Source organism: Cupressus sempervirens, chromosome 1 (genome assembly GCF_028749045.1).
Source record: "Cupressus sempervirens isolate cs-2001-9-10 chromosome 1, ASM2874904v1, whole genome shotgun sequence".
Classification (NCBI taxonomy): domain Eukaryota; kingdom Viridiplantae; phylum Streptophyta; class Pinopsida; order Cupressales; family Cupressaceae; genus Cupressus; species Cupressus sempervirens.
Genome location: NC_143118.1, coordinates 91,304,318 through 91,448,496, shown reverse-complemented (window position 1 = coordinate 91,448,496; position 144,179 = coordinate 91,304,318). Strand labels below are relative to the sequence as shown.

The window sequence follows — 144,179 nt, the reverse complement described above, 5'->3', positions numbered from 1 at the left end:
TTGAAATCTGAAACATAGGTTCTTGGGTATGGACACTAGATACTCCCAAAGTGGTGGGTCATAAAACATTTATGGGTGTGAGATATTCAAATACAAACATAGCCTACTATCAATGTTTGACACAGGTGAATGCAGATTTTGACACTAGCTCAAAACAAGACTTTGCCAAATGAATTGGAATGTCGATTTATCACCATGGAACACTTAGACAGGCTAAATGGAAGGTGTTAGAAACATTAAACACCTCAAGGGCCTCAAAGGTATAGCCAGGTACAATCACATCAAAAGCATTTATAGGGCTCAATTTCTTCAATGGTGCTCAAAATTTGGGCTACAATTTTGAGTGCCAACAAATAGGAAGAGCACCAGTGGAGGAGCATTCTTTCTTGGAAAGAGGTTAGTATCTTGGACAAGCAAGAAGTAGGATTGCATCTCTCAGTCTATAGCAGAGGTAGAATATGTTGTTGCAGCAATTAATTTCTCCAACATAATGTGGTTCAAGCAACTATTATCAAGAATGAAGGAAGAAATCAAGGATCTAGTGGTTATCTATTATGATAACACAAGTGCAATCAATATATCTAAGAATTCAATATTGTACACCAAGACAAAACATATTGCAATCATCATTTTCTAAGAGAATTAGTTCAATATAAAGAGGTTAGATTGGAATATGTTAATGCAAAGGAGCAGGTTGCTGACATATTTACCAAACCATTACCTAAGGATGCATTTTTGTATCTAAGAGTAAATTTAGGTGTCATTCCCCTATTTGATGCTCACTAGAATATAGATTAGTGATACATCAACTGAGCTTCATTGAAGAACTATCAAATTGACACAAGAAGTCAGAGCTCATTGCATATGACTCAATGCAATAGGTACATTGTAAAATCACTATGTCAAGTCTTTGACAGTTGATGTCAAAGAGAGAGAGAGAATCATGTCATTGAGAGAGATTGGTGTAATCAGAGAAGAATCAGAGGTAGTAATCTACTTAATCTAATGGAGTTTGAAGATGAGATAACAGAGGGAGAATGACAGAGTTCTCATGGATGGATAAAGAATCAGAATGAAACTAAGAATCTTATAAAATCTTATAAATCATTTGATTGCTCTAATTTTTCTTTTTAATGACATGTTTTATTTCCATCAATGCCAAAGAGGGAGATTGTCAATAACAATTATTCAATTTTATATTGTTATTGATGTTACAAAAATGTTATACTCTTACCTAGCACTATCAATTGGAACTGTGTATTCACTAATCAAAAGTTTAGAAGAAGAGAAGTTCAAGGATTCTTATGTAAACCAAGTCAAGTTAGTTACCAAAGGAGTTTAGTGTGAATTGAGTTAGGTTAGTTACCAAGGAACTCAATGGTAATTGAGTGAACCAGTTTTTTAGTTTAAGTCGACCTTTAGCAAATTAGTTTTATTCATTTGTTGGTTTATGCAAGCTGACTCAGTGGATGATATTTTTTTTTTGTAAGGGTATCCAAGCCATCTTGATATTGGATTTTATATATATGAATGGTCAAGTTGTGGACTAAATATGGAGTGAGTAAGAAATGAAGAAGATAAGATGTGAATAGAGAAGGATATCTGATTTAGAGCAGAGTATCCAAGGAGTTGAATAGAATATTTTGATCAAGGAGGATCTAGAGGATAAGTTGGAATAGTGATCTAAATCTGCAATCTAGTTGCTTCAAAATCAATAATCATTGTTACTCTCTAATAATTATAGCGGTGAAGAAATCTCTTAGTAGAGTTGACTTAACAGTCATTTTGTAAATCCTCTAACCAAGTGGCATTTCTAGATTGAAATCTCTTAAGACCTCTAACAAAACCACTCCTAATAGGGTGGGCTCACTTCAAAACAGTGAAAAGTTGTAACTAGTTGCATTGGTGGTTTTCCCAAATTGGGTTTTCATGTTAAATATTGGTGTCAGATGTGTTGATATTATTTTCATATTGGTTTATCTTTCTAAAACTAAGTTACTAAAGGTTAATACACATTAATATATCATATTTCTTTGTTAACCAATTTATAGTGAATATCTAGTTCTAACCAAGATTTGAGTTTCAAGGAAGTTTGTATTGACATCTAAGGGATTTGAGATTGTTTTAGTCATAACTAATTCACCCCTCCCCTCTCAGTTACTCCTCTTGTATTTACAACATTTCACACACACTAAATAAGATAATTGTGGAAGTATTGTTGGAGTAATTAGGGAAGGGACATCATATGTACCTTATAGGTCCCTAGCCCAAGAGGTTGATCCCAACATTACTTGATCATGTTTGTCCTTGTTGGAGTACTCAGGGAAAAGATGTTATGTGTTGCAGGAAAATCTTAGGCCTGGAAGGTGGATCCCAACACCATAGGAAGGTATGATGGCACTCACCTATATGTGATTTAATCCCTCACTCTACTTTTTCCTATGGTTGTCCATTTTCTTTGTGATTTCATTTTCACATTTTTCTTTTGTGGGGCCGTTATGTTACCTTTCTACTTTGATTTTGGGGTATAAGCCTTAGACTACCTTAGAACCCATGTGGATCATGGTCTCATTTCCCATCTTGGGGGAGTGGATAATTTATGGCTCCACATGGTTGGACGGTAAAATAGTTTTGAGGCACTAATCAAGTTTTCATGGATGGCTTTATATGCATCCTTGTTGAGAAGATGTTGAAGATTGATTATTGAAGTCTATTTGTGGCATTTTGTTGAAATAAATGTATGTAATATTGGAATGTAAAATCTTGAAGAAAGAATAAGTAATTTGTATAGGTATCATGAAATAAAAAAACTATGTAAAAGAGTAAAGGGTATTTGTAAGGGAAATGAAGGGATAAGTGAACATATTGTATTAATTCAAAGGGTGAATGAATTTGTTTCATGACATGTATTCCTTGTATCTAGATAAGTGTATGATGCATAGGAGAACCATGTACTCTGTAATATTATTAAATGAACAATCTAAGTGATTAGTGAATAGAATACAAATTAGTTTACATGTATGGGTGATTATTTAAATATATTTCATGTATTCTTATTGCAAGTTAAGTATATGCATTTGATTATATGGATTAGGACATTAGTTCCTAATTTGGAAATGGATATTAGGATGGATAATGTATCAAATCATAAGTAGACATAAAACTAATAGTGGATTAACTTAAGTAGTAAGGATGAATGTTAGCAAGGAAATTAAGTAAGCAATGAGTAAATAATACTTGTTGAGTTGATTGGACAATAAAAGCTAACTCTTAAGCTTGGAAACTAAGTAATGGTGTATAAAGGTGATATTGGGAAACCTGATAAGATGTTACATCTATGATTCAGTGACTTAACAAGAAAAAGATGTTTTTAAAAAAATTATCCATCAAACTTGGTAACATTTAGACCTATCCTTCTGGGTTTCCTAGCAGGGCATTACATGTATGATGAGATTACAGATGAAATAGGGAAGGCTTTAGTAAAGGTTATTGTTGGACCAAGTATGAGAACATGACACAAATTTGAATCTTCACACATATCAGTTGGTATCTCCATTAGAGAGTAGTAAGTTAAATCTACAAAGGAAACTAATGATGCAAATTAATTTTATAGTACTATTAGGTAGCCAGAATTATTTGTATCATGCATTCTAGTATAGTTGAAACTAGTCCTAAGGATGATGAGTAGAATAAAAAAAAATTCATGGACAATGAGGTTAGTAATGTAGAAATTCAAGATATAATGACAGAATTAACCATTGAGGCTGAGAAAATTGATAAGGATGGACAAGACATGGAGAAGGAGAAAGAAAAAGATTATGTTATTATAGAGGCATAGGTTAGATCTATGATCGATGAAGGTAAACCTTCATTTATCATATAAAATGATAATAAATAGGATAACATTTAGTCAGTTACACCTCCTGATCATGTCACAATAACACAAGGAAACATCACAACCACATTAGAGGTTGTAGAAGAGGTAATTAAACCTACAATAGTCACTCCCACTTCATCATCACAATAATTATTGGAAATTCACTTGAGTCATGACATCTCATGAATGGTAAAGGGAGATCTAGATGAAGAAGCTTTAATGAAAATATCTTTAATGACATTTTTTAAAGAAAAGGAAAGATCAGAGAAGAAATTTTAGAATCATGCAAGAATATTGGATTAAGATTTGGACATACTGTGTTCACTACACTTTTCTTTCTAAATTTGCCAAGGCCAATGCATAATGTGACTTTAAAAGAGAACAATTTTACAAGTGTGGACTAACATTGTTAATGATGTTAATGTTATTGATGAATGCATAAAGGAAATAATGGATTGTGTTAATGAAATAAAATAGGTTTACTTTTCTTGTGAAGTGTGTAGAAGATATTAGTCAACTGCTCAAGGACAAGGAATAAAATCTTGGAAAGTTAGAAAATGAGTTTGCTAAGTCAAAACAAAATTCATAGAGATGTATAAAATTCTTATTAAAGTTTTTGATGTTATCAATGTACTATAGAAGGAAAGGTACAATTTTTTTAGCAGGTTTTCATTATTGTGAATTTTATTATCACCCAAGTTAGAATTGATGTAGAAGTAGTTGGAATTTTTGGAGTTTTCCAAGAAGACTTATGAGTTTTTTAGACCAAATGACTTGTATGGAGTAGAAAATGCAACTTATGTAATTTGTGGTGTGATTCAAGTAAAAGAGAGTATGAAGAAAACATGGGATGTTGAACCTGCTACTTTGAGGAGGAATTTTGCAAATATTCTAAGATTTGTACAAAGAATCATTTGGAGCAATAAGTTTTTGACTTATGCATGTAGTTTATGGTAAAATCACCTTTACGATTGATGTCAGAGGGGAGGGTTTTATTAGTGAAAAATGTATATAGTAGAAAGGGGGAGTATATGAATGAAGGAAAATACACCATGATTAGGTAACAACATTAAATTTTTTATAAGAATAGTTTTGATGTTTTGGCAATTTTGACAATTAGACAATTTTTCACTAGGAATGCATGAATGTTGTTTTTTATGGAAACACTATTAGATAGTAAGGTCACTTGGATTAACTCTATGTTTTGGTTTTTGTTTAAGATGAAAATTCCCTAAGTACAATTCAAGATATATGTCAACAGAGGTATTGTTTTGATCAATAAGCCTCACTAGATAAGTATAATTGGCTGGACAATTTTGGATTATGATACAATTAATTCTATATGAGCTATATCTATGTTCCCTGGAGTTAATATATCATTTGGAAAATGTTTTGGTTTAATAAAGTGAAGATAAATCTTTTGCGCAAAATTTAGGCTAAGAGGTGAAGATCAAGCACTTTGGCCTAAGGACTTGAATTGGCTTGTCAATTCAATTACTTGGAAATTTAGGGAAGATATCCTAGATTTTAACTCTCAATTAGAAAGTTTTGGTTATTATTTTTGGACAAGTGTTTATACGTTTCAAATTTAAGGTCGATTGGACATAACAATTGGAAGGGTAAATAATAAGGACATTTCAGTGATATGAAGTATTGTGTATATGCACATATTATGCAAAATTTATGTATGATTTTGTGATTCTATTTTGATGGCTAAATGTGACTAGTTATTGTACAATCAGAATCACATGTGAGATATATAAAGGATTAATTAGATATAGTAGATATCAACACAATCATTTTGGTATTATATATATTACTTGGTGTATATATCTATACCATTGTATAAGTAGTGAGCTCCATCATAATACAAATTCTAATAAGGTTGAGACCTCTAACAATTTTCTAGTCCTCTAACAAAGACTTGTATACTAAATGTATGTAAAAAATCCTAATAGGGTCGATTCTCCTAATAGAGATATTTTAAATTAGTGCATTATTTTGGATACCATTCCTACCAAGGTTTTCCCTTGGCCAGGTTTTCGTCAAAAAAAAATCATGGTGTTATGAGTTTCTTATATTTTTGTGGTTTACTTTTTAGTATATTAATTTGTGCTTTCTTGTGCTAAGTTTGGAAACAGCTGGTGTAAAAGTGTTACAATAGTGAATTACCCCCTCCCCCTCTCAAAATTGTCTATTTCTAACACCTTTATAAGCCTTAATACAAAACATGGGAGTTATATTTCCTAATGTACCTACACAGTCCTCAAACTTCTCTTTATCAAATAATTTTTGGATATATCTTGTGCCCATTTTTGGCATTCGAACCCATTATAACCCTTGAATGTCATTGTTTGTGTTGTGATTAAATCCTTTGGAGGATTTTATTTCTTGTAAGCTTTAGGCCTTATCTTCTTCTTGTCACTATTGGAATTAGAATCTATTTTCCCTATAAATTTTATTCTATAATCCATAACTATTGCCTTCTTGTCTTTTTGTACAAGAAAGAAAAAATTTATTAGGTTTGTCCCTTGTAAATGTGTTTATTGTATGACTTGTGTAGCTTCTTCATTCTTTATTGTGTTCCTTTTCTCATAATTTTTCTAATGTCTTAGCCTAACATTATCACCATGTCTACTCCATACTTTGTTTCTGATATGGCCAACTAGTTATCATACAGGTCCTTTCCAAGTATGATCATTTCCTTAGTCACAATCCAAACTATAATATATATGTCTAATATATATATAAACACAATCTATGGTACTCTCACACCTTTTCCCTACTATTTTTCCTTTTTTTTCACTTTGTTGATGACAAATGGTATAAATGATTCAATCTGCAATCATTTTCTTTATCTTTGGTGGATTCTATATCATCAACTATGGGATTTCTTGATGTTTTCAAGGCTTTAATGGTGTATTTGTATGGTGAGATGGTCATTCAAATAGTGTTTATGTAGCATCATACAATTATGTTATGTTTTTCCTCTCCCAATGTCCTTTTCCTAAGCTATCGTATGTAGATGCTATCTAGAGTGTCTAGCGATATTCATAACAATCTCACTATGTGGAGAGTTTTTCTTGATGGGTGGAACTACAATAAACTATACAGCATATCCCTCTCCCTCTGTTGAAGCCTTTTCACCATACATTGATGGATTCCAAAGTTTCAACAATTGACAAAACTCTCATCATATAGTGAAGACTTTCCTTAATTTCTATTTCTTTTAGGCAAATAGGATGGTATACATATATAAAAAATTGTCTCTTTGGAAAATTCTTATATCATACATTGATGGGCCTTAATTATTTTCTCAACAATGCATTCTCTCTATACAAAAAGGGGGTTTTGGTTGGTCATATGATCTACCACCTATTTTCTCCATGCCTAAAAACATCCATAATTAACTGTATTGTCCACCATCATACATAGGATATTTACCTATAGCTTGGGCATATTGTGACAAGTTATCTTTATTATCTCTCTTTTTTTCCACTTTGGACAAGTGGAAACTTTTCTTACCTTGTTTGGAAATCAAGGACACTCTAGTTTTCCTATCGACTTCTTCTATTCTCCTTCATGCTTGAATTTTCAACCAAAGCTATAAAATTCAAATCTTTTCCTACTAAACCTCAACTGAGTCCTAATGATCTTAAACTCCTTGATGACCTGAAGAAATTTTAGAACTTATTTTTCTATTACGAAGGACTAAACGTGACAACAAGGGTTGTTGATCCTTATTTCAATTGTTTCACCAAGAACATGATATTTGCAAGCATAATTCAAAGAGGTGATAAATGAAAGAATTTCATCATCACATGAGTCATCTTCTTCAAGATCACATTCATCCTCTTCTTCTAGGTCTATAAACACTAGCTCTTCAAAACATCATTTATTTTCTTCCTTTAAACCTAAGCATAACGTCACACCTTTGGGAGACTCATATTATGTGATGCTTAATACCTTAGCTACAAATAATATCATCACTTTAGAATATAAATATAGACCTTATGAACCAGAGGTAAATACTAAGTGGTGGAATGATGATCACTATTGTGGCTACCACAGAAACAAAGGTCATAATATTGAATATTACGTTAAGTTGAAATATAAAATCTAAGATCTCATTGATGATGGGTTAGTTGTTGTTGGAACCCTTAAAGACTCATGAAATGAGGATAATTCTCTTAAGAAAGATCAAATTATTGAACCTATGTCTAGTGATGCTCCCCTTATAGCCTCTAGTTCTTCCAACACTTATACATCTCCCAAAACATCAAAACTTTCCAACATGAATCCCTCAAAAATAGAACTCAATACTTTTCGTATTGACTATGTGTACCCACAAGGGATACATCTAAAATAAACTCAAGCTAATCTGCATTTGGCTGCAAACATTTTCAATGCTACTAAGGTTAAATATCATAAACCTTCATGATCTACTATTCCTATCATACCTACTCTAAAAAATCCTCCATTACCTCTTCAAGAGCCTATCATCCAAAACCAAGGATACTACCTTATCCTTTGAAGTGGCTCAATGTTAAGAGGATTATAAAAAAGATGAAGAAACAAGTATCAAGAAAGATGAAGACCAAGATCCAGCCATACCCTTTCAAGATTTCATCCCCCATCTCAAGAACAAAATATCCCTTCATGTCTTATATATGTCCACCTCCCAAGAAAAATAAAGATACCGCTTCCATTAAGCTTACTAAAAATCATGAGAAATTTTTTCTTTTCATGCTCTCCAAAGATCCTTGTAAAGATCAAAGTATCCTCTCATTTCCTTGTTCTACTTCTCCATGTTCATCTCATACATCCCCCATTCTTTCTAATTACTTCCATGAGAATCAATACCTTCAAGCATCAAGTTCCCCTATCCAAGATATTTCTCCTATGAAAGATATCAATGAGCCTACTAGTAGTATTGGCCATGTTTTTCACTCTAAATATGTTGATATCCCTATTCATTATCCCTTTTCATCTTCCAAATCCATACTTGGTCCTTATCCATCAGAGATAAAATCTTCAAACCTTCCATCCATATTGGGACCTTATGTTCCTCCATCTCATATACCTTTTACTCCTATATTATCGTCTCCCATACCTTTTACTCCTAGCTTGTCATCCCCTTCTCCCATCATACCTCAAGATCAACAAATACATTCATCCTTGACACATTTCCATCCACGCATCCATATAAAATTTTCATATCATCCTCTTTCATCCACAAATCCAAAGTCTTTTGGAAGAAATTTGGATGTACAACATAAGAATAAACACAAGAATCTACTATAAATGAAGATGACTATTTCCTATCTAATAAATATGTGAATACAAAGACAAAAAAATATTCAAGAGACAACAAAGGTCCACTAATCAAAGAGAAAAATCAAATAAAATATGGGTTCCTAATTCCATCATTGAAGAAATATATTCTAAAGCATCCAAAGGAAAAGAAAAATCAAAAGCTATATGGATTCCCAAGTCTCTCTTAAAAGACTTTAATATTGAAAACAAATCAAATTTGACATTCAAGCTTCCAAATAATTTCAGTCCATCTTCTTCCAAACATCTTCCTCAAAATCTTCCAAAGCCTTACGCTCCCAAAAGTCCTCTACCATTTCATATATCAAAACCTCAAGCCATTTCATCCATTATTTCTCCATCATTCCATTACCCTTTAAGGTGTTTGTTAATGTTGATATTGCCCACTTTATCACCTACTCTTATGAAATATTTTCAAGCCTACACTTACCTACTATTCATCCTCCTTCTAGCCTTCCAAATCATTAAATTGTATCCTCCTTATACCTTCACTATCATCTCATTTTCCTTACTCTGTCAACAACTTTGAGCATACATCCCAATGGTCTTGGATTATGATGACATGTCCTTTCAATTGGATAATTATCTAAAGAGAAAATATTTTAATTCTTTCTAAAACCCCAAAAAAAATATAAAATTAAAAAAAAATCAAAGAAAAAAGAAAAAATTTCCTTTGTAAAAACTTGGTAAATAAGCACCTTGGTAGTAAAATTAAAGAGAAATAAATTCATCCTATGGTGAAAACCACTTCTTGTGGTGCCTTGGATAAGTAACATGATGAAAACCTAGCAAAACAAGTGTCATGTGTAATCCTCCACTATCCATCAATTTTATCTTTCCTCTTTGATCTTGAAAATGTTGAGATATCCATGAGCACTAGCTATCTTATCTTTTTCTCATCCTATCATGACCTATCTTATCCCATATCATTCACTTCTTTCCTCCATAATGAGCTTTACCCTTACCATTCTATCCCATCCATTCAATTTCTTGGTCTTGATCAAAAGAAGTAAAACATGGTTCTTAGAAGCCTCTTGACATTTTCACTCTTTTGGGCTATATTTTTTCATGATATCAAGTTATTATCCTATATGTTATCTAGCTTATCGGCTTCCATTTCTTATCCAAAACATGCTTTGTATGGTTATTTTTCCTCTTTCCCTAGCTTGGGAACTCTTGAAGAGATGTTCCTTGGGATCACACTCATACTCATCATGCATCCTGTCCTATCCATATTATCCTCCAATTTACCAATCCACCATATCCTACACCTTGCTAGACATTGAGACAAACTGATGTGATCTTTCTTGAGAACTAGTAATCTCTAAATCATTCTAAAAAATCCAAAAAAAATCATAAATGGTCCTTAAAAAATTATCATCTTAGCAAAAATATAGCAATAGGTGCTTTGACGTATCAACAAAAAAATCAACATATCTCAAAAAATATAATTTTTTAATAAAATGTCCTATAACAAAAACTATTCCAAGTGATGAAAACCTAGAAATAGGTGCTACTTGAAGCCTATACACCTCTATCTATTAACTCATAACTCAACCATCTCACTCCATTACACCTACTTGTCTCTTGGTCTAAAATTGTTATTTGTCTAGGTCTAGGGGGCATGAAATATCTCATCTCTGGGTCTCTAGGATACATTAGTATTTAGAAGTTTTACCATGCAAACATTGTTTCTCAACACTTCACTGTGACACGTATTATATTTTGAGTGTGCACCTTGTTGATAGTCTTGGATTATAGTATTTCTCACTTGTAGACATGATTCCTAAAGAGTGATTACTTACTCTTTGTTTTTCTCTTTCACATCCACTTAAACTAAACTAAGATATGCTTGAACTTGTTTTCTTTGTATGTTGCTTGTGCTAATTTTTTATGAGTGTTACCTCCTTAGTCTCTCCAGGATGTCATTGAACTAGAGGACTGGGGGCATGTGGCATGTTTTCTTTTGTCTTCTACTTGTGGATGTAGATTTGATGATCCTAAGTGTTTCTTTCTTTAATCCCTTGGACACTTAGCATATTTGGGGCATCATTTGTGTCTGTTACATCACATTTTCTCACACAAGACCACACTCATGGTTATCTTATCCTTTATGCCTTGGTCCATGTGTAATCTTGCAATATTAAACTCAGTGATTCATCTTGACCTTTATGTATTTGATGCCTATGATAGGTTCCCACATTTTGGCTCAATGATAAAACAATGACCTATCTAATTGACCCTTGCAATTGCACTTTGTATTTCATGTTAGCTTACATTTGTAGGGTTTTACTTTAGTTTTCCTTTTGAGTTAGGAGAGAGTCTCCATCACTTTTGGATGCATCGTCAACTATGCTCAATCACTCATATTTTCTTCTATCTCTCAATCATATATTTATCAGCTTTCTCAGTCTTTCTTCAACATATTCTCTTTCCTCTATCATCAAAAGGGGTTAATCTTATCATCACATCTATCTACCCTTTGGACCCCTTATATAGCCTTTTTGACCTAATTTTTCAAAGTCTCATATTTTTGCAAAAATTGCACCCTAACATAATTTTGATGTCTAGGATTCATTTTTGGGATCAAAATAAAAATCTGGATGTATCTTGATTGTCAAAATCATGATTTAAATTTCATCTTTTTTATGCACAGTTGATTGGCCCTTCTTAAGGCTAATCTTTCAATTCTTTTGAGGTAATCATCATTTCTACTCTCTTCTAACTTCATTCTATTTCATCTTTCTTCTTGTTTTGACCTAATTGTCATGATTCATCTTTCTAGTCCAACTTAGTCAAACTAGGGCATATCTTCATTACTAGGTGGTCAAAACCAGTTCTTGATCCTTAATCACTTATCTATCATTATGGGCCTTATATTTTTTTAATTTTATCAAATCTATTTCATTTCTCCATCTCCTCTACTTCATTTTGATTTCTATCCAAAGGGGGCAAGAATACTATATCTACAACTTTGCACATTGATTATGAATGCATCTATCTACTTTGGACTTGTTGGTTCTCATCTTATCATTATGGGTCCTAATTTATCTTAACTTGGTCTATCTACTTTCTCTTGATCCCCTTTGATGTTTTAGTTCTCATCTTATCGCTATGGGTTCTGATTAATCTTGACTTGACTATCTATCTTGGACTTATTGGTTCTCATCTTATCATTATGGGTTCTAATTCATCCTATCTATATCTTTGTGCTTCATTTGATTAGGTTCATAGATAGATTTCTATCTTCTATCTTGACATCATCATTCTTTGACATAATGTGTTCCTAGATTGATCACACATTAGTTAAAGAGGGGAAAATGTAATCACCCAAATATGGTCTAGTAAACTATGAGGCCTCTTTCTGCATTTGTTATTAGAAATAAGGTGTCTCAACCTTGGATAATTCCTTTTCTTATTTATTTTTTGTAAATGTATTTTTTGAAAATAATGTAATTAAGTTTGGGTTTACATGTCTAGTTTGCATTTTGATGTGTCACTCCACTTGCATGTGTCGATATCTTGAATAGTGTGTAAGAAGATCATGATTGAAACTATTATGATGGATTCCTATGACACGTAAGAGCTATCTTTGGAATATATGATGATGGGTGAAGACATAAAGACATGTGGCAATTGATCATTGAGTTTTGTACACTCAAGTCTCCATCTAGCATGGGGGGTTTGAGGCATGACCTCAAAAAAAAAATTGGGTTCCTACTTTTTTAGAGAATGGTAAAACCCTAATATGGTTCTTCTTTGAAAATTGCCCTAAAATGGAAAGTGCATGATATAAGAAAATTTAGGGTTGTAGATAGGAGTGAGTGAAAGTGTATTGTTGGTAGTGTTTTGTTGTGACTAGATTTGTCTTTTGTGTCCTAAAAGAACTTGCATTGCAAGTGTGTTGTAACCTTTGTGTTGAAGATAATACATTGTGCAGGTTTTTGAGGGGTGGAGTTGTTTTTCCAAAAGGTTTTTCCCAATGGCATATCTTTGTGTTTGTGTTTTCTTTCTCTATTTATTTTCTATGTTCATGGTTGACTGCAATATTGTTGTTTACATGGTATCAAATCTGAAATTGTAAGGATTTAAATAGAATTTATGCAATACTTTCCTTAAGGGATTAGTGTAGGAATTTGTTTCCACACCTAAGATTCCTTACATTTGTAAACTCCTAAATGCTAGACTAAATCTCTTTTATCCATCATCTTTGATCAAATCTTGACTTAATTCAAAATACTTTATATTTTACCACCTTATCCTAAGTTCTTATTCAATAAAAAGAGTCATGTCCCATTTTAATTAAATAAAGTCCCCAAAGTCCCTCTTATCTAAAGTGTACAAATGAAAATGATTATTCCTATTTTAAAAATAAAATGAAAAGCATTTTTGTCTACACATGTGAGGGCAAAATTTTCAGGGTGAGTGGAATCTCCTTTCTCCTCTACACATCTTTTACCTCTTAAACACTACTATTGATTTTTCATCTTGGAGATTCTTGTGCACAAAGTAAACTTGAGATTGATTCTCCACTGTTAGATTTTGCCTCTTATTCCCTATCATCCATTTCTTTTTAAAAGGAATCTCTCTCATTTATCATGTTTGCACTCCAATGTTATGATGTCATTTTGTTCACTTGCACTCTTGAGCACATTTGCACTCACTTTTCTTTACTTGCACTTTATCTTTCTCTCATTCTTATTTTATATTTCCTTTATGCATTAGCTTAGCTCACATAGTCTAAATAGGGGTTTTGTAACCCTTTCATGCTTGTTAACTTAATCTTGCACTTGCATCTCTTAGCTTAGATCTTGCATTTTACTTATCTTCAGCTTGCATTTGCAATGCATACTTGTGATTGTGTACTCTTGCCTCTACTCCTTTGAATCTTTCATTCTATGGTGCACCTTGCAAGGGTTTCTTAACTAGGTTCATTTGAGAGCCACCATACTATCTTGAATCCTTGCACATCATAGATAGGAAGTTATAGGAAACCTCTTAGGATGCCCTTTATCATGGTTTTTCTCAAGTATAATGGTCTATAGAAGTGTGATAGATTTTTTACACACATGGATATGCTAAGACTGATACCTCGACTAGTCATGTCTTCAATTCTACAAATAAGGTGTCTTTCTCCATCCCCCAAACATAGGGTTCCCCTTTGCACATCCACTTGTCTAGAGGGTATGAGACATGGGAAAATTTCTTTATAAATTTCCTATAGTAGCCAATGTGGCCCAAAATTGACTTCAACATGGTGACATCCATGGGAGCCTCCATCTCAATGATTACCTTGACCTTGTCGAGGTTAATCTTTAATCCAATCTTACAAATAATATGGACCAAGATCTTCTTCTATGGAACCATAAAACTACACTTTTTCAGGTTGAGTTCCAACCTTGCTCTTCAACACCTCTCTATACACTCCCAAAGTATTGGCAAGTGCACATCCTGCTAGTTGAAGATAGACCAATTGTCAAGAAAGGCTTAAAAAATTCACATTGACATCTTGTCAAAGATGTGAAGAATTATTCTTTGGAACATTATAAGTACATAATAGATCAAAGGGAATCTAGTTATATGCATACACTTTGTCCTCCACAATGAAATTTGTTTTAAACTTGTCCTCCTTCATGATAGTTATCTAGTTGTACCCATAAAATCTATCAATGAATGAGTACATCTCATATTCAACAACCTCCTTGAGAATTGTATCTGTAAATGATATGGGGAAGGGATACTTTATGGTGATGACATTGAGGTATCTAAAGTTGATTCAAATTCTAATTTGGTTGGCACATTTCTTCTATGATATCACAATCAAGGATACCCATTTACTTGTTTGCACCTTAAAGATAATTCTTGCCTCAAGCATACACTAGATTTCCTCATCCACCTCCAATGTGTAGTTTTTGTTTTTTCTATACAAACTTTTTTGCATTGGTACAACTCCAAGTACCAAAGGGATTTAGTGTATTCACAACTCCAATGGTATACCTTTGGGGTCCTTTTAAGTCCATGTGAATACATCCTTGTGTTTTAGAAATATTTTAAATGATATGAACTTTAGCACAAGATCCCAATCATCCACTACCAATATATTGCTTATATTTTCCTCATCCTTGAGGTTGGTGATCTGTAAGGATAATTAGTCATACTTATTTTATTTTTCTACATCAAATTTTTGGTTTGGACTTTCATTTACATGGGCCTCCCCTTCCTTATGTTCTATGTACTCCGATGGGAACATATCTCTCTAACACTTGTTCTGTTTCATCCACCCCCAATATGTAACATTGAAAGAGCTCATAGTCTTCCATATGCTAATGAGAGAGTCCATTCATTGAGCTTGTGTCATCCTCTAAACATTCTCCCCAACTCTAGAAAACCTTTGTCATTAGGCTCTATTTGATTCCTTCTTTCATCCACTCTACCATGCTCTCCTTTGGACTCTAACTCTGAAGAAGATACAATCTCTTCACTCACCATTTGGGTACAAAGGTCAATAAAAAATGTGTTTCCCTCACTTTCCATGGAGAGAGTGTTTTTCTTCTAACTGTGATTGACATTCACCATGTCCTTTCTTTTTTAGTGGAATCACAATAAACTCTGATATGAATGATTGAATTATTATGGTAACTTTTTAGGCCACTAATATCCCAAGGGATTTAATTCCACATTATTTGGCACCCAATAAATTGAAGTTCATGGGCCATCGAGTATATTTTTAGAGTTTCTTCCATGTCTCCTCTGGAAGGACATTTATCTCAGGCTCGTCGTCCATAATGGTATCCATCAAAATAGTTTAGAGGATATCTATCTCTATAACCATAGGATTTCAACTATTATTTAATGCCAATAACATAGGATCCATTGTCAACTTATCACAAATATTCAATTTTTGTACAGTGTTGGCTTCTACAATGGTGCTAGTTTTTAGGGAGAAGGTACTCAATAGTGATGTCCTCAAATGAGGCATGGTATGAAGGTGGTCTTGTATTTTGACCAGTTCCTCCATTTGTAACATCTATCATAATATATTAGTCTCTTTTTCCATCCACCCTAAAGTTCTTGCCTTGTCATGTGTATCCTTTTGTACCATTATTTCTTTCTCGATCTCCTCTCTAGCCCCCCATTCCCTCTTCTTCTTAGTATGGGAATTGGGGTATGTGGCTTGTTTAATTTTTATTCCTCCACATTGAGAAGGTTAACAATAATTTTTGGACAGTTAGTTTCCTTTTGATCTCCAGGGCCACACCATCAACCCAAATTGTATGGTGTGTCACTCTTTTGGTAGTCTTAGGCGAAGTGACCCCATTGGTTGTACATCCAAAATTGGATCATCAAATGTTCAATCATATTATATCTATCTCTTATTACTATTGTCACCATTTCCTCTCTCTTCGTGTTGGTTATTTTGGAATCTTCTAGATGATGCATTATTTTATATGTTGTGTTGTGTTTGTTGCCTTAGAGGTAGATGATTGTTCTTGTGTAAAGATCACTTGTTGGCTCATCATCTTCATGTTGTATGGGAATTCCTTGGTAAAGTGACCCATAATCTGGTAGATATCATGAAATTCTTTTCTAGGGCACAAACCCTTTGTGTTCTCATTCTCCTTACACTCTGTGCACCATAGTTATCCCTCACTTTGTCATACATTCCCCTTCATTGCTTTAAATTTTGTAATCATTTGTTCCACATCCTTGTGGAGAGCCTATACCTTCTTATTCAACTTGTTGACACTATTGCTCTCTTTAGATAAGTCATCAATCTTTGATAAGGACTTATTCCTCTTCTTCTTTAAATTTTTTCCTTTGCTTTCAAGGTTCATGGCTCTATCATAGGCATCTACATACGAAGTGGGTGACACTATCTTAATTTTCTTCATGAGCAAAGGCTTTAATTCCTCCACAAGCCATCTAATTTTCAATTCATCAATTGAATGGCTCTCTATATTCTCGACTAGCTCTTTAAGCCTCTGATTGTATTCTCTTACTATTTCCTTCTTTCCTTGATTTATATTGTAGATTTCAGGAACTATTTTGTTGTCATTGCGAAGTAATAAAAACCTAGCCTAAAATTCCTTCCTCAAGTTATCCCATGTGTTTATTTTTTCTTTATCCATATCATAGTACCAATCAATAGTAACTCCTTATAGGGTCAATTGAAACTATTGGACCCATCCATCTTTATCTATGACTCTATTTTCCATCCAAATTGTTTCATAGGTCCAACAGTGTCTTATGAGATCTTCCTTCCTAGTTCCTAATGCTAGTAAACTTTAGTAGTTTATACTTTTGTGATGACATGTTTCTATCTTTGTTTCCTCTAATTGGTTGTACTCTTGAGATATTTGGGTTGGATCCTAATGGATTATTTTGACTATTGTGTGGTGTCTCCCCAACAATCCTCATTGCCCTAGTGTCCTCAATTTCCCTGAACTCTTCTTACCCCTTCTTTCAGGATTCCCTTGCCAAAAAGCATGGTGTAAGGGTTAAACTCCCTAATCAGCTCCTTATCTCCTCTATCGATTCAGTGTCACCTACATGACATTGTCTACTATACTCCTCATTGTATTCTTCCCTACTATATGGTTCTCCTTGGTCTTCTTCACCTTTGGTGGTACTAGATTGTTTTCCTTCCATCAATACTTCTAGTAGTCTTTTGAAAAGTATCTTTAATCATTTCCTTCATTTTTCCTATTATCATAGTGATAAATTCCTCTAGATAGCCTCTCTCTTGTCTATACATTCTTGTCTGCTTCTATCTTTATTTAATAGGTTTGACATGTATTCTTCTAATGTATGGAATTAAGATAACACATAGCTTAAATAAAAATAATTTTATTCATTTATTATTTATATATAATATATATCACTATATGAACATAATCATAAGATGTTGTTCTCCTTTATTCATATTCCCCTCTCAAGGTTTACTTCATGTCTCCCTTGTGACATGTTTCATCTCTCTCTTCTTCTTCCCTTCAATGTTCCTCCCTTCAGATATTGGAGAACTTCTTGTTGATTCTCCTAATCAATTTCCTCTTGTCAGTTCTGAAGTGTAAGGAACATTTGTGCCAACACCCAAGGGATATGGTACATCGAAGGATCTACCATCAAACTTACCCTAAGGGCACTCCACATGACACTCTCTAGTGTTTCTTCCTGTGTGGTTTCTCTTCATACATGTATCTCAATGGGCGCCTAAAGTAGTTAGATGAATTTGATCAACTCCTATTCACCTTTGAATAATTCTAGATTCTCATCATCATACTCATAATGGCTACTCTCACCATATTCTATCAGCTTCCCCATCACTTTCCATTCACTATCCACTTTTTTGCTTCCTAAGATTGTAGAGGTAATAACGTGGATGTTTACCGCCTACAGTAAAGATAGTTTAATGCATGCTAATAAATAAGAGTTTCCAAAAATATACATAAATGCAAGGCAACATCAAAGAACTACCATGTATTCTATTAATATAAATCAAGGTTTACATCAAGTGATAAGCACAACAATAATGATATCAATGATACTGATAATGTCAATGATGCCTTTATCCATCCGAGGGAGTGCAAATATAACCTCCAAGGGGATGTAATGTAAATTGTCATGACCATAACTACCTACCCCTCAACCATGATAATGACCAATGACATGATTAACATTAACAACATTTTAAAAACCACATAGAATTATACTCAACAACATCTTCCACTATACCTCTATCTCTTGATTAGGATGTTTAGGCTCACACCATTTCACCAAAACCACCACATTACAATATCTATCTAATGTCAACTATAATATATCATCTTTGATCACCATGGCCATTCTATTTATTCTTCTTGGATGAGTGAGTTTCATAGAATGATATTATCTTTTTTTCGGTTCCCTTCTCTCTAGTAGTGGGTTTTTTCAGTTCTCTTATCTATTAGGGGCATTCATATGTGTATTTCTCTTTCTAGCCTATGAATGCATATTTTTTCTCAAATTTCCTCATCTCCCATCTTTATTTTAAGCTATACTATGTCTTTGAACCTCCTTCTGAGAGGGATTCTATTAAATTTTGAGATAGACCACAAAGTGTTTGAGCTAAGTGGAATTACCTAAAATTTATTGTTTAGGGAATCTTTGTTGCCAATAAATGCAAGAGGGAATCTTTCAATTTGAGAATTCCCTTTCCTTCTTGTATTTTCCCCCACCACCAGTTGTCACCCTTGATTGAAGAAGGAGGTTGAAGGGATGCTTTGTTATTTTTAATATAATATTATTATAATCAATTTGTACAAAATCTACCATAAAGTCATAGGTTACGAGAAAGCAATATATTATAGGAATAGATATACTTTCAAACTCATACATAAGTTTTTTTCCTAACCAAAATATTAAATAATATATGTCAAAATATGTTAATCCTAAATTTAATTTTGACCCCAAACCTAACAATAACCACAGTTCAATTCTAACCATAATATGAACTTAATCTTAGTGAAACTTTGATCCTAACTTAACCTTCATCTTAACTATAATTATATTATAAGTCTAATCTTAATAAAGAAGACATCAGCCACCAAGATCAAATCTATTTACTTAGGTTGTTCATTAGCTAATTAATTGTACAATGAAAGATATAAGGGTCTGTAGACACCTAAATCTAATCACACAATAAATAATCATATTTAGTGATCTTCTAAGGCAGTTTTAATTAAATGTTAAATATTAAATTAAAATATGTTATTCTCTAGTCAATTAATTTAATTAATTGACTATAACCCAATTAATAATTAAACTGTCAAAGCAATAGTATGATTTATTAATTAAATCTCGATTCCTTTATTTAATTAAATAAATTGCACAAGCTATTTATTTAGTTCCAAATTCCCCCTCCTATTTAATTAATTCAATTAAACAAAATCCCTCAACCTCAAACTAACCCTCAACCCAATAGTTAGCTAACCCAACTCATGCACCAATAATTCCCCTTTTTAATTAAATAATTCAATTTAATTAATTAATTCCTCCTCCTTCCTTTTTTCTAACAAATCCATTCACCGGCCACATCACCCCATTCTCTAAACCACATCACCCTCTTGCCTCATACACATCACTTCCTTATCTATGTCTAATTACCTCTCCCATATCACTTGCACAACTTAAGACTTCCTTACTCAAGCTCAAGTCCACTCTCCTTCCACATCTCTCTCTCTTACCTTAGAACACTAAAGTCTATTTCACACCTCCTTCTGTTAACTATCCATCTATGAATCCTATCTCCTCACACTTATTCTCATTACAACTCTCATTACGAGGCTGTGGACTCAAGAAAGCACAATCCATGTGCTCGTTTATCCTTACATCCTAGCCCTCCATCATGATTTTGTTACTTTGCATCCTGGTTGCTCGTTTCCCTTTCCCTTGGCCTATAAATTAAACCCTCCATCCTTCACAATTGATTCACTCTTTCATTAAACTTACTATATTGTTTTGAGAGCCCAAAAACTATCAAAGCACCATTGCTATACTCGAATCCCCATTGATCATCCATCATTGCATCTATTGTGTACACATTCTATCTTTGGACCAAATCCACCCAATGAAGGAGTTATTTGATTTTGAGGTTTGCACTTTGATTTTCTCATTGCAACTCTTATATGGTCTTATCATATTAGTTGGATGTTTAGCTTCAATTTTATATATTTTGCACACTAATTTCGTAGCATACATGGTCTACTTACAAGGAGGATCTTAATTGTTGATTAAGCTTATTATGACATACTATAATTATATATTTCATATTTTTCATAATTCATATTTTTGGAAGTATAAATTGGACACCAAGATACTGAGAGGGGGGGTGAATCAGGATCTTAAATGCTTGTATTTTTCATACATTCTCCAATTGTCTTCAGAGATTATTTTAGTGGTGAATCTTCAATATTTGGTGATCTTATCTCATTGGTCAATTGTCATTTGGAGAATAGCGCGTGTAACATAGGTCAACCATGTCACCAAATATTTACTAGATCTGGGTCCAATGCCTGTGTTAGTCGCCCATTAGTTTTCACATGATTGGTCAAAAATCTTGGTCTAATCGCCACTATAATATATATTTTGGATACAATTATTTTAAAAAAATTGTCATCCTTTGCATGTTGTTTTCTTATTGGACAATGTTCTTTCACCATTACTACAACCAATTAATTTTCCCTTGGGTTGGGTGTTGCCTACCATTTTCTCAATGTATGTCGACCACCAACCCCATTTAGCCAACTATTTTCTATTATGGGCTTATATAGGAAGGTACATTTTTCCTACATTTGACATTCTCACTTGTTAGTCCTGCATAACTCACCAACCTAGATTGGTAGTATGTATACATTCATAAGATACTATTATTCTACACAATTCTTTCTTTTTTGGTCTAGAGACTGGCATTTCTTATTGTTGCCAAAGTTTCAAAGTGCTGAGTGCATTGCACATTGACTCGTGGACCATAGTTTCCATAAAAGGTAAGTGACTTCTAATTTAATTTTTATGTGGTACTGGTACTGGTTATTTTGTTTGGTAGTACCATAGAATATAGTAACATAGTACCCTTTTTATGTGAATGAATCATATATTGTTACTAAATGTAGTATAAGTAGTCTATTGTAACATTTGTTGACTCGCCACTCTTTGAGTCTTTTGTTCAAAAAGTTTTTTTTTTTTTGCAACCTTTATTGGTTTGCAATGTCAAATAAGAGGGGGTAACATGAGTTCTAGTAGGATCCCTAAAAGCCAACAGAAGCCACCATTACCAAAACATAGAACCATATCTGCATATTTTGGTGGTCGAAATGTTGGCAACCTACAAGATTCACAACTTAGATCTCTAGTGCATATTGAAAAAGGAGATTCATCACAAGTTAGAGAGCATTTTGAAGAAGTTCAAGTTGGTGAACTTGATATCTCAGTTGAGGACAAACTTAAACATGATTTGTAGGCACTTTCCCTAAGTAGGGAGTCAAAAAATGATATTATAGAATTGGAGTTGGGTGAGAAAACCAAAAGTGATTCCATAAATGATGTCCATGCACAAAAGGGGAAAAGAAAATTGGAATAATAAAAAAGATCGATCTTGTTGGGATACGTCCAAAAGGAATTTTCAATTAGAATGGGTGGAAAAGTACTGGTTCATTGAACTAGTGCCCAATCCAATTAATGGTGAGCCTCCTATAGGATGCAAATGTAAGATTTGCATAAAGATAACAAAGAAGGAGAAGAGGTTGAAGCTTAAACTTGATACCATAGAAAAGCATGTCAATAAAGTTTACAAAAAGGAATCTATAGATGGAGTTGAAAAATCCATGCTAACTTGGAAAATGAAGGACAATTGTTTGCATATCAAGAATGTCAGATTATACAAGTTACACAAATAATTACAGGAGAAGCATTTTGAAGTAAAAGGTTCCATTGAAGATTTCATTGGGAAAATAATGGAAGTGGAAAATATGGGAAAAATTGTTTAGTTAAGTGTGGTCTTTTATATTTTGAGTAGAAGGTGTCCTACGATGGACTACCCTTCAATTATTGGTTTATTGTGCTTTTTTAAAGTTTGAAACTATCTGAACAATCACTAGTCAATAAACAGTGGGTGGGAATAGGCTAGTTGTCTTGCACGAGTTGAAAAAGAAGATATGAAGGAAAAAATAAAATAGTCAAATGTCATTGCATTGTCTTTAAATGAACTTATAGAAATTGATAATACTTCCTAGGTGTGCATGCATGTTTATACTATAAACAATCTTTGTCGTCAACCCTTTCTACTATATGTTGCTAAATTGAATTTTAGTACAACAACCAACAATTTATATGATTTATTAAAGAGTACTCTAATTGATTGTGGAGGTATGGATAGCATGGATATTGTCAAAAATTTGGTGTGTGTTGGAGTAGATGGAGCTTCAGTTATGCAAGGTCATGAAGGCAATCTTTGTAAAAAGATCTAGAATGATTTGGCATCCTATGCTATTCCCACTCACTACATGGCCCATCGAATGAATCTAGCTTTTGGAATTGTCAATGATTTTGGTTGTGTTCCTAAAGTGGAATCTTTAATCAAAGAGATTTACCAATAATTTTGTCGAAGTCCAAAACAAGTCTAGGAATTTTAACACTTTGCTCAAGTACTTACTGATGGGAGGAATCTTCTTAAAGACAATAATACCAGATGAATCTCTTTGGATGGACCAGCACATCGAGTATTCTCTAAATATTCGTCATTTCTTCGACTAATCCACTTTGTGCAAGATAGATTCCTTCAGCTATATTTAGTTCTAACTAATATCAAGATACTCTTAACTTGAGTAGCTATTCTCCCCATGCTACAGGATATGAGGAATATTATGAAAAATGTTCAACAAAGAGCTATGTACAATGTAGAATATAATAAGTTGCTTAAAATGACATGTAGTAGCCTGGATACTTTGTATCAATTACAACCATTAGATGAATCAGAGTTTGTAAAGTGGATAGAAATCACATATTTGAACAATCCTAAGAAATTTTTACATATTGGTGCAAATGATGAGGTATGTGCTAGGGTACATGGAGTTGGCATACCAATGCAGTACTATGCATGCATCAACTCCAAGTCCAACCCCAATGAATCAGGAAGTGAAGTAGAATCAAAACCAGAGAAGGTACTTTCACGTGTTAAAAGTGAAGACTTCAAGAAGATTGTTGACTCTGTGCTTGACTTAGTCAAGAGAGTTTGCGACAATCTTTCATCACAAATTAGATACAAATTCCCTCCAAAGGAACTGCTCAAAGTAATGTCTTTTGTTTTCCTCAATATTGGTCTCTAAACTGTTTGAGTGATTATCGAAGAAGGATGACAACTTTGATTAAGCATTTTTGCAAACCTAAAGTAATCAATGGAGTAACTATAAATGGAATTTTAGATGAATCTCGACTAAGAGATCAATCATATTCTTTTGCAAACATAATGAGGGAACAATATGATCTTATGGAGAATCCAAATGAAGAGGGAGTGGTAACAAAGCTTTGGAAAAACCTTGGTCAAAGCAATCAATTGAGAGATTCAATACCAAAATATTTCAAGCTTATCAAAAATTTTAACAATGATATTGGGTTCAATCGAGGATGAGAGAGTTTTTAGTACTTTGGGCTTGCTGAAGTCAAAGGTTAGAAACAAATTAGACAAAAAATTGGATAATTGTTTGAGGCTCTATAATTCTAGGTATGAGGTAGATAGTTTCCCTTATGATAGGGATCTTAACATTTGGAGAAACAAATGTTAAAGATGAGGGATGACCAACATTTCAAATCCAAGTAGAAATGGAAGTGGTGGTGGTGGTGCCAGTGACAGTGGTTCATATCTTGATATTGGAAACAATGAAGATGAAGTTGACTTTGGCATGCACACTAACAATGAATTTGAAGAAAACACAATGAATAATAAAATGTTATATGAAATAAATGACGAGGATTTTGATGATAGTGATGTTGATTCGGTCCAGTTGGAATGGTAACTATAGCAGCTTCTCAACTTCAAGTTCTAACTTCTATGTGAGTCAAGCAGTAGGCTAGTAGCTCTAGTCTTACCAATTTCAATTCAAATTTATTTATGTGCTTTGATCTTACCAATGTCTAAGACTCTATCTACTAATTAATTATTTTTGTAGAAGTTAATTTATACCCTTCATTCACTGTCAATTGTATTTTTTAAACGTGTTGAGAATTTCATTGATTCTAGTTTTTTTACATGTTGAACTTGAGATTTTCATTCATTCTAGTTTTTAGAAATTTTTAGATTTTCATTTATTCTAGTTTCTTTAAGAAATTGTAACATAATGCATTTTATAGAATAAGTTTTCTTTAAAAAAAAATTGTATTACAATTTATAAATCAACATGTAACATAACACATTTAACAATTACAAACAAATGTATAAATATAGAGCGTAGAGAAGTAGAATATTAAAACCTTTTGCAAATGACCCCGAAATCCATTTTACAGATAAAAGGGAGCAACAATAGTTGTAGGTCAGTTTGTAATTGTATATATAATCAGATTAGTACTACATTATGTGTGTACAATCACATTGCTACAATGCCAACTGTATAATTTTTTCAAGTAGTAGGGAATTTTTTTCCATCTACTCTATGTAGTACTAGTATGCCTGGTTGTCCAACTATCTTGATATGGTGGCTCTTGATTCCTATAATAATCAACATTAAAAAAAGTTGAAATCAAATCCAGATTTTGAAATTAAAGAGCAACAAGTAGAAAAATGATTATAGTACTATCACTTACTAAGTTGTTACTTCTTAGTGTTATGACTAACACTAACAGATTGAGTAGATGACCCAACTCCAATTATGTTCTTTAGGGTACTCCATTCGACATCATTTGGAAGCTCTATTTTTTTGAGGTTGTACATTAATAGTTGTAACCTCATCAACAATGAATACTTCGAAGAGATATTTTTATATGAATCAAGGAATTTACTTATAACTGCATTCATTATTGACAGTGGTTTGATGCAACTTGGAATTCTTTCTAGAGTGGTTTCCTTAGGCAAGTTGCCTAAATCAAATTTCATGGTGTTGTGCAACTATTTCATGGATGGGTGCACCAAGATGGTGTACAATTTAGTGGACACTACAAAAACTAAAAAACTAAAAACATGAATAACTCGATTGGGTTGTATGAAAATTTAAAAAGTAGCTAGGCTTAGTTACCAAGCCTATCAAAAATACATAAAAAAACAAAACTCAATCAAGTTTTATAAAAAACATCTATTCAAAACTCGATCAAGTTTTGAAGAAATAAAAATAGGCTCCACTCCTAAAGCCATAACTTTCACATTCGGACTATGATTGACTCTGTTCAAAATGCATTAGAAAGATATGAAAGAGATCTACAACATAATGCAACTAAAATAATAGTAGGAAATCAAGATTTTATTTTCCATCCATTATAATCAATCATGGTCTAAAATAAGTAGTGATTATTTTCCAAACATGGAGCGAATATGTAGGTAAGAGTATTATCATAGTTTTTATCTTTCTATCATCTCTCTCAGTACCTCTATCTCTTTCTCACACATAAACTCACTCACTAACTCCTAATCTCTCTCTTACTAACTCTTAACCTTGCTCATTCTCACACCAACTCCTAACCTCTCTCTCTCTCTCTCTCTCTCTCTCTCTCTCTCTCTCTCTCTCTCTCTCTCTCTCTCTCTCTCTCTCTCTCTCTCTCTCTCTCAGACACACACACACACATATCCCCTTGTCTCTCTTACTCTCTCTATCCTATCCTCCCCTCTCTATCCATGCTATCTCATTCTCTCCATCTCTCACTCTCACTCTCTCTTATCCTTTCCCCTCTCTCTCTTCCTATCCCCTACTCTCTCTCTCTGACCCCTAATCCCTAACCCCCCCTCTCTCTCCCTGAACTCTAATCCTTGAAATAGGAACTTCATGTAGAGAGAGAGAGAGAGAGAGAGAGAAAGAGTAGGGGATAGGATATTATAAGAGAGAGAGAGAGAGAGAGAGATAAAGAGAGAGAGGATAAGAGAGAGTGAGAGAGAGATGGAGAGTGAAATAAAGATGAAGTGATGGAGAGAGAGAGCTATTAGAGGATTGGGGGAGAGAGAGAGAGAGAGAGAGAGAGAGAGAGAGAGAGAGAGAGAGAGAGAGAGAGAGAGATTAGTGGATAGGATGGAGAGAGTGAGAAATATGGAGAGAATGTGATAACATGGAGAGAGAGAGAGAGAGAGAGAGAGTAGGGGATAGGAAGAGGGAGAGGGGATATGATAAGAGAGAGTGAGAGAGAAATGGAGAAAGTGAGATAGACATGAAGTGATGGAGAGAGAGAGAGAGATGGAGATGGAGAGAGTGAGAGAGAGATGATGGAGAGAGAGGGACATAGGAAAGAGAGAAAGAGAGAGAGAGAGAGAGATTGGGGGATAGGATGGAGAGAGTGAGAAAATAGTATGGAGAGAGAGAGAGTTTAGGGTTTATTGAGAGAGAGAGAGGGGGCTTAGGGATTACTCAAAGAGAGATGATGCTTAAGGGTAATAAGTTAGACAAATAGAGGTTAGGAGTTACTTAAAGAATGTGAGAGGTTAGGAGTTAGTAAGAGAGATATCTTAGGATTTATTTAGTTAGTTTATGAGTTTGTGTATGTGTGTTTGAGAGAGAGAATTAACAATATGTTAGCATTCATGTTTACCTATTGATTACACATTTGGAAAAAAATGACTACCTATTTTAGATTATAATTAATTCAAATTGATGGCAAATAAAATTTTGATCATATAGGATTGATTTATCTAAATCATGTTATAGATTGCTTTAATATATTTCTAATTCATTTTGAACGGAGTCAATTAGACTCTGTATGTGAAAGTCATGACCTTCAGAGTAAAGCCTACTTTTAGTCTTCAAAACCTAATCGAGTTTTGAAGAAGTAAATTTTACTTCTTCAAAACCCAATTGGGTTTTGAATAACCCAATTGGATTTTGAATGCACTTTCAATTTTCATAACCTGATCGGGTTATTTTAATCCTAGAAACCTGATTGGGTTATGGCTTGGTGATAGCATAGGGAAATGATCCAAAGGCTTGGGAGACTATTTTCCCTTCAAAAAAAAATTCTTTACACATTTTTTCATCTTCTACGATGAATTCTCATCTTTGCCTTCATCAAGTTTGCTAATGGTGAAGTGGGTATCTCTAAAATTACTACCATAATATTACACATCTTCTTAGCTTTCTAACCATATAAAGTTTTCTATTTTTGGACAATATTAACAATGCACACTTTAATTACTTTTACCAATGCCTTGACATTACTCACAGACATATGTCTACCATTTTTTTAATAAGTTTTGATATACTTAACCACATTCAAAATAAATTATATATTATTGTTCTACACTTGATTCTATACACTTTTTTTTTAAAAGTTTCCATTTTTGATGATTTTGATGCAATTTATGCTCAACACACGAATAGGTACCAAAATTTTAGGATGTAGTTAGTTCAATAATTCATAAAAACCAAAATAATCATCAAAAAATTACAAAAAAAATACAAAAATTCTAGATATAACTCTTAGGTATCATCCTACCAAAGGTTATGCAAAATACTAAATATAAATATATCTTTTGTCCTACACATGAAAACAACTATGTTATGTTTTCTAAAAAAATTAGGAACTATTTTTCTTGTGCGTAGGGTTTGACCCACCTAATCGTATTCATTTTGTATAAACAATAGTAGTTTAGAGAGTATATTCAAAGAACTACAATTTATATATTTTATAAATATTGTCATTTTGAGTGGATGAACCTCAAATATATCCTCCAAGATTAGATTTACCTAATTTCATAAAAAAGGTGTCCACTTATATCCCCTTTTTGTACACCTTCTTAGTGCACTCACCCTCATGTAATCTTCTTTTCCAATGAGTTTGTCGTTTGAGTCAGTTGGGTTTGGTAATCCAACATTTAGCAAGTTTTGTATGTTGTGATTCATCTTCATCAAGTCTCTAGAAGTAGATTTCAAAGCTTCCTCTATTTCCATTAATTTTTCACAATTTTGACAGACAACTAAGGTCATTAGAGAGGCATCTAGAAGTTGTTTATTCCTTGGTTTTCCAAATCCCTGTCACTAGATCTTTGTACTTTATTCAAAATTTATTTTGCAATATTTTCTAAGGAAGTGGTGAAGATACTTTTTTATCCTCAACACCTTTTTACATTTTCAAAGACATCTCTAATATTATTATTTAAATCAAGCCATTCAAATAAGCTAGTATTGTTCTGCATTAGTTTCTCCCAATTTTCTTATTTGATAAGCTTAATCATGTTTATTATAGTATCCTTGACATGATGGTCTTTAGAAGATGTAGTTATATTTTGTGCAATTGCATTCTCCATCTTTTTCTTCATTTTAGACATCTTTATTTCACTCTTTTTCTGTATTTCCTTTACTTGCCCTTGCCAATTAGTTTCTCTCTTCCTCTCATCCTCTAATTCCTTATTCAAATCTTGGATTGTCTTTGCAGTAGTTACCTCTTTTTTATTCTCATCCTCGAGTTCCCTTTTCAAATTATGGATTGTCTTTGCATTGGATTCCTCTTTTTTCTTCACATTGTCCAATTCCTTGTTCAAATCATGGAGTGTGTTTGTAGTATGAGTAGACTCCTTTTTCTTTGTGTTCTCCAATTCCTTCTTCAAATCAAGGATTTTCTTTGCAGTTGAATCCTCTTTTTTCTGCGCACTCTCCAATTCCTTCTTCATATGATGGATTGTTTTACTATTTGTAGTTGCACTAGACTCTATGATCTTCACATTCTCCAATTCCTTCTTCAAATCAAGGATTGTCTTTGCAGTTGACTCCTCTTTTTTCTCCATTTTCTCCAATTGCTTCTTCAAATTGTGGATTGTGTTTGCACTAGACTCCTCTTTTTTCTTCTTATTCCCCAATTCCTTCTACAAATTATGAATTACCCTTGCATTAGACTCCTTATTTTTCTTTTCATTCTCCAATGCCATCTTTAAATTATAGATTGTATTTTCAATAGAGTACTTTTTCCTTTCATTCTCCAATTCAATCTTTAAATTATTATTTTTCTTGACAGTAGAGTCCATGTCAGTTTTTAATTTATTGTTTACCTATGCACTACTCTCTACAAGCTTGAACAACTATGCAGTAGAGGCTTTTTCATTTTGAAATCTCTTTTTGCACTCATCCAATTCTTTAGTCATATTTTTTAGTTGTTCATTCATCTTTTCCTACTAGACAATTACCTCTGGAGAAGAAGAATTCTTTATCCTAGTTTGCAATTCTTTGAACCTATTGTTTGTTGCTTTCTCCTTGGCCTTCACATTATCAAGGTCTGCCTATAACTTTTATATTTTCTTTGCAAGCCTTTTGTTTTCCTTCTCTACTTTCAAAAGTGTAGAATAGACCATTTTGTTGCTCTCTTTTGATATATTATTTTTTTCAATATTTGTTTACTTTTGAGAAATCCATATGAAGACTAGTAACTTGTATAGTGTTACAATTTATTACATTTTCTAGTGGATTATTATCTCTAGCTAGGAACATAACAACTATGAAGTTCATCATTTTAGTGTTTGGATCATATGTTGGAAATATATTGTTACTAGATCCTTGATGTTCAACAACTGCATCATTTTTCAGAATCTTCATATTTTACCTCTTTATTTTGCTTATCTGATCAAACTTTGATGCAAAGTCATTTTTACTAAAATATGAGTTTGTTGACACAATTGAGTGTTTGAAAGGTGAATTATCAGTTGTATTGTTGTATGCTCCTCCAACTCCAGTTACACTTACTCCACCTACAATTGTATTTTGAGGATTGCCAACATACTGAAGATAACCCGTTCCAAATCTTGGTGTTTTAGGACTATTTTTAGGGTTTAGTACAAAAGCTAGTGGTGCATACATTGGTGAATTAACTGTTGACATTACTTGCGTTGTAATTATCATAACTTTTTTGCACAAGGTTCACCTTGTTGGAAATAATTGATTAATTGTGTATTATCTTTGATGTTACACAAAATGTCATATCATTGTCAGTCAGTGTATGCCAAGCTCACTTCGACATTGAAGTTAGTTTCCAGTGCCAGCCGAGCATTCCAGAGTTTGTGTAGTTTAGAAGACAGTGTCTACCGAGTTCACTCGGGTGATAATGTAAAGTGTACAAAAGTTGAGTGTTAACCGATCTCACTCAGTTAATGAAGGAAATGTTGGATGGAACCAATGTTACTTGAGCTCACTCGATTACCAAAGGAACTTTGTGAATATAAAATGTTAACTGAGTTCACTTGGTTAACACATGAAAATCTCTTTGAGTTAGTATCTACTGAGCAGGGTCGGCTAACGAAGGATTTTCTTGTTTTGGCATATTGATTTCAATTGAATTGTTTGTTGGTTCTAGCTGACTAAGAAGATAAATATTAATTATTCTAAGTTGTATTCAAGCTGACTTGACAATATGTAAGATATAAATATAAGGTCAAGTTGAGGATTGAATGTGGTGGAACATAATAGAAAATTTGATGATGCTTAGAGGAAGTGGATTAGAAGGATAAGAAAAATATCCTTGTTGAGATGCAAAGATACATTTGATTAGTAAGGATCAAGTATACAAGCTAGAATTGAGATCTGTAATCAGCAATTCAGTTGCATCAGAAATTAGGTCATCTCATTATTACTCTCTAACCATTGTAGCAGTGATCTAAATCTCTTAATAGAATTGGCTTAACAACTATTTTGTAAATCCTCTAACAAGGTGGCATTTCTATTGAATTGTCTAAAACCTCTAACAAGGCCAGTCCTAATGGGGTGATTAAATCCTCTAACAGGGTCACACCTAACAGTGTATTTTGTAACATGTAATAGGGTTGGCTCCTAATAGAGCTCACTTCAGAAGAGTGATTTACAATTGGTCATTTTTCCCAAATTGGTTTCCACATTAAAATATTAGTGTCAATTGTATTCATGTTGTTTCTTTTATATATTTGCAACTAAGTTAAAGCAAGATCAATCATAGATAATGTCTTAAGATTTTCATGATAAGCTTTTGCCGAGTTACAAAAAAATTTCTTGTGTGTTTACCAAGTTATAACAGAGATCAATTTTGATTTGTATTGACATCTAAGGGATCTAGGATTTATTTTTGTGGTAATTGATTCACCCCTCCCCTCTTAGTTACTCCTCTTATATATCCAACACACCCATGTTAGTGCCAATGTCAGTGCCAATGCCAATGCTAGTGGGATCAACTACAACTGGATTTGAAGATTTAACAAGTTTTGTTTTGGGATGACCTTCAAAATCATGTTTTATGCCCTTTCTAGATGAATCATCTTCAATCTCATCAGAGAATCCAATGACTAGTTTACTTCCACTTTTGGGTGGGTTTGGTACTACAATTGGATTCCAAATCCTTTCACCGCTTGCACCAATGAGCCCTATAGCCGCATAACCCATTTTTTGTATCATAGCTGTCCCTTTACTATAAATTTTTTTAATAGAATCACTCATTTGAAGATTAACAATATGCTTGGTTGACTCGAGATCCTAAGTACCTTGAATGTCTTCATCAAACTCGAGGTCCTTCTGTCATTGACTATCACTATCACTACAAGTACCAAATTGATATATTGTAGATGGATGCTCTTTATTCCAATAATTGATAAAAAATCGTCTTCCTCAATTTCCTCAAAACTTGTTGAGGTCTTTGGTTCACTCAAATTTTGCCTCATTTTACAAAAATTAGTCATCTTAGTTTGACAACATAATTCAAATTTGAATGCCTCTTTAATTTCTTTAAGCATAGAACTCTTAGAAGGTTGAGATGTTTTCTTGTAGAAATTTAAGTATGTCAAAGGCTTTGATTTGTGTGGCTATAATATGTGCAATGTTGTAATCTAGGATTAAAATTCTTGCATTGAAATATTATACTCCGTTGCATGTTTCTCCATCTCTTTCTTAACCTCATCTCACGAATCCATTTTTTTAACTTTTCTATCAATGACATCTCCTAATGTTGATATTTTCTTGTAGAGTTCCCATTGGAAATAAGTCTTATTTTTATTATTTTCAGTGGATTACAATTCTAGTGACCGAAAAAATCAAAGCTAAAAACATTTACCAATTCATTTGCCACTTTGAAAGCCTTTCTCTCAAATGTGAGCCCTCCAATTGTGAAAGGCAAGGAAGGAAATATCATTTTCTTTTGTTATCCAATGAAAAGTTCATCTGTGCTCTCCATCTATCATACATATTCTAGTGCAAAAATGCTTTCTGTAACATGCATTGGAAGTTTGCATGGTTCAACCACTGAACCATAAAACCTTAACACAGTGTAGTCTTCCATGAAGAACCAATCAATCAATTGAATTTGACTTCCTAGTTGAATGCAATATTTACAAGACACGGGCAATCTAGGCATTGAAGTACCTATGATTTTGTGGTAAATTGGTGTCAAAAAGAAGTTTACAAAATGGTTGTAGTTATTATTGTTAGCAGTCATCCTCATCTTATGTGTCCACTCATATACTAGACTCAGAGTCTCTGATTTCTTCAAGGTTTTTTCGTCAAACTTATAGACCTCAATACCAAGCTTGTTGTTCTCTGTCTCAAATATTGAGCAATGTTTTTCTAAAAGAATGTAGCAAAAGTAACTTGTGAACCTAAATGTCTTCATCTTATTTGTAGTTATACTTTGTTTAATCATTAGTAATTGTTCTTGCATAGATTCAACAATGTGTTGAACATAATTATATCTTACTTCTAACTTCTCAACTGACTGACCTCAATAATGGATATTATAAATCATTTCAAGAACACTTGCCCCCACTTCATTGTTACTATCCAATCCCAGATAAAATGATAACAAATAAATAGTATTCTGAACCCGTGACACCAAAATATCATACTGATAAGGAAGCTTGTGGTCTATGTTCAGTGTAATAGTAACACTAGTATGATTAGTAGATAACTCTAAGTTTATTAAACCCTTAATGTAAGAATCTTGAAAAACTCTATCCAATTTTTCATAAGCATGTGCTAGTTTATCCAAGTCAATGTGCTCGTTAAAGTTTTTTGGGTTAAACCCTAGCCCTAGGTCTAATAGAGGGAAAAATTCACTCTCGGTTATGGATAAAATTTCCTCCTGAGTGTTTTGGTTTACAATTGCCTTTCTATTTTCATCATAATTATGAGCATATAACATTATAATTTTAGGGCAAGTGAATACTTCGGGTACAACAAGGTTTGCTAATCGACTAACAAAAGCAGCTAGTTTATTTGTATGTGTGTCAATACTTTTGTTAGATTTGAAATAATTTCTCCCCTTTTGTGGATCTTTCCACTTATTAAAAAATGAATGTATAATTACCATGATTCCCAAATCTCCATGGATAATAAGATAAAAAATATCACAACATTCATCGGTGAAACCTAGGGTTTGTAGTACTTGCCTGAGTTCTATAATGTATTTCTTTTCCTTTATGCTTGCACTCGTATTGGAGGTTGTTGACTTTGTTTTTCCCATGCCTAATACTAGTTATTACACAAAATTCTTCTTCAAGCCCTATTTTAAAAAATTGTAAAGTGTAAACCTAAGATAGTAAGAATCAAGATTTCTATTTCTGCAATTGCATTGCAATTTTTTTATAAAAAATTTAAATACCTAGAATCGAGATTTGAGATTCGATAATATTGGACCCTAGTGCTAGTAGATACTTAGATAATTGGTGCTACCCTCTAATACTCAAGTTTCAGACTTTCAATCTTTAGAACAAAAAATGGAATTCAGTCACAATCTTTGAAAAGTTGAAATTTGAAAACCCTATAGTATCAAACTCTCAAGAACTCTGGATTTCATAGATTAAAAACATAAAAGTAAAAGTTTAATAGTTAAAACTTAAAATATAAGTAATTAATGGTTTAAAGTACTTTATTATGTACAATGTACATGTAACTGTCGTCAATAATGTACATAATTATAATAATAAAAAGTAATAATTAATTACATTAATATACATTTGAATTTTAAAATTTGTATATTTTAAATAAATTAAATAATAAAAATTGAACTTAATAATTGATATAATTTTTGGGTCAATTTGTGGAATGTTATCGTTGTTGTCAAGAGTCATTGACACTTGTCACAAACACATGTCCTTGACACGTATCACAATTATGGATTTTTTTGACAAAAGCAATAGCATTCCCAAAATCTACCCAAAATTCATCTTGGGTCATTGATTTGTCTTTTACTTAACATTTGGAATTAACTAATAAACCAGACTAAACATAATTATTAATAATTGAATCCTGACACATAATCAAGCATTGCAATCACTGGACACGTATCACAATTTCGGATGAATCTAGGCACATGGGAAAACATTCCCCAAATCAATTTGAAATTCATCTCTGACCGTTGATCTTTCTTTTAATCAACGATTTGGGACTCAAACATAACTATAAGAAAGAATATTGGACCACATGTGTCCTAATTTCGGGTAGTGGAATGTTATAGTTGTTGTCAAGAGTCATCCAGAATCATGAAACTTATCACAGACATGTGTCATGATTCTAGATGTTTCTTGACAACAACAATAACATTCTCAAAATTTACTCAAAATTTAGCTCGGGTCATTGATCTATCTTTTACTTAACAGTTAGGATTAGCTGATAAATAAGACTAAACATAATTATTAATAACTAAGTCCTAACACTTAATCGAGTATTGCAATGATCAGACATGTGTCACAATTTCAGATGAATCTAGGCACATGAGAAAATATTCTCTAAATCAATTCAGAATTTATTTTGGACTGTCGATCTTTCTTTTAATCAACGATCGAGACTCAGACTCATATATAAGAAAGAATCTTGGACTACACGTGTCCTGATTTTGGGTAGAAATAGAATTTAACTTAGGTATTTTAAAATTTGGCCTGAAATAGAGTTGCAGTCATTGATCTATCGTTCATTAAATGGTCCTGATCAATTTGTGAATCATTAAACCTTTCGCATAACTAATATTGATAATTTAAATTATAACTTATCTTTTTGTTTTACAATGTAAATTAAAACTTAATTCACAAAGTGTAGTAACTAGTTGCACACATTTTAAGTTTTACCTAAATGATTTAGTTAAAACATACATATTATTTGAATTTCTTGACAATTTCCAAAATCCCTAATTTGGATTAGAATAAAATTAAACATGTAAAATTAATGAAACATCAAATTTTTGAAAATATAAAATTATAATTTGTAATTGTAAATTGTAATCAATCATCTTCATCGATCAATAATTGCTTGATAATGAGAACTTGATTTAATAATCATAACATTTTTACTTAATTAAAATTAATTTAGATTATAATCAATATTTGCTAAATTGCTTCAACTTGATAATGATAAGTAATAACTTAATTTAAATTTAAATAACCATGACATTTTTCATTTAATTAAAAATATGATAAAAAAATTAAAAAAATATTATGATGATCATGATATTTAAATAAATTTAGATTTGAAAATAGGAAGTAATGAATAAAAAATTAATATTCAATATTCTATATGAACATTTATATATAATTTATAATTTGAAAATTCTATTTTCAAATCAAATTTCAATATTATTTATAAAATCTAAATTGCACGATCAGGATTCGGGAATCATGATTCATGATTCATGAATCATGATGTTACATGTATCATAAGTTTAACTTTAACAAAGTATTTATTTATTTATTTGATATTTTAAAATAAATTAAAAATAGTTAAAGCTATTATAACTATTAACTTGCATGGCCCTGGCCCTTGCATTCATAAATTATCGAATTTTATAGGTTTTAAAATTTAATGGACATACATATAAATATTACAAATTTTTATTGGATGATTTTCAATTGAATAATTTTTTACTATAAATCATTAATCAAATATGAAACCATAAAGGGATTGTTGAAACCCTTTTTTTGTTTCTAACTTTGTAACAATTAATTTTTTATAACAAATTTGTAGACTAACATTTGAATAGTGCATTGAGAAGCCAAAAATAGAGTCGTAGTGTAACACCCCACCAAGGGATCCAAGAGAATTAACCTAAAGTTTTACTAATTTTACCAAACATTCTTTTTAAACAAGAAAGAATAACATACACATCAAACATGGAAAGCTAAGGAGGATATGCTTCTAGATAGGAGAAGTGATAAGACCGTTGAGACTCCTTGCCCCCCCCTTCCCTCCCTTCACCCCAAGGGAAGAAAATAGAGATCTTGGTGGAAGACAGTGATGAGGAGGTACTTAAAGAAAGGAGGAGTATGTGGAGACACTTCAATGCTAAAATTATGAAGATGGGGATTGTCAAAGAGACAATGAATCCTCAAATCCTCGAAGAAAAGGAGGGAAATGTTCATTTGGAGGATCTCATCAACCCGACTTTGGTTGCTATCTTGGACAATGCAAGGGAGCTAGGGCTCAACCTACTCAATGATGCCAAAAATAGTATGATAGACAACTTTTGCTCAATTAAATGGTTGTTCCATGAGATTGAAGAGCTTAAGGAGAAAAAGGGCCAGATGGAAGGCCAAAGGAAGAGTAGCGACCAGGGTATTTTGGATGACCATGAGGACCGTCTTTCTAAGGTCGAGAAAAGGATGGAGATTTTAAACCAAAATCTTGCCAACCAAATGATCGCCACTCTGAACACTCTCAATGAGAACATCATCAGCCTCGGCAAGTCGTTGAAAATTGCAAGCATTAGTGGGGAAAAGGACAAAAGGTCAATGATGACTCCAACCTAACGAAGGAGGAAATGGATGTGACTAAGGGCTCGGTGGAACATTCTAATGATCTAAACTAGGAGCTTGTGACTATGGAGATCCAGAGAGCCTATGAAGTGGCTAAAACCATGTAGGAATTTGATAGTCAGACTATGCAGCAAGGGTTTTATTTCTTATCCTGTCCTTTTTTCTATTGGGTCTATTGGCTTTTCCTTTCTGGTTGTTGGTCTATCTTTTGTTATGGCCTTATGTAGGCAGTTTTGCTAGGTCCATGCTTTTTTTAATATTATGTTGCTTGATTTTATGTAAAAACTTTTGGGTTTCAGGATCCCTATAAAACCTATTTTTCTTAATAAAAGCATACACATCAAACATAAAGTAGCAGAATCAATAACATACAATCATCTATAAGCATACATAACAGGTTACATTCCTTAAGGATCCCAAGACATTGAATCACATTTAAATATAATTAATACTAGTCTAATAAATACCACATCCATATGAAAGAATAATTGAAAGTCCAAAGTCCATTTAAATAATATACATTTGTTTCGAATGCCACTTGGCAACAAAATTCGAAATGCTAAATCATCCATTGTACATGTCATAGGGTATGAAAGGCTAAAAGAATATACATTTATAAAAATAGAATTACATCATTCTCCTCGGGTTCATGATACAAAGTACAATACCATAAATGAAACCATCCATCATAAAAGATATAACCATCCATCATAATGATACGAAGATAGAATGAAAGGAAATGCAGACAAGGGAACTCCAACCATGGTATCAACGGACGGATCTCAATGGTAAGAGTAAAAAGCACTACCACCCAACCACATGGTAATCCAAAAAGACCCACTCCCACCGCGCTAAGGAGATAGCCTCAAGTCCCAGACATGATATCAATCCAAATATCAAAAGTACTCTCTAAGTCTAGGAAATCCTAAAAGTAATCTAACTCAAAGGTTCCAAGATAAATTGACATCTAAACCCAAAGGCACACAAAGACACATAGGAAACCTACTATGTAAGTGGGCAAGTGTCATCTCATGAATCAACCTAGAGTTACCCTAGCAATCTCTCAAGACCCCAACCCCCTAGTGACCCTATGCGGCACTAGTATCCTCTCGTACTGACGAGGCATACTAACAATGCAAGGTCGCAACTAAGCATTCTCTCTACTCCCATCCTAGTCTATACTAGCACTCAAGGCATGGGTAAGAACATGCAAAGACTCTTATTAGGTTTATTTTACTCTCACTTAGTGTAGTGTTTTCATTTATTAAACAACTTACAATGGGTTACCCTAGCAACCACTTAGGGCCCCAACCTCCATTGCAAGCTACTTCCCGAAATTACATATAGATAACCTACCCTAAGCTCATGAAATCACAAATCAAAGAATCTTAGTAAAATCACCTCAGTCTTATTCAAGTGACTGGAAAGCATCCAAAAGTTAAATCACAATACCCATCAGTTCTCTACGAGCAAGTGGAAAGTATCCAAAAAATACTGATTGAAGACTCAAAATGGTTAAGTCAAATATACCATAGCATTCATCTCGTTATCCCACGATGACAATGAAAATAATAACCAACAATAGAATCACACTCATCATAGTGCATACCAACACATTACCATTGTTGAGTTAAAAAGATCAAGATCAGTTTAGCATACTACTACAATCATAGAACTCCCAAGCCTCTGGTAGACAACCTAGAACCGGTCAACACTCTAGTCAACCCAAACCCAAAACATAAACAACATACAGATAACAAAGTCTAGCTTTTCATAGTTTGGTTTGATTTTGAAAACATATCGTTGAGTTAAATGTAAGGTTTCAGTTTTTTTTGTTTCAACGAACGTTTCAAGTACAAAATACTCTTAGTTTACCCTACAAGTCAACCCATTCATTTATTTGAATAAAATATAGAATTAGCCTTTTTATTAGATTAATTAACTTAATTATAAATATATAAAATAATTATATTTTAAATATTTATTAAAAATTAAAAATAGTTAATAAATTTTATTTATTAAAAAATAATTAAAAATTAATAACAATTAATCATTAAAACTTTATTAATAATCATTATTAAATAATAATAAAATTAATTTAAAAACAAACTTATTAATACAGTTTTTTAATCAAATAATAATAAATTTATAAACTTTAATTTAAAAAACAACGATTTTCTTTTTTTTAAAGTCATCGGCTTTAGCCTTATGGTTGTCATGTGGCCTCCTACTGATGCAGGGCCTGTGCCAACACTATTGTCACAGTACCTATGCCAACAATTGGCTGCAACCGAAATTAAAAGAGGTGGGGTGTGGGGTTTCCCCCACCCCATCCATATACTATAATATATATATATATATATATATATATATATATATATATATATATATTTCTTCTTTTTTTTTTTTTTTTTTTTTTTTTTCTTTTAATATTATTAATCTGTTGATTTTTTTGTCTACATAAGATTTAACATACATACTAGAATTTCACAATACTGAAATATCCATCATAAGAATTATTCAGATAACCATTCGACAGTCACGATGAAGACAGGAAAATAAGAGGCGTAATAAACTGTGTGAATAATCACAAGAATCTACCTTGACTCTGATGCTAATTGCTACGCCCAAGAAAATCATGAGAGAAATTTCTCCTCCCAAAACCTTCTCTCTTCCAAAATTCTTTCCTCTTCCAAAATTTGTGGTCCTTCGAAAATGAACCCTCAATTGGTGATAAGAAGTTCTCTCCTAAAATCGGGGCACTAATTGTGCATTCACCCGAGAGGACTCCTTGCTCACCAGACTTTAACTCTTATTATCTTTTCTTTATATTTTCCATGCAGATTTATTGAATTATAAAATAACTTTATTTAATTTTCACTTGACTTCTCTTTTGAATTAATTTATTAAATTTTAATCTCATGCACGCATTATGCAATTTTGAAACTTTTAATAAATTAATATATTTTTCACTTCTTAATTTATTTTTGAACGTTAAATGATAAAATATTTATTAACTTAAATAATAATAATATTTAGAATTTATTTTAAAATGAACTCTAAATATATTATTATTAAATTAAATAAATATTATCACAAACTAAAATTATTCTTATAGCTTTTCTTTAAATTTAATTCTTTTCATTTAATTAATTCTCCAATTAATTAAATATAATTAAATATTAAAATACCATAATAATTTTTCATTAAATTAAATCATTTAATTTGACTTAATTAATAGAAAAATTACCAAAGACTTATAAAACAAAATACAAAAACCCATCATAGAAAAAGACATACAAGATCAAACTAAAGGGTTATAATCATGAATCAACATCATTTGACACATTCAAAAGGTAAATAACTCAGATACTTGTCCTAATTTTCTAGGACAAATGGGTTAAAGGTTTAGGATTTGGACTTAAGAATTTATCTCTGCTTTTTTACCTTTGAGATAATGTGATAGGGTACGCTCATTCTAGCAATTCAGGGAAGTCGATACCCGATACCTACAATCTACATAAAATCCACACATGTACAAACACAATATTCTAAGCTAAACAGGCAATAGCAAGAAGTGGTGCATCATGTAGATCTCAACTAGCAAGTGGCTACGACTCCCTTCCTTAACCACATCAGCAACGCCATACATAAAGAAAACATACACGCACACCATACACATGCAGTATGGGGTAAGTATCCATAAGAAAACACATGATAATCCATCTAACTAATCATCAACAATAACTAAAATCACTGAATAATCATTATGCATACATGAAGTATAGAGTACCAAGTAATCTCATCATATAATCAACTGAATGTGAAACAATATCTGATAATCTCAAAACAATACTACTAATAATCAAGCATAAAACTAGCCTAAAAGAGTTTGGCAATAATAATAGAAATGTAAACTAGGGGCAGGCACTGCATCCACACCCCCTAGACTCAGGCTTACTCCTGGAAGCCTATAAACAAGTAGGGATATAAAATCACATAAGCCAGATGCATCCTCCCATATAGCTGATGAATCATCAGTAGGGTCCCATTGGACCCTTACATGCTCTATGGTTCAATCCCTGAGGGTCAACTCTCACTGCTCCAGAATACAAACTGGCTCCAAAGCTAGCTGTTTATCCTCTACCTGCAACGTATTCCAATCAAGAACATGTACCACATTAGGAATTTATTGCTTGAGTATTGAAACATGGAAAACATCATGGATGTGAGCTAGGCTAGGCAGTAAAGCAAGATGATAGGCAACTAGACCAATCCTCTCAAGAATCTTGAATGGTCCCACAAAGCGAGGTGCTAGTTTTTAACCCTTTCCATAATGGATCAGACTCTTCTATGGATGCACCCTCAAGAAGACCTCTCCCACAACCAACTGCTTATCCATCCTATGAGCATCGACATACTTTTTTTGCCTATCCTATAATGTAGTCAAGTGCTCTCGAATGTGTACTACTTGTTGCTCCATATCTCAAAGCATCTTAGGACCCAACAGGATGCGATCCTCAAGATTGTCCCTGTGTTGCATAAAAATGTAACTAAAGGAAAACACATTAAGCAACTAATGTACATTCCTACATTATCATGCAAAACCTTAAAATATGAAAGATAAACATGTAACACAAAGACAACATGAAATTACAATGACTCAAACTACTAATGCAAACCTCATGAAATCATCAAGTGTAGATGACTTCATTATTGTGGGATGTGGTTGCTCACAAATCCAATAGGATAACAATGAGGTAGATAGTAGATTCATGAAAAATGAGGAGATGATGTCCCACTTCCATGAAGGAATGAGATTTGGCTATAAAAGCCCTACTAGATGTTGGTGCTCTGGTTTGACTCTCTGACACTCAAGACACCTAGCCACAAAATCAGCAATGTCATGCTTCATCCCTATCCAATAGAATAAACGTCACAAATCTGCATGCATCTTCTTGACACTTGGATGTGCTAAGTAAAGTGCACAATGGGCCTTTGATAGGATCAATGTGCGAAGCTTATCCAATAGTGGCACATAGATCCTTCCTAAATGTCTCAAAAGGCCATCTGACTATAGAACATGGTTTAAAAACTTACCCTCCAATGTCTGCCCGAATCTATCTCTCTGCTCACCTCTTGATACCATGTATCAGTAGGGAGTGCCTGAAGTGTCTAGCTCCTCAAATCCACCCTAAGAGTCATAGATAATGTCTCATGTCTTCTGTGACTCAAAGCGTCAACTACCACATTCTCCCTCCCCTGAATATACTTCACCTCAAAGTCATACTTGCATAGAAACTCCATCCATCGCCTCTGCCTAGCATTCAAATTAGGTTGCATGAATATGTACTAGAGACTGCATTGATCACTATGAAGTCCAAATTTGTGCCCCAGCAAAAATGTATCCATCTCACCAAGGCATGAACTAACGCTACTAACTCAAGATTCATGTGTAGGATAATTCAACTCATGATCCTTGAGTTTGCGTGATTCATAGGCAATCACTCATCCACCCTGCATCAATACCGCTCCAATCTCCCCAAGGGAAGCATCTATACACACCATGAAATCACCCATTGGATCAGGTACTGCTAAGATCGGTGCACTAGTTAAAAGCTCCTTGAGCTTCCGAAATGCTTCCTCACATTTCTCTGTCCATAAAAACTTCTTTCCTTTCCTGTGAAGGGATGTGATAGGATTTTCTATTCTAGAGAAGTTTTGGATGAATCTATTATAATAACTAGCGAGACCCATGAAACTACAAATTTATGACATAGTACTAAGTGTAGGCCAATATACTATTGCCTGAATCTTCACAGGGTCTATAGAGATACCTTCACCTAATATGATGTGTCCTAAGTACTGTATCTCTAATTGAAAGAAATCACACTTCGCCGCATTGGCATAAAGTTGATTATCTCTCAAGTAGTACAAAACCAAATGCAGATGTTCCTCATGCTCCTTCTGGGATCTTGAGTATATTAGTATATCATCAAGGAACATGAGTACAAATCTGTCAAGATAGGAACAGAACACTCCATTCATCAGACACATGAAAAATGATGGAGCATTCGTCAACCCAAAAGGAACTACTTGAACTTATAGTGCCCATAGTGAGTTTGGAAGGTGGTCTTATGAATATCAACATCCTTAATGCGGAGCTGATGGTATCCTGACTTAAGATCGATCTTGGAGAATATTGTAGCTCCCTTAATCTGATTAAATAAATTGTCAATCCTTGGTAAAGGATACCTGTTCTTTATTGTCACCTTGTTCAATAGTCTATAATCAATACAAAGGTGCAAAGAACCATCCTTATTCTTCACAAAGAGCACTGGAGCTCCCCATGGTGATACACTCGGTTTGATACTACCCTTGGCCAAAAGGTCCTCTAGCTATAGGCACAACTCACTCAATTCCTGAGTGGTCATATGATAAGGAGCTCTAGAAATAGGCTCTACTCCTAGGGTAAGGTCAATGTTGAAATCAATATCTCTTTTTGGGGGCATGCCTAGAATCTCACTTGGAAAGACATATGCATATTCTTGTAGAATAGGGTAGTCTAAAGTCTTTCCCATAGGGTCTTCTTCTTCCAGCTCGTTTAACATAACAAAAAATACTTGACATCCCTTACGAAAGCTCTGCTTCAACTGCATAGTGGATATCATCCATAGAGATATAGGCCTCAGTATCCCCACAACATCCACATCCTTCCCTTGGTCATCCAAAAATACAATGGTCTTTTTCCTATAGTCTATACTAGCTCTATGAGAGCCAAGCCAATCCATACCTAAGATCAAATCGTAGGAGCCAAGAGGAATAACCCATAGGTCAACTGACGTCACAAACTCTCCTATACTTAGCTCACACTTCTGAACTACAAAATTTGTGAAAACCTTAGTGCCTAAGGCTAGTTCCACTTGCCAACCTGCATCTTGCTTAACCACTTCTAGCTTACACTTAGCAACTAATGATGGTGAAATAAAAGAATCTGTGGCACCTAAATTAAAAAATATAGAGAAAGGTGTACCTTAGATAGCTCCTGTAGTCTCAACCATGGTCCCCTGATGGTCCGCTTGACGGTGATCTACTATCGCAAATACCCTGTGAGCTCTACCTGCATCTCCAACTATGGGCTCATGTTGCTGCTGGCCTAGGACCTGAATACTGAGATGGATAGTGGGCTGAAATGTGTCCATTCTACCCACAAGAATAACATCTTGTACCTCTGCCAGATCCCCTTCCTATAGGAGGTGCACTCAATTGTTGGTGGCTACCCCTACTAGCAAAAGACTAGTTGCTCTGTGCAAGCTAAGTGTACTAGTTTTGCCTATTGCATTGTGCATTGTGATTGTTCTTAGAGCTAAAACCACCGCCATCACTCTATGCTTGAGGGTATGATCCCTTCTGCTGCTATGACTACTAAGGTTGCTATTGGTTCTAATTTCCCTTAAAAAAGGAGGCTTCTTGTTACCACCTGAGTTGTGGTTGCCCTTAGGTCTTGATGATGTAGGCTCTCCTACAAAACTCCCATGTCCTAGGTTGACACTCTGCTCTACAAGGATGGCTTGATGTACCACATCTTTGAGGGTTTTAGGCTCAAACACCTTAACACCCCCAAATAGACAGTTGTTCAAGCCTTTGATGAAATGTTGTGCCAATTGTGTTGGGTTATCACTAATTCTTGAAAAGGGCATGAGCTCATAGAACTTGCGCTCATACTCTACTATAGTCATAGTGAACTGTCTCAGGTTGTGGAACTCATCTGCTGTATGCTACTTCCATTCCTTTGGTAGGAATAACTCACAAAATTTTTCCAAGAATATCTCCCATGTGACACTGTTCATGTCTATGCCTGGCTTCTTCTTTTCAATAGTCCACCAAGTGGCTCCAAATTTTTCTAGGTTGGTAATAGCAAACCTTTCTTTGACATTATTGTTAAAGTCTTAAATAGCAAAAACCTTGTCAAGAGTAATAAGCCACTACTCGGCTACATAACCTGAACCAAGCTCGTTAAAGGTCTTGATCTTGGACCTCTAAAGGTCCTTCATCTGAGTAGCTACTATGGATCTATGTCGATCCCTCCAAGGGCTCCTATACCTAGGCCTATGCTCATGTCCTCCATGTTGTGCTCTATCATGATCCTAAATAGGAGGTAGGCAATAAATGATGGTTTTCATCATTTGCCTAAGGTCAACCTCCTCGGAGTTAGTCTGTTGCTCTCTATGGTTCTCCTCCTAATGCTCATTGACATACTCTTCCCTATTCTCTTCCTGAATAGGGCCTTCGTGGACAAACTCATGTACACTGATGGCTCTGCCTTATCCACGACCTCTACCATGACCAAGGCTATGACCTCTAATAGAAGATCTCATCCCAGATACCATCCTATAATAATATCCAAGATAGAAGATGCTATAATAATTATAAATCCTACTACTGTAAAGCATAGATAGAAAACACATGTTTTGAAGATAGAATAAGTTTCAATTTTTAGTTTTGCCTATTTTAGGTCTATGTATAATTTCAGTTTTGAAGTATAAGTGTTCAAGTTTTGAAATATACAACTAAAGTTTAAATTATGTTTTCAATTCAACTAGTTCAAGTTTCAGTTTGATATAGATGTACATAATAGTTTAAATTTTCATTTTAGTTCAACTAGTTAACAACTAGTGGCATTCCAATATACCCATAGCTCCCAATATAGAAACTCAAGCTCTGATACCAGATGTAACGCCCCACCAAGGGATCCAAAAGAATTAACCTAAAGTTTTACTAAGTTTGTCAAACTTTTTTTTTTAACAAGAAAGAATAACATACACATCAACATAAAGAAGCGGAAGCAATAACACACAATCATCTATAAGCATACATAACATGTTACATTCCTTAAGAATCCCAAGACGTTGAATCACATTTAAATATAATTAATACTAGTCTAATAAATACCACATCCATATGAAAGAATAATTGAAAGTCCAAAGTCCATTTAAATAATATACATTTGTTCTGAATGCCACTTGGCAACAAAATTTGAAATGCTCAATCATCCACTATACATGTCACAGGGTATGAAAGGCTAAAAGAATATACATTTATAAAAATAGAATTACATCATTCTCCTCGGATCCATGATACAAAGTACAATATCATAAATGAAACCATCCATCATAAAAGATATAACCTTCCATCATAAAAGATATAAACATCCATCACAACATATAACCATCCATCATAATGATACGAAGATAGAATGAAAGGAAATGCAGACAAGAAAACTCTAGCCACAGTATCAATAGATGGATCTCAATGGTAAGAGTAAAAAGCACTACCACCTAACCGCATAGTAATCCAAAAAGGCCCACTCCCACCGCACTAAGGAGATAGTCTCAAGTCCTAAACACGATATCAATCCAAATATCAAAAGTACTCTCTAAGTCCAGGAAATCCTAAAAGTAATCTAACTCAAAGGTTCCAAGATAAATCAACATCTAAACCTAGAGGCACACAAAGACATGTAGGAAACCTACTATGTAAGCGGACAGGTGTCATTGCACAAATCAACGCTAGAGTTACTCTGGTAGTCTCTCAGGACCCCGACCCCCTAGTGACCCTATGCGACTCTAGTATCCTCTCATACCAACGAGGCATACTAATGGTGCAAGGTTGCAACCAAGTGTTCTCTCTACTCCCATCCTAGTCTGTACTAGCACTCAAGACATGGGCAAGAACATACAAAGACTCTTATTAGGTTCATTTTACTCTAATTTAGTGTAGTGTTTTCACTTATTAAACAACTTACAATGGGTTACCTTAGCAACCACTTAGGGCCTCAACCTCCATTGCAAGCCACTTCTCGACATTACATATAGATAACCTACCCTAAGCTCATGAAATCACAAATCAAAGAATCTTAGTAAAATCACTTCAGCCCTATACAAGTGACTAGAAAGCATCCAAAAGATAAATCACAATACCCATCAGTTCTCTACGAGCAACTGGAAAGTATCCAAAAAATATTGATCGAAGACTCAAAATGGTTAAGTCAAATATATCATAGCATTCATCTCCCTATCCCACAATGACAATGAAAACAATAACCAACAATAGATTCACACTCATCATAGAGCATACCAACACATTACCATGGTTGAGTTAAAAAGATCAAGATCAGTTCAGCATACTATCACAATCATAGAACTCTCAAGTCTGTGGTAGACGTCTTAGAACTGGTCAACACTCTAGTCAACCCAAACCCAAAACATAAAGAACATACAAATAACAAAGTGTAGGTTTTCATAGTTTGGTTTGATTTTGAAAACATATCATTGAGTTAAATGTAAGGTTTCAATTTTTTTTTGTTTTAATGAATGTTTCGAATACAAAAGATTCTTAGTTTACCCTACAAGTTAACCCATTCATTTATTTGAATAAAATATAGAATTACCCTTTTTATTAGATTAATTAATTTAATTATAAATATATAAAATAATTATATTTTAAATATTTATTAAAAATTAAAAATAGCTAATAAAAATTATTTTTTTGAATAATAATTAATCATTAAAACTTTATTAATAATTATTATCAAATAATAATAAAATTAATTGAAAAAAAAACTTATTAATAATTTTTTTCATCAAATAATAATAAAAAAATAAAAAAATAAATTTTTAGATTATAAACTTTGATTAAAAAACAACATTTTTTTTTTTTAAAAGTCGTCGGCTTAAGTCTTATGACTGTTATACAACCTGATGCTGACACAGGGCCTACGGTAGCACTACTGCCGTAGTACCTGCACCAGCAGTTAGCTGCTAACGAAATTAAAAGAGGGAGGTGTGGGGTTTCCCCCAACCCATTCATATATATATATATATATATATATATATATATATATATATATATATATATATATATATATATATATATATATATATATATATATATATATATATATATATATATATATATATATATATATATATATATATATATATATATATAATTTTTCTTTTAATATAAAATTTGTTTTTATATTTTTATTTTATAAAAAAATTTATATAATTTAAAAAAAAAAAAAAAAAAAAAACCCTCCTTAAACAAATATATATATATAAAGTTCTAGCCTTAATTTGATAGAGGAAATACGATCAACCGGTCAAATTCTCAATTGATTTTTTTTGAATTTAAAACAAAACCCTTCCTCGATCAAATTCCACTTTTAGATCTACTAAAGAAGGATAATATTAGCCTTTTGATTTTCCCGTATACAAAAGATTTAACATACATACTAGAATTTCACAATACTGAAATATCCATCACAAAGATTATTCAAATAAACATTCGACAGTCACGATGAAGAGAAGAAAATAAGAGGCGTAATAAACTGTGCAAATAATCACAAGAATCTACCTGGACTCTGATGCTAATCGCTATGCCCAAGAAAATTATGAGAGAAAATTTTCCTCCCAAAACCTTCTCTCTTCCAAAATCCTTTCCTCTTCCAAAATTTGCAGTCCTCGAAAATGAACCTTCAATTGGTGATAATCTCTCATAAAATCGAGGCACTAATTGTGCATTCACCCGAGAGGACTCCTTGCTCACCAAACTTTAACTCTTATTATCTTTTCTTTATCTTTTCCATGCACGTTTATTGAATTATAAAATAACTTTATTTAATTTTCACTTGACTTCTCTTTTCAATTAATTTATTAAATTTTAATCTCATGCACACATTATGCAATTTTGAAACTTTTAACAAATTAATATCTTTTTCACTTCTTAATTTATTTTCAAATGTTAAATTATTATTAACTTAAATAATAATAGTATTTATCATTTATTTAAAAATGAACTCTAAATATATTATTATTAAATTAAATAAATATTATCACATTCTAAAATTATTCTTATAACTTTTTTTTAAATTTAATTCTTTTTATTTAATTAATTCTCTAATTAATTAAATATTAAAATAATAAAATAATTTTTCATTAAATTAAATCATTAATTTAATTATTTAATTTGACTTAATTAATAGAAAAATTACCAAAGACTTATAAAACAAAATACAAAAAACCATCATAAAAAAACACATACAAGATTAAACTGATGGGTTATAATCATGAATCAATGTCATTCGAGCATTCAGAAGGTAAACAACTCAGATACTTGTCCTAATTTTCTAGGACAAATGGGTTAAAGGTTTAGGATTTGGACTTAAGAATTTAACTCCCCTCTCTTACCATTGTGATAATGCGATAAGGTATGCTCATCTTGGCAATTCAGGGAAGTCAATACTCAGTACCTACAATTTGCATAAAATCCATGCATGTATAAACACAATATTCTAAGCTAAATAGACAATGGCAGGAAGTGGTGCATCGTGTAGATCTCGATTAGCAGGTGACTACAACTCCCTTCCTTAACCATATCAACAATGCCATACATAAAGAAAACATACACACACACACCATACACATGCAATATGGGGTAAGTATCTATAAGAAAACACATTATAATCCATCTAACTAATCATCAACAATAACTAAAATTACTGAATAATCATCATGCATACATGAAGTATAGAGTACCAAGTAATCTCATCATATAATCAACTGAATGTGAAACAATATCTGATAATCTCAAAACAACACTACTAATACTCAAGCATAAAATTGGCCTAAAAGAGTTAGGCAATGATAACATAAATGTAAACTAGGGGCAGACACTACACGTAGACTATTAGGAACAACAATTTTATAAGCCAAAAACTATTGTTTTCATTTATTATATTTGAGATTGTACAATGTATAGTTTCATAACCTTGTATTCTAAATAGCTGATTAAATCAACCTGATTTTACTAATTCATAATTTACATTCAAGGGCAAGGCCCAATCCAAAGAAAACAAATATCTTTAAAACATTTTTTTGCCCAAAGGGCAAGGGAACAGGGAGCATCAACAGGCTAAGGTCTTGAAGCCTTCAATCAAAAAGTTCTTCAAGCCCCTCCACGAGGAATCTCTTGGAGATGATAATGTCACGAACTTGTGTAGCCATGTGAAGTCAGTGTCAATGACATCATCCAATAACAACCACTTCTGCAAAAAGTCCCTCCCAAGCCGCACCCACTTTCGATGGCAAGTCAATTGGTGTTCATTCATGCCGAGTAGGAAGGGATGCTTCTATACAATACTTCCTATGCCTTGCTACCAACACTTGTCTGCTATATCTGCAAAAGGGATTCCAATGCCTAGCCCCAGTACCTACTCGACCAATACAAGAATTTTGATGTCGTCTTCTAAAAAAATTTCCTTCAAAATGTTATGCAAAAACATCAAAATGTCTACTTGATTGCCTCCAAGGTTGAGAAGAGATGCAAGGAAGCGGGAGGTAATATATGTGGACACATGGTACCTCCTCAAGTATCATGTCCAAAAAGGGCTTTTGTAGATCCATTGTGGTGCATTTCAACCGAATTGGTGTATCCATGACAATTATACCCTAAGATTCTAAGAAACTCTGCAAACTAAGAAACTTTGCAAACCAAATTGAGATTCGAGAATTTGAGAAATGATAATGAAAGAGGAATTGAAGAGACTCTTTAATGATAGTTGCATTAAATTATTCAACGTTCATGATATTTCATATCTTTTTTTTTTGTATTCTTATTAATTTGCATGTGTGGAAAATGTACTCACATTAATGTCGAATAGTCGGAGTGCTTTCCAAGGTGGTTGTAAATGGAATGCAATAATTGTAACTGTCAGTACCACATTTATGATTTCAATCTTGATGTGATGTTCACTACATTCCAATTAATGGTTTCCATGCAAAACTTTCCTTGTGTCTCCATTCCGAAGAATTTCATGTGGCTCTAGGTCTTTTCAAGCAAGTAGCCCCAAAATGCATCTTCTGCCATTGATCTCTAATTAATCAATGATCAATAAAACTAACATATTAACGATACAAAAGTGATGGTAGCCAAGTTGGTAATGGTGACATTGATGTAACAACATTATTAATAATTGTTAGAAATGGAAAAAGAAATATGTAAATAAGCAATACTAGGAAAGAATCTAAGCAAGTTAATGCATGAAAAGATATTACCATAAGATAGGAGAGAGAAAGCTTCAAGATCCAACACCATGAGACAAGATATTTGAAAAGGGGAAAGCAAAGAAAACCCCTTGTGACATTATGAATGAGGCATGAAAAACCTAAGAAGAGAGAGAGAGAGAGAGAGAGAGAGAGAGAGAGAGAGCAATCGCTCATACAATAATTGAGAAAAGGAAGAAACCTCATAAGAAATGAGAGAGGAGGGTCATCTCTTAAATAGAGATGAGAGAGAGGAGTTAGAATGTAACTCCTATGTCTATGAATTCCACCATTCATAAGTGTGTGAGGCCAAGTGTGAGATTCCTCTTAAGGAGGAATAATCTAAATTACAAATTACAATAAATATTTGTCCTCACATATTCCAGTAGAGGACAAAATAAGATGTAGTGGAAAAAGGACAAAAAAGAAATATATTAGGATACCTTGGCTTATATCCTAATATATTATAACAATAAAGAAAGGAGGTCTAACCTTGGTTTATAAACACACCAAGGAAAGATTACACCTTCTAACACACCCCTTTAATCTTTACTTGGGCTAATTATATCAAGGGGTATTAAACCCATAATTTACAACAATCTGCAACTTAATCTTCAATATGAAGTAATTTGATTGTCTTCAAGCCATATGGTACATTTGCAGATCCAAGAGAAGTACATGAGCCCTTTGAATGTGATCAAGTGGAAGCATAGACACATCTTCATATGTGAAAAATCGTGAAGGTTCCTTGATGGATCACCTAAAAAAAAAGTAGAGAACAAAAAACAAGACAACTATCCACAAGTAGAATTGCATTGAATGGAGAAGTTAGTAAAAAAAAAAAATTAATAATAATTTAATCAAGGAGGAACTAAGAGTGATGAGGATAAATGAATGTGTTCACCAACATGCAATGGAGTTAACATGATATCTAAAATAAGTCATAAGCTCAAAATGATCATAATAGATGTAATAAATCTCTCATGAAAGGAACATACTAATGCACAAATGACCATAGACAAGGGGAACTAATGTAACCTGCATCAACATTGCATCAATCACATGGATATAGACAGTCCACTAATGAGTCATCCCACTACAAGTGAATGGGTCGCGACTCCATCACCTACATGACCCACGATCTAGGCAATAAAGTATGCAGAACATTATCACATTGTATATTTATCAAAGAAATATAAGAGAAACAATAATAAATAAGTAGAACATGTGCCTCAAGCACCAAATAATTCAAGTTACATTTTTTCCAAGAATTATTGCCGATGTGGACCAAAGGAAGGGTTTATGAGGAGTAACAACATATTGCCTTCAAATAAGAAATCCATCATGAATAAGCAACATCATTGCCATGAGCAAAAAGATCAACATGGGTCAAAACAACTTTCTCAAATAGAGTCTCCAATATTGGAGTGCTCCAAGATATGGTAGCCTCGTCACCTATACACTAAAAAATGAGCAAGGTGTAGGAAGTCATACCATGAATAAATCAAAACTAGGAGCATACACCAAGGAGACAAAGAGATTGAAATGGGAAATCCCCATAAAATATCATCCTCGCACTGAGGAACAAAGTGGAGCAAATGGAGGGAAACTCCATTGAGTAAGTGCACACCAAATATAGGATGGAGGGATACTCCATAGGCCAGATAAGGCAACTACGAGTCAGTTAAAACTGTCAGGTCCACCATAGTTAACCTTGAAAAAATTGGCTCCCGATGCAACTTACACAAGATCAAATAAAAATCATATAAACCAATGGTATAAAACCATAAACTACTACCATGAGCATAAAGAGATGCTATAAAAGCATAAAACTGCAACCATGTGCAGATAGATCAATAGAACATAGTAAAATTAAATCAAATCATTAAATAATGAAGGCAATAGTGTAAGATAACTCATAAACCTAAATAATTTGAGATAAATAAGAAGTATTTGGAAGAGCAATAAGCATAAATTATTAGATATCAGTTAAAATCTCCATGCAAGGTGAACACAAGTGAGAAGATAGAAAGGATGGGCCCACCAACAAAGACAAGAATCTAGAAAAAAAATGAAGAGAGAGTTTAGAGAGATATAAAGAAAGGAAGGATCTAGCAATCAATTAGCAATAGTGAAGAAAAAAACTTAAATACTAATGCATAATTAATTATAAATATAAAATATTCGATAAAAAAATTTATTAAAAAGATTGATTTGAAACAAAAAAACAAAAACTTTGATTAAATTTTTTTTTTTTTAAATAATAAGCCTTAAGAGTTAATTTTTTTTTAACAATCCTTAATAGTTTTAAAAAACCAAAACTCAAAAGAACTAAATACACTTTTTTGAAAAGATACATTAATTCACTAAAAAAAATGCAGAACTAAATTAAAAAGATTGTACATGGCGGGAAGGGCGAGCACTTTGACAGGGGATAGCATCTTCATCAACGAGAGGGCGAGGGAAGGGAAGCAGTTGAGGAGGATATCGAGTTACGAGATGCAGAACGATGCCCCGTTTTTGTTCCTGATGGTGGAGGAGACGCTCATGTTCAGTACCAGGCTGAGGTTGGAGGGGTCCATGGCAAAAAGGAGGGGTAGAGTAGAGGCACTTTTGAAGGACCTCGGCTTGGGGGAGATCAGGGGTTCGAGGATAGGGAACGAGCGAGTGAGGGGGAGTCTCCGGCGGGGAGAGGTGCCGGGTTTCGATCAGCATCGAACTCGTTCACGACCCGCCCATTCTGATCCTTGACGAGCTGACCTCTGGTCTTGACAGCTGCTCTGCCCTGCACATCACAAAGATCTTGAAATCCATGGCGGAGCTTTGCGGGAGGACCGTCATTCTCAACATCCACCAGCCAGGGTTTTGAATCCTCGAGCTTTTTGACTCCATTTTTCTCCTCTCTCATGGCTCCACCATTCACCATGGATCTCTGCAAGCACTCCAATCCAACATTCCCTCCAATTCTCAAAACTACTTCAACCAAAGCTTCAACTTCGGCCTCAATAGTTTTGCCACTTGGATTCCAAGAGAATAGAGCAATGATACAAAACACAGTGCATGCAAGGCATGCAGAAATAAAAGTAATGATTAAGAAATTAAAAAATGCACAAAGAGAATGAACCATCATTCATATTACGACATGCAGAGATAAGGAGTTAGAAATAATAATTGCAAAGAGAATATTCTAAACATGCAAGAGACAAAATTAGAAACTTAAAGAGTGCAGTTTCAAAAAAAATTGATTAGATAAGAACCGATATTAAAAATTTTAATTATAATATTAGAAAAGAATTTATATATATATATATATATATATATATATATAAATTAAATATATTTATTTATTTTTGATCGGTAAGAGGCCGAAGCCAAGATTCATTATTATTATGTGGTGTGATTAATTATTATTATTTATTAAGCTTGTGTAGAGTCGATCCCAAGACCTCTCGAATAAGAGGCTTACAATTTACCGTTGTGTTGTAGGCTCTTGCCTAAAGGAATTAATATTATTATAAAAATGAAAAGGATAATATTTGAGATTTTGATTTTTATGAAATGATAAAAGATAATAATAATAATAATAATTTAGCACAAATTTTGATAAAAGAGATTTAGAATAAACTTAACTAACAAAGTAAGGGGAGGTACTAAATTGTTTTCTACTAAATTAAATTAGTTAAAAGAAATGAAATATATTAGAATAAACTCTCTCAACAATATACTAGATTGTACTAGAATATACTATTAAATTAGGAGTGTGATATCTTTAAATTTATATTATTTTCTTTATCAACAATATATCAAAACTTACAAAAATTATAGCAAACAGGAGTTAATCAGGTTTGGCAGTAAACCGATCGAACCCAAAAAAAATTCAATTTCTTCCAACTTAAGAAGATTAAAAAAGAAATTAGTGAAATCTCTCTTCAGAGTCTCCTTCAAATCGTACCTTTATGCAAACACTCAAAAACAAAGATTAAACTACCCTGATACCATGTTAGAAATGGAAAAATAAATATGTAAATAAGCAATACCAGGAAAGAATCTAAGCGAGTTAATGCATGAAAATATATTACCATAAGATAGGAGAGAGAAAGCTTCAAGATCCAACACCATGAAACAAGATATTTGAAAAGGGAAAAGTAAAGAAAACCCCTTGTGACATTATGAATGAGGCATGAAAAGCCTGAGAAGAGAGAGAGAGAGAGAGAGTGAGAGAGTGAGAGAGAGAGAGAGAGCAATCACTCATATAATAATTGAGAAGAGGAAGAAACCTCATTAGGAATGAGAGAGGAGGGTCATCTCTTAAATAGAGATGAGAGAGAGGAGTTAGAATGTAACTCCTATGTCTATGAATGCCACCATTCATAAGTGTGTGAGGCCAAGTGTGAGATTCCTCTTAAGGAGGAATAATCTAAATTACAAATTACAATAAATATTTGTCCTCACATATTCCAGTAGAGGACAAAATAAGATGTAGTGGAAAAAGGACAAAAAAGAAATATATTAGGATACCTTGGCTTATATCCTAATATATTATAACAATAAAGAAAGGAGGTCTAACCTTGGTTTATAAACACACCAAGGAAAGATTACACCTTCTAACAATAATAGACCTAAGATAATATACTAGCGACTAGGCAGTAGTCAACACAGTTGGCAACTAATACCTGTAATCACCTAAAAATGGTCATCTAGACTATTAGCCCCCTTTTCAACATTTTGGCTAAATTAATTTAATCATTTATCTAGACCAAATTGCTAATAATCAATTTATTTGATTATAACCTATAGTTTGACTATGCTATCCTAAGTTCATTATTTGATTAAAAGAACATGTCCCCTTTTAATTAAATAAAAGACCTCATTCTTCTAACCCACTTAAAGTGCACACATAAAGTTCTTTTTCTATTTTACAATTAAAAGAAAAGGCTTGTGAGACTTTTGTCTTATGTGACAAGTCAAATTATATTCTATTGGTTGACTTGTGTGTGCACATGGATCACTCCTCTTTTTGAATTCCACCGTTGATCATCCACCATCTTCATCTTGATCTCTACCGTCCGTACGACTTTAAAAGGGAGAGAGCTTTCCCCCTCAATCCATCCTCATTTTGAATATTGTTATGCTGCAGGTTTTCTAATAGGTTTCTTTGGAGCTTTGTGGAGAACTTCTCTTTCTTGTCTACATTCTCTCATTCATGGCATTCTAGCTTAGCTTAGCTTTCATTTTTACATGTAGCTTAATCTCACATAGCTTAATAATGGTATTGTAACACTCTCATACATGTTTTAGCATAGCTCCACTTTGCATCTCATTCTAGCTTTATTTTCATTTGCATTGCATTCTTGAGGAACTCCTTAAGACATTTGCATTCTTGCATCTTGTCTTTGGAACCTCCCATTGCATGGTTTACTAGCAAGAAGAGTATCTCTAAGGCTCATTTGAGAGCCTTCTTATTCTTGAAATATACTCTCTTGCACTCCGTGGATAGGGAGCTCTAAGCCGGCATCCAAGCATTCCAAACTCATGGAATCGTTTGGATAGAAGGGTTTAGAGTGTGACACAATTCGAGTGTACAATACCTTAAAGCCTTAAAAGTTCATTAGCCAATACACTTGCAAATTTGCTTTTAGATTAAGCAAATTTTCAGCTTACCACTAAAGATTAGCCAAGACCATTATTATTTGTTTTCCTACAAAACAAGTAATTCACCTTTGACATTATGATCTCATTTTTGGCAAGGAAAAAAATAGCCATCATTTATTTATCTGTCAGCAAGAATTTTTTTAATTTGCTACATTTAAAATGATTTTTGTTAGGGCAAGGAAAAAATTGCCAACATATAATATTTTATTTTCCTACATGGAACAAAAAAATTGCCCTCGACAGTAAATTTTTCTTGCCCATAAAATGTTGGATTTGCCAACATTTTATGTTTTTTTTTTTTTTTTTTTTTTTGGGGGGGGGCGGGGGGGGGGGGGGTGGGTTTCTTAAAGTTACCCTTGATTGTCTTATGCATGTAAAACTTTAAAAAAAAAACTTGTTGTAACATGTAGATCTAATCTATCACATGCATGAAAATTAAACATATAACACAATATTTGGTTACCTAGAAACCCTCCAAGCTGAAGGTAAAACTGGGGTGGGGATGATACTCACAAATTTTCACTATTGTAGTAATAAAGTTAACCTGTTAGGGTTATAATGTTCAACTATAAAATATGATCTACCCTGTGAAGTATTTGCCTTGTTAAAAGCTTTTGAGACGGTTAGGTCTCACCTTGTTAGAGGATTTCACACTTACAACAAAGTAAGGACTTGTTAGGAGATTTACATAGATTTGTTAAGACCACTCTGTTAGGAGATTTACCTTGATTCAATTAACTAGAACTAATTTAGTACCTGACCCTCGGTTTGCTTTGTAAGCTAATTTTGGGTCTCCTCTTATCAAACTAATCCTCTCTCTCATATGATAAAGCTTTGCTACCCCTTCACTTCTCTGACTAGGTCGCTTGCTCTGTTAAGAAATAACATACCATTTCTGCTTGATTCTTCTTTGATCTTGATCCTTCACTTCACCATACACAGATTACTCTTCTCTTCACATCGTCTGTCACACACTCATTCACTCCATCTAGGTTAGGATCTTCTCTATTTAAAGAGTTTTATAAAGAGTTTTCTAGATGCTTCCTTATTTCACCTCTTCATCTGATTCGTTCATCACAGAACATAGGGATTTGTGATCCACGTCATAAAATGTGTAACCTCTTCTGCAACAACCTCTACAAACATTAAATGTTCTTTTCACGTCAGCTTGAAAACAGTTTACCTCAAAGTTTGTATCATTCCTGACTTGTATGTAAACTCTGCATTGCTCGACACTTACTATTTCTGATACTCAAAACTCTGTTGATACTCAGTCTCTACTATGCTTAACACCTTTAGTGTGACTCTACATCAATATACTTGAATTGCTCGATAGGTATTGAACTCGGCTTGTATTGAAAATACTCGACGACCAAAATATTACTTGGCTCCTATAGAGCTCCGTATATACATGTCTATATACAATTTTTATCAACGACTTGGCCTATGTAGAGTAGCTCGGTCATAGTGATGACCGTCTAACTCTGCCTTGTAAATGACTAAGTGTTTGACACTAATAGAAAACAATAGTTAGAGATACCAACATAACATATTATAATTATATATTTCATAATTTTTATGATTTATATTCTATTATAAGATTTTAAAAGCAAATCCCTGAGAATTATATACATACATATGATAAATCTATACGATTTTTAAAAAATACACATCATACAATACAATAATTTATTTAATTTTAAATATTTCAATTAAATAACTATCGAAAGATAATAATATTGTATTGGATGAAATAAGTAGTGAGAATTTGTGAGTCAAAAAGTTGAGCTTTAGAGTGAAAAATAGATAAATTACTTTTGTTTTTGTGAATTCTATTACTATTCCCAATTTAATCAAAATATTAAATTATATATCGAAACTAAATAACACCTAACTTAATTTTTGAACCTAAACCTAGCACTAAACCTAATTCAATCGGAAACCATATTATTGAACTTAATCCTAATTTTAACTTTAACCTTAATCTTAACTCCAAATACATGAAAAGTCTAACCTTAATACGTAAGACATATCAACCATCAAAATCAAATCCATTAACTTTAGGTTATGAAGGATCACAAGATTTATGTTTTGAAGTATAACTATTTTTTGATTTATACATTACAATATAATATTTAACTTGTATATTTTATTAGTTATGGGAGGAATACTTATGCATTCATGTCAATCCAAATATGACATTAACACTAACCAATCAAATCTAAGAATTTAAAAGATTATATAAGATTTCAAATGTTTATATCTTTTTCTAATTTTTCATTATTTTATAAATCAGATTTTTCATCCATTTTATTGTTCTATACTATTTTTGGTAGGGGAGAAAATTAATTTTCTTTAATAAAAAATACAAATATTTTCTAACAACTTCATCTTGCATTAATGAATGTATTAATTATAACTTTATCTTTTCTACATTTGTGACAAGTTGATAAGATTTTATTTTTTCAATCATTTTATCTTCCACCTCACACAATATGTCTAATCAATATTAATTATCACAATCTATTAAATATTTTTCATTTCTTATTTTAAATATATTTATTATTAGTTTTACATTGATGTTTATTTTTGACTATTTGATATAACTTGTTCCTAAAAATTCATATAATACATAAGTTCAAATTTTATATATATATATATATATATATATATATATATATATATATATATATATATATATATATATATGTCTTTTTAATATAATTTCAATATTTGCAAAAAGAGGGGTAAAAATTTATTAAGACAGAAAGGAATACAACAAGGAGAGCTCAACAAGGAGCTCGATCCTGAGCAACAAGATCATCAAATTCTTGCACCATCTCAAAGGACAGTTGCCTCCTATCCCTAATATTCCAACCCGGATCATGACTAGATGCCCATTTGGCTAAACAATCAGCAGTTCTATTCCATTCACGAGGAATATACGTGAACCTAATGAACTGAAAAGAGGAAGAGAAGAAAATAATTTGCTTAACAATAGTAGCCAGCTGCCAACTAACATCCTCAAGCTCTTGCGAAGAAAGCATGTTCACCACTACCTGGGAATCAGACTCACAGATAATCTTACTCCATCCCCGCAAGCAACACTGTTCCACAGCATATAAAATAGCCTGAGCTTCGATGAGATTGTTAGTATAATCACCCTTATGAATTGAGAAGAAAAATTTAACATCCCCAGAACTACAATGAGCCACTCCGCCAATACCAGCCGGACCAGGATTCCCACGGGAAGAACCATCAGTGTTAATTTTCAGAACTCCGCAGGGAGGAGGAGTCCAGTGCTCATCCCGGTTAACCCGACCCTTCCTCTAATGATGAAGCTGCCTGGACATAGAAGGAAACCTATGAGCTGCAGCCCCATCCTGCAGATGAAAATTGAGGTGATTACAGATAGCAAGATCAACCGGATCCATACCCCCATTAAGCTCACACTTCACAAGAATAGTTTCCTGAAGAGAATGTGATATTTTCCACCAAAGATGCAAAACACCAAGTCGAACATCTTGGAATATGCGACGATTCCTCTCCAACCAGATATGCCAAAGCATGAAAGATGGGCCATCAATCCAAGCAGCATGGAGAAAAGAAGACTTGGAGGGAGCAGTACCCAAGCAGGCCTAGAACTCAGGCAAAGAGGAAGCATGCCGACAAGAGCAACCCCAAGCGCGCCACCAAAGGTGTCATATCTGAGTAGAATAGGAGCAATGGAAGAATAGATGGGAGACATGCTCCTCTCCATTACCACAAAAAACACAATAAGAAGGGCCCTGAAATCCACGTTTACAAAGATTATCCCAGGTAAGACAACAGTTGTGAGCCACTAGCCACATGAAAAAATTGCACTTGGACTAAGAAACTTTATTCCAAACTTGCTTCCACCAAGGGACCTCAGCATCCCCAAATAATTGTCTAGTTATCTCCTAATACCCAGTAGAGACATGATATTTACCAGACAAGGTACCGCCCCAAGCCAAAACATCTAGACCAAGCAAAGAAGAACACTCTCTAGAGGCCAAAATTTGAGAAAGCTCCTGACGATCCATGTTTGTACCTCCAGGAGGCCAATCAGAAGAATGCTTCCATCTGTAACCAACAACAGGTCCCAATTGATAAGGAGTCTTGTAATGAGCCACTTTATCCCATCCAGCGGCAAGAAAAGAGTCACAAAGAGGTTGAAGATGAGGGTATATGGATAAAATGGAAGGGAATCCATCCCAAGCATCAGACCAAAACAAAGCCTGAGAACCTCCTTTACATATCCAAAACAGACCCCTCTTTACCAACATCGCATCTGACTTCAAAGTATGCCAAACCATTGAGCCACGACCTTCAAGAGGAAGTGCAGAAACAAAGCAAGGATCAACACCATGAAAATATTTATAAGTGATAATATGAGCCCAAAGTTGATGTTGTCCAGAGCACCATCGCCAATAAAGTTTAGCAGCCAAAGCTTGACTACTCAATAGAGCAGATCGAAGACCAAGACCACCCTCCTTTTTAGGCCTACAAACAGTTGCCCAATTAACCAAGCTCCATTTAGTACTACGCAAATTACCACTCCAAAGGAATTATTGAGAAAGAGTATCAAACTCCTTGAGAAAGTAAATAGGTGCAGCATGAACCATGCTTCGATAAGTAGGAAGAGCTTGGATAACAGCTTGAAGAAGAGTAACTCGGGCAGCAGTAGAAAGCCATCTATGAGTCCAATGATTTACCTTATCCTGAAGCTTGGTAATCAAATTTTGCCAGAAGAGACGTGGCTGCCTGGAAACAGCAATAGGGATGCCAAGATAAGTCAAAGGAAGTGATCCTATCTGAAACCGTAGGATACCAACAATCCTGTGCTGAATAGAATCAGGAGTGTTAAAAAAGTAAATGGAAGATTTGTGCTCATTAACTTTCTGGCCTGAAGCTGCCAAATAAACGTCCAAAGCATGTCGAAAGGCTTCAACTTCCTTGATCCTAGCAAGACCAACAAGAGTAGAATCATCAACAAATTGAAGATGGGAAAGAGAAGGTAAGCCATTACCCCATTGCCAGCCTTGAATAGAATTCTAGGACACCTGATGCTTAATGAATTTGCCCAAGCCTTCAGCCATGATGATGAATAGATATGGGGAGAGAGGGTCACCCTGGCGGAGGCCTCTAGAAGCACCAAATAGTTGAGAAGGTTGACCATTAATAAGAACAGAAAAAGAGGTAGAAGTAACACAATTCATAATCCAGCTCACCCAGTCAGAGCTAAATCCAAAAGAAAGAAGAATACTCCTTAGGAAGCTCCATTTAACTCTATCGTAGGCCTTAGCCATATCCAACTTAACAAACATGGCTCTCTCCCTTGAAGTAGCCATAGAGTGAATAGCCTCAGTAGCAATAACCACCCCATCCAAAATTTGTCTGCCAGCAACAAAACCACCTTGTTCTTCTAAGATAATAATAGGAAGCCACCTTTTCAATCTCTCAGCAATCAACTTAGTAATAACTTTGTAAACCACATTACATAAGGCAATTGGTCTAAAAAACTCCAATTGATTAGCACCCTCTCTCTTAGGAATAAGAGTCAAGAATGTAGAGTTCAAAGCTCGAAGCATCTGCTTGCTAGCATAGGATTCTGTAATCACCTCCAACAAATCATGATTAATGATGTCCCAAAATTCTTGAAAGAATTCAACTGGAAAGCCATCAGGACCAGGAGCCTTCCCCTTAGGCATGCCAAAGACCACATCCTCTAGCTCTTCCAAAGAAATAGGACGCATGAGATAATCATTCATTTCCTGAGTGATAAGGGAAGGAATACAGGACAAAATAAGATTTTCTTCATTATCAGCAGGAGGAGAGTCCTCAGAGAAGAGCGTAGAGAAGTACCAAATAGCCTCCTGGAACAAAGCTAGCAAGGAATTCAGTTGGATACCTTGAGAATTAACCAAAGAAGAGATAGTGCTCTGATTCCAGTGAGATTGCACTGTTTTATGGAAAAAGGCAGTGTTACGATCACCTTCCTAGAGCCAATCAACTCTAGCCTTTTGCTTCCAAAAAATTTCCTCTCGAAGTTCCCATTCTTCTAGAGCTCTAGAAGCAAGGGATTCAACCTTGCCAAGATCTTCTGAGAAACCTCGATCTCTAATCTCCCTTGTGATGACATCAAGATCTTCTTGAGCAAGCCTCTTCATAAAGTGAAGGTTCCCAAAGCATTCCCTATTCCATATCTTGAGCTTCCTTTTAAAATATTGAAGCCTTTTAGAAAATGAGAACATTGCAGTACCATATGCAGGAGCACCATCTTTCCACCAACAAAAAACACAATCATGAAGAGAGGAGTCCCGAAGCCACATCAACTGGAACTTAAAAGGAGGATGCTTCGGAAGATAAGCCCCTATAGCGGAAAATTTGATTGGCCAATGATTTGAACCCCTCCAATCAAGGATTTCTGAAGAGATAGTAAGGGTGCCACTAACCCAGAAGCAAGAAACAAGAAATCTATCCAGACGTTCTGGGATAGCAGCAACACCAGTCCTGCGATTATTCCAGGTATAGAGACCATTAGAAGGCTTAACATTAGAGAGATGCAAAAGAGATATATGTTGCCGAAGAAGAGCAGAAGAAGGCCCCAATCTAGCCAAATCACCATGCTTCTCCTCCAAACTTAAAACTAAATTGAAGTCCCCTGCTAACACCCAAGGATGATAAGGATGACAATTTCTAACATATTGAATATGTTCCCAAAGTTTCTCCTTTCCCACAAGATCAACAGGTGCATACACATTAGTAACCATGATTACCTCTCTTGAGTCTAGAGCAGAAGCTACCATAGAGAGAGCTGAGCGAGAAGACATCCAGCCAAGAGGAGAAATTTTTTGAGGATCCTAAAATATAGCTAAACCACCCGCACTGCTTGTTGCCCCAACACACTGGCATTGACCATGAGACCAAATACTAGAGGCATGTTGGACCATAGACTCCACAGAGAGCTTAGTCTCTTGGATACAAAAAACATCAAGGATATGATCAACCACCAAGTTATGAATAGCCTTTTGTCTAGGGATGCTATTCAACCCCCTTACATTCCATGAGAGAATAATCATCATTGGGTAGAATTGGGAAAATGAGAATCCAAAGGTTTCACTGAACCAGACTCAATCAATATATCCCCTGTGAGTTTAATCTTCTCTTGGTCTGTTTTGCGCCCACTCCTTAGAGGAGGAGTAGAAGAAGCCCGCTTAAAGGGTCGAGACATCAACCCCAAGGGGAGAGGAGAACCCTTGCCCTTACCTGATGGTAGCACATCCTTAACCAAATCAGCTAAAACAACATCATTATCCTCCAACACTGTAGGAGTCACCAGAGCCTCTGTCACAGGAGCTACAGGGACCTCACAGTTCTGATATACTACAACTTGGGATGCCCCACAAGCATCATTAGGAACAGATCTCTCATCTGGGCAAACTGGATCAGAAGAGATAGGAGGAGGAATACCCTCCTCTAGAACCATACTATCCAGCACCTCAAAGCGGTTAAAACCTAAATCAGATAATCTTTCTTTCAAAGGCCTCTTTTGACCATGACCCTTAGCACGAGGGCGAACAGGGGTAAATCCATCCTTATCCTGCATTTGAGCCTTACCCTTACCTGTAGCATCTTGCAGATTCATCCCCTTGGTAGTATTAGCCATTTGAGATTGTCCTTTCCCTGTAGTATCTGCCAAACCACCAGTATTGCCAGCTGTAGAACCATCCACTCCTTTGAAACTTGAGTTATGGGGGCACTAACGCAGTAAATGACCATACTCATGACAAATCCGGCAACGGAAAGGGAGAGATTCATAATCTAACTGCTGCACCCAAGAAAAATCCCCCATACAAATTTCCAAAGAATTTGGTAATGGGTTATTTAAATTAATTTCAACACAAATTCTAGCATAAGAAATAACCTTTTTATCGAGGGATTGATGTGCGATCGCAGCCGGCTTCCCCAACAAAGCAGCAATTTGTCGAAGGATGTCTTCACGCCAAAATTCCAAGGGAAGACGAGGCAAGCGAACCCAAAATGGCACTGTTGAAGGGAGATCCTCAGCAGAATTAAAACCTGAATGCCAAGGTTTGACAAATAACCCCACATGGTTGTAGAAATAAGGGCCTCCTTCAAAAACACGATCCCGATCAAACATGCAAGAGAATACAACAAAAAAAAAACTATTCCCCGCCAACATAATCTCCATATCACCTTCCACCTGCCATGAGCGGTAGATCCATGCCTCAAGAGCGGATAGGGAAATTCGGATTCCAAGAAATTTGCATATCAAAGCATGCTTGGTCCAATAATCAATGTCCTCCATTACAGCCGTTGGAGGAATAACCAGAACAGGGCGATCATGGCTACGCGGAAAACAACCATTAACTTTTTTTAGCTTGGAGCTCTCCCCTGAATAAAACGATTCAGATCGCATTGCATGCATAGTTGGAGAAGAACCATCTGTTCTCACCAACGGAGAAGAAATCCCAGGCCCTGCCATGCAAACAATAAAACCCCAATCCAAAATTGACTGCAGAAGAATTCCAAAAACACCGACGCAAATTATGTCCAATAGCTAGCAATCCAAACAGAACAGAAAAATAGTAAAGATCCAACACCAAGAACAGGCTAGGGGGAAAACCCTAGCCCAGCCGGTAGCCAACGCTTCTCCACATTCTCCCAAAATTTCCCAGAGAAGCTCGATCCAGAACTAGATCTCATAATTTCAATATGTTATATCTTTGTATTTGAATTTTTAATTTTATTAAAACTTTGCTTTTTTAATAAAAGTAGTTAAATTATTACTATTATTTTACTTTTATAAAAATAAATCAAACAATATTATTTTTTAATCATATTTTATAATAGTGTTTGTAATATGTATAATTGATAAGTGCTACAATTTTTAAATTATATTATTTATTATTATTAATATTTTTTATTTAAACAATTTATCATTTAGTTTAAATACATTTAGAACTTAATATATATTTTAATATTAAATTAATAATTATATTTTATATCAAAAAACATACTAAAGAAATAACCACAAAATATAAATAATTCAATTTTAAAAGATATATAAATTATTATTAGGTTTTTATAAACTATGTATTAAAATTAAATAGTTATTTTTTAAATTTATTTATTACATCATATTTATTCATCAACATCGCATTTATATGTATTACATCTATTTATTATTTACAAATCTACATATTTAATTATATAGATATTATTTCATAGTTAAAAATTACTTAATTTTATGAAAAATATGGAAATACAAAATATTAAATAGTAAACCTTCTCTAATTGTGTAAAATTACACAATTAGTTTTACTTATAAAATATTTTTATATTTCAATACATTTCATTTTTTCTTATAGAAATGTGAGTTTTAATATAAAAATTAAATTCTTAGTTTCATTAATTAAAATATAATATATTTTAATTTTTTACTATAACCATGATTTTATTTTGACTATAAAATATGAGCAATCCTATCAGATCACAAGTGCATTTCTACGAAAAAATTAATGCATTCATAATGTTAATTTAGATTCTCACTCATCTACACCTCTACAACCATTATGCATTAGGCAGGAACTATGATGCATTGCGTCTCTTGTTATCAACCTAATCATTGGTGCAAATACTAGCTTTAAATTAATATAAAAAACATTAAATATCTATAATGTCTTAAAATTAATTATCTCAAAGTTTCTCTTTAAGAAAATAAATAGCATACCATTATATCCATCCACTACCCAACAAATCTTATTATTATAATGCTCCAAAAATAATTTCTCTAATCATGAAATAGAGCAATCAACAATCACATTAACTTAGTAATCTAAAATTACATCTAAATAAAAAATATTAAGAAATAAATATTTTCAAATTTAGAAAAAACACCAAGACCACTAATTTTGAATATAATAATAAAAATACCATCTATTTGGGTAGTTTGCGTTGACTTTGACTGAGTTGACTGGTAGAAACAAATTGCTCTCAAAAGAAAAGTAGAAACGATTGTAATTATAACTTAAGAGCAAAGTTTTCAAGTTCTGCGAAGAATTCGTTAAAAGTCATTTAAGTTAATTGGAAGAATTTAAACAGTTCATCTTTCAAGTTATCTCGATAAATCTTGTGTACAGGCGCAATTAGAAAACGTTACGTCATCAAGAATTCTGTTGGAAGACAGAGATGGCCATTAAATATGAAAATTATTGACATTGAAAGTTTCCTGGGATGTTTCTGTTGTCTTATTACAGAAGGATGAAAGCACAATTTGATGGCCGTTTGCCCATATATGAGTAAAATACAGTGATGCTTTTAATGGATATAATTTACTTGTATGTAGATTTTGATCTCTGCCACAGTATATCAAGTATTTTAGTTTGTGAGTTGCGTTTGTCAGTCAACCTTCCCAAGTAAAATCTGGTTAAAAAAATTTAAAAAAGAACCCCTCTTTCAACTTTCTCAAATTTTAATATACTTCAGGGTTAACATGATCGAATACGTACAAACGGTCGTCAAATTTAGGCTTTAATACTTCCACAATTTATACTCAGCTAATGATGTCACATCCCATCATCCTCGGTGGATATATGTGAACGGATTCTTATTTAAAAAGCCAAAATTTTAAGAGCCGAATCTACCGCAACGATCCACAGAATTAACAGGATGTAGGTCAACAGATGAATAAATAAGCAAGAGGCCGTCGCAGGTTAACTTTATCCAGTTGTCTGCACTTGTTCGTGGATAATTATGCAAATACACATTGGGCTGAAAATATCGATGATTTAAGGCATACCCATTTTATGATTAGGTCGAATCACTATCAAATCTATTGGAGAGATGACTCCTGACAGCCTTCCTCTTTTAACAGACTCGTCCACGTCTGCCGACGGGAATGTTGCAGAACTTCAGAGGCTCAATTTTCATTCGAAGACCTCCAGCCGTCATCTGAGGGACCTTCACGTTCTGAGCTTTGCATTTCTCTTTGTATTCCTTGCTTATTCTGCGGCTCAAAATTTGCAAAGCTCTTTACATTCTGTGAGGGTTTTTTCTTCCTTTTCAATTTCTTGTTTCAAAATTGCTTGATATTTTTTTAACAAAAAATGTGTGGCATTTTTTCGCGTGATAGGATTGTCCTGCACCTTAGTAAAACGTGGTTAGTTATTATTCGATCATGATAATCTGACAATGAAACTTAACGGGTCGCCCTTTGTCTGAAAGAAAATTACCGGGCTTGCAGTTTTTGGGGATGATTTTATCTGTTAGTGTTAGTTTGATTTATAATTTAATGTTTTTGGATTGCAGGATGGAAACTTAGGAACTACATCATTGGGCATTCTTTATACATCATTCACTATATGCTCATTTATAGCAACACCTGTAGTTAGAAGGCTTGGTTCAAAGAATTCACTTGTTCTTGGGACTTCAGGCTACTGGTTATTCATTGCAGCCAATCTGTACCCAATATGGTATGCATTTGAACCTACTAACTTTGCTTATAACCATTGTGCATTTTCTAAGCAGGTTCATAAGCATTTCTCAACACTAGAACATTAGAACGTGCTAATGAATATTTCTGATAATTTCTTATGAAGGTTTTTTGCTAAGTTATTTTTAAATAAACCCAATTCTGTGAATGGTGGATGCTCACACTGGTAGGATTAAACTATAGACAAAAATAACAATTACATGCAAATATAAACAATATTAGAAAATAATAGATCACACAGAAAAGAACACAAGACACCAAAATTTAACGTGGTTCACCCAATCCCTGGGCTACATCCACCAAACAGCAAGTCCGATATTATTACGATCCAGTGATTACAACCTGATTACAATCCGTAATCTCTTACAACTCAATACCACTGCAAGAACCAATTTTTGCATCATCACAATGAAAACAATCCCTAACCCTAAGCCCTTTTATACAAGTATTTTTACCGCTTTAGGATTATAATTAATAATTACATGTCGGTACAAAATCCCGATAAAATAGGGCCCAATTTTTTTTTTTTCAAAGAATTTATGAAGTATTTACAGTACTTCCCTAATCAGTCACCACAAACTAACACACACATACTTTAGAATCAATCTCTGTGACACAAAATTAGGAAAACAAATGGTTAGGCTCTCGAAATAGTTTTTTGTAATTATGAAAATGTGAGGATTTGGAAAACATTGTTTGTTATTATAAATCGCATATTACTTAGTTGAACAACTAAGTTACATAGATCTAACAACAGGGTTAACAGGTGAAAATTCAAAAATTGAAAAGCTGATATCCCACCCCAAATAGACAAATTCCTTGCTCATGGAAACAATTGAACTGAACTCTTATAATTGAAGTCGATTCATGTTTGAATTGCTTGAATGTCTGCAACTCAGTAAGCCTGCATTGTTGCATTTGGACTAGCTTGACTAATTGTAAGTCACTTTAGCTTAGTGCGGAAGGACCCTCTTGTGATGTACATTGGATGTAGAGATGCAAATAAAGTATACACATCATGGAAGAGCTTGCTAGCAGGTAGCAAATGATTCTAATTTCTGGCGTTGCTTATAACAGGTACACTATGGTGCCAGCTTCTGTGTATCTTGGATTTACAGCTTCTATAATATGGGTGGCAGAGGTGGGGATGCTCTCTTATTTATAATTTTATTTGCTTTCTCAAGGTACTTGGAATAACTATGCCCCAGCCTGGTGATGACACCATTCGTCTTCACAAGCTGCATTATCTTATTGTGGCACTATTTCTGGTCACAACTTCGGGAATCTATATCCTCTAGGACTGATGATTTCCTTAAGGCGGGCGGGGATTTAAATTTGGGTCTCCTATGTGAGAGCTCACTGTTTTAATTTTTAACCAATGCATCACACTCATGATATGTAATCTATTTTAATTGCAATGCAAAGAAAGTCGGATAGATGACTGAGATATTTATGATATTGGAAAGCATGATCACGATTCTCATTTTTTTTACAGGGAACATACCTTACTTATGCTGCGAGGAGACATGCGACCGAATGCAACCTTCCTGAAGGCACAGTTCTTGGGAACTTCAACGGGGAATTTTGGGGAGCATTTGCAAGTACTCAGGTTTGTCTGAAACTTGAATACTTCATCTTAAATTTCATTGAAAAAATGAGGAATCTGCATGTATGTGTGTGAGGGGAGAGAGAGAGAGAGAGAGAGAGAGAGATTCATCATTTTGTATTCATTCTTGTAATTTATATAATATAATTGCTTCTGATTTCCTTGCAGGTTATTGGTAACCTACTTTCACTTCTTCTGCTCAAGACTGGAGCAGTGAGTGTTCTTATCTCAAGTCTATAGTGGATCGGATTGTTTTTAATACGTTGGTCCATGAGTACTTATCTTGCTCTTGTTTCTTCAAGTGCACACATATCAATTGTTTTGAAATTCTATGTTATACGTATCATTGCAGGAGGCCACAAGTAACTCAGGCACTACATTGCTGTTTGCAGTATTTCTTGGAAGTATGACATTGGGAACCATTTTAACACTCTTCTTAAGTAAACAAATCAGGTCAAAAGCAGGGCTTGCCATACACTCTGAAAATTCTTCTCAAGCTTCTATTGGAAACCAACTAAAGGCGACCTTTGTTCCTCTACTTGACAAAAGGATGCTATTATTAATCCCTCTGCTTGCATACTCAGGCCTTGAACAGGCATTTGTATGGTATGTACATGCTAAAATCTTCACGAACATTTGCTTCTCCTGCGACAAATATTTTCTTCTTCATGTAAGCTTGTTATTTTACTGTCAACTTATAATGATTCCTACTTGCGGTTTTGTTGTTTTGCAACTTTAGGGCTGAGTTTACGAAGTTTGTAGTCCAGCCTGCAATTGGCGTAGCAGGAGTTGGAGGTGCTATGGCCATATTTGGAGCAGCTGATGCTATTGTAAGTGGGCCATGTTTATCACACAAAAAATATTGTTGTGAAAACATCATGTTGTATATTCTTCACTATTGAAACCATTTGACTAGGAGCAAACACCATGTTCATTTTTAGTGTAGTTTCTGCATTTAATGTTCATCATATTTAACTTTTCCTTTTAGGAGAATTTACATGTTACTATTAAGAAAGGATTGACTTCTTTTGTTTCAACCATCAATAGAGTCATTTCCATTCAAGATGAGCTGTTTTAATTTCTGATTATGGTATCCATTTTCTTTCTTTTTCATTGAACAATGAATACCAAACAGAGTTCAAGATGGGAAATAGGGTTACACTCATGTCCTTGTAAACAGATTGAAACTTGGAGTCATATCTCATGTTTGTTGGTAATTTCCTAGTAACCTTATCCAATAAATAGCTTGAGCATCAGAGTTGTTAGGGATATCCTATTATGCTGAAAATTTGAAGTGGCAATATAGGCAGGTTCCAGTAACTATTCTGATATCTAGTTATAGAAAACAAATTCCTTATTAGCATTTGGATGAAGAATACTGAACCCATACAACAGCAAAACTTGTATACATGTATATTGATCTAAGATTTAAGAACCTTGACCAATTGAGTTACAAGATAAGCTAAATATTTCAGAGATGCTATTTAATTTTTAAGTTCTTTTAGGTTGGTGATAATCGCTTTTGGTTGGAGCCTTGAACCAATGGGATCACAATGGGGAACCCCATCCCCATGAACACATTGAGGCATTAACACCACCTTGATTACAATGGGGAAACCCTACTCCCGCTACCTGTTTCCTTATCGCTCCTTTCTTCCTCCACGCCCACTAGTGCCATGCCAACCAAGAAAGCCCAGCACAACATGCACACTGTGTGAGCTTTGCAGGAATCTGAACCTTGTTTGCACCATTAACAAATCAATCATTTAACCATCGTACTATGTGAACCCCAAATTATTTAAATTTTTTATTTGCGTTGCTGATTTTCATTTTAGTTTGTGACATATAATTAGATGTAATTTCCAATGGCATTATTATTTATTTTTCTCCATACTCTTGTATGATAGTGTCCTTTCTATCAGCTCTTATAGTTATAGCCATAGTTGAAAAAATGGCCAAAAGCAAAAACTTAAACACTCGGGAAATTATTTTCTTAAATCAATTAGAAATGCATCAAATGATTCAGTAAATGAGTATACAAAAGAAACAAGTCGAGTCTAGAAATATTTGATTGACATAAATAAGTGTAACACAAGGACGCTCCCCCTCAACCCAAACCTTCGCGAACCCTAGGCAAGGACTTGGCATTCCCAGGTCCCCTTGCCATCACCTTCCTGCCACCATCTTGCTGTCGGGATGTTCAAATGTCCATGGGACGTCTGCATGTCCCTTGTTGCTAGACGACATCAACATGAAAGAAGTTAGAAAATTTTAATTTTTTAAAAGCTTTAACTTTTATACTTGGGTTCTATTCAAGGCTCCAAAAGGAGGTGGGTCATGTTGATGTGATTATTGTTCCACTACAACATATGGAATTAAATACTTAGTATTTCAAGCAAAATACCAAGTCTCCAATTCTCTCTTGAATAAGGATGCTCAAATGCTAGACAATGCATATCGATTGTGTGATCAAATAAGACAACCTCAAGGTTCCTTCTTATTGTGACTTTTACTTAGTTCTTTTGATGTGATATGCTGGTTATCACAAAGGGACTTACACTATACATTTAATGGATATCATCTTGATTTTAATTCTTCTAATCTTTTCGGACTAAACAAACTACAAAGGACAAGGGTTGAGAAAGCTACTCTACTCGTAGAATGCAAGACACCATGGATGCGTTTGTGGTTCTATTAGACTTAGTTTAGCCATGGACATAAACCAAGCTAGTGCAATCGCCTAAGGTAATTTTAAGATGTTTAAATTACCACGATTCCATTAACATTGTCTATTGATGCATATCTATTGTGCAAGCAATAATCAAAGTTAAGTTCATATAAATGCCTTGCAACCACACAAGGAAAACCACATCTAGTGATTTGGTCTTGAGTGAGTTCACGAAAGAAACATCCAAAATATTCAACTAAATACCACCTCTAAGCTGCTTTATGTAAGGAATTGAAGATATTGTGCAATACTCCAAAGGAAACACAAGTAATCTACCATGAAGGCCAGCAATGAATTGGCAATTACTTTGATAGAATTATGGTAACAATTTCAACAAGTCTCCTCCCACTTTACATCTAATCTCCTAATCTCAATTGCATGAGTTACAAATGAGGAGGCTTTGGCCTTTTAAAGTTGTTCAATAACAATGAAGGGCCAAGATCAATTCAAGATCAAGGGCTGAGATTTACCATTAAAAACCCAAATTAGGGTTGCCATATTAATCCAATTACATGAAGGCACCACCCTATGGGCCAATAAGAAAATAACAATGCCTTTGAGAGCCAATGAAAAAATATGCACACTTGTTGTAATATGACTGAATGCATTTGGTCACGTGTAATTGGAGCCTTTTCATTGGTCGAAGACAAGTGGGCGCCACCTCAACGTCCTTAGCTCATAGACTTGATCATTCCTTTGGTGATGAGAAAATATCTCTCGATACTTAATATTATCAAGCCTTCAATATCTCTCGATACTTAATATTATCAAGACTTCATATCTCTCGATGTTTCCAATTTTCTTAATCTTCTCAAACTTTCTCTATCTTCCACTTTGAAATCTTCTCATTACCATGATTTGGGCTTGATTGTACTTGCAAACTTGATGTCCCTTTCAATGCCTTGATCTTGATCTTCTTGAAGTGACAAGTTCTTCAAGTAGTTGGATCCTTGAAAGTGTACTACGGAAATTCAAGTTGATGATAATTTTCTCTCACTTGTAGGCTTGTAAATTTGTTCTTTCTCCAGCTTGATCTTGATCTTGATCTTTGAATTTGCATTTTCAACTTGGAGCTTCACCTTTCTTGTCCTTGAGCATTTCCTTGAAGTCTTGAGCTTAACCTTGCTATTGTCTTTCGCTCTTCAAGTTTCTCCTTCTCTAATGATTACCTTGCAAAAACAAAAGTTAAATTTTATTAAGCTCACAAAATGATGAGTATAAACAAAATGAATGAAATATGGAAGCTTTCTTGAAATAAAATTGCATCTATATTTGCTTTAAATCAGCCTTCTTTTCTACCAAACTAACTAGATCAAGACTTTACATCAAACCAAGGAGGCCAAATGCATTTTGATCGTGGATTTTCTTTGATTCAAGACCAAATTTCTCTCCTTCAATTCTGATTTTTGTGAAAATCAGTGACTTTCTCCCTCTAAACTCTTTGAAATCGCCCCACTTAGTTATAAAATTGCTACCCTTCCTTAAGTGATTCACTGCTTAGAGGAGAGAGAAACATGCTCAAGTTTGATGGAAAAATGAAATGCTGTGCCTCTCTTATATATGACTTCTAAAATGAAGGGGCATGTCTCAATTTGGGAAGACTTGTCTTATTTTAAATTTAGGCCAATGAAATCATTTGAATTAATCCTTTAATTCTCATGCATAGGCCGACTTGTATCAAGGATGAAACTTGAGTTCTTAGCCTTCAAATCATTAGACATGCGGTCTTTTCTTTAATGCCCATCAATCTGATTTTTGCTCGTGATTAAGTCTGGGAGAGAATTTCGTTTGAGACAAGGGGTTGGATTCTGCCCCTTAGTTAAGATTATTCTCTTGACTTTCTGGTCATCAAATCCCAATTTTGTCATCAAATACCCTTTGGCGAAGGCGACATATAATTTATCTATCCCCAATTGTTATCTTGTCTTATTATGGGCAGGATTTCTGATGGTTTGCGCCCCTTAGTTGGGATAAATTCTTTGCTATTCACTTGAGTTCAAATTGCCATTACATCCTGATTTCTTTTTTCCAAACTTCATTCAGTGTTTTCTGGCTGAATTTATCAATTGTAATCTGTTTGGGAGGCATTGTAAAGGCCATTTTATTCTGATTTTTTTTTGATCTGATTTGTATCAAGATTTGATCTTTGTTCATCAAACTTCACCATCATTTAGTTTTTCACTTCATTCTCCACTTTTAGTGACTTGGGGTTTGGATTTACTTCAAAATTACCATGTTTAGGGGCAGAGATCTCACATGTACTGGGATTTTTACCAAGTGTCGGGGTGGAATTTTGATTTGTCTTGAGATTAAGAATCCCAAGCAGAGGTCGGATTCTGTCCTTCCCTTGTGACTTCCCTTTCATCATCTTACACTCACAAGTCTATTTGACTCCATTTGGATTCTGAATACCTTCACTTTATTTGGTTTTGATCTGACATTGTGATTTTTTAGTCATGGCTGGGATATTTGGCAAGTGTTGCGGTGGAATTTTGATGTCTTGAGATTAAGAATCCCAAGTGGAGATCAGATTCTGCCCCTCCCTTGGGACTTCCCTTTCATCATCTTACACTCTCAAGTCTATTTGACTCCATTTGGACACCAAACTCCTTCACTTTATTTGGTTTTGATTTTTTACTCATGGATCTGAGGCTACAAACTCATTATTTTGGCTTCAAACAACACCAATTCAACTTGTAAGTGAATTATCCTTTTCAACTTGTAAGTGAATTATGCTTCCTTTGCTGCTTGAAACTTGACCAATTAAGGGGGTAAAATTTTGAGAGGTGTTGGGACTGGCAATCTTGACAAGGGGGCAGATTCCCCCCCAGTCAGGAATCTTCTTCTTTTTACTTGGTTTCAGTATGTCAATTCACTTCCCTCTCTTTGCATTTTACAATTCAAGATGACTTCCAAGGTTGAATTTCATGCTTTGTTCAATCTGATTTATCCTATGTTCCTCGGGGACGCGTCCCGCCCAAAAAAACCAGCGTTTCGGGGACGGGGACATCCCCGTCCTGGAAACTTCATTGGGGACTTGCATCCGTCCCCAATTTTTTAACACACAAAAAATTAAAAAAACTAAAAAAAATGTCACTTTTGCCGTCCCCCGCCGTCCCCAAAATTGGCAAAAAAAAATGCAGTCTCGGAAACCCGTCCCGCTGTCCCCTGCCGTCCCCGTCCTGGAAACTCGGGGGAACATAGGATTTATCTCATGGTTGATTGAAATTTGATTTCATCCATGTTTTCCTTCCAAAGTTTGTCCATTTTACTTCATGTTTTGACTGATTTTCTGCTTCTATTCCTCAATTTTGATCTTTACCACATCAATTAGAGTTGAACCCATGCCTTGAGTTGCCCTCATACTTGGGCGAAAATCTTGGGGCCTAGGATTTTGTCTCATGGAGACACAAAAGTTCAATGGGAGTCAGGATTTTTTGCAAGAGGAGGGGCATAAATCTGACATCTCTTGAGATTGAGAATCTTAAGGTCCGATTTCGAATTCCTCTCAAGATTACTTTACTTTTGCAAGTGGAGCTCCCAAGATCATCATTCTGTTACTTTTCACTCATTCTTCTCCGTTCTTTTCGTTATTTTGCTCTTGAAACTCACCTTGTATCTCTTGGAAACCATGTAGACTTGGGTGGAATTTTGGGGCTCGTCGAGATTGTCAATCTTGAGACATGTTGCATTCTGACCTAGTGTTGAGATTTTCAGTATTGCAAGTTAACTCCCAATTTGCTCACTTCAATTTCTTTAGCTCGGAGGGGGAAGTGATTTATATAAACTCTAACATTTTGATTTAAGTATAAAATTATTTTCTTATACTTTAAGTAATATTTATTAAATTACTGTTAGGGTGTTTGAGATAGCTTTCAACTTCATAGGAGTTATAATAAAGAGTCTAGATATTGGGAGTATCAAAAAATTCTAGACTTGGCCAAATTTCAGGATTCAACACGCCTCTATCAATTTTATTTCCTACAACTTTCCTTGACTTTACAATATAAAATTGAAACTAGAACAAGAATTTTCAAAAGGTCCTAACTTATTCTTCACTAATCCCTAGATTTTCATCTCCATATCCTTGACTAGCTTAGCTTAACTCTCACCATATCCTTGATAGGCTTGACTATCTAGCTAGCCAAAGTTGCTCAAACTCATCTCTTGGCTTGGAGACATCAAAATTACTAACAACTAAGACCCCCTAAGAACACTACTGCTGTTTACCGTATAGGGTAAAAGGATACTTATCACATGTAGTATAGCAAGATATAACACATAACAAATACTTTATTCATATATGCAATATGCACTTAAATGCTTACAATCTGATTATGCTCATTACAATGATGATCCAAAGTCCCTTCTAGATGGTGTACATATACTTTCCCAAAGGGGTGACTCAACCGTCACGTGCACGTTCGGATACAATTCTACTTGTCAGCTACAATATAGAATTTACCGACAACATCATCCCCTCAAAACATAAAGTTGTCTCTGGACGACAATTACAAAATATCCAAGATAGATTAACAAAATAGAATACACTAACTGTGACTAACTATAATGGGATAGATCTTTTTCCGTCACACCACTTTCACATTCGTCCTGTGCTTGCAACAAATTGATCTCCAAAACACATTGCATCTATAGCCTCTACTAACACAATACTGTCTCCTTAGCCAAGTTGACCTTGATAGCCACTTGTGCTGCCTTCTCTGCTTCCAACTCCTAGATACATTGAGCCAAGTGTCGCTCTACTGCCTCCAACTAGATGATCAGCTCCTTCTGAGCTCTCTATGCATCCACCAAGACAATCTCACGTCCAACACCTACTCTGAGTGCCTCAAAGCGTAGCACCCCTCTCAAAAGGCTTGCTCCAGTGCTCTCTCCACCTTTGGCACACTGACACTCCATGCCTGTAGCAGCTCTAGGTCTCATCAACTGGTCACACTTCCCACAACTGATAACTAAATTGATTGAGGGTCAGGGGGCAATGCCCCCAGCGGGGTCGAGGGGCAGCACCCCTGCCACCAAGACCAAATTAGCACTCTCAAACTCACACAGAAGTCCATGAAACACACCATTTTTGTGATTTTCTTCCAATCCCATACTTTTCCTGCCAACTGCTTATGTTTTACTACCTGTTTATGTCTTTCCCTTCCCTTCGGTATCATACGTTATTCATTATGGATTGTTTTGATTTGTTGTCTTTTTTTTTTTACGGTTCCTGCTTCCTCATGAATGCTCTGGTACGCCAGGGACACATCCCTCTGCTTAGTATCTTTACATTGATGTAATTAGTTGTTTATTTTGAGTTTTGTTGTATTGTCGTCCGGAGACGACTTTACTTTTTGGGGGGGATGATGTTGTCGATAAATTCTATATTGTAGCCGACGGGTAGAGTTGTATTCAAACGGCACATGACGGTTGAGTCATCCTTTCGGGAAAGGTATATGTACATCGTCTAGAAGGGACTTTGGAATCATCATTGTAACGAGCATGATCAGATTGTAAGCATTGAAGTGCATATTGCGTATATGAATAAAGTATCTGTTATGTGTTATATCTTGCTATACTACATGCGATAAGTATCCTTTTACCTTGTACGGTAAACAATTGCCGCTAAGTGAAAAGAGGGGATCCTCATTTGCAATTAGGGGATTTTGAGAAAACCTTACAACTCGGGTATCTAAAAAAATGCGGTAGTCGGATTTCTCAAAATTGAAACCCTAAACGGGTAGTAGAGAAAGTTGCAAAAATGATTTTAAAAAATCGTAACAAGTAATTTCAAAAGAACTTATAAATTTTTTGAAAAAATTCAAGTATTGGCTTTGATACTATATTACAAAAGTAATTGGTAAAATCCTTGCTTGTTATTAACAGAGACTGAGAGGTCTATATATACAAAAGAATAAAGTGATGTTTCCTTAGGAACGATTGTAAAGAATAGAAATATTCTATTCCAGCTAAAAGAAAGCCGAAGAAAGCTAACATATAACTACAGGTAACTAAATATTAGAAACTTTCTAATATTTACAATAGATTACAAATAGATTACCATTAACTAGTAATAGATGCTTATCTATTATCTTAATACTAGGACTCACTCAAAAAAATGTTCTTGAACATATCAAGGATAAAATGTGTTCTGGACCAAGAACCTTTGATTGTTTCCGTTTTCACCCATCAAACAACTAGGAAATGCACTCAAAATGGAAGAAACCTTGAATCTGGTTGGGAGCCTTCATCCTCAGTTACTCACGTGTGTGCAAGTGCATTCATTCCCCACTAAACAATACAATAGAAAATCTCCTAAGATCCATTGCAGTTAGCCATTTTGACGTACATGCTTCAAAACATTCGGGATAGAGCATCGCTGCCAATCATGTGTCCATAGTCTCAAGTTTCAACAAGGTTATCGGTGTGATTTGACCACAAACATTGCTCTACTTTTAGTGAATTTATATTGAATGACACCAATACAGATATTCATACACCCAAAGCCAAAATGTCTTGCTTTTTTGTATTCTCTCGTTTTCTTTTATTTCAGGTTGCAGAGCTGAAATTTAGGATCAATGGGAGCATCCCTATTGCCCAGACTAACTCTCTTCCCCTATCATGAATATGCTTTTTGTCTTTTGATATTGCTTTTTCCTTTCAAATTTCATCTTGGCCCATAAGCAATGAAATTCATAATGGGTTTGGAGAAATCACAATAGCGTTGAAGGAAGTCTAAGATTTTCACTAACTCCAACTTCTCCTCGAAGACTTCAATGACTTAGAGTAATTAAAGGTGAGTAAATGTTCAATTGAATACTTAGGTACTCATAAATCACAATTTGTGACTCCATCCAAATTTAGGACAAATCCCTTTTGAAAGATAAGGCTATTAGGAACAACCTTCAACTCAAAGGAAGCTCATAGAGAGATATCCAGGAAATAACTGAACAAATCTATAGGGAGAAAACCATTGTGTGCTATGTGATACATTGCCTTCTCACAAATTCGGATCCCTCTAAATAAACTACCAAAGTAGGCACCTAAACTAAAGCAAACTAAACACCTAATTGGGCCCTCTAAACAAATCTTAGGTCAATTGACTTGAGGAAAAGTACAACGTGGCTCAATAAAGCAGCAAACAAAAGGGGAACCTACTCTAACCTTTTTGAATCAAATGGTTCAAGACAAATCTATTCTAACTATATACAGAAAGCTTGAGCTGATGATGCTCAAAAGACCCAAATATATACATGATCTGGCATGGTTTCTCAAAATGTCCAAGAGCAACAAGGTTTGGGTGATGTTCTTATTCTTGCAAACTTATTTTGTACTCCAAGAAAAGTTGTCGCCGCATTTTTAAAGTCGGGACATTTCTCATGCAAAATCAACATCCGAGTTTAATAGCCCCCTATTTGTAATAAATATTTAATAAATAAATAAATAATTGATTTTAAGGAATATTTTGATCAGACATCAAATAAATGATTGAATAGTTATTTAAATATATAAATTATATATATTTAAATACATAAATAATATTATGATATAAAATAAAGAAATAAATATTCTTTAATTAATAGTACAATTATAATGATAAGTAATCAATGAAATAATATAATATTTGAATCAATTATATGAATATCAGAGAAAATAGTTTCGGTAAGTCATATTGATTATCAGTCTAGACAAATGGATGATAATGAGAGCAGTTATATGTACATATTGTAATATATAACAATTACTAAAGAGCAGCTACAGAAGTAAGCAGATACAGAAGTAACTGGCAAATGATATAGAGCAGATATATATACATATTTAATATCAACGATAAGAATACCTGCACATAATCTTGGCACAAGTCTATGAAGAATTTGACGATGATGAGTGCTTAATAATAAGGAAATAGCAATTTGTATATTCAAGACATAAGTCTCACTATATCATATTATCTCTTTCTCAAATTAAGTATAAACAAATGATTATTCACCGATTATCTGAAGGTAGAGATTAACATACGGTTAGTCATAAAAGCTGCGATTATCAATGGAGTGAGTGCGATCAGCATTGGTACTCAAAGGGAAAATCTAGTCAAAATTAATAATGTTGATTGGTGATTATAATGAGAAGAGGCGATTCGTCAATTCTGGGCATGCAAACCGATCGGTAAAAGAGAAATGTCTTTCTACATCTGAAGGATGTGACTTTTTCAGGTTGCAAGAATAACATTGGGAATCTATCCCATTCTCAATGGGGGGGGATTATAAGATATATCTATCACACTGCAGATCATCAAAATCAAGGAGATGATCAAAAGGATAAAAAACTTTATTGTTTATTTTTGATAAAACAATAAGAGATTATAAAATATATTAATATTCATCAATCAGGAGAGACTCAGAATCGATCAATCTGGAAAATAAAAGATAAAGGATTAAAACATATAAGGGATCAGACCGTAAGTCTGAAACCAGGAAATGATTAAATCGTAAACTTCTGATCAGCTCTGACAGCAAGGTATGTATTCCCAAGGTGGAGATACAACCACAAGATTCTATTTATATTTGAATTTGTTATATTAGATGCTGACAATGGTTACAGATTTATATATAAATATACAATGATAAATATATATATGTATGTATGTGTGTGTGTGTGTGTGTAAAGTATGGCTAAGATCTTTGTGCTGCTTTAGTAATAAAGAAGGAAGGCTGAAGCATTCAAGGAATGATGGTCTAAATCCCAAAAGAATAGTTCCCAAGATAGGCCAGCGATTGGTGACCTTGAGCGCCTTGCGGGCATAGTCCCAAGATAGGATAAGGGCTTGGATTTGTAAACTTTGAGGGAATCTATCGAGTGGTCTCTAAGTGCCTTGGATTGTATTTAGACCTCTCTCTCTCTCTCTCTCTCTCTCTCTCTCTCTCTCTCCTTATAACAAAGTAATATCGGATCAAGCTTAGCAACAAGAAAGAAACAATATGAAGATAGAGATGACAAAAATGCTTCATAAAGCATCCATTAATACTTGAAAATTCACTACAAGAGCTTACACTTGAAGAGCTTCTATTTTTCGAACTTGATTACAAATGATAATAAGCCTTGCTTAAATAGGCACTTCTAACCCAAGACATTACAAACACAACCAATGTGGGATAAAAGGTAAATACAACTACCTTTAAATAAATATTAAATTCCCACCCAAATACAACTAAGCACCCAACAAATATTAAATACATGATTTATCCAAAACCTTCTAGAATTTCTACCTACACACCTCGATTAATGGAATGACAACTATTTTTCTTATTTTTCTATTTACGCCACCTACGCACCTTGAAAATAGAAATTTCTCTTTTTTTTTTCTTTTTTCCTCCTTTTTCCCTTTTTTTATTTTTTATTATTTCTCCTCCACAATTTTTTTTTTTTTTCCATGCAAGATGCTCCTGCATCAGCCTTGGATTGTATTTAGACCTCTCTCTCTCTCTCTCCTTATAACAAAGTAATATCGGATCAAGCTTAGCAACAAGAAATATAGATAGCATATGAAATTAAATTACTTAACATGAATAAGAATAGATGATTGTCCTATTTGTGCTATATATTTATGGAAATCATTGCATTTTCTTGTCATTCAATTTGGGATTTAAGATTTGAAATTAATTTAAATAATAGTTGAACTTAAATTACTAGGGGACATTACAATTGGTATCAGAGCTTTCGTCTTGCCATCTTGTTAATGTAACAAAGTTAGAGGGCACAAAGAGCCTTAGAAAGGGAAAAAAGGAAACAAGCAACAAACAGTATAATGGGTAAACCGGTATGCGATGAATTGAGAATGTTCATGGAACTAATGACCATAACATTAATGAAGCTAAATGAAAGAGCCTAGGCCCTTATGAAAGTCTTGCAAATCATGAACAATTCAATAAGTGACCTTAGGAACCCTAGTGGGAAGGACATTAGTAGATGCTACGGACAGTAACATAGGTCAGACATAGAACCTTTTATTTTAAATATTTATTAAAAATGCTTACAAACTAAGTCAGCCCAAATTGGGAACCTATATTTTATTATTTTAATAATTTATTATAAAGTTTTACCGATTTAAAGAAAATTGCAAGTAAGTGGCATCATGAAAGCCTTGCAAAACATGAACAATTCAATAAATTGACTTTAGGAAACCTAGTGGGAAGGACATTAGTAGTTGCCATAGATACTAACATAGGCCAGACATAGAACCTTTTATTTTAAATATTTATAAAAAATGCTTACAAACTAAGACAGCCCAAATTGCGAACCAATATTTAATTATTTTAATAATTTATTTTGAAGTTTTAACCGATTTAAAAAAAATTGCAAGTAAGTGGCCCAACTGACCTGGTACCTATCCGGGGTTATTACAACATAGTCATGACCATGTTTTGTACTAGGAAAGCTAGACATGAAGTCCATTGAGATAGATTGCTAAGGTCTGTTAGGATTAGGAAGGCACAAATACATTCCTACTTTAGGAAGCTGTGATGTCCCCTTTTTAGCATTCATAGCATGATGTTGTCGTTAGCCTATTTCCCCATGGTCCCATAGGCTAATTAGGACATTAAAGGGGCTTAAAGGCCATTTGGCCTAGATAATTTCAGTTGCAGGTCTTTCTGAGGGGTTTTGAGGCAACTTTGGGCATACTTACTATTTATAGTAAGTCATCTTGGGCATGGGTGGACATCCAGTGGCAGCAGTATGTCGATGGTAATTGTTTAAAATCGGCAAGAAGACTTGTTTATCATTGATAAGATTTGTTTTGCATTGATAAAGCTATTTTATAAAGTTAAATTTAAATATTTAACTTTATTAATGCATAGACTATAGTTTTTGAGAAATATTTAAATTAAAAGAGTCTCCTTTATTTTATAACACATTGGAGACATAAGTTACGTAAAGGGAGTTATGTTTTATCCCACATTGAGAAAATGAAGGATGGAGCTCTTGTGAGAACACTATAAAAGAAATGGAAGAGCTTCTTTTAAGCATGGTTGGAAATATCAAAGAAATTGGAGAATTTTCTGGAGGTTATGTCTCAATAGTTTGAAGGACGAAATCCCTTCAAGCTGAAAATCTTGATGCCATTGAAAGATATGGTCTTGAGATTCAACAGGGTAGCAATTGAAAAAGCAAGCGGAAAAAGCGGAACCGAAAAAGCAGGCGGGAAAAGCGGAATCGAAAAAGCAAGCAGAAAAAGCGGAACCGAAAAAGCAGGCGGAAAAAGCGGAATCGAAAAAGCAAGCGGAAAAAGCAGAATCGAAAAAGCAAGCAGAAAAAGCGGAACCGTAAAAGCAAGCCGAAAAAGCAGTTCGAAAAAGTAAAGCAGAAGTGGCAGCATTGAAGGAAAATTATTACAGCCATCTACAACCAGGTTCCTTTGTTAGTATTGTATTTTTTAGAGTATTATAAGTTTCAGCTGTAAGTGTGCATTATACCAGCATTGTCATTTTGTAATCCATGTAAATGCCAAAGTCTTGGCCATATTTCATGAGCATTGTATTAGAAATTTGATTGCAATAAAAAAGGTAATAGTTGCTGGTGTCATTTAAGCAATTCAATCTCATTATTTATCAGCTAGATAGTTTGCATACCAACTGTTTGCAAAAATGCCAGTTGGCTGTAGGTGTTCTTTTCTCATGCTTAGATCATAATATATGCACTGAATATTGTCAAAATTAGGAGAACACTCATGTTAGATCATTGTGTAGTCCATTTTGAGTCTTCTAGCACAAGTTTCTCATTGATGCAAATTGAAAAAAAGTCATTTAAAGCGAGCTGAAATACTATATCAGTCATATGTCTCTTGCATGTGAATTGTTTGACAAAATTCTTTGAGGCTTCAATCAGCATCTTTGAGAGCAGATTTGAGGAGGGTTACTACAGTGGTATCAGAGCTTGCTTGCAAAGTGTTTGACGAAATGTCAAACAACTGAAGTATAGAGATTTTTGGTGTTTGAAGAAATTATAACCTATTGGGGTTATTACAGAAGCGCAGGCTTGGCAATTGTGACATCATACTACATTTTGGTTTAATAGAAGTATATTTGTAGTATAGCAATAGTTCTTCCTCTACCAACATGTCCTGCAATATGTTTCCCAAATCGTCTTTGGTCTCTCTGTAACCTTGCTTATCCACCATGAGCCTTTTGTAGATTTCAAAAAAACCAACATCAGCACCATCAAGTTTGGGCCACTCTGCTGTTTGATATCCACAGGAGTCCTGTAGCATGAGGACTGCAGCAATTGGGGTCTACTCAAACAATTGACAACCATATTATTGGTTCCCTTTTTATGAAGAATATTGATGTGGAACCGTTGCAAGCAGGCCAACCATCTCTGATGTCTGTCATTCTGCAACTTCCCAAGTGTCTACAAAAACTGAAGAGGCTTTTAGTTTGTATGGATGGTAGTCTCTTCGCCCAGAATGCAAGTGCTTCCATTGCTTAGGCCTGCACAATTGCATACATTTCTTTGTTGTATGTAGGATACCAAACCGTATTGCTCATAAGGATACAATTGGATGATATCTTTCACTATGATAGGCCATTGGATGACCATTTTGCATGAGCACTGCTCCTAGGGCATACTTAGAGGCATTTGTTTCAATCTCAAAAGGTTGTTTTGAGTCTAGAAGTGTCTATAATGGTACTGAACATAACCTAATCTTTAACTCCCAAAGGCTTTTTCTTTTTCCTTTTTCCAAACTAATTTTTCATTAGATCTTGCCTTGAGTACTTGATTCATTGGACATGCCAAGTGAGAAATCCAAGGACAAACCTCTGATAAAAAAATGGTTGCCCCTAGAAGCTATGAAATTCCCATGATCTTCCTTGGAGAAAGCTAGTCCTTTATAACTTGTATCTTGACACAATCAACATGAACACCCTTTCTATCCCCAATATATCCCAAATATTTAATGCTTTCCAGTCCAAAAGAGCACTTCTCTCTATTTGCATAGAGTTTATATTGTTACAACATTGAGAGCACTTGTTCAACATGCCATAAATGCTTCTCCCTTGCTTTATTAAATATGAGCACAATCATCTAAATAGACCACAATAAAAACGTCAGTGAAATATCTTTCACCATCATCATGAAAGTGGTAGGGACATTTGTCATCCCAAAAGGCATCATCAACCACTCAAACAACCTTTCTTTGGATTCATGGGCAGTTTTCCAAACATCTGTAGGATCAATTGACACTTGATGGTATATAGAAATTAAATCAATTTTAGTGAAAAAACTACCACCCATGTAGCTGGTCGAGAAGATCATCAATTTGAGGGATTAGATATCTATTCTTCACATTGATTTTGTTCAAATCTCTATAGTCAATACATAATGTACATGTTCCATCTTTCTTTCTAACCAAAACAATTGGACCATCACAAGGTGATGCACTTGGTCGGATATGGACCTTCTGGATTAGTTCTTCAATTTGCCATTTGATCTCATCATTCTCCAAAACTTATCTTCTATATAATAGCTCATTTGGTAATGGTGTCCCTAGGATTATGTCAATTGAGTGATTCACCTGATAATGTAGTCGGATTTTTGTTAGTGAAGTGAATATATTTTGATGTCTTGTCAACAACTTGTTGATTTGTTTTTGTTGAACAGTGGTGGGGGTTGTTCTAGTGTTATAGTTACCTATGACTTTCTTTTCCTCTTCTATTGACATCTTTAACAATATAAATGCTCTAGTTTAGGTTTTGCAGGCCTTAGCTTAGGAATTTGATACTTGTGTTCCCCCAATTTGACAATAAAGCTGCACGGTAGAGTCGGACATCGTAACATTGATACATGTTGGCTTCCCGCAACAGTACATCCAACACGTCGAAGGGTGCTACATTGCAATCGACATCATCTTCAAATGTCTTGATAGAATAAGATTAGAAACACTATTTTCTTACTTGTAATTTTCACCCTTGTCTCACCCAACCGATGGAATATGGGTGTGGATGAGAAAGGCTTGCAAGTATCTCTAAACAATTTCAGTAGAAAACAAATTCTTTTGATTTCTACTATCAACTATGAAGTGTAGAACTGAAGCAGGAGCATCCTGGGTGTAAAAGCAATCTTGCATCACCCAAAAATATTTTTGTTTTCAATCTTTTCTATATTAATAAGGACTAGTAGACAAGGGGTTGCTATTTCTGGGAACTTGTTATTTTTTAGTAAGTTTGTCATACGAGCTCGGAATGTTTTCATTTTCTACATGAAGGTTCATTTTAGAATTATAAGCCCACCATAAAAGAGCTCATTGCTCCAGCTTAAGTATCGGAGATGTTATTGCAGAATTTTAGTGGAAAATTTAGGAGAATAATCTTCAGGCTCACCGTTGGAGGCCTTAGAGTGCTCGGATGAGGTCCAAAAACTCGATAGAAGGGTGCTTGTGTCATTTTGAATTTGTAGGCCAAGAGCTGGCATTTCCGAAAAGTGGTTATAATAGCCAATTGGAGAAACGGTTCGAGAGTTATGGCCTTCCGAAGTTGGGCTACCCGAAATTTCTAAAATAATTGTCAAATATGTATTTGGCCGACTCTATATGTATTGTTAGGGTATGTCAACCCTAGGTATTAAGTTTCAATGACTACAACCTTCCCAAGTGGCATAAAATTGCCTATTTAAGAAAGACCCGAACATTGTCTAGAACAACTTTGGGTGGTAGTTCACAGCTTCGTCTTGCAGATTACTGTAATGAAGGCGCCCATGTGGGTTAGCATATTGTACTTGTGAATTTTGTAATTCTACATTTGCGGCAATAATAAGAAGTCCATATTTTGTTCTCGCATTTGCTGTTGTTTCTTTGTTTCTGTTATTTGTTTATGAGGGGAGCACCCTTCATCAAAAACCCTTCAATCCACCGACATCAATGAATGAAATTGATGCAGAGTTACACTTTTTGAAACTTGTGGGATTGAGCACTCAAGAAGTTTCAACAATGGGCTTTTACACATCAACTAAGGGAGATTTATAAGCTGGAACAGCGACAAAATTCTTTTAAGATTTACTCATAACTTTCACAAATGAATAGATATAACCAATTCCTCTTATGAAAGAGTATATATATGAGTTAAACACTTTTTTTCCAAAATTATAACTCAATCCAATGATTATATAAAAAGTTATCACATTTTTGCCAAAATTGCTATCATGAAATTCAGGTTTAGACCAGTCTGCACTAAAATAATCATAACTTTTTCAAATCCTGATGAAATTTGACCAAACCAAAATTAAAAGAAAGCTGACTCAAATAACTTTCCGAAAATATAAGTTGCAGGTCTTTGCCCTTTAATATAAATTTGTAGCAATAGAAACAACAGTTGGGTTTCTGGAAAAATTACATAAAAAATTAACATAAAACTTACACAACAAAACTTTTTTTCATTTCTATTCTCCTCAAAACTTCTCCAACCACTCAAATCTGGATACACAATGTAAATTACGTCCAGTAAATCACATTTAAAGCTTTTCCAACTTCCATAACCTACAATCTACCTCCTATGACTCTTCACCTTCCTTGTTACATCAGCTTTTCATATTGTCAACTTTTTATGACAACATTTATTATCTATTGACACTTTTTGTATTTTTATATACAAATGACCTCTAAACTTTTATAAAACTATGACTAACATAAAAATAGGCTTTAAATGATTACAGAGACAATAAACCCTTAAATCCTCTTATGAGTTACTTATGGCATATTTTGTATATAATGCAACTATTACAACCTTACATCATTTTTTTTCATTCTATCACATTTGAATGACTTAAACATCATATACATGACCAAAATTGGTCTTATAATATTGAGAAACATTTATGCCATGATGCTTCTGCATCATACTCTTGGGGACAAAAGAATCCAAGTCCCTTGGATTATCCTTCCTCTTTCTTATCTTCCAGTTCTTTGGTATTGTTTGCTTATACTCTTATTAAGTACGTCATTTTTCATATCCTCATAAACCTCTTCTACATAAGAATCCATGTAGAACTCCTGCAAACCTACAATAAATGGATTAGGAAAAATGAATGGGACCTCATCATATATCAATTCACCAATTTGGTTCACTATAGGAACCCTTGCATCCTTTTGTTCAATGTCTTTATGCTGCAATACCTGCATGCTTGGAGACAAATTCATCACTATTTGAGCTTCCTCAATCCTCTTGGCTTCATCATGGGCCTTCTTCCTTGCTTCTACTATTACCCTTTTACTAGACCATACCACTTTCTTACTTAACTTTAAATGCCATCCCATGGTTCCATCAATAACCATCACATCCATCTCTATCCTATCTTCAAGAACTTTTTCATCATAAGGTTCATCAACAACTGACATTTCCATCTCTTTCCTATCTTCAAGAACCTTTTCATGATAAGGTTCATCAGCAACTATTGGCTGCTCACTTTTTATATCAGCATCAATTTGTTCACTTTGTCCTTCTAGTGGACAACTCTTCTCTTCTTTGTCAACCACGATCTCTATCCCATCGTCACATATTGTTGTATCCTCAATGAATGGCTCCTCCAAATTACCATTTTTCTTACCTATCTTTTCCTTCAATTCCTCTTTACCTTCATTCTTATGTCCCTCATGTTTTGGAAATTCTATTCTGTGAAGCAAAATACTTCTGTCATCTTCCATGACGCATCATCATCTTCTAATGGAAACAAGACAAACTTTTTTCCATCCCTTTTTAATGAGTATTTGTTATTTCTACCATCATGTACGGTTGATCTATCATGTTGCCATGATCTCCATAAAATCAAATGACAATCTCTTAAAGGCATAATATCACACTCCATAATATCATAATATGATCCAATATAAGGAACATATGCTTATTCTATGACATCAACTCATTGGTCATCACTTAACTCATATGCTCTATAAGGTGTCTTATGAGGTATTCTTGGAAGATTCAACTTCTCAACCCTCTCTATGGAGACTATATTTTCAAATGAACCACTTTCAACAACTTTACATACCTTACCCTTGCCTATGCATTTTGTTCTAAATATTGAGTGCCTAGCAGTGTAACTTTCCCTCATTACTTATCATTCTTCCATGGTGTCTATGATTCTTATTTCTCAAATTTTTAATACCCAATTGAAAAGATCTACTTCCTTTCTCTGGTACCAAAAATGACGCAGAGCTACACCTTTGGAAACTTCTTGTGGGATTGAGCACTCAAGAAGTTTCAACAATGGGCTCTTACACATCAATATAAGGGAGATTTATAAGCTGGAACATCGAAATTCTTCAAATATTTACTCATATCTATTCACAAATGAATAGATATAACCAGTTCCTTTTATGAGAGAATATATATATGAGTTAAACATGTTTTTCCAAAGTTATAACTCAATCTAATGAGTATATGAAAAAGTTATCACATTTTTGCCGAAATTGCTATCACGAAAATCAGGTTTAGACCAGTCTGCATTAAAATGATCATAAATTATTCAAAGCATGATGAAATTCGTCCAAACCAAAACCAAAAGATGACTCAAATACCTTTCTGAAAATATAAGTTGCATGTCTTTATCCTTTCATATAAATTTGTAACAATAGAAACAACAGATGGGTTTTAAAAAAAATTACATATAAAATTAACATAAAACTTACACAGAAAAACTTCTTTTCATTTCTATTCTCCACAAAACTTCTCCAACCATTCAAATCTGGATACACAATGTAAATCACATCCAGTAAATCACATTTAAAGCTTTTCCAACTTCTATAACCTATAATCTACCCCCTGTGACTCTTCACTCTTCTGTTTACATCAGCTTTTCATATTGTCAACTTTTTATGACAACTTTTATTATCTATTGACACTTTTTTTTTTTTTAAATAATACAAATGATCTTTAAACTTTTATAAAACCATGACTAACATAAAAATAGACTTAAAATGACTACAAAGACAACAAACTCTTTAACCCTCTTATGAGTTACTTATGACATATTTTGCATATAATGCAATTATTACTACCTCACATCATATTTTTTCATTCCATTACATTTGAATGACTCAAACATCATATGCACGACCAAAATTGGTCTTACAATATTGAGAATCATTTACACCATGACACTCCTGCATCAGAAATATAGGTTGCTTGTCTTCTTAGGGTATAGTTTTTGCATTGGCAATAGTGGCTTGTGGGTCTGGTTCAATAATTGTTTCACCTCTCTTTTCCTCAAAGGGCTCTGTAGGCAACAAATCAGCTTCTTGCTTCACTTCATATGTTTATGCCATAAACGTTTTAGCAGCCCTACAATCCTTCATACCATGTTGAGAAATGTGTTTTAACCTCTCACCACATACCCATTTCCTTAGATTTCTTTCTGGTTTCCGTGTTACGTTTTGGTGACTGGAAGGTTGACTGGTAAATTGTTTTCCTGAAAATTGCTGCTAGTTTCATCCTTGTGTTTGTTGCTTGAAATGTAATCTTTCTTTCCCTTTTTCTTAATTTTATCCTCAATCCTTGTGGTATATTTATAAGCAGTTCCAAATGTTTCAGTATTTAGGAAGGCAATCTATTTTTGCATATATCTGTGTAGCCTGCTATGGTATTTCAGAACTCAATGTTTCTCTGAATCTTGAATGCCAAGTTTTGCCGATAAAGCATGAAATTTATTGGTTTGGTTCTGTACAGATTGGTTTTTCTTTTGTCGAAGTAGTTGCCACCGCATATATTTCTGCTCGTACATGTCTTCAAGGAAGTATTCTTCTTCGACGAATTCTACAATGTCCCCTCATGTGGGGTTGTTGCCTATCCCTCAATTTGTTTTTGCCTCTTCATCTGAAGCAGAATTAATCTTCTTCAATGTCAGTTTACCTTGTCATGATTACTTCACATGTACTTCAGACTTGAGGAGGAGGGCAACTCCTATCTTCTTAGCATCAAATAAGTTTTTCATAGAGAGTTTTGTGCAACTTCGAAAGATATTCATCCCGAGTATCTGTGTCAATCTCACTTTCAAAATTCAGGATATCAAAATCTACATGCACCTTGAAAAGGGAGTGACTATTGAATGGTTTTTCTTCTGTGCTTGATTGTTGGTTGTTTCAAAGAATTTGAGAGAATTGACTTGTCATCTCCTTGTTGTTTTGTCAAGGCTTCTTCTACCATAGCTTTTAAAGGATCCAATTCTTTTGGCATCTCTGGTCGATTGCATCTCAAAAGGGAGGTAGTCTGATGGGTTTTGCATATCCAATCCCAACATTTGACAACCATATTGTGTGCAATGTGTGACATACAGGAGTGTACCTGTTCTGATACCAATGATCTGAATTCAGTGGCAAATCCAAGTAACAATATTAGTACATGGAAACTTGTAGTATTGTTTAGCAAAACTCATGGACAAAGTTTTGAGCTTTAATAGTTGAAATTCGTTCAATCCAAAATGAAATTTGTACAATTATATGGAATGCCAATAATCTCCAGGATCTTACAAATTGGAAATGAACTGTCGGCTCAATAAAATAATATACAAAATTATAAATTTTCAAAAATAAAGGGGATTTTAGATACCCCAACTTGGCAGGGTCATAATTTCTTACTTGGTGCTCAAAATCTGAAACTGTTTTACTTAACATTATTGGAAGATCTTCAGGGGCTCTAATTTCAGTCCCTTAATCCAGTGCTTTTGGCTATTCAATTTAAAGGACTGATGACAGTTTCAACCCCCAATTTTGCTCAAAAGGCCTCCAAAAATGCAAATTACTAACATAGAAAATACTAAAAAAATCATTGGTTTTTTGTTTTTCCCATCTCTGCTTGTTCTATCACCCACAGACTGCTTTGGAGCACTCTCAAACTGCTCTGGATGACCCCTAGGCTGCTTTGAATTGCGTAATCACCATATTTGATTCCTTTTCCTTTTATCATTTATGAATTAGGTAATTATGATTATTAATCAGACCCTAAATATGCAAGCCAAACTGTATTAGTTGCAACTTATATTTAAACTCCTCCTTGACAACAGAGTGGAATTTTATTTAAGTAGATCTGAATTAATATAGATATATGTATATATTGTTATGTATGGACATTGTAAAATTGTAAATGGTAACAGATTAATTCAGGCTACAGCAGTAGAGGTTATATGATAACCTGAGCATATTCACTGCCAAACTGCCCTAAGAAATGCATAGATAACACTTTCAGGTCACTGTTTCTCCTTGAGTTTGCATGGACCTGAATTTTTGTCACATCGGCTAGTCTTAAGCTCAAACTATCCAGAATGGGGTGGTGGGTGTAGGTGTGGATGCTGCACTCATATCTCCAAATGTGCTCTGTGAAATCGACAAATTTGGTACCTCTAAATGACATACACTCTCCTTTATATATGAGATCTCCTGCAATGTGTTGGGGTTTGTGGTGGCAAGGATCAGTATGCAGATTTTTCTTAAAGTTAACTCCAGCGTGCCCCTGAGGAATCAGTTGGAAAGGTTTTATGCACAGCCAACAGGATTTCAACACAGCCTACAACTGGGCATATATTTAATATTTCCAAAGTTATCTTCTCTTTCTTGCAATCAAGTATCTCTGGTTAACCTCAAGTGCAATTTCTAGAAGTAGAAACGCACAAAGAGGCTTGGAGTTTCATCCTGATCTCTGCCAACCAGAAATCAAGATTACCATCCTTGAGATTGCTCACAATCTCAATAAGAAGGAAAGTTTATGAAACTCGCATGCTTCAAATGGAAGCATGTAACTCGTAAATAATAAATATACCTCTCCAAGAATACGTTTCATGGACCCAAATTTGCTGTCACCTTCAAATTTTGAATTTACACGTTATGATAAAAAAAATCAATGTGAAAACATGCACATTTTGAAAAATGCTAACATTGGCAGACTACTTCATTTGATTCATGCCAAATTGTTCTGGTTAATACTTTCCTGAGTTTGGGTTCCTTTACCTCGTGTATCTGAGAACCTTACACAATAAAAAGGGCTAGAATGAATTCTTTTTCTTTATTATTTTTAATTTTCAGTTGCATTGTATTATTTATTGTGCTGCCAAGGTTCTGTCATATCCTTTATTTAACTGGGTAAGTTTGCAGTTGGTATAGAACCAATAAGTTCCGGTGACTTGTATTCTTTGGAAGGAATAGTTATAGGTAGTTTAACATATGGAATCCTTTTTTAGTTCAGAAAAGGGAACCAACAATGTTTTTACCCTCGTGGGTAACAAAGATTAATTGCATACTGGAAATAAAGTATATAACACAAAATGTAAAGAGAACACAATAGTATTATATTCATTGATTGGTTACCATACATAGATGTATTTTGTACCACCCTCTCCTGATCAAAAGGAATAATGCATACATATAGTGTCCAAGGGGATGCGAGGCGAACCGTCACATTTGTGTAACTCCCTCAAGTAGACAAACTGTCTAACTACCCATTTTCCTGACAACATTGTCCCCACCAAAAGAAAAGGTTGTCTCTTGAGGACTTACAAAATTGGAGACAACTACTAAGTACATTAAAAACATAAACTAAGAGGGAAGATGGTGCGTTTCTGAAGTGTCCAGTATCCTCTGCAACTCATATACTTGGTCCGTGCAAATGCGTAAATCTTTATGTGTCCTTGAATTGATCTCCATAGCTTCCTTCAACAAAAGTGCTCCATAGCCTGTGCTTCCTTTTGTGCGTGGGCCGCCTTACTTACCATCACTTCAGCTCTGGCCTCCTCTAACTCCTTTTTAGCCCTTTCCTTATCCTATAAGAGTGCTACTCCCTTTGTTGCCCAATCCACTTGTTGCTTAGCCAATTGATTGGCTAACTCCTCTCGAGACTTTGCCTCTAACTCTTTGGACCTTTCAGCTGCCACTTTGTTGGCTTCCGCACATCGTTGAGCATAGTAGGCACCTTTATACAACTCTACTACCTCGTGGGCAAGCCTCTCCATAGTGCTACTAGCCTGGTCCCAACTCCGGTGTCAATTTTGGTTCTGTGGCCCAGTCTACCATCATTTTCAGCATCTCAATTGCCGGCCACACTCTTGCCGCAAAACAAGATCAAAAGCATTTAGAGCATCTTGTCCGAATGTAGGCTAGGACAAGCTGTAACTCCTTTGATTTGGTCATTGCATTCTGACCAACTACTCGACCCTTCTCTAGCACATCCCCTAGAGCCTTAATGTATGCCATTGTTCTCTTAGTATTCGAACTGCAGTCTAGCTTGTCCTCCTCTTCCTGCTCGACATCTACCTCATTCCTCTTGTCATTGCTATTTCCACATCTGGTGCAACCTCTTTATCACCTGGCGCATCCTTGGACTGTGGAATCCCCACATCTTGTGGTGCTGCAATCGGTGGTGTCTTAGCTAAGACATCTTCCCTTCTCGGGGATTGAGTGGAGGGTCCTACTTTTGCAGGGGTAAGTCAGAATTGTTGTTGTAAAAACATGCTGGCACGGTCCATCATCTGGATGTTCATTGCCTTTAGCTGTGCCATATGCCTTGGTTTAGTCAATAAAGTGGAATCAATAGTTACCACGGCCTCAATACCAATCACTTCCAGTCTGACCTGGGGTCTCGGTGATGTACTCCCTTCTATCTCTGGAATGTCCATAACCTCATCCTTCGAATACATATCTGTTGCTCATTTTGGTGGAACTATATCAACCACAACTCCGTCGGCTTGATTCTGAACAACTAGGGCTGTAACACCTCCCTGAGGTACTAGCTGACTCTCCTTCTCACGAACTTCTACCGAGGATGTCACTTCTCTAATTTTTGTCCCCATCTCCGTCTCCCTTGTCTCTATAGGAACTATTTGTGTCGTCTCCATTGCTTCGGTTCTGGGAACTCAGGAAACCCTTGCAATTGTCACTAATGGTAGCGTCACATCGATTGGTGCTCTCATATGGCCAAATGGTAAAATAGAAGGCATGCTAGTGGTAGGTACTAAGTGTGCCGAAGCTAGTAAAATAGAAGGTATGTAATATGGTTGAGGTGCCGACACCGCCTCAATCTCGTCGTCCTTGTCCTCTGTCGGAGTGTTGTCCCCCTGTGTAACACTCTCACTACTCTCCATGGTACCTCCCTTTTGTTGTTCATGTTGCCATGCGTGTCCAACTCCCGTCTCACCCTCTTCTGCCCAACTGTCATTCCGCTGGTATCCAAATGTTGTTAGTAAAATATCGACGGCTCCCTTGGTGCCAACTTGCCCTTTGGCGGTACCTCCAACACGTTGGCAGGAATCTGGTGGAGTGTAGCTTCCAAGAACAATCCGATGGTATGGTGGGGCATATAAAAAGTACGATGCTGCAATGTCATGAACTCATACATTCTATCTACTGACAAGGATGCCCAGTAATAAACCGATCCATTGATTATGCCATTCATAAAAAGTATTTGTGGTAGAGCAATGTCCTAGGCCAGACTTGCTCCCATCAGTTGACTCTTCAGCACATCAAGGATACAATGACACAACCCTTCTCTAATAAACTCACGTCTCATTCCTTTGCTCCTTGTGCCCTTTACTACGGAGTCAAACTCAATGGGGGTGAGTTCTTGAGCAACCATCTTGTTCCAATGCTCCCATTCCTGTGAGAGCTTGTGATTTTTGATTTCTACTTTGCATCCTTCTCGCCTTGGAATACCAAAAAGCCTTGTGAAATCTATGGCTCTGAAAGAGACGGTGATAAGATGCTTCCTATATTGAAATGTGTTGCTCTTGCTATGGCTGTCGTATGCTTCGATCATCACCTGAAGGAAATGCTTGAATAGACAAATAGAAAAGACTGGCATCTAAGTCGCCCAATGCACCTGCGCCGTTGCAATATCTGCTTTACCATGTCTGTGTCAGGTGTTTCTTGCCACCATCATCGACATTCGAGCCCATTAAGTCCCTCAAATTGCACTATGAGATGTGTAATTTTTTTTTGAGGGTTTGGTTGAATCTTGGCGCGAACTTTCTTCTTCTTGCTGTTGGAAGTTGCCTCTTGCATTTGGCTTGCAACTCGAACGCCTAAAGATAAAGCTGTCGCATTCTTGTCCATGCTCAAACTATCAACTTCCAGTTGATCTTTCCAACACCTCTTGCCTGTTGACTACATGACTCAACCATTTCTTGTTTTGTCTTTATGGAAAATAAAAAAAATAGTTAGGGCTGGAAACTACTGCCTCGTCATACGCAAATGCAAGAGATTGTTCCTCTATCCTACAGGTCCTTGCACTTCAACCTTCTAAGTGCTTTCAACTTCGTCCACGGCTTCCCCGTATGTGCACAGGCTTGTTCTCAGATTTGTAAGGCAGCATCATATCAAAGATTTCTTCCACCATCAAAATCGCAGCCCTTCCCTTGTTATAATGCCTCCCCAAAACATCTTGAGATTACCAGGTATCTGTGACCTTCCTTTTCATGTCTGTTGGACTTAACGTTTTGCAGGGTTCTAATGTTCTTGTCCGTTGCCTCTATATCCCTTTCATATCTCTACTGTGGGAAATTGTTTGTGTTCCTTTCCACAGGAAAAGTTAATAACCTGTGGCTTTGGTATGTCCATGATGAATGGTGCTTGTTCCGCGGCCTTGTCTAGGTGCTTTGTGGGAGATTGAGTGTTTGCAGATGCAGGATGTTTCTAGTTTGACGCCAGTGCTTCTCGTGGGCCTATATACCTCTTTCCCATGGTGAATATGTGGGTGTTTGTGTTGCTTCTACGGGCTTTGCTATATCTTCCACGAGAGCCTGTGCTTTGTCCATGACGAGAAATATAGGCCTTTTCGCGGGGTGGGTGTGCTGCTCATGGGAGGTATTGATTGTTGTCCTCGAGCCCACCTAACCATTGACTCTAGCTTTTCCACAGTGCTTATGTCTGCAGACTCCATCTTCTACGGGTATTTTTTATTCATTGAGTATATCCTAAAACTAAATTACCCATGCATTTTCGGGCTATCCTGGTGCCCTTGCCTTTGATGGTAGACTTTTAACTTCGAGCCATTGACCACGTCAGGGAGGTCTCTGCCACCGAGTGTCCATAACTTCACAAACTTTATATGGACCTAGCCAATTTCACTTTAAACTTGTCAGGCTTAATTTCATTTTGCCCATTAAACAGTAATACCAACTAACCTGGTGTAAACTTCATTAGTCGGAGGTGTTTGTAATGCTAGAGTTTCCTTTGTTGTTGTGCCACTTCCGTCACCCATTGAGCCATCGCCCTTTTCTTGTCCAACTTTTTAAGGGCATAAAGTCTTTCCCTCAAACTCTCCTTGTCACCAAGTTTGTTATTAATGGCTATCTACAAGCTAGGGACCATGAATTCGATAGGTACCACTGCCTCTTGTCCGTACATGAGCTGGAAAGGCGTTTGCCCCGTGGTTACCTTATAGGAAGTATGGTAGGCCCACAACATCCAAGGCAATTTCTCTTCTCAGTTTTCACCTTCAACTCTAGAAGACTTATAAATAACTCCCACCAAAATTTTATTTGTTGCCTCCACCTGCTGTTTGCCGAAGGATAGTATGGACTCGATAACATATGGAATATTTTGAATTCAGTGGTCATACTCACATTCTGTAGGAGGTTGAAAATGATTGCACCTCACACTGTTTTGTGAAAATTTGATTTTGCTCTGCTGAACATTTTTTAAGTGCCCAAGTATGAAAAATATTTGATTGTTAAGAAATTAATGTTTCAGGAATTAATATGCTTATCGTTGGAATTAATTTGTATGTTTATTGTCATTGCTAACATGTGAACTTTATATTTCATGGAGTTTTCATTGGTGGCTGGACGCCTGACAACTGGTCTGCTATCGATCAGCATTATTACTAATATTGGGATTTTGCTTCAAGCCATCGTACTTTTCCGACTATGGTTGGGTCACAGGTGATTTATGTATTCAGAAATTTTGATATTCAAGGTGATCTGTAAGATTATTGTGCTTTTAAGGATTTCATACTCATTTATAATTTCAGTTTTTAGTTATTGTTTGCTTGATTATTGTGTTTGTCAAACAGCTTCAGTGGAAGTAGTCAAGTAGGCTTGATCTATATACTAGGCATGGCAGCAGCATGGGGTGCGGGTGATGGCATTTTTAACACACAAATAAATGCTCTGCTTGGAATACTCTTTCCACACGATACTGTAAGTCATACTGCATAGATTATTTAATTCAGATTTATGTTTGGAATAATGTAAAATACTTCATGAGTGCTTAATTAATTACAGTGAATTGAGTAGTTTTTTATCATTTAATGTTTGCTTGAAAATCTCAATTAGAAACGTTTCAGTATGGGCTTATGGAGAGGCAACCATTCACATGTCCAACACCCAAAATAAAAAATAGATAAGCAAAAACTTGTAGACTTGACACTATTGAACCCCAAAAAACTTGTGCAAAATCATCATTGAAAACAAATGATGCCAACGTGAGTTATTATTGAAAAACTGCAGATGACAACCAAGAGCAAGAAGACAACGCATGGCATACCTTTCATATAGCCATATTCTAAAAGTACTTGAACATTATCTGCTGAAAATGCTATTTGTTGGCACTATTGTGAACCAATCCTGTAGTTTTCTCACAAGCTGCACCATTTGCCAATATTTGTAAATGTACTCGTAGCATGCAAACTTGACCAATTACTGTTCGTGTGTGTATCTTTGTGAATGTGTATATTTAGGATGCATATTTGACAAAGGGCAATATGCCTCTATATACCTGCATTATATTTTGTAATATATGCATGAGATGAAGATAATGGAAAATAAGAGAAGATAAATAGAAAAAAAATTATTATAATGTCCCCAAATAATGAATACCCAAATTTTTCCCTAGATTTCAATCTTCTATTTTAAGCATGTAGGGATCAGAGATTCCTTTTTGTTTCAATTGAGATCCTGCAAATAAGTTAGAAATCATTTATAAGCATACTTCATAATTGGACATTCTTTATTTAGAAATAAATGCAAATCAAGTCAACAGATTGCTTGAATCAGGTTTAAGATGTCTCAATTGTAGAAGTGATAAGGTAGCATGATTTAATGAGCTGTCTTAGTGACCCCCTACCCCAGGCCCAAGAGCAGATATATCATCCCCTTGGCCTCATGTGGCCCGTGCTGTCCATATGAGGTGGCATACCTAGTGTAGTGTCCTAGCACTGTTTCCCTCAATTTTGTACTTTTATCTTACCTCCAATGATTGAGCATCTGTATTCAATAATTTATTATGATAGAGCTTATGAAGAACATTCACAATGGGGTATCCAGATAGTCTCCCTCCTTCCTAAGCCCAGAGGCAGTCCCTTCGTCCCCATCTGTCCCCATGGGACTCCTTAGTCATACAAAATAAGGTGGTGTGCTTAGAAGGTGACCTCATCACCATTTCCCCAGTCTGTGATCCCCTCATTTTCCCTACCATGTCTGATTACGGAAGTCAGAACGTACATATAGAATTTCACACAACAAATTGAATGATAAAATATTCTTGAATCGGCAATGCAATATATTAAATTAGAACTATACAATTTAGCTGTACACATGCCTGTCTATGTGTCTATATATGAACAATCACATTGTATCATAATTCTGAATTATGTAGTTCAATAAAGACAGACACAAATAGATATTTATTGAAATATATTTGCCACACAATATTCATACTCAGATTACAGGTCTAAATTTATAATCTGCTCTTCTCTTATTATGTCTTTTCTCTTCCTTTCCATGATGAGAGGATCGACTCAATGCTTATTAAATTTCTTATAAGATTGAAGAGTTGCAATATTTGAATGCCAAGAGATATGTCTCATAACATATCTAATTCCTTCATTACCAATCAGTTTATACTAATACTTATTGATAACTCTTAAATAGTGTCACTTCTATCACGTCTTAATAGTCACTAGTTACATGATTCATTATTATTCTATCTTATTGATCTTAAGTTCTTATCACCTCCTTAAAAAGATAGTTGTGGCTCTTTGTTAATTGTTTCATATAGAAACACTTCACCATAATTCGTTTCATTGACTATGACATCATTTAGTGGCTTGATATTATGATTGTTAATTCAGTGGTGGCTCCCAGGCATTAATCTTTATCACTGAATTTGCTGGGTCATTGTGTTGTATGGGCGTGTGTTTAAGTCTGGAATCAAGTGTGCTAGTCTATCTTCACAATGACACACTAGCTGATTATGATGGTTTCTCTACTGATCCATATGGAGTTGTCTGCTGGTGCCGAACTCCTTTGTTGTTAATTATAATAGATTGCAACTTTGATAGTATTTACTTGTGCCCTGGCGAAGGGATTGCTGGGTGTACGTATGTCGACCTTCAGCTTTTGAAGAAAATTATGAAGTCTTATATCTAAGAGAATTTTCTCAGAGCATCAATGACTTGAGTGTTTCTTTTTCCGCTAGGGGTTAAAACAAGGGCTATAACAAATATCTGGATCCAATATAGTTCTCTAAGTGGTTCAATGGATGTTTATGGGCCATGGCTATGTTCTTAAGTAACCCATAGTCTCTAGATTACAGTGAGCTATATTCTTCTTGATGGTCGGCATAGAAGCCTTTAAGAGAAAGTTTGAACACTTGACATACTTTGGATGAGATATGTGATTGTGAAGCCAATGTGTTGGAGCTATAACTATGAGTTACCCATGATATTTGTGTAAACAATAAATCTTATCATTAGAGAAAATGGTTAACATTTTGGTTTTGTTGCTGGGACCATTTTTGATACTCTTTACTGGTTGGAACTTGTAACAATGCCTTGGAAAAATAATGAGTAGGGAGATATGCAGATAGTTTTCATACAAAATATAGAGATTCATCGAAGCTGACACACCAAAAGGTGTATAGATTTGTAAATAGAGAAACTAAGAATTATTTTGCAGTGATTTATATGAAGAATTTGAGTTCGAGTTTCATGAGAACTTATTTGAGTGGTTGTCGCTTACTAGGATGGCTTACACTGAAGCATTCACCTGTGATTTTCTGTCTTCACGCTTGAGTTGGATTCCCAATTAAAGCTATATAGGATCTAGCATGGTCATGTGCATTTGAAGTATTTTTGAAAGTTGCTAGTAATTCGTACATCATCCAGTTTGCATATCAACCTTTGCTTTGATTGATGATGCTTTGACTCTTATATGTTACAATATGTTTAAAGACATTTTAGTTTGGGGAAAGATATTTCTATAAGAGAAACATGTTGAAACATTTCCCATGGAGTAGTGCCTTTACTGTGCCAGGAAGTGCACGGTTGAGGCTAGGTTTGATTCATGGATTAGCATGTAGAAGTGACAATTAATGGTAATGGAAACCACAATATCAAGGTATTTATGTGAAGAAGAAAGAAGCTATTTGAATTGAAATAATGATGGCAAGGCCTCGGAAGACACTATAAGTGAAAGCATTGATAATGAAGATCACATGGAAATGTCAAATAAGAACGAGCCATGTGTACCTTTGAAATGGGTAGCACATTGTCCAAAGGAATGCTAGTGTATGTGCTAGGAGTATCCATTGTGGACATAGAATATATGCATTGAGATATGATGAGTTGACCTACTTGTCAAGACCACTGTTGTGTTCAGATCCAAGTCATAAAAGAGAATCTGTAAGCAGTAGTGCCCTAGTTTGCAGCTTATACCCAATATTATAATGATAATGTGTAGAAGTAATGTGACATTTAGGTGACAGAAGCAGTAATATTGCTTAAGAGAGTAAGATTTTTAGTTAAAAAAAAATTCTGATGCAAATTTGTATGTGAGGGTGATGATTACAGGCATTGACAACTACATATACTACAAGATATCATGGAAGCCTGTAGTTATGAGTATGGACTCACAAAGTTGAAGCCCTATGTAGTAGATGAGAATGCATCTAGGAGGTCTGTGAGATCACATGGAAGGAAAAGGATGTGAATGATTATGTTTAGAAGATTCATCTTTTCGTAGCCGCTCATAGACAAATAACTCAAGATTGGTACTTGATCTTTGATAGGGATGACACTAAGACAAACTTGGATGACATCAGACGAACTTCTTAGTAGAGCTTACCTATCTAAAAATGTTGCATAGGAAAAAATTTAGCACTAAAAGGTATCAAAGCGCTTCCCTACAAAATTGTGCACAAGTATATCAGTGATTTGAGAAGCAATGTTGAAACATGACACAAGCAATCAGTGATGTCAGAAGGTAAGAGTGGCTCGTAATAGGTTTAACTATGCATATTTAAAGTGAACTAGAATAGCAGAATCCCAACACAAGAGAAGTACTATATGTTGCCTTGCGTTTAGAAATGCTTGGCAAATTGTGATATGGCCTAAATGCTAAGTTCAAAACACAGAGAGAAAAAATAGCTGTGTGGATGGAGAAAATCTGAAAATGGCTAGAAAATTAGAATAGTAGTAAAACACCTAGTACATAGGATATAGATGTGAGGGTCACATTGCAACCGATTGCTTGATGGTGATGTCTCAAAAAAGGTATTAATCATTTGCTAAATTAGTAAACTCTTACATTCTTGAATACCCTATATCTCATGATAGGCATTCTGGATACTTTTTGATACTCTAGTACAAAAATTATAGGGAGTAATTATAACTGTTTAGTGCAAAGGTTGTTAAAGTTGAACTCATGACACTTGTGTTTTGGAGTAGTGTGTAAATGCTACGAAAATAGTTTGGGAAAACACTTGTGAAAATGGCTGCAATTCATGCCAAAAATCAAATTTAAGGACACATTATCTGCAATTAGAGCCAAGGTTACATTGTAAAAAATAGGAATCAAGGGCATAACCATTAACATGTAATGCAAAATCTGGGGTACTAGGGCATAGGCATTGGCTGATATGGATGTGAAGACAAGGAGGTGGTAATAATGGAGAATTTACTATGGACAACATTGACCAGTAGTAACTTATTTTAGATGAGGGAAGTAGGCCATACTTCATGCGTGAGAAATTCCTCTTTTGTGAATATTGCGATGGTGGACATGTTGATGCATGTTTTATGACTACACCAATAACAGAATAAAATACCAAGGTATCCTATCCTCTCTTGAGCAAAATCCCGTGTATGCTTATATTGTGAAAGATGATACAGGTGACTTCAAGGTTCTTTACTGTGCTATGCTGGTACCACACAGGGACTTTTGTTCGAAGTAATGTTGACTAGAACTCCTTCATTAGATATTGCAATCTCGTGATGCTTCTTCAAATGAAACAACTAAAATGAACCAAAATTAAAGGGGAAATGATTAGAAGGATCTAAGTCTTAACCTAAGGGTAGTGCTAACAATAGATAGCACTCCAATAGACAAACTCCCAATAACCAAGCTATGGTTCGCCAAGATCAAGTACAACTCTGCAAGAACTAGTGTAATCTTGTAAGGGTTATGCAAAGAATTTTCACATCGCACATATTCACCAACAATTTGAACAATGAATAAAGTAATGGAAGCTAAGCATCCTTATAAAGGGATGCTCAAGCTAACTTCACACAACTACTTACAATCAACAAACTACCAAAAGTAGGAGCTAGGAAAATTCATTAGAGACAATTGCATTTCTCCACTGAAATCAAAGTACTTTATGTAACAAATCTATGTGAGGGAACAATGAAACCATGCAAGCACCAAAATACATTAAGTAATCACCATGAAAGCAACAATGGAAACTATATTATCTTGGTAGCTTATAGAAACAATCTCAAAACTCACTGCTTTACAACCAATAAATGAGGCCTTTATATAGGTCCTAGATTACAAGGAATAGCCTAGATTGAAACAAGACCGACAACCCATATTTTTCCACCTAAACTCTTATTAGGGTTAGGGCAAAGAAAGATAACTTACAATTAATACATGGGATCACACAGATCAATGAAGAGAAAACTACTTCCTTAGTGGGGTAATAGATGTCGATTATGCTTGTTCATCCATCAAGAGAGTGGGGGGAAATGAATGCCTACTATGCATTAAACGCTCTTTTGTTGCGAATAGCTTGTGCTTGATTACGTTCCTTAAATGCAATGAAATTTGACTTTGGGATCATTGACTAGTTGGTGAAGATGACAGGGCACCATGTTAGCACGTTAGGTTTTAGGTAGCGTCAAGTCTTTTCGAACTGCATTATTTTGTAACCTACATTCAACTTTGAATACTCCTTTTGAAACTTTTTGTGCTTGAACATTTCCATTATTCCATGTACATGCTTGGAAATTTATGGATTGGAATCCTTCATTGATGATTATGTCATTCTAGAGTTTCCTTAAATAGAGCTTCCCTTGGCCATGCTCTTGGATTTTTGTATTGAACTTTGATCTTTTAAAGGCCTAGACTTTGATTGCCTTGAACTGGGTTGCTTGAAACTTGGATGTCTTCAATGTTGCATCTAGAGTTCTAGAAGTTGAATGTCATCCTTGGTCATGTGGGAATGGAATTCTTCCTTGTGCAAAATGAAATGGCTAACATAAAGATCACATAAAAATTCTTTCATATTTTCTCTTTCCAAAACTTTCTCTTCCAACAAAACTTATTCTCTCTAACATTCTCATGCCTCTCTCTATGATTCTTCAAACTCTCTTCAAATTCATATCTTTAGGATATTTTCTCTCTCCAAAAGCTCTCTCTCTCTCTCTCTCTCTCTCTCTCTCTCTCTCTCCAGAACTTCACACCTTCCTCTTCTCATGCTTTATATGCACTTTGTCATGCATTTTCTTTTATTTTCCAACAATTCCCCTATCTTCATCAACATTTCTCAACCCATGGTCGCACACTTGAAGAGGGAGAAATTTGGAATTTGGAGAGGGGTTTACCATACTTTGCCAAATTTTATCTATTCTTTGCAATATCTTCCATGTAGGAGAAATTTTCCAACACCTAGCCATTTTTTCATTTTCCTTGTAATTTCTTGACAACCATTTTAGCATCTTTCCTTGCAATTTCTTCATCGGAGAGGAAATTTTCCAACACTTGGCTATTCTTTCTTCCATGAAGGAGAAATTTTTCAACACTCCATTTTCTTTTCCATGAAGGAGAAATTTTTCAACACTCCATTTGTTTTTCCATGAAGGAGAAATTTTCCAACTCTTTGCCATTTTATCTTCCATGAAGGAGAAATTGTCCAACAGTCAACACTTTTTTATTACATGAAGGAGAAAATTTACAACACTCCACCATTTAAGCAACTTAAATGGTTTATCTAAAAGTCATTAAGGATATTAATGGCTTATGAATCCATGTGGAGGTAGGAACTTGAGTAGATGGACAATGAAAGAGAAGAGCTAACAAAGTCAAGGGCCTAGTGAGTGTTTTAGCAAGAAACATACTAAATATCATGAGTATCTAGCTGGACAAAGATCAAGATGTTGAAAGGCAAGTTGCATAAGAAAAACCATAATGAAAGGTTGCACTTATCAGTGCAGAAGTTGATACTATAGTTAATAATTTACTCCATCACATAATCCTCAAGCTACACGAAACCCTAATTCACCTAGACCACGTGATGCTACACAACAACATGATTCTAGAGCAAAGTCTAGAAACAAGTGAAGGATAAAAGTTCATCATAATCACACCATTTGTATTGACTGATGGTACTTTGACAACATTATTTATTACTACAATGAGTGCAATGATACAATGAGTAACAAAGAGCCATCACAATAACTAATTTAGAAGGTTAAAGCCTAAGCTACTAGTTTTGCAAAGTTATAGTTTTATCTATCTATCTATATCATAGTAACGAGAATCGCTTGAATTGGCGATTCCGCGACCAGATTCATGTTGGGCGATTTTTTTTGCATCGTGAATCGGTATCGCCGATTTCTGGGCCATGAATTGCCTGAATCGCCGATTCATGTAAAAATCGCCTTTAAAAATCGGCCATGAATCGCCCGCGGCATGTAAAAAGGGAAGTTGAAATTTTTTAAAGAATCACTTGTTTTTTTCACTTTGTTTTTGACCTATTCTCTTTGTTATAACCCTAAAGGGCCTTCTATTTGTTAAGCATGAGTAGAAGAGAGGAAAAGTGAGAGAGAAGAAAAAAGAAAAGCCATAGGTTTCCAACCGGCAAGAAGGAGGAGCACCAAAGAGATCAGCAGGCCATTTGGGGAGCCCATCAATTGCTTTGGGAGCATTAAGGAGCCAATATTAACACTCCTCAACTCATTTGCAAGAGGTAAGTGCTTATTTTTTTCTTGCATGTTAGTGTATTATGCATTTAAAATTTTTTTTTTAGTGTATTATGCGTTTTTTGTTAAATTTCTATAGTTTTCAAGAATTTTAGTGTAAATCTTGAATGTTCTTTATTTTTACTAAGTTGCAAGCTAGGGTTTGTTGTTTTCAAATTTTTATTAGCTTCAAACTTTGATATTTTACATAAAATTTTTTATTGCAGCAGCCTTTGCTCTCATTTTTTGCAAATTCCAATGGGTAAAAAAGATGAATGTTGGAAATATAATGAAGAGTTTCCTGGAAGAACCAAATATCAAACAAAATGCATGTTTTGTAAAGAAAAAATAACTTCCGGGGGTATTTATAGATTGAAATTCCATATTGCTGCTATACTTGGACACAATGTTACAGTTTGCACTCACCAAACTCCTGAGGCAAAACGCACTTGCTTAATGGCATTAGAAAAAATTGAAAAAGACAAAGCAAATAGGAAAATGCAAGTTAAAGGGTTAAGGGGTATTGGCTCCCATGTTCCCGCATCCGCAGCTGCATCCACATCTGCATCTGCATCTGCATCAGCTTCTGCATCCGTAGGTTGTGTTGGAGAGGGTTCTTCTAGGCCTCCTTTTTATCCTAGTTCTTCTACTCGTGCTAGTGCTAGTGCTAGTGCTAGTGCTAGTCGATCACATACTGAGATAGAGTCCCACACCAACCTATTGCAGCCTAGAGTGCGAAAGAATAGAATGGATAGTTACTTTGTGCCCCGCACTACTCCTGGTTCCCAACCCACGCTTGAGGGCATGGGTTTGAACAAGGAGATTCACAATGCTGCCAGAAAGGAGATATGCAAATTTTGGTACTTTTGCAACATTCCATTTATTGCAGCTAGGTAATTGATTCTTTTTTCTTTGTTTTCTTTAAAGTTAAAATTAAAAGTAAAAGTAAAACTTTAATTATATCTACTTGTTTTATAATTTGAGTCTTTGACATCTAAACTTTTATTTGTGACAGGGCTCCTTATTGGCAGAATATGATAGATACGGTTGCTATTTGTGGTCCGAGGTTTAAAGCCCCAACTGAGGCTGAGTTGAGCGGATACCTCCTGGATGAGATGGTAGAGGGCATGAGGGTTGACCTCGAGGAAAACCGAAAGGAATGGATTGCAAAGGGTTGCACCATCATGACTGATGGTTGGACCGATAGGAGGAATAGAACACTCCTCAATTTTCTTGTATCCTATGGAGGTGATTGATCATTCTACTTTCCTACATACATTGTAAATTTTGATTTGTTGAATGCTAATTCGTTAATGATCCATTTAATATTATAATTCGTTGTTTTGTTACTTGTAGGATATACCATGTTCATAAAATCCATTGATGCTTCTGCACATGTGAAAAATGCCACATATTTATGTGAGGCTATCGAGGAAGTTATAGCAGAGGTGGGGGAACAAAATGTGATCCAAGTGGTGACGGATAATGCAGCAAATTATGTTGCAGCAGGTAAATTTTTAACTTTGCAAGTTTTGAAAATAAATTTATTTGAATTTTGAAATTTGAGTTTCTAATTGACTTAAAATTGTTGTAGGTAAACTTTTGATGGAGAGGCACCCCACCATATTTTGGTCCCCTTGTGTGGCACACTGCATTGACCTCATGTTGGAGGAAATTGGCAAACTTGAGTTTGTCAAGTCATGTGTGGAAAGGGCAAAAAACATATGCAAATTCATTTATAATCATGCATTTTTCCTTAGCACAATGAGGAAGTACACAAAAGGAAAAGAGTTAGCTCGCCCAAGTATCACGAGGTTTGTCTCGAATTTCGTCACCTTGCAGTCCTTGTTGACATCAAGGGATGGATTGAGGAGCATGTTTGTTGGGCAGGAGTGGATTTGCTCTTCCTATGCTACGACCATTGTAGGGTTAGATGTGGCGGATTGCATATTTGATGAGGATGGTTTTTGGAAACCCGCTAGAGAAATCCTTAAGGTAAATTTATTGCAATTTAACATTTAGTATTTTGCTTTTACTTTAAGTTATATTATTTTATATTTAAGTTTTGACTCAATTTTTTTGTTTTACTTTATATGTAGGTCACTGAGCCCCTTGTAGCTTTGCTATGAACTGTTGATGGGGAGAAGCCCTCTATGGGCTACATTTATGAGGGCATGGATAGGGCCAAGGAGGCCATCAGAGCCCAATATGCAGGAGTGCAGGAGAGGTATGGCCCTATTTGGGACATCATCGATAGGAGATGGCAGAATCAGCTTCATCAACCCATCCACGCAGCAGCTTACTATCTGAATCCGGCATTTCGTTTCCGTCCTGAGTTCAAGGCGGATGCGGAGGTTCTCACTGGCTTATACACAGTGATTCAGAGATTGAGTAGCGATGAAAATAGCGCTGCTGTGATTGTTGAGCTAGACCAGTTCAACAATAAGGAGGGGCCACTTTTCTCTGGCAGGATGGCCATAAATGCTTAGACAACACTACAGCCAGGTAAAAATTAAATAATATATTCAATGTTCATGAATCTAGATTCTAAACTTAAAGTTGATTATATAATGCATTTATTTTAGAGTTGTAATTTGTAAATGAGACTAATTGTTTTTGTTTTTTCCTTATTTCAGATAGATGGTGGCAAATGTTTGGGGCCACAACCCCAAACCTTCAAAAAATTGCCATCCGCATTCTGAGTCAGCTGAGCAGCGCTTCTGGATGTGAGCGCAGTTGGTCCATGTTCGAGCACATCCACTCGAAGAGGAGAAATAGGTTGACAGTGCAGAGGTTGAATGATCTTCTCTTTGTTCATTACAACCTTTGTCTTAGGATTAGACAGATTTTGGGCACTGACTCCTCTCCGATCATTCTGGAGGAGATTGATCCAGAATCAGAGTGGATCACAGAGACCGTGGACCCAGTCTTCACTGAGGAAGACCGTGCGTAGGTTGACCAGGTGGATGTAGAGGCTGAGGCTGTGGCTAGGGCAGAGGAGGCAGCCAGAGCACGTTTAGGCATTGGTAGACGCACACGCGCACGCACAGACGCAGGCCCTAGCGATGTTATTCATGAGCCCATTGCCCATGCAGGGGACATGGCTCGGCGGTCCTCTAGGACCTACCTTACACGCCTTTCTCATAGGCAAATTGGATACTCAGAGGCTGCAGCAGAGCTAGAGGATGATGATGAGGCTTGAGCTGGAGCCTTCTTTATATATTTTGTTTACACTGTATAGATATTGATAGTGATATTGATACTGAATCATTGATAGACATATGTTTCAAACTTTCATGGATCTTCATCTTAGATTTATACATACATTTATGATTTGATGTCTTATAGATCTTTATGATTTCATCTTACTGATTCTATGATTTGAATCATTATGATCATTTGATTTTTATTTACTTCAGCTAGCATACAATTTACATTTTAGTACATAATGATAACATAGTTACGTATGTGATGGATTTTATGTTTCATGTTTATGTATGTTAGATTCTATTTGATGATGTTATAGTGTTTTAAAGTTATATTCAATAAAGGGTGCATGAAATAAGTCTTAAATTGTTAAAATCTTTACATTTAAAAGGTTTTTTCAAATTTGCCGATTCATCGCCGATTCACCGGCAATTCACCCCCGATTCACGATTCGATTCGGCCGTGCCGATTCTGATTCACGTTACTTTGATCTATATATATATATGATGCAAGTTATAAATTGTCTCACAATTGAGTGATGGTATCTTGAATCATTGTTTATTTTGGCAATCAATTTAATGTTAACAAAGAGCCATCACAATCTAGTGTGGAACAAAGCCAAAAATAAGCAATTTGTTAGCCCTTTTATATTATTTGTTTATTTGTCAAGGTAGAGCTTCTTAAGGTTCTCAAGCTTTGACCCCAATAAAGCCCAACTAAATCATCTTACACTTCAAAATAACTTCACCTTCTCCTTTGATTCTATTACGTTTCCATAGTTTCAAAGCCAATGTTGAGATCGTATAGGGCTTCACAATTCATTGGGCTTTGACAAGGTTTTTAAAACTATCCAGAGCCTTGCTAACACTCTTTTCTTTTCAAAAATTTGAAGTCTCAAACTTTTTTGTATTCACTTTTGACTTGGTTCTTGGTACTATGTTGGGACCCAATGAGATTTTCACAATCTTGTCAGTCACCAAGAAGGTTTTCAAAATTCACTCTTCCGATCAAGAGCCTTATTACAAAACTTAAACTTAATTCCATCTTTTGTTTTGGGTCTTGCCACATAGTTTTAGAATTTTGTTAGGATTGAACAAGGTTTTCAAAACCTTGTCGAAGTCCAAATCATAACTCATAACTTCAAAAAGTGCTCAACTTTTTTATAAAGAAATTTTTTAGAAGATATGAAAGACTTATCATTGGAGAGGAGAATAATTTTTAGAACCATTTTCAAGGCCCATCAATTTTTTAAAACCTCCCACCTGACGTGAAACCTATAACTTTGAGAATGCTCTAGAGTCTATCCTTTTACAAAGGTGGTTCTAGAATGTTTGCAAAGATGAACTTTGGGAACTAAGGGAGGTTCCAAAATCCCTTCCAAAGTTAAACTAGGTAAATGGAACCTACAAAAAGGTTGCACAGTATTAACTAACATTGCTTTCCAAAAGTATGGAGTGAAGTGACAATAGAAAAGGCCTTGCTTGGTGCAGTTAATGGTTGGCATTAATGCTCACTGACACATTGTAGTGGAAGGTAAGAGAACACCAAAGATCAAAGGCATTTGAAAAAAAATCATTATAATGAGCATTTGCAAATAAACTCATAGAGCGCAGAAGGACAAAATTATGTGTAGTTAGAGAAGAAGTGTTCAAAGCACAGACACTACTATTCAGCTAAAATATGGTAAATTTTTTATTTTATGAGCTCACTGTGTTACGATACATTATTTAAGAGGTTTTTAAAAAAAATAAAAAATTTCACAAGTGGTAAAATCATCAACTCTACAAATACTTACTCGAAATCCGAACCACACCTTTTTCCAGTCCAATTTAGTTAATGTGAAGTATATATATATACTTGGGTTATGAGTATTTCTCTAGTTTGACTAGTACACTGTTTGAATTGGAGATACTAGGTTGGGGTATGTGAATTTGAATGGTTTTTGGGAAAGAATTAACAAGGATAATAAGTCCCTAATAACCCAAAGGATGATAGAAAGTGGAGTGCCACAAGCCATTGGTTTTCTAGTGGCCGTTTAGTGCACAAACTTAGTATTGGAGTCCATAAGCCACTATGATCTAGAGACTAGGGAGATTAGAACTTATAACAATTTTCTCATCCCCATCAATAGAGACCATACCAACGTGTGTTTTTGTCTACTTGAAGAGAGAGGTGTACAAAGATTTATACTTTACCCTCCCCCATCAACGTTTTGGGAAGAACAAAAGAGCCAATACAGATGTTGTAGAAAGATAATTGTCTGCTACTCTTGAAAAAGGGGAAACCACAGTTGCCCAAGAGACTACATATACTTTGCAGAGGATATTTTGTACATGATAGTTTGCCAAGATAGGCTAAAGGGTATGAAAATGCCAATGACTTTGAGTGTTGCATGTACTTCACCCAAGTAACCATCATTGCAAAGTAATAAGTAGACTAGGAAATTATTTTTAGTAAACAATCACATTTAATGATGATCTACTTCTTGTTGAACAAATTCTTTTATATCTTTTGTTTATTCTAGGCATTGACTTGCATAGGGAATATCGAAGTATGCGCTCTACAGAAGCAAATGATGGTTATATCCAAAAATCTGATTACACACTCATCTGCAATTGGAGAATAGTTATAAAAGGTTTAGAACTAAGTTGCTGAATCATGGGACTTTTCCGGGTGTATACGAGTACGAAACGTACTAGAATCTAATTCTGAAATGAATCTCTTGTGGGTACACATTTGTGATTTTTGTTTTTAAATGCCAAAATATTTACTAATTCTAGTTTATCTTTTAGATATTTTTAAGAACTAAACTGCTGATTAGCAAACTCTGAATTTATCTATCACGAGATTCTGAGTTGATCTTTTTGATATAGAAACCTGAATTTAAATTACAATTACATGTTTTCAAAATTTAAAATTTGTAATGATTTTGTTTAACATATGTAAAGTATACGACAATCTAAACTTAATTTTATTTTTACGTTGCATACACATTGATGCATGAGCATCCTGAGTGTAAGGACAATCTTGCATCACCCAAAAATATTTTTGTTTCTATCTTTTTCAATAAGGATTGTTTCAGTGCAGAGTTGCTATTTGTGGAAACTTACCATTTTCGGTAATTTGATCATACGAGCTCAGAATGTTTTAATTTCATAGGTGGAGGTTCATCTTAGATATATCAGCTTGCCAGTTGAGCTTCATTGCAATACCATATGTATTGGTGAAGTTGTTGATGATTTTCGATACAAAATCTTTGAGCTCAATTTTGAAGGCCTTAGAGGCTTCAAAACGAGGTCGAATCCTAGTTGACATAGCTTATAGTTAGGGCATTGTAGATTAGGAGTTGTCTTCAAAAAGTGGTTATAATAGCCAATCAAAATTACGGTTAAAAATTTATGGCCTCCAGAAGTTGGGCTACCTAAAATTATAATTTGAAATTGTTTTGAGCCAACTCTATATAATAAAATGTGAAAAATAAAATAATTTAGGGTTGTTCGGCCTTAAGTGTTAGGGCTAAATTTCTAGAACCTTCTTGGGCGGTGGAAAATTGCCTATATAAGGAAGGCTCGTAGGGTTGTCTAGGGCAATTTTGGGTGGTAGTTCATGGCTCCAACTTACAAAATATTGTAAGAGAAAATGCCCATGTGGCTTTACATGTATTTCTGAAATCTGTAATTCCATATTTTGGAGATAATAAAAAGCCCATTTTCAGTTCTTGCAAATTGTTGTTTCTCTATTTTTGTGTGTTTGTGGTATTAAGGGGAGTACCCTTCATCAAGTGGTATCGGAACTAGGCTCCTGAATGTGTAGATAGATTGTCGATTGTGAGGTAGTTTGCACTAGGACTATGGTTTGGGTTTTTAGTGATAAGCGTGAAAATGTCTCTATGAAGGGAATGTGGGAGAAGAGCCAGAGGTGTGACACTTGAGGGTCTAGAGCCCTCGAGAGACAAATGCAAGCATTGCAAGAAGAGATTTGCGGAGGGATGAATATTGCGGTAAGAAATGCAAGTGAGTATGAATTTGCAGAAGGAAATGTTGATCAGGAAGGAGAAGATGAAGCTAGGAACCCTGAGGAGGAAAGGCTTTTCAGGGCCATTTCCAAGCTTGGGAAGAGACCCAAGATTGAGGTTCCCACATTTTTGGGAAATCTTAACCTAGAGGAATTGATTGACTAGATCAATGATATCGAGGATCCTAATAGGGTCAAGTTGTGAAGGCCAGTTTGAAGGGTCATGCTAAGATTTGGTGACAAGAGATTCAATTGGAGCGAAATAGAAGAGGAAATGAGAAAATCACAATATGAGATTGGATGGTGGATAAATTGAAGCGACAATTTATTCTCGTTGATTAAGAGCTTGATCTACTAAAGAAAATGCAAGAATTGAAGTAAGCAAGAAGATTTGTTCTGGAGTATACAAAAGAGTTCTATCAAATCCTCATCAGAACATTGCATGCCAAAGCTAACAAGGAGAAAGTTGTCTGTTGTTGTCCTGCTTGTCACCACAAAATGTAGTTAACAGTATAAAACTTTTTCAACTTAGTTTCGCATTTCTCTGAGTTAGTTCATTATTTAATTGGCTAACATTGATCAATCAATCAACCCCAATTGGTGTACTGAATCCTTTTCCCAAAGGCTTTCATCAAGTCCTCATTGTTTTTCATTTGATTAAGCCTATGCTTGATTTTTGAAGCCTTAAAAGTCCTTTTTTGCATTTTTCAGTGTGTTTTTTTTGGTCTTTTGGTTTTGTTCAATCTCTTGTTGTTGATTTTCCCTTCTATTGGTATATCTTAGGGCTTAATTGGACTTGGAAGTGAAAATATATGATCATTTAAGTGCCCAAAAGGTGGACTCTCTAGATGCAATTGCATATTAAAATATCATATTATATTATAATGTTGACATTGACTTTTAAAAAAATAACTTTAATTCACTTTATGTTATGTTGTTAAGTTACTTTATCACTTAAGTGACTATAGAGCACTTTATGCTATATTTTCATGTTGAGTTGCTTTTTCAATTTTTCACTTAAATGACTTTATTAACTATATAGTTTGATTTATTTTAAAATTACTTTGCGTTTTATTTAAAACATCTAAGTTAAATATTGCTTTTTGAAATAATATTTGCATATGATATATTAATTATCTAGTGCAAATGTTATTTTTTACCCAATTAAGTGACATTACCTCAAAAATCAATTAAATATGTGCTTAAAGTAATCACTTAAGTTGTACAAATGCAACTTTCAACCCATTTATGTGTAAAGGGCCTCCAAGAGTTTGATTTGCACTAGAGAGGCACTTTTAAACACTTAAAACATGTTTTTAAAACATGTAGTAGACCTCCAAGAATGCAATTTGCATGAAAATGGTCTTTTACATGTTAAGTGTCACATGTAAATGTATTGTTTTTAAAACGTGTGAAGGGCCTTGGAGAGTGGGATTTTGTTAAAGTAATCACTTAAGTTGTACAAATGCAACTTTCAACCCATTTATGTGTAAAGGGCCTCCAAGAGTTTGATTTGCACTAGAGAGGCACTTTTAAACACTTAAAACATGTTTTTAAAACATGTAGTAGACCTCCAAGAATGCAATTTGCATGAAAATGGTCTTTTACATGTTAAGTGTCACATGTAAATGTATTGTTTTTAAAACGTGTGAAGGGCCTTGGAGAGTGGGATTTTGCACTTCTTACATTGTTTTGACAATTTGTAAAACATGTAAAGGGGTCCCAAGAGTGCGATTTCCTCCTTCCCATTTACATGCATTTTTAAAACATGTAATGGAGCCTAGAGTGTGCGATTTGCCTCTTGACTCCCTATACATGTTATTTAAAACATGCAAACTTTCCAAGAGAGTACAATTTGCATAGAAGGCTAAAAGACTTGCATTTTAAAATATGCAAAGGGCTTCATAGAATGCGATTTTGCATTCCATCACATGTATTTGCATCTTGAGACCACGATTTTGCCTCCAAGAGCCAAAACATTTCATGTTCTTTGTCCCCAAGGGCACGTTTTTGATGATCATGTCCAAATTTCTCCATTCAAAGGCATGAAATTGATCCACATGGAGGCGTTTTGAGGTTTCCTTGCATTTCCATCCCTTTGGCGTAAGCATTTCTTGCCAAATCGAGTCTAAATCAAGGGTACGCTTTTGCCCAAAAACACCCGAAAATCACATTTTGAGATCACATTTTGCATCTATGGGATGCGTTTTGGGGTTTTGATGCATATTAATGCCTTTGTAAATCATGTTTTTGCCATTCATTACCAAAAACGTTCCATGTAATTGCATCTTGAGTCCATGTTTTTTTTTCAAAAACGTCTGAAGAACATGATGTTAGCAAAAACGTCTTGCATATTGAGGGATTGAAGAACATGTTTTTGTCTTCTCCATCCAAAAATGCCTTATCTATTGCTCATTCGAATCCATCATTTGCAAGTGTTGAAAAGGTCAAGAGAGTTGTTTGAAGATTAGAATTTGGAGGACAGTCAATCATTCAAACCTATTAATCTTCCACAATTGGCTCTTTGATCACCAAGTAAGTTGAAGTTTTCAATCCTTTGCTATTCCATTTTGGTTCATCCTTGTACATTTTAAAAAAGATATGCCATGTATTTTGCAAATCTTCTTTAATTAAGATGAAAACTTTCATCTTCAAATGCTTGGGTTTTCCCCAAATTCCAATTTCAAAATTGCATGTAGTTGAGCAACTTGATGTTTTGCCAAGTTCGAGTCAAGAGCCAAAGGTATGTTTATGTTTTGTGCATAGTTTTGTTTATTGTTTGCTTGCTTGTTTGGAAGAAGTTTGAGGATTCTTTCCTAAGAATTCAAGAGCATTTTACACCTTTTCACATTCCACCTTTTCATGCAAGTGCATCACATCTTTTCATATTTCACAAACACATGTCAAAGCATATTACATCCATACACATTTAAATGTAGTTCCATCCTCCAAACCCAATTACATGTAAATCACTTTACATGTAATTACATTCAGAGAACTTGATTTTGGTAAAAGATCACATCTTTAAACACCAAAGTCAGCATTTGCACACATCCATATGCATCCCAACTTGCATTCTTGCTCATACCCACAAAAGCCCATCTTTGCCCACATGCAATCTACCCTTGAGAGTCTGATTTTGGCCCTTTTCATCCAAATACATATGCTTTCCGGTTCATTTCCAGGCATCATATGTATTCCATAAGTGTCTAATCTATATTTCGAATACTCATCCCTAATGGATTCGTCATTGTAACTCAAATCCAAAAGTTTTCATGGATCCAATCTCATTGCAAGATGTTTTCATCTTCTTGTTGCGACACACTCGTTAAGATATGTCAAAACTTCTTCAAAGAATAGAGACATCCCTTCAAGAAGACATGCTTTGATTCTTAGGAAGAAATTATTCATTTGAACTACATTTTCCCAATGGTCGTTCGAGAACTTGAGTTTGCATGGGGATGCGCCAAGCACTTTGCTTAAAAAAAAAAAAGAGTTAAAGGTGTTGATAGAAAGTTGTTCCGAGTTTACTTTCGGACACCATCGAGAAGGTTTTCAAAGTGTCAGAGACTCTAGAATGTGCCGATCTACAAAGGAGAATTCACGACAACTCGAATGAGAAAAAACTTGATCACATCAAGTTTTTAAATGACAACTCATCAAAGAGAATGCAATGGTGTAGAATACAAGAATCCCTGATCTCATGATCATCACTAAGTACAAGGCTTTTGCTGATAGTCTACAGGATTGATTCATTCATTATCAACAGTTTCAACATTTTTTTCAAGTTTTTTTCATGTTTGTAGTTGGAGAGAATGAATTGCATGAAATTATGTAATTACATGTAATCCAATAATTTCTCTCGCTTAGTTTGAATGGGTCAAATTTGGTTGAGTTGCTCCCACTTTTTTCTCAACTCCTTTGCCTATATAAAGGAGTCCCCCCATTGTAGAAATCATCTTTTGTTGTATGCAAGAAAGCTCTGGCAAACTTGTGCAAGCAAAACTTTGATTGTGTAGTACCAATTTGGGAGAAAAGTGAATAAAAAAAGCAATTGAATTTGAAGCTTTGACTGAAATCAATTGTGATAGAGAAAATTAGAAGCTTTGACTGTAATTTGTGCCTATTGTCTTTGATTCATTTTATTATTGCATGTTCAATAATATAGCATATTGATTTAAGAAGCAATCAAAGTCGAAGCTTTGATTGGGAATGGTTTTGGCAATGCATAGACTAAAAGCTTTGACTGTAACTTGTATTGCCATCTTAAATTCACGAAAAATAGTTAGAATTTCCCTACTTTTGGAAGTCTTTGGGCCCCAATGGTAGACGTTTTTCTTATAGAATAGATGGAAACTAAAAATAAGTTATAGAATAGAAATCATCTACTTCTAGAAGTCTTTGCGCCTTAATGGTAGTGATTTTTCTTATAAATCAGACAAACAAGACTTCGAGCCAAACTGATACACTTTCAATCAGCCCTTGAGTTGGTGTTAGTTTATCGATATCACCATTTCCAACTATTAGATAGAAGTGTAGTTTAGAGATTTAATCTTGCCCATTACTCGCTCCATGGATAAGTGGATTCTTTCCTGAAAGAAGAAAATATCTTGTTAACACCTTTTACAAAATCTCTCAACTTCTTGCTTACCTTGAGTTGATCCAAGGAATAGTGAGAAGGGGGAGCCTTCCTTTTAATGTAGGAGAGACTTGGTCTCATACGCTGTGGCTGGTCTACCTATTTTGTGACTGGATTTTCACAAAATTGTCGGTTGCAAAATATCCACCCAACATTTGTTAGTTACCTTAATTGGTTGAGGCCAAGTATTCAGGAGGAGTTGAGTCTAATTAGAATGACCAGTATTGAAGAGGCATACTAGTTTGCACTGAGTAGAGGAAAAGTTGAAAAAGAAGGTTGAGAGCAAGCAAGGTGGAAGAGGTCATGGTGGAAGATCTAGTGGACAACCTTATGGAGGTTGAAATGAAGATTAGAAAAAGGAAGACGATGCCAACAGTGGTCAAAATTAGAGGGAAAATAACTTCAATCACTTCCATGATCAGAATAATAGGGATCAAAGAGGAAGAGGAAGAGGAAGAAGACAAGAAGTTGAAAGAGGAGGCTTTCGTGGAACATGTTTTCACTGTAGAGAAGGTTGTAGGGCTTATGAATGTCCTCAATGCCAAGGATGGGCAAATAGGAGAGTTGAAGGCTAGGCAAGAGTTGCGCATATCGATGAAGATTTCAAATCATCACAAATTGAAGATGCTGAAAGAGGAGAAGTCCCAGTTAACAAAAGAGTCTTGCTGAGTGGTGAGAATGAACTTGAGCAAAGGAGGAGCTCATTTCACACTAGGTGCAAGTGCAAAGATAAATGTTGTGATGTGATTATTAATAATGGAAGCATTGACAATTTGGTGTTAGAGGAGATGGTCACAAAGTTAAAGCTTAAGAGGTAGAAACACCCACGTGCATACTCAATTGCCTGGGTGCAAAATGACCACAAAGTCATGATTGATGAAGAGTGCCCAGTAAAGTTCAATATTTGGAGCTGCCATGATGAGGTACTATGTGATATCATACCCATGGATGCATTTCATATGTTGTTGGGTAGGCCGTGGTAGTTTGATAGGCGTGCTATATATGATGGTTGTGCTTATACCTATTCCCTGAAAAAGGATGGAGTGAGACACAAGCTAAAGACATTAAAGGACATAGAAAAAAAGGTATCTAGTAATGCTAGAATATGCTTTGTTGATGAAATGAAGTTCCTAGAAGGTATGAGGCATGAGCATATGTGTTTTGTTATAATTCTAAAAGTAAGTAAAGAAGAAGTAGAAGATGTACCTAAAGAAGTTGCACATTTGTTGGATGAGTTTCAAGATATTGTATCTAATAATGTGCTTGGTGGATTACCATCAGTAAGGAAGATCAGTCATCAAATGGATTTGATTCCAGGAGCTAGTTTGCCAAATAAGACAACATACAAAATGACACCAATAGAGAGTGAAGAGTTGAACAGACAAGTACATGAGTTTATTGTAGAAGGGATTTGATTCGAGAGAGTCTAAGTCCATGTACTATACCAATTGTATTAGCACCAAAGAAGAATGGAGAATGGAGGACGTATACAGATTATAGGGATATCAATAAGATCACAATCAAGTGCCAATTTCCCTTGCCAAGGATGAATGATATTATGGATTTTTTGAGCGAAGTTGTGTATTTCACAAAGATAGATTTGAAGAGTGGATATCACCAGATTCAGATTAGAGAAAAGGATGAACGAAAGACTGCCTTCAAGACAAAGGAAGGGTTGTATAAGTGGTATTCATGCCTTTTGGGCTAACCAATGCACCAAGCACTTTCATGCGGCCCATGAATGAGGTATTGGAAGAATTTCTAGGTAAGTTTGTCATTGTTTACCTACATGATATTTTGATCTTTAGTAAGACATTATGGAGAGCATATAATGCATATTTGTAGGGTGTTTGAGAAGTTGAGGGAAGAGAAATTGCTGATTAATTTGAAGAAGTGTAATTTTGTGAAGGAGTTAGTATATATGAGATTTGTAGTTTCAGCAGAAGGTGTAAAAATGGTCCTAGAGAAGGTGAAGACTATCCTCGAATGACCTGCTCCAAGGAGTGCTAGTGAGGTAAGATCTTTTCTTGGTTTAGCTAGCTTTTGCAAAAAAATTATCAAGAATTTAAGCAGTATCTATGGATCCTTGACTAAAACAATGAAAGGGGATAGGAAGGAGTTTAAGTGGACTACAAAAGCGGATGAGAATTTTGAAATGTTGAAAAAAGAAGTTACAAAACAACTTGTTTTAACACTTCCAAATTTTAATAAGGTGTTTCAAGTAGACTATGATGCTAGTAGTACTGCAACAGGAGTTGTTTTGAGCCAATAAGGTAGACCTGTTGCTTATTTAAGTGAGAAGTTAAATGATTCCAAGAGAACATATTTCGTTTATAATCAAGAATTTCATGCTATAATTTAGACATTGAAGAAGTGGAGACATTATCTTCTTCCCAAGGAGTTTGTTTTATATATTGCTCATCAAGCGTTGCAATATTTGAATAGTCAAGGAAAGTTTAATCAGAGGCATTTGAAATGGGTTGAGTTTTTGCAGAGTGATACATTTGTTTTGAAACAAAGGAGCAAGAAGTCTAATAGGATTGTAGATGCTCTTAATAGGATACAACTTTTGTTGACAGAAATGTAGATTGAGGTAATTGGGTTCGAGGAACTCAAGAGTGTATATTTGAAGAGGATTCTGATTTTGGTGAAGCTTGGAAAAATTGTATAAAATTTGTTACTCTAGACACAACCAAGTGGTTGGATTTCATCATCTGGGATGAAATGCTATTTAGAGGAAGCCAGTTGTGCATTCCAAAAAGTTTTATGAGAGAATCTCAATTAGGAGAAGCATAGTGGAGGATTGGCTGGACATTTTGGTCGAGATAAAATTGTTTCTTTGGTTAGTGAGAATTATTACTAGCTACAATTGTAACATGTCAAGAAGTTTGTATCGAAGTGAAGAGTATGTTAGATGACAAAAGGAGCAAAACAGAATACAGGTTTATATCAGCCACTACCTGTATTAGAGAAGTCATAGGAGGATATTAGTATGGACTTTGTTTATGATTTACCGAGGACTTAGTGAGGACATGATTCAATTTTTGTGGTGGTTGATAGGTTTTCAAAGATGACATATGTTATTCTCTACAATAAAACCAATGTTGTTCATGTGGCAAAATTGTTTAGAAGTGGTGAGACTACATGGTCTACCAAAGAGCATAGTTTCAAATTGAGAAACCAAGTTTGTTGGGTACTCTTGGCACACATTGTGGAAGATGTTAAATACAGATTTGAAGTTTAGCGTGTCACATCATCCATGGACTAATAGACAAACAAAGGTGGTGGATAGGAGTTTGGAGAATTTGTTGAGATGTTTGGTTGGAAATAAGCCAACGGGATGGGATTTGATTTTACCATAGGTAGAATTTGCATACAAATCACCATTCCGAATAGTGTATGGCAGAAGTCCTAGAAATGTTTCTAAATTGAGGAAGTTGGACAAAGGGGAGATAAGTAGTCTTGAAGATGAGGATTTTGCCGAACACTTGAAGAACATCCATGAGGAGGTGAGGAAGCACATTACCAAGATGAATACACAATACAAGGTTAAGGCAAATGAGAAAAAGAGGCATAAAGAATTTTAGGTTAGAGATGAACTCATGTTCATTTGAGAAAGTAACAATTTCCAGTTTGTACATATAATAAGTTGAAAATGAAGAAGTTTGGACCATGTAAGATACTAAAGAAGCATGATTCAAGAAATGAGTTTCCCATTGAATTGAATATTTTACCTATATTTAACATTTCAGATCTGACAGAGTATCATGAAGGGGTTGTTGAAGATGAGGTCACAGGAGCACAGTGGAGTATTTCGACTACTTCAACTACAAAAGAGATTGAAGATATACAGGACATTCGTATTGGCAGAAGCACAAAGAACAAGACATATAAGGAATATCTGGTCAAATGGAAAGGACGATCTATAGAAGATTCATCATGGTTGACAAGAGAGGAGGTTAACTAGCATGGTTTCCCTTTGAACAACTAAGACGTGGCAGACTCACTTCTCAAATTACCTTGGGTGTTTGATAAAAGAGCATCCTAGGTGTGAGGGCAATCTTGCATCACCCGAAAATATTTGTGTTTCTATCTTTTTCAATATGGGTTGTTTGAGTGCAAAGTTGCTATTTATAGAAACTTACTATTTTTAGTAAGTTGGTTATATAAGCTCAGAATGTTCTGATTTCACAAATGGAGGTTCATCTTAGATATATCAGCCTACCAGTTGAGCTTCATTGCAATACCATATATATTGGTGAAGTTATTGATGATTTTTGGTACAAAATCTTTGAGCTCAATTTTGAAGGCCTTAGAGGCTCCAAAATGAGGTCGAACCTCGACTAGCATTATTTAAGTAGTTACGACACTATAGATCAAGTGTCATCGTTTCTGAAAAGTGTTGATAATAGCCAATTAGAGTTATGGTTAAAAAGTTATAGCCTCGAGAAGTTGGGCCACCTTAAATTGTAATTTAAAATTGTTTTGAGACGACTCTATGTAATATAATGTGCAAAATAAATAATTTAGGGTTGGTCGACCTCAAGGGTTAGGGTAAAATTTCTAGAACCTTCCCGAGTAGTAGAAAATTACCTATGTAAGGAAGGCTCGTAGGCTTGTCTAGGGTAATTCTGGGTGGTAGTTCATGGCTCAAGCTTAGAGAATATTGTAAGGGAAAACACCTGTGGCTTCGCATGTTGTATTTCTGAAATCTATAATTTCATACTGCTGGAGATAATAAGAAGCCCATTTTCAGTTCTTGCAAATTGTTGTTTCTCTATTTCTGTTATGTTTTTGTGGTATTAAGGGGAGCACCCTTCATTGCACACACACACATATCTATATGTATTTGTTTGAACGTACCAAAACCGAACTCACCCCACTATAAAACTTTATGTTGTACTGGCATTTCATACCCAAGTATTAGTACTTGTTCTTGTTCCCTATTTAACAACTTAGGTATAGAAGGTTGGATGATGCATAGTCATTTAAGTTAGTAAGAGAAATTTGAGGAGATATTAGACTAAGAATTTCTCTTGAAGCTATTCAACTATAAATACTTATGGTAACCACTTTATCCAATTCATAATGTTCACCTACATCAGAGTAGGAGGTTTTGATGGTTTACCATACAACTTGCTAAAGTATAGGGCTAAGATGTCAGTTTAGGTTCGGTTCCAAGTTTAAAGTTCGAGAACGGTTTCGCAAGTTCGTCAAAATTTTGGAAAGGGGTTTGGGTTCATTTGGGTTCCTTAGTAGAAAAACATGTAATATATATATATATATATATATATATATATATATATATATATATATATATATATATATATATATATATATATATATATATATATATATATATATATATATGAATATGAAGCATGAGTTAAAATTAGAATGTAGCATAGTAGCATAAACACATTTAAACAACAAAAACACCGTAAAAATTTAAACTTGTAATCATAGTGATCATACCATCATATAGTTCAATTAACTTCAACATCAAAGATTCAAAACATTTGACAAAATACCCTGTTTGGAAACATAAAATGGCAATGAGAGGTCACCAAAAGCAATTCATAACAACTTTTAGGGCTGTGGACGCCAAGAAACATTTAATTTTTGCCCCAAAAAAACTTTCCAGCCGTCCTCGGGGCCCAGTTTGTTGCGGGTTCGAACTTTTTGGTGTTGGTTTGCCCGGGTTTAAACCTAATCGAACCCGTAGGGAAAAAATAGTACCCTGGTGAAACCAAGTCCGAACCGGACCAGAATTGCAAACTAGTTCGAACTTTTCTTGGTGCAAGGGGGGGGGGAGGGGTAGGTACCTATGCAACTTAGGTATACGGAAGATAAGTTTTTTCCTTATAGAGATATGTTGGTAAGTAGCTGATGTCACTAAAAAGTGCCAAGAGAGAAGGCATGGATATAGTTGGCTATTGCCCTTGGTTATTATTGTTGCAAGACATTGTCTAATGGTCTCATTATTGACAGGAATTTGGTTAAATATACTTTCTATGAGACGAGGTTCCCATTTGATAGCAAAAACTTTGTAAGGAACAATGTGCAATTGGGTCCCTTCCGTCACACATTGCACACCTAGAGATTATTGGGTAGATTGTGCATATGTGTAGAAAGGGAGTTGGATGAGAATCCAATAGAGACAAATTGCTACTTTCTAATTGAACTGGGATATCTCAGGAGTAGATGATTACAAATCTTATTTTAGTAGACCCAATTTTCATCAATCATGTACAAATGCAACTATTCAATAGTACCAATAGATTGGAGCATCAAGGAGTTAGAAGATATTGGAATTAAGACTATTGTAGTGAAGAGTAAGGATTGGCTAGTGGAGAAGAATGCAGAGCAATACAAAGTGGAGCCACATGAATAATAGGACATTGCAAGACAATTTAACAAGCTGTCTCAAGATCATGTACAACTTTCCTTGCTGCTTAGAAAATGGCTTCATATAGTGGAGGTGGTGACGGTGAAGAGCCTCCAAAGGCAAGAGTTCCACAAAGGACTTGTAGAAATGCCCTTCCAAAGGATAGCAAAGTAGAGAGAAAAGGTGAAAGAGAGAGGTACATGTAGAAGTAGTTGCGAGTCTCCTCCCCACAAAGGTCTCCATCTAGAGCTGGCCAAACTCCTCCATCTCCTGAATGTGTAGTCACTAGGGCACTTTCCCCCATAGACAGATTTACAATTTGTTTACCTTGATTCTAAGTCAACAACAAGAGCAGTGGCAATCCCTTCTTTCCCCTCATGGCTTGAGCAGACTCTTTTGAAAAAAATTAAAGTAGTCCAAAGGAACTTACCAGAAGGGGTGTTGCAGGGAAGCTGTTGCAAAGGACTCCCAAAGCCAAAAAATTAAAGACTACATCTAGGTTTACGGAGGACAATAATATTTGGAGTCTTTATGTTGAAGTAGTCCATCCTTCTGCACAAAAAGAGCCAAGCTAAGCCACACCAAGGAACTTCAACATCACCAAGATCAACTTGGCACCATCTAGCAGGGATGGTTATGTCCACAACTTCAAAGCTAGTGGAGAGAATGACTATAGATAAACAAGACAAGTATGGGTTGAAACAGTTTGTAAAGGTTTTGGCTGATCGCTTGAAGTCCCTCATCGACCCAACTTGCCAATCAATAAGTCCGGGTAGGCCTTCATTTCATACTAGTTCAGCTGCTGCGAATCAAATGGTTGGGGAAAGTGCAAAATACAAATCATACGACCAAGTCACAAAGGAATGGATGAAAGATATTATAAATTTATAATCAAGGATCCACATTTATTCAAAGTGTAAGGGTGGTTTATGATGACATTAAACCTTTGAAAAAGGCTACTGATACAGAGGTTGCAAATATCTAATACGAAGAAGCTATATCGTAGCAGGCTGACAATGAATTGAAAGAAATCTTTGAATGGGAATAGCCAAAGTAGTTGTATGCAAATTTTCCCAAGTGCTCATGACACGAGCTGTATCATGTGGAGTAAAAGTATATTGGATAGATACATTGCTAAAGCATAACATCATAGAACAAAACAAATTGTTGATGGAATGTAATCAGTTTGAATCTGATATACAGAAGGAACTCTCAAACATAGGTGTCCACCAGAGAAAGAAAGATTTCACTGAAGCTGAAATAGCAGAATCATTGAAGAACAATTTTGAGAAGATGATTAATGTTTTGTTTAATGAACTCTCATTTTTCATGGAGAATATCAAGAAAATGGCAACGATTGACTCTTTTCTGGTGCAGTGTGATGGTCATCCAGAAACCTTCAAAACCGAATTGGATAGCATCAAAGGAAACAAGATGCTTCGGAAGTTGAGAACTAAGAGCATTATTATCCCCCAACATTCAGATATGAACAGTGACCCAGGTCCTCAAGGATTATAAGTTGAGGTGTGCAGTCCATTGAGATCAGGATAGTGTCAATATGGATTGGTCAAATGTGCTGCCTCTTCCATGCACTTATTTTTCTCAATGATGTTATATTTGAAAACTTAAATATATAATTATCTAAGTTGTCGATCCTGGTTTTGATACAGATTTGGGTTTGGGTTCAGGTTCGTGGATTTGGCAGAACTTTTTTGGGTGGAGTCTGGTACTGCGGGAATATATATAAAGTTTAAACATATTGATATATTGAAATTGTAAATTTATATTTGATGTCCCCTTATTTTAGAAATTTAATTCAATAAATAATAACATAATAAGTAATAATTAATAAATAATGTAATATAATTATCAATATAATAATATATAATAATAATTTAGAATAATTAAATAATAAGATCTCATTAAATAAATGAAGGTGATCAAAGAAATAACTATTAATAATAAATATATAAACAATAATATACATAGTAACACGAAGATGCGCCCCATAGTCAATAGAGTGCAACACCCACTAGGTGTTCAATATGTGTGGTGTGTTCAAAATTATAAATTATAATTTATAAACAGTCATACTCATATTTTCCAATAAATATAATATTTAAATACCTCATATTCATAATTTGAAAAAATGAAAATATTTATAAACTCCCTAATTCACTGTTTTGTCAAATTAAAATGTCAATACACAATGAAAACCTTCATATTCATTTTTCATCAAAAACATCAAAGTCAACATTTGCCTCGATTTTGTTTGAAGTTTGAACCATAATTAATTGGAGTGCAACTCCCACTAAGCTGTGCTACGTATAGATGCTTCCTCATCTACAGAGATTTCAATAACTTGTGCAACTCTATCTAAAATCAGCAAACTTAAGACTTCCATCATGAATCTCTGTCTCGCCCTTATTGTATTTAGCTAAGTCGCCGGTTCGTGGTTTGGTTCCGGGTTCGGGTTTGAGAACCGGTTCGCTAGTTCGACGAAATTTTGGAAAGGGATTTGGGTTCGTTAGTACAAAAAAATGTAAAAATTATAAATATAAATCTATATACACACACACACACACACACACACACACACATTTTTATGAAGCATGAGTTAAAATTAGAATGTAGCATAGTACCATAAACACATTTAAAACTTTAAAACAGCATAAACAATAACATATCGATGTATCATGGTGAGCATACCATCATATAGTAACATAGTTCAATCAACTTCAACATCAAAGATGAAAGATTCAAAACATTTAAAATATCAAGTTCAAGTGTCATTGTTTCACGTTCAATGTTTAACAGTAACTAATAGAATGAAAATCTATTAAAATTCTGAATTTCTAGTTCTAAGTTCTTCATTCTTCATCTTCATCTTCTTCATATTCATCTTCTTCTTCTTCATCTTCTTCTTCATCTCCTCCTTCTCCGCCTACGCTATTACTTGCACCAAGGCCAATGGGATCAACAACAGAATCAACAATGGTATTGGCATCAAAGTCATCAAAATCATCAATTGTAAGCGCAGCAGTGGAAGCATCCAAGTCCGCAATCTCTACATCTACATCCCACTTCTTTGTCTCCCCTTCTTTGTATTCTCGACTCTTGTGCGAAAGAAGGTGCAAGTTTTTATGCACAAATACCAGGTTCTCGACTTTTTCTGATTGCAACCTATTGCACTTCACCGAGCGGATGAAAGAATAGGTGCTCCAATTTCTTTCTGATGCAGAAGAACTAGCAACCTATAAAGACAACATAGGGTAGGCAATTAAAAAGGAATTAATTCAATCTTATTAAAAAATTCTTTTGAAGATAAAGTGAGCTAATTTAAAAAAAAAAACACTTGTGATATAACTTTGATTGCAAGGGGCTGCAATGTTCGGAATTTTTGGCCATGGAGGTACCACCAACCATGAGCATGCTTCTTGAACCATTACTTAGACCTGTAGCATTGACAAATGCTATGAACTCATCCATGATTTCATCTCTTATATTATCATCTAGAAATATTCTTCTAAATGCTGCCTGGTACCCGTCAGACACTTCCATATCTCTATATGGTGGCAACCTTCCTGGTAGATCACAATATTGTGAGCTATAGTATTTGGGGGTCAAGGCATAGGCAAGCAAATGTAATGGAGTGGTCATTTTGTTCCATCTTTCATTAATAATTTTTTTGCACTTGTTTAAAAAAGGTCTCTTGCGGATCTTGCTCCTGCTCATTTATAACTTGCTTGATCTTCTCAATCATTGAGTCTATGCCATCATAGATCTCTCCAAGGCAAGGCCTATCCATGTCAGTGTACCTAAGCATGCTCATAATGGGCTCGGTGATCTTAAGGAGATATTCCACACGTTCCCACCATGAGTCAGCCAATAGCCTATCCTTTATTTTGTTTGCCCTTTCAGTGTTCTTTTGCTTCCATACACCCCAATTGTTGCTGATTACCATACCCTGAAGTGCATCTTTCACTTGCACAAGTCGTCTTAAGACGATTATATGTGATGCAAAACGGGTCTTAGCAACCTGTGACATAAATTAGAGCAAAAAACAACTATTAGATACATATTTTAGAAAACTAAGAAAAGTATACACATTGGCAATTGCACAAGTAAAATATGAAAAATCAGAAATTGTCAAATATTAAAAATTAAATTACTAATTTGAGTTCAAGTTCATTTACCTTCAATAGCTCCAATTTTGAGTAGTTCCTGAAAAGAGATTGAGTCATGTGGTGGTTTGTGACAAACATTTGTATATCTTGAGCCTCTTCATACACTGTTTTGATCCACTCAATTTGGTTCTCAATCTTTTGTAGCATAAGATTGAGTGAATGGACTACACAAGGTGTCCAAAAGATATGTGGATATCGTGATTCAACCAACAAACCTGCTGCTTTACAATTCTTTGCGTTGTCTGTTATGATTTGGACAATGTTTCTTGCACCCACTTGTTCAATGGCCTCAATTAAGATATCAGCAATAAATGGCCCATCTTTTACTTTGCCCTCACAGTCCACCGCTTTCAAAAACATTGCCCCTTTAGGGGACACAACAAGGACATTGATCAAGGGACGGTTCCTAGAATCCTTCCAGCCATCTTAAACAATTGTCACCCCTGTCTCAACCCATGAGTCCCTTATGGGCTTCAATTGATTTTCAACCCGTTGGACCTCATCATCCAACAAGGTGGTGCGCACTTTCTCATACCCAGGGCCACAATACCCTTTTGGAGCTTCATTGGCACTCCTCAACATGTCCTTCCAAAACGAAGAGTGAACAACATTAAAAGACAACCCATTTGCATAGAGGCATCTTCCCACCTTAATGTTAGCAATATCCCAGGCCTTGTTTTGAAAAGAAGTTTCTATTGGCCCCTTTCTTTTGTGTACAATGGGGACAGATTCAGTGTCAGTGTCCATTGTAGTATTGAAGAAGGGGTGGTCTTGTACAATAACATTTGAGGGGGGCTGCATTCCCTTAGCTTTTTTACTTTTATTGCTACTACTACCGAGTTCTATTGCCTTGCATCCTTCTCTCTCTTCTGCTGCCTCATGCTCTTCAATATATTTTAACACGGTGTGATTTGGTATAGGGACACCATTTTTGCCAGGGCATTTCTTGACTCCTCTTCCAGTATAACCACATAGATGGCCTACCACATGATAATAAGAACTATTTCTTTCTACATCACATCCTCGACATCTCCAACGGAATGCACCACCTCCTAGAATGGGTTTTATAATGTCTACATACTTCCATAGAGGACAATCGGAGTTGGTTTCCATTCTTTGTTCAGTGTTGCCTATTGATGAAGAGGTAGATGACATTACTTTCGAACCTTTCCCTATGGAAAGAAATTACTGATTAGATATATGTTCATAATCTATATGCAAGAAAATGACGAATTTTGAAATAATGGAAAAGATTCAAGAACTTAGAACATATGAAGATTGAAAGAGAAATGAATTTTTTTTTTGGAAAAACTAGAACAAAACAATAGTAAATGGAATAAGATCTTACCTGTTGGTCCTTTTCTAGCCATTGCAAGTTTGCAAATGTGTATAAATGATGCACAAACACTTCAAGAACACCAACAAGTCAATCTTCAAACTCCTCCTTGCACAACTGGATGTTTGCTCAAAAACTTATGTGCTCTCCTTCAAGGCAAAACAACCTATTTAGAAACATCAAATGACTATGAGAGAGCAAAAAACCAATTCATAACACCTTTTTAGGGTACGTGGACCCCAAAAATTATTAAAAAATGCAAATAAATCACTTTATTTCTGCGTCCGTGGGCGGGTTCTTGGCTGGGTTCGATTTTCCCAGCCTGGTCCGCCCGGGTTCGAACCAGGATTCGAAAATCGAACCCTGGTCGAACCGGACCAGAATCTCGAACCGGTTTGAACCAGTTCGAGGTCTGGAGGGGGGGGGGGGGGGGGTACCCGTCTAACTTAGGTATTTAGGTGTCTTATGTGACAAGAGATGAAGGTTGTATTGTACACAGATCAAATCTTCGACTTCTTTTGCACTCAAATAGTTGCACTGAATTTGAGTGGATGAAGCATGTTCTCCAATTCTGATCAGCTGAAGAACTTTAACCCACTGAATTTGCATTTAATATAATAGAAAACATAAATTATATTTAATAATAAAATATATGGCCGAGTAGCAGCAAATGAAAAGTGAGAAAAATTAAAAAGACACATCAAAGATTTTTAATTGCAATAGGCTGCAAGTAAATAGAGCCTTGATCATGTCTATTCCACTGGTCATGAGCATCTTTTCTGTAAGAGCAGAAACATCATGATTCCTTAAAGATATGAAGTAGCCAAACTCACTCAAAACAACACTTTGGATATCTTCATTTGGAAATTTCTTTCTAAATATAGCCTTGTAGCCATTAGCAACCTCCTCATTCGTATGTGGTGGCACCCTCTTTGGCAAGGAAGATATGTCTTTGTTATATACTTTTATAACAAAGAAAATGCTAAGAGATGTAAGGGGGGGCCATCTATTCCAATGATTTATGATGATCTTTTGCATACTTTTGAAAAATGCTTCCATTGGATATTGTTTCTTGGCTTTATATTTCTTATTTTCTCTATCATGGTGTCTATGACATCATAATTTCACCCAAACATGGAGGATTTCTATCAATATACCTAATCGTGGTTTTGATGGGCTCAATGAAACTTAAAAATATTCCACACAAGCCACCACTCATCATCTAGGAGCAATGCTTTTGCTTTTTGGTCTCTTTTTGTGCTTGACTATCTTCATATACCCCATAGGTTGTTGACTACTATAGAACTTAATGCTTCTTGCACTTACACAAGTTGTCTTAAGACGATTGTGACATGTAAATTGAGTTTCAACTATCTTACATAGTGGACAGAAATACATGTCACACATTGATAATTTTTTTTTTATACATATTATATAAAATTTCAACTCAAATTTTTGATTACCAAAATCTCCTGCAACTCTAACTTGGAGGTCTCCAAGATGCCTTGTGAATCTGTGATATATGCTAAATAGTCATGAACATATGAATCTCTACATTCATGTAGATTTGTTTGACCCATTAAATCTGTATGCCAATCTCTTGCAACATCAATTGAGTGGACCACACACGGTGGTTGAAATTTGTAAGCATATCTAGCCTCCATTATAGAACCAATTGCCTTACAATTTTTAGTGTTGTCAATTATGATTTGGACAACATTTTTAGTGCCCTCTGTTTCCATAGATTCTATGAGGATACTGGCAATGAAATTTGCATTTTGCACTTGCCTCCCATAATCCAATCCCTTCAAAAACATAACCCTATGAAAGTTGCATCTTTTACTTGCCCCTCATCCATCACCTTCAAAAACATTTCCTCCTTGGGAGACACTACTATAGCATTGATCAATGGTCTATTTTCATAAAAAATCAGTTCAATCTATTTGAAACAGTGGACACATGTGGTTTCAGGTCATGTATCTTTGATTAGACTAATGATGCCTCTATTGAAGATCTGTTTTTCCAACATGGTGGTTCACACCTTTTCATACCTAGTACAGACATAATCAGGTGTATTGGAAATTGTTGTCTCTCGATCTTGTCAATATGGTGATCTAATGAGGTTGAAAAGAAACTGACTGCTGTAAGTTTAATGAGAAATGCTTTGATTTTCTCTCTTCCTCACTTCATTCTTGAAGGCCTTCACTAATGGGCCTCTTTTATGTGAATCTAAAACACTCTTCCCTAGAACATGGTGACATTTGTATGAAAGGATGCACGTTTGCCCATTTTGATAAGCCACTAGGAGGGTTTTGCAAGATTTTATTGGCAAAAGGATGTGCAGGAGTCTTTGATGTATTACACTTGCTATGCTGCCAGCCTCTTGTTTTTTAATAGAAGCTAATATTCCATCCTTTGTAACCTATTTTTTGGTCTACGACTTGTGAAGGAATAGTGCAGAAGTGATATTTCACTCAAGAGTACAAGCTCTTATACTCTTTTGGACATTGGCTACTATGCCAAGAATGACCCCCACCACCAGGAAGATTTTCAATCATTGTCATGTCACCAAAGAGGTGATAATGCATCAATTTAAATAAACTCTCTCTGCATTTGGGGCAACTGAACCAGTATTACCAGCCATTCTATATAAATGGAGAACAATATTTTTTAACAAAATAACAACCCTACAACTTAAAGATCTGCTATTATAACCTCTTATTATATATAGCAGTTAAAAAAAAAATTCATAACTTTCCAGAATTTGAAGATTTTCAATGAACAATATTTGAAGCAAAAGTATGTGCAGCTAAGCAAGAAATGAGATGACATCAACAGAACAGCTGCAAACATAATCCACCAATGAATAGTAGGGCACAATGTCTCACGGAAACCAAAAACAATGAATTTGGCTGAATGTTTTCATCAAAAGTTGAGTAGTTGAAGCAGCCACAAAGACAAATGTCCAAAAATATCTCTGTGCCAAAAGGTCTGTGGAGGGCTGCTTGTTAATTTCACAAATTTGTCTTAAGAAATTTTGGGACCAAAAACAGTCTCCTGCTTGTAGATTGTTGGGACCATTGTGGGACTATTGCGTTGTTTTGTAAAAAACTGTACTATGCACACATATTCATAAATTCATTCATTCTAGTATATGCATATTTGATGAAGTGTTATTCTTGCACTGAACTTTGTGAACAACATATCGTTAGAGTGCATATTTTAGAACATGGGGGAAAATATGCCTGCAATCATATTGTAATACATGTGTGAGATGAAGGTAAGGGAAAAGAAGCGAAGATGAACATAAAAAAACTATTATGATAGTAGATAATTTCTATTTTCTCTCTCTTCTGTCTTTTCTAATGGTCACTCTTTTTCTAATGTTTCCATAAACTCCTTTTGTTCGTCATAGAAACTTTCTTTTTCACTCTACAAGAATGTTTGTATTTCCTCTCTCTTGTTCGCTATAGAAACATTCTCTTGTATCTTGTATATATGGATCATTCACGATCTTTGTTTAATAACACATTCATTATTTTACCATAATAAGGTAGCAAAGCAAATTCCTGGCCTCTTTGAAATTTTCAAATTTCCTTTTGAAAGTATTAGTTCAAAATTTTCGAAATATTTGCTTGAGTGTGTTCAAATGTATCCTTTTTTTCCTCCAAACTCAACTAGGGATTTGGCGTCCAATATTTTTAATGCAATTTTGTGGCCTTCTTTTTGGGCTTTTTCGAGCTGACTTTTTCTGCACATCTTCTGCAAAGGGCGGCGTCTAGCGTATTTTAAACCCTCTATCTCTAATTTTCATCCAGCAGTTTCATTTTCCACCCTTTTTTAATGATCAAATCTGCCTTTTTTTGGTTTTTTTAAAAACAGCTAGGGTTTATTTTGAAACTCTCTTTTTCTGTGCTGGTTTTAATTTTTCTTTTGCATAATCCTGGTGGGTTTTTTCAGATTTCAATTGGGTTGGTCTCTGTTTTTCCTAGATGCATCATTTTCCATGCCTCAATTTTCGATCCAGCGGAATCAAAATCTGATTTCAGATTCTTTGTGGGTTTTTTGAGCTCTTGACCACGTGTCTCTTCAAATTTTCTGGGTCTTCTGTCAACCTGCCTCAAAGTTCAGGCCATCGCAGATTTTTTACCGTTTTTCTTTGAAATGTGCAATGGCATCTCTCACTAGTCTCTTGCTGGAAGGCAGTCAGCGATTTAACGGAAAGAACTACAACACTTGGAAGCAGACAATAATGATGATCTTCGAGTACCGTTGCCTTGAGGTATTTGTTTTAGGTATTGAGACTTGTCCTACCATAATCGATGCTACCTTAGACCAACATTTGAGAACACACAAACCTCTCTGATCAACCCAAGCCTGCCTTTTATGCTGCTTGAGGACATGCAAATTTATGTTTTTTGAAGATAGATTGACCATAAAGGGAGGGTATTATGATATTGGATAGTTTCTATTTTCTCTCTTCCGTCTTTTTCTAATGGTCACTCTTTTTGTAATGTTTCGATAAACTCCTTTTGTTCGTTATGGAAACTTTCTTTTTCACTCTACAAGAATATTTCCTGTCTCTTGTTCGTTATAGAAACATTCTTTTGTATCTTGTATGTATAATCTTTGTTTATAGAAACATTCGTTATAGATCATTCATGATCTTTGTTTAATACCACATTCATTATTTTACCATAATAGAAACATATCTGGTTCTAGTATAGTTCTCTAGTTGGTAAATGGATGTTTTGGTTGCTAAATTATATAATTTTATTGAAAAGTAATACTTAATCTGTAGATTTTAGTCATCTGTATTCTTTACACGCTCACTGTATGAGTCTCTAAAAGAAGGCAATAAATTATTCATACAATTTGGGTGAGATCTGTGATTGTGAAGTGACATGTGGTACCTACAATGATGAGCTAGCTATGATATTTGCCTAAATCTTTTTATTAGAGAAAATTGTTAACCCCATCCAGTATGCTTCAATTGGAAAGCATTGATACAAATCATTGATTGACCAGAACATCCTTAAACAAACTCTCAACTAGAATCACTTAATGGTGTCTTGTACTACACGTTTACAATTTATTTAAAATATGGAGAAACAATACCATAACAAAATTGTTCACTGCAGTTATGCATACATAAGGCTCCCCTCTAAAGACTTACAAAGAGGTGGTGGTATTCAATCACAGAGATGCTCCTGAAAAATTAAAAATAAATGTGTCCAACAATAGAATAGAGGCCAGAATGCTCAGTAGCATCATCTCACTCTCCTTTCACCAATTTGACTCATTCTCGTGCTAGATGCACATATGAATTTGATTTTTAAGTCATGTAGGTAATGTTAGGTAGATGCACATAGATTATATTAAGTCTTGTATCAATATCATTAGAACCAGATATGTTTCTTTCTGAACCTAGTTGTTTTTGTATCTTATTTAGGTCCCTTATTGTCTGGGGAGATAGTTTAGGTTAATTTATTTTTTTGTAAATAATTAATGTGGAATTTCATCTGTATGAGAACTTCGATTATATGCATGTAATATTTACTTTGGTGTTGGTCGACAGGCTTTTGCAAATCTGCTACTGACTGCTGCATTTACATATAATTTGTGCAATTTAATTTCTTGATTTATGGGTGCTTGCAAACTGATAATGCACTCTTAAAATATTTTCTTTTCTTATGCCAATGTGTTTGCTCAACAGGAGGCTTCATTTTCTCAACTGAAGATATGGCAAAGTGGTGCAATTGCTGTTGTTTTCTTTGTTAGCCCACATATTACTTTCACAACCATGGTAACAGTATTGGCTGTCACCCTTGTTGTTTCCCTGGTTGGACTAGGTATAATTACATTCTATATTGGAAAGGCAATCCCGCAAATTTCTTGATCCAGGTATGACAGAAAAGCATGCCTACTTCTTGCTAAGGTTATTACCTAATGTGAATCCTTTCACTCTGTAAAAAATCTGACAATTATTTCAGTGTCCCCACTAACTCATATCAAACAAAATATGCACGAATGAATAGAAGCTATTTGTCTTTATAGAAGTCATCAGATCAAAACAGGTCAGCAAATTTATAAGGGAGTGCAATGTTTGGCAATTACTTTATTGGTTTGTGGAAAAGAGGAGAAAACAAATTTCCCTTGAGAATATATGGCACAATTTGTTTTGTTGAAGTGAAATTTTCTGTAACTAATATTTCTCTATCTAATACCATGCTTGTCAATTTCAATACATCTCATCTTAAAACTTTAAATGTTTCAACCACTCTATGAATCTCTTTTTTTTAATATTATTGTAATCTGTCTTCATTTGCACCCTTAATCGACAAAATCTTACTTTTAAAAATTTCCCACAGTATCACAAATTCCATTTATTGATAGAATTCTTTCATTTAATTGGAAAAAATCTATATTCTTGCGAAGCAAACACCCTTAGTATGTAGGTGTACTCCAGTTTTTCATATCAAAACAAACCAAGTCAAGTGGATACTGAGAATCAAGCATAGTTGAAGGTAATGATAAGTATTAAGTTTCACATCATAATGTTCAATGAAATAAGCATCTATTGCAGGCCGCAGTCAAAGAAGTGATAATCATAGTGTGACTACCATCCAATTGCACAGAGATTGCTGGTTATATGTTTTTCTTCTGACTAAAACCCAAGAATCCATTCGAATAGTGGATTACATTACATTCACAACCATTTTAACAATATTGATGGTCATGCCCATGCATTCTGCACTTGTAGAAAAGCATTGAGACAGGAAGATGTTATAACATTCATTCTTGAGGGGTGTACCTTTTGAATAGAATCATGGAAGCTACCGTGACAATGACCTTTTCTTACCCAACCATCTGTCCTTCTAATGAGTTATTCTATTGACAATGCAAGATATGTTCTGCATTCTCTCTGTAAGTAGAAAAAATATTGAAACTCAGGGTTTTCTATGAAGAATTATAGTATTATTAGTGATTAAAAGAGTGGCATTTTCTATGATTTATAAACTGATAGTATTACAAAATGATAAATAATCTGTTTGTTCAAGAAACCTGAAAAAATATAAATACCTCACTGAAGCACCGAATTGGTCTTTTAGTGTGGTTTTACATTTGCAATTATGTGCAACCTCTATTACAAGGCCATGCGATGCATTGAGCAGAGTGGAACAAGTTTCCAGAAATAATGTCATTTAAAGTACAAATATTCTTAAAGGTGCATGGAATTAGAAATATATTAACTTACAAATAAATTACAGAATAATTTTATTGGTAAGCTGCTGAACATGTTTACAAAGTTTTGAAAGTATGTAAACATTTTAATTCATCAACAAGCTTGCAAGACAATCTTTCATCTTTCCTATTGAGAGCATCATAAAAAAGGTCAAGCTTACATTGTACGGGACAATTCTTTTAAACCAATTAGGTGCCACAGTTCCTCTTAACATATTCTCTATCTTGGTTAATACCTACTTTGAAAGTGTAGCAACAAAAGTTCCAGCCTAAAGGGTTGAATCTTGATTATAATATTCCTATGAAGATGGGTCAATGATGGACATGATCAAACATACTATGAGCCAAAAGTATTGGTGTTAATGAAGTAGCTATAGCGTGACATATCTGTTACTAAGGTCAATAGCTATCTAGAGCCTAACCTGGGAAGAAATAGGAGGGTGACTAATCCAAGTTATCATATCATTCAAGCAGCAGTATTACTACATACACCATAACCTTTTTTGGTTCCGATCACAATTATCAAGAGCTTCCTTATATTTTCTCTCTTGTATTCTATGATAGCTATATTGGTAGCCATGCATTCCAATCTCTCAATTGTATGCTATTCTCTATCTCTACCCCTCATTAACTTGCAAAGATGAATATCTTGAATGCAATTTTTGACATGATTTTGAGGATTTTGCTTGGTGTGTCCATCGTTTGAATATCTAGATTACTGACAAGGGATGGGTGAACCAGTCTTCCTCAGAAAATATTAAACTTCTAAATATCTGTCCACATAAATAAACTTGCAGAAAAGAGAGGAGCAGTAACCGAATAACACAATGCCACATAATTTTGGAATTTTTATCATGGAAACCCAAGATGGGAAAAGCCATGGAAATGATCGACTCTCTAGTATTATGTAACCAATTACAAAATAAAAGGTGGCTTACTGCCAGGTGGCTTATTGTTGGGAGGGGCTCACTGCCTGAAATACAAAACCAACTATTATAGCCGAAGGCAGTATACTACTCTAATGTAAAACATAAAATTGAATTGTTACAATTGCATATATAGATGCATGAAATACAGTTCTCACTGAAGCATTAAGTTCTTCTCTACAACCACTCAATTACATGTGTCGTTTTTCTATATACATTAACAGAATGCTATCATACATCATATCTCATCTATCATCATAACAACAATAATATTTGATTGTCTGTGCTGACACTGCTTTCTATATATATATATCGAATCTGTATCCTTACATGTTGATTTAAACTGGAGATGAAATCGTGTAGCACACTACTCAAAAGTGTCATAGATGTCAGCAATGCCAAAAGATATGTCACACTCTACCAAACAAGACTAGAACAAAACATTGTTACACCATGATATAGATCAAAACTTGTAACACCACTGCCAGTAACACTGTTATCGGACCCAAGGATAGGTCAGAGATAAGAGTGCCAGACCAATCAATGACAACAATCAACAATCTCCCCCTTTGTCATTGATGGCAAACAAAATTCTTGGAAAACCAAAACTGCAAACATTCCAAAACTCCCCCTACGAGGAATATTCCTAATTTCTAAAAGCTTGTCTTTTCCTGTTGTTACCCCTTTTGACATCAATGAAAAGGGTAATACCATGAAAACCATATACAAATTCAAAATTTCAATAAGTCCAATTCTTCAAGATGTGCCAAATGTGCCACCAGAGAATGGCTTCTCAAGTTTGTGAAGTTCGGTAACCCCCTATGAGGAATATTCCTAATTTCTAAAAGCTTGTCTTTTCCTGTTGTTACCCCTTTTGACATCAGTGAAAAGGGTAATACCACAAAAACCATATACAAATTCAAAATTTTAATAAGTCCAAATCTTCAAGATGTGCCAAATGTGCCACCATAGAATGGCTTCTTAATTTTGTGAAGTTCGGTGACCCACTTACACTTATTATCATTCCACTACTAAATTCCATCTATAAGAAAATGGACATGAACATAAATAGATGCAAGTAAAACTTCTCCATCTTCAATGGAGCGAAGATTAGATATAGTAACCTGTTATGCCTTCATAAGAGTGGGATTCATCAATGTGATGTTGCCTCCACACATTTCTCAGAGATTTCCTAAGGGCAAGATGATGTTTTTGTTTTGCAGCAGTAGCTCAAAATATTTCTTGTGTAATTCCTCAATTGAGGATCTCCCAAAACTAGTTAAGAATTTAGAAAGCTTGAAGATTTGATGTGCATGTTGATGGTTAACCCAATAGATTCAAATTCTTTTCTAATTTAGATTGTGGCAACCACTCACTAGAGACTACACACATATAGAGAATTGCCTTCCTCAAGGTCTTGTCCTTGCTAGATTATCAAATGAAGATTAGAAAAGGCTTTTGCACATCTATTTTTTAGTTCCTGCAAAAGATTATCCTTTATAACTTCTTTTTGATAGGCCTTCCCATCCATGGATGGAGATAAATTCTACACTGAATGGATAACTGCTTTGAACTTCTCTTTATTGGTACCAGACTAATCAATGCTAGATTTAAAGAGCAGTAATGGTCTCTTCAGCCAGGCTGCCTTCATCTTCTAGTTCCTTAAATGTGTCATTTTTGGCGGAAGCCTGAATAGACTCAACACTGAAAGTTCTGGAAAGAGTTGATCTCAAAATCAAGAATCAATCTGGATGAAGTGACACACTGGAACCCAAGGAGTGAAGCGAGTAAGTTCCTCAAACTGTCATTGGAACCTGTACCGATGGAGCTACTAGAAAACTCTTCTCTTTTCTCATCTATCTATATTACCGGTTTTTTGCCATTTTTTGCTCGACGTCTTGTCTTTGCTTCCTGGTATATCTTTCTTGTACAACATTTTTTTTTTCTTGCAGTTTTCCTCTTATTTTTTTCCCACTTTCTCTTCTTCTTCATCAGTTCTCTCTTCTTTTTCTTCTTCTTTCTGAGTTTTCTCTTCTTCTTCTTCTGTAGCAAATGCTTCTATCAAAACAAAGATTTAATCTGGCGTGTGTTCCATTTTCAGACCGTTTGGACCTAATGTCATTGTATTTTAGGACAAGATTTGTAATATTTATTGTATTCACATCTTCATGAGAACATGCAGGAGCAACAAATGATGGACCAAATCCATCATCAAGTAACATTCAGAGTTTACTAGCTGTGCTAGTAAGCTCAGTAACGAGATCATCTTTCATTTGACTTGCAGCTTAATAAGAACACATTCTATTTTTTGTTCTTTCTACCTCTGATTACTGGTTTCTACAAAACTTGCTGACTATTCCCTTCTTATTAGTTTTGAAACGATAACAAGGGCTTCATAAACAATATCTTTGTCTATTTGTTTAGCCTTTTCTTGAATTCTATTCAATCCTACCCAAAGAGTATTTGAAATTTCTTTCTTGAAATTATCTATGTTACCATCTAATCTAGCACAGTACTGTACTAAAGCTTGTGTGATGTTTTCTGTACAAATTACTGATCTCTTTAACACTGCCATTCGAAAGCATCTCGAATGAAGTATCTACATCAGGAGTGTCATGAGTTACCTTAGACGTCTTCTCCTAGACCTTGATTTGAAATTTGTTCGGGTCTATTCTCCTTCTGACTCTACAAGAATAGGATTAGCCTTGGTGGCTTTAGTTTCTGTTTCCTTCTGGAATGAAGTAGGCCCAAGAAGGCCTTTCTTCCTCTTATCAGACAAACTCTCCTCTCTACTGGAGGATCAACTGCCTTTGTAGTGGTGCCAAAAGTGCTAACAATTGCACTCTGAGTAATCCTTAAAACATCAAACTCTTCCTCTCTCATACCTCATTTTGCCTCAACTTTTCATTGTTTTCTGAACTTTTTTTTTTAACTTCCTTTGAGATCTACTCTTTCCAAATTTCACTTTCTCCTTTGTTGTACCAAAATTCTCTGAGTTGTCTACCGAACTCTCGAAGAGTACTTTTGCAAGACTATCAACAAGTTCTTTGGATGCTTTATCCCCAATTTAGGTATCCATTGAGTTTGTGGTACAACAATTTCCATTATACATTTGTCAACAATAACTATGAAAGTAATATCATTCTACTTCTCCATTACAAATTTTGAGAAATCCATCATGTCTGTGCATTTTGTACCATAATAAAGAAATAATAAAGTGAGTGCCATTTCTTGAGCAATAGTTTTATCATACTTTCTCATTCACTTAACAATTTGATGAACTATTGATTTCTCAGATGACCGTATTATTGGATCTTGAACCAAGCATTACATTCATAAAGTTGAAAAGCAAACAAAGAGCTAGGGTTCCACACTGGAACATGGCCTTTCTACTTTCTTGCATTGATTTAAGTTCTCAATGAATTGCTCTCTAATGGGTTCAGATAGATCATAATCTACCCCATTGATTACCATATCATAAGAAATGTATATGGCAGTAGCATAAATGGAAGCCTCTTGGTTAGAGTAGTAGCCCTTGTTCCCCATGACTTGTGCACCATATCTCACCTCAACGTTTGTGACTGTATGAACGGAACCACCTTAGATTTTCAACTTTTTTTTTTTCAGTACCATTGGTTTTAGAAGAATACTAATAGCAATCAATCTTGTAACAATCTTCATCAACTTCTTGTTGAGTACGTGTGCTTCATCTATCCATACAAAGTTGTTATGAAATCTTCTTAGGGCCCATTTGTTATCATATCAGAAATGTGGAAAATTGTCCCATACTTGCAATTTCTTCTCAACCAAAACCTCGTACTCAGGTTTAACCTTAAAATCAAAACCAAACAATTCATTTGCCCATAACATTGCTAGTTCGTTATGATAAAAAATGTCCACCTTTGTATGATAACAAACTAGTATACCTTATTGATATAAATGGAGTAAATAATCCACTTTCGTACTTTTCTATTATTTTTATTTTTTTATTGTTAGTAAAATTTGGGCTATATTTTAAGACAAATTTTTATTTGTTTAAATGAATATACGACTATCATTAGATAGATGTAAATATTTATTTATTATTGAAATTTGATACTCTTGGTGTATTTTTTTTTTATAAAAAAAATCTTAAAGCAAACTGTGTGATGCAAGCTACATATCTTCAATGTCCATGAATTATAATGTTCTCAACTAAATATCCCCATTTTATAATCAATAATTTCCACAAAAACTTGCCTAGTGACATCTTCTACATTAATAAAATACAATATGTAAATAACATTTGGAAAACACTCCCAAGAACATGCGATAGATGTCCTTTACAGAATAATTTTGCATGCACTTATTTATTTGTGATTTATTAGCAATACAATTGTTGTAGGAAACCATGATCAATATTTTAAGAAACCAATGCCTTTTTGTGTTGCTCCTCTTTTGAAAATATGTTTCAATAGCCATTTGACATGCTTGCTAGATTTTTGACAATTTGATTGATGAAAATGTTAAATGCTCTTGAATTAAACTCGGTGGCTTGAATGAAGAGAGTACAGGGACATAAGTGATTGAACAAAAGTATTGCTTAACACCTCCATTGGTAGTAACAAAAATGTAGGAAATTGTTTAATACATGCAATTTCTTCTCAACCAAAACTTTATACTTAACCTTAAAACAATCACCATACAACTCATTTTCCCATAACTCTACTAGTTTGGTGTGTTCAAAATCTTCCATCTTCGGATAAATATAGCATCTTCCACAATGTTGACACCATAGGATCCTCCACAATCT

At 34.8% G+C, this 144,179-nt stretch overlaps 2 protein-coding genes across 2 annotated transcripts; both read left to right on the top strand.

Annotated features, from left to right (window-relative positions):
* The first annotated feature begins 67,428 nt into the window (after window positions 1-67,428).
* On the top strand, window positions 67,429-137,463 carry LOC149576374 (Major facilitator superfamily protein). The gene is made up of 10 exons (XM_089817066.1): window positions 67,429-68,455; window positions 68,723-68,886; window positions 69,984-70,047; window positions 70,402-70,515; window positions 70,681-70,725; window positions 70,865-71,118; window positions 71,252-71,342; window positions 99,036-99,148; window positions 99,280-99,406; window positions 136,933-137,463. The coding sequence occupies exons 1-10, from the start codon at window positions 68,258-68,260 to the stop codon at window positions 137,113-137,115; spliced, it is 1,353 nt and encodes a 450-aa protein (XP_089673192.1). The 5' UTR covers window positions 67,429-68,257; the 3' UTR covers window positions 137,116-137,463.
* LOC149576375 (uncharacterized) lies at window positions 107,362-110,788 on the top strand. The gene is made up of 7 exons (XM_089817061.1): window positions 107,362-107,453; window positions 107,676-108,338; window positions 108,461-108,693; window positions 108,802-108,954; window positions 109,040-109,440; window positions 109,545-109,950; window positions 110,082-110,788. The coding sequence occupies exons 2-6, from the start codon at window positions 107,704-107,706 to the stop codon at window positions 109,572-109,574; spliced, it is 1,452 nt and encodes a 483-aa protein (XP_089673187.1). The 5' UTR covers window positions 107,362-107,453; window positions 107,676-107,703; the 3' UTR covers window positions 109,575-109,950; window positions 110,082-110,788.
* Window positions 137,464-144,179: the final 6,716 nt, after the last annotated feature.

Coding starts and splice junctions, on each gene's coding strand:
- LOC149576375 (XM_089817061.1), top strand. CDS start 107,704: ATGGGTAAAAAAGATGAATGTTGGAAATATAATGAAGAGTTTCCTGGA. Junction 108,339..108,460: donor ATTCCATTTATTGCAGCTAG/GTAATTGATTCT, acceptor TATTTGTGACAG/GGCTCCTTATTGGCAGAATA. Junction 109,441..109,544: donor CCGCTAGAGAAATCCTTAAG/GTAAATTTATTG, acceptor CTTTATATGTAG/GTCACTGAGCCCCTTGTAGC.
- LOC149576374 (XM_089817066.1), top strand. CDS start 68,258: ATGACTCCTGACAGCCTTCCTCTTTTAACAGACTCGTCCACGTCTGCC. Junction 71,343..99,035: donor TTGGAGCAGCTGATGCTATT/GTAAGTGGGCCA, acceptor TATTTCATGGAG/TTTTCATTGGTGGCTGGACG. Junction 99,149..99,279: donor CGACTATGGTTGGGTCACAG/GTGATTTATGTA, acceptor TTTGTCAAACAG/CTTCAGTGGAAGTAGTCAAG.